Below are 142,511 nucleotides of genomic sequence, written 5' to 3'. Positions count from 1 at the left end.
TTAATTTATAATACTTCTTTGACATCTTATTTTATTTTAAAGTTAGTGTACTCTAATAAGAGGCTTTTATCATTTGATTTGCAAGTTTTTAATATCTAGACTAGAAATTTTTGTCTGTTACAATCTTAATCTTTTAAAATAAAAAGTTTTGCTTATTGAAATTTTTTTTTTTGAAGGTTTGGCAGCCTTTCTTAAAGGGCTTTGAGAAGAATCCAAAAAAAAAGTAAAATAACGATTGAAGAAAAGAAATAAAAAAAGAAAAGAGAAAAAAGACGATTAAAGAAAATGGAAAAAAATTTAACGGCAATCGATTTGTTTGTTAAGTTTAGAATTCTAATTAATCCAAAACAGTAAGTTTAGAATTGTAAATAGTCCAAGACCGTGATTTTTTTTGTAATTGTTAAGGAAAGTTAAAAATAGATCTAATCGTCTCCTATAAAGATTAGGAAATATTAGATTAGGACAGGATCCAAATCCATATTGTAAAGGATGGTGTTACTTACACTCTAACCAATACTTTAAACACTCAAATTTTAATATAAAAATTTATTACTAAAATATCTTTAAAGTTAAATTAGTTTACAATTAAGGATACATTTCAATATAATTAAATAAAATGATATGTCTTTTGACACCCTTCTAACACACCTGCTAAATTTTTTTTAAAACTCTAATATTTTCTTTCAGTAATATTAAACCTAAATTGACACAAAAGGTATATGTGATAGATTTTCCAATAAAATTCGTAATGAAATTAATATGTGTATTTCCTTGAAAGAAGACGAAATTAAGTGGATATCATTCTAAATTTGTCTTTCGAGAGCTTTTTTCAAAAGGAATAAGTGTTTTGATTTTCTCAATTCTGTTGGATCATAAACTTGATCCAAGATGAATAAATCAAGCCCACCTCATGGAAGGTTCCATGAGTAGGTATGGTTGGTGAGGTTTGAATTATTTGTGTTAGGTGTGTTAGGTGTGGTTGGTGAAGTCGGTGAGTGGTAGGTTTTAATGGATGGTAAGGATTTGTTTATTAGTTTAATAAATGAATGGTTGTGATTAGTTTGTTTCATGTATAAATACCCCCTCTCCCCTTTGGTTTAAATATCAAGTGAAGTAGCAAAATCTCTAAGGTGTAGAGAGTGAAAAATAAGAGTTGTAATTGATGAGAAGTGTTGTTGAAGAAATAAAATAATGTGTTTTTGTGTGTTTTATTTATTAATTATCCAACAAAGTGGTATCAGAGCTAGTGCTTGATGATATATATAGTCATATAGCATATCAAATCGAAGATCTCGACGAGAGGAACGTGACGCCACAAAAATCATCCCGATCCGAGACCGAGCGCGCCCACACTTGCCGCCGGAAGTTTTCTGTCCTGAAGCTGAGTCGACTCACCGAGTTGAACCAAGCTGAGCTGAACTGAACCAAGCCGACCAAGTTGAACCGAATCAAGTCGAACCGAGTCAACTCGAGCTGAACCAATCCGGACCGAACCAAGACTACCAAGCCGGTGTTGACCGTTGACCGACGTTGACCGTTGACCAGCGTTGACAGTTGACCGTTGACCAAAAGTTGACTCGAGTCCTTCCCAAGGTTTTTCGACGTGCCGGATCCATCTGTGCTTTCAGAATCTCCAAATTCTCACTCAATTTGTGAGTTATGGCAAACGGTGGTATGATGTCATTTCAAGTTCCACAATTAAAGGGAAGTAAGTTTGAAAATTGGAGTATTAAAATGAAGGCTCTATTGGGCGCACATGACGTATGGGATGTTGTGGAGAAAGGCTTTATTGTGCCAGAAAATGAAGCCACTTTAACTACGGCGCAGAAGGAGAATTTAAAAGACTTGAAGAAGAAAGAGAATAAAGCAAAATATCTCATCTTTCAATCATTAGATGAAGATGCTTTTGAAAAAATTGCTGGTACAACCTCCTCAAAAGAAGCATGAGAGAAACTAGAGACCTCTTACAAAGGAGCGGAGCAAGTTAAGAAGGTTCGTCTCCAAACATTACGAGGAGAATTTGAGTCCTTACACATGAAGGCGTCGGAGTCAATTTCTGACTACTTTACTCGGGTTGTAACCGTTTCCAATGAATTAAAAAGAAATGGCGATGAGTTAAAAGAGGTAAGGATCATTGAAAAGATACTTCGATCGGTAGACTCGAAGTTTGACCATATTGTTGTGACAATTGAAGAAACAAGAGATCTGGAGGATATGACGATCGAACAACTTCAAGGAAGGTTGCAAGCCTATGAAGAAAAACAAAAAAAGAAGCAAGGAATCGAAGAACAACTTCTCAAGATGGAAGTCAATCCAAAGAAAAGAGAAGAAAGCTCCGACAACGAGATAAGGCACTATGTCCGAGGACGAGGTAGAGGTCGTGGTCATGGACGAGGTTGGAATTTCAACAACAACAACTCCAATTATGCTAAAGGAGAAAGCTCAACCAGAGGACGAGGCAGAGGCAATCCAAGATTGAGGTATGACAAATCCCAAGTACAGTGCTATAATTGTCAAAAGTTTGGGCATTATGCTTCAGAATGCAGAGCTCCAAGCACCAGAATTGAAGAGAGAGTGAACTATGCTGAAGAGAAAAATGATGAAAATGACACTTTTACTAGCACGCAATGACACAAGTGGAGGTCAAGAAAATACATGGTATCTTGACACATGTGCTAGCAATCATATGAGTGGAAATAGAAGCATGTTCGTGCAACTAAGTGAATCTGTGAATGGCAGTGTCGCTTTTGGAGATGATTCAAAAGTACCAGTGAAGGGTAGAGGTAACATTCTTTTTCGTGCAAAAGATGGTAGCCACCAAATAATTTCGAATGTTTACTGTGTGCCCAATATGAAAAGCAACATTCTTAGTTTAGATTAACTTTTAGAAAAAGGCTATGATATTCACTTAAAAGATTATAGTCTTTTCCTAAGAGATGACAAAGGAAATCTAATTACAAAGGTGAAAATGTCGAAGAATAGAATGTTTCCATTAAATATTCAAAATGATGTTGCAAAATGTCTCAAAGCCTGTCACAAAGATCAATCCTGGACTTGGCATCTTCGATATGGGCATCTCAACTTTGGAGGACTGGAGCTACTATCTAAGAAGAACATGGTGAAAGGCTTACCATACATCAATCACCCTGATCAACTTTGTGAAGGATGTTTACTTGGCAAGCAGTTCAGAAAGAGCTTTCTAAATGAGTCAAACTCAAGAGCTCAGAAGCCACTCGAGCTCATTCATACTGATGTGTGCGGTCCATTCAAGCCAAACTCCCTTGGTAAAAGTAACTACTTCCTTATCTTCATAGATGATTTTTCAAGAAAAACTTGGGTGTATTTTTTGAAGCAAAAATCAGAAGTCTTTGAAGCTTTCAAGAAGTTTAAAGCTGCAGTTGAAAAAGAAAGTGGATACCAGATTAAAGCCATGAGATCTGATCGAGGTGGAGAGTTCACTTCCAAAGAATTTTTTGAGTTTTGTGAAGCAAATGGAATTCGACACCCTTTGACAGTTCCAAGATCCCCCCAACAAAATGGTGTTGCAGAAAGGAAGAACAGAACCATCCTTAACATGGCAAGAAGCATGCTTAAGAGTAAGAGGCTACCTAAAGAATTTTGGGCTGAAGCAGTTGCATGTGCAGTCTATTTATCCAATCGATCTCCAATAAGAAGCGTGTGGGGCAAGACGCCACAAGAAGCTTGGAGTGGAAGAAAACCCGGCATCACCCATCTAAGAGTTTTCGGAAGCATTGCCCATGTACATGTACCAGACGAAAGTAGAGCCAAGCTGGATGACAAAAGTGAGAAGTTCATCTTCATCGGCTATGACAACAACTCCAAAGGATACAACCTTTACAATCCAAACAACGGGAAGATCGTGATCAGTCGAGATGTAATTTTTGATGAAGAATGAGAATGGGATTTTGGCTCTGGTGTGGATGACTTCAACTTCTTTACCATTGAAGAAGATGATCATATACAGATAAAACAAGTAGATGAACAACAAGAGCCTGCCACTCCACCTATCTCACCAGCATCAACCACATGCAGAGATTCACCGCCGTCTTTCTTAAATGAAAGAACCGAAGAACGTACAAGGAGTCTTAAAGATCTCTATGAGGTAACTGAGAGACATGACAATCTCACTCTCTTTTGCCTCTTTGCTGATTGTGAGCCAGTCAACTTCCAAGAAGCTGCACTAGATGAGAAGTGGAGAATTGCAATGGATGAAGAAATCAAAGCCATTGTGAAGAATGATACTTGGGAGCTTACTACTCTTCCAAAAGGTCACAAGGCGATTGGTGTCAAATGGGTGTATAAAACAAAAAGAAACGCGAAGGGAGAAATTGAAAGGCACAAGGCGAGGCTAGTTGCAAAAGGCTATAGTCAAAAGGCTGGCATAGACTATGACGAGGTATTTGCTCCTGTAGCTCGACTTGAAACTATTAGACTTATTATTTCTTTGGCTGCTCAGAACAAGTGGAAGATTTTTCAAATGGATGTGAAGTCTGCTTTCTTGAATGGATTCCTTGAAGAAGAAGTTTACATCGAACAACCATTAGGCTATGTGGTGAAAGGACATGAAGACAAAGTTTTGAGATTGAAGAAAGCTCTTTACGGGTTAAAGCAAGCACCAAGGGCATGGAATAGCAGAATTGACAAGTATTTTCAAGAGAAAGGCTTCACCAAATGCCCATATGAACATGCTCTCTACGTCAAAGAAAAAGATGGAGATATTTTGATTATGTGCCTGTATGTGGATGATCTCACCTTCACTGGAAGTAATCCAAGCTTGTTTGAAGAGTTCAAGAGAGTGATGATCAAAGAGTTCGAGATGACTGACATCGGACTGATGGCATATTACCTCGGCATTGAAGTCAAGCAAAAAGAAGAAGGCATATTTATCTCCCAAGAAAGCTATGCAAAAGAGATTCTCAAAATGTTCAAGATGAATGATTGCAAGCCTATAAGCACGCTAGTGGAATGCGGAGTCAAGTTATCCAAATATGATAAAGGCGAAGATATAGATCCAACATTCTTTAAAAGTTTGGTTGGAAGCTTACGTTATTTGACATGCACAAGACCAGATATCCTTTATGTTGTTGGACTTGTGAGCCGATATATGGAGAATCCAAAGATCACCCATTTTAAAGCTGCAAAAAGAATCCTTCGCTATATCAAAGGTACAATTAATTTCGGCTTGTTATACTCATTTTCTAATGACTACAAGCTTATTGGATATAGCGATAGCGATTGGGGTGGAGATGTAGATGATCGAAAGAGCACAACATGATTTGTGTTCTTCAAGGGAGATACTGCTTTCACATGGATGTCAAAGAAGCAACCAATTGTCACGCTATCCACCTATGAAGTTGAATATGTAGCTGCCACATCAAGTGTTTGTCATGCAATTTGGCTCAGAAATTTGCTGAAAGAGTTGAGTTTGGTACAAGAAGAGCCAACCGAGATTTGTGTTGATAATAAATCAGCAATTGCCCTATCCAAGAATCCAGTCTTTCATGATCGAAGTAAACACATAAACACTCGCTATTATTTCATAAGAGAGTGTATTGCAAGAAAAGAAGTGCAAATCAAGTATGTAAAATCACAAGATCAAGCAGCTGATATCTTCACTAAGCCACTCAAGCAAGAAGACTTTGTAAGATTCAGAAGTTTGCTTGGTGTCACAGGATCAAGTTTAAGGGGAGGTGTTGGATCATAAACTTGATCTAAGATGAATAAATCAAGCCCAACTCATGGAAGGTTCCATGAGTAGGTATGGTTGGTGAGGTTTGAATTATTTGTGTTAGGTGTGTTAGGTGTGTTAGGTGTGGTTGGTGAAATAGGTGAGTGGTAGGTTTTAATGGATGGTGAGGATTTGTTTATTAGTTTAATAAATGAATGGTTGTGATTAGTTTGTTTCATGTATAAATACCCCATCTCCCCTTCGGTTTAAATATCAAGTGAAGTAGCAAAATCTCTAAGGTGTAGAGAGTGAAAAATAAGAGTTGTAATTGGTGAGGAGTGTTGTTGAAGAAATAAAATAGTGTGTTTTTGTGTGTTTTATTTATTAATTCTCCAACATTTCTTCAATCTTATAATTTTTAAGAATTGGCACATGAGACCAGATGGATAAATTTATAAAATGAAACTAGAATTGAGGATTTCTTTAAATTAAATTATAGTACATTGAAAATGACAATTTTATGAAAATAAGATTTTCTATTAATAAAGTAGGTAATAACCCCAAAAGCAAAAAGTTAGATTTTATGAAAGCTCTCCAAACACATTTAAAATTATGAAATTGCTCTATTGATTTTAACGAAAATCATGTTTCCCCTTATTTTAAATATCTAATTTTAAATATTGACTAGTGTGTGTGCATGGCCATGGTTCTCCTTCCTAACTTGCAAATCAAAACCAGTAAACCACTTTAGTTTCGTTGTTGTTTAGCCTTTTCCCAAATGATAAAGGTCTTGTTTGGTATTTAAATTGGACAATATTAAAACATAAATTAAATTAAGGTCTTGTTGTTAAATTAAATTGTAATGTAAAAGATACAATATTAAAATATTTACTAAATACTTGTTATTATAATTTAAAAGTTAAACTGAATTCATTTAACAATTGTATTATAAGAAAACCTATATTATCTTTATTAATTTTATCAAAATTATTACTACACACTATCAACTTTTATTTCATAATTACCAATTGCTAACTTTAATTTCTAATTTTGCTCATTGAATCTTTTATGTAATTTCAAAATTCCTAATTCTCATTTCCGGCATATGAGTATTTTTGAAATTTTGCTATTACTAAAGGATTTTAAGAATAAATTAACTGAGATAAATCATAGCACGTGATAAGTCAAGATCCATACTACTTTAGAATGTAAGTCGAATTGTCTAACTTTTCTTGGATATGCTTTTTCACAAGTGTTGTTATTGGTTTTCACTTTATACGTATTGTACCTAGTTTTTCCTTCTGGAATTAAATTTTCATTACAATTGTTAGAAACTCTCCATAACATTAGTGAAAGTAATGCAATAAAAAATGCAAATAGAAAATAAAAGAAAATATTTTTTCAAACAACAACTGTTGTTCAAAAAAAAAAAGGGTACTAAACATCTGAAATCAAAAACTTCATACATGAATCTAATTCAAGCAAAGACAAGAATATTATGTCAATCATATATATATTTACATATGAATCTCAATGGGATAATTTGGTGCAATATTATGATTAATCTGAATATTGTACTTAAATACCTAAATGTTGCTACGCTATTTTGGCCTCCAATATAGGAGATTATTGATGTATTTACTAAATGAGAATTGGAATGGAATAGAAATGGAATGAGCTATAATCGAAATAAGCTAGAATTATAACATGGAATGAGAATTAGAATAAGTTGTTTATTTAAACTATAAGAATTGGAATCAAAATGAGTTGGATTCCCATTAATGTGTTTACTTTGTCTTAGAATTATAATTAGAATAAGTTAGATTGTTGCAAATTACTAAAAGTTCCTTAAGTAACTATTGTCATAATTATTATTTTGTGTTTTAATTATTGTGATTATTATTATTATTAGAATATTATTATTATTAATAAATATTGTTAATAATCATAATAATTAAAATTAATATAATAATATAAATATTACAAATGATAATAATAGTAATAATAGTAATAATAATAATAATAATCGTCGTCGTCGTCGTCGTCGTTGGCAACATCAGCAAATCGGAAAGTGACGACTGCTCGAGACTACTGCTGCCTATGACGATCGATAACCGACAACAATGGGGAAGCTCGTCAACAGGATCGCGTTCCCTTTTTTTACCTTGAACTGAGGACAAAATTGAGATCATTGATTTTGTTGAGGGGCAAAATCGTCATCCTTGAGAATGAGAGACTAATTTCCACCATCCATTGGAAATCAGTCTCCCACTTTCTTTTCCCAAATAGGGGTGGAACCACAATTTCGATTCCCATTACCCGATCTAGTGGTGCATGGTAAAATATAATGAAAATAAAAATGAAAATACAGCCCAATAATGATTTGGTACTTCGATCATGTTTCACTAAGTTAAAAAAATATTGTAATATGGAAGACAAATCATAATTAATAAGAAATAAAAATCCTAATTAATAAGAAATGAAAATCCTAAATCAGACTCCAAATGTGATTTTAATTAATTTACTAATTATTTGATTGAATTGAACTAGCACTACACATTCAGACATGTAGTAAATGACAAGAAATAAAATATGCAACTACTTGAATTGAAGTTATGTTTTTTTCTTTTATAATTTTATAATCATTTAGTAGTTAACAGTTCACTGAATTCGAATGTTCTTACTAGAAAATGACTATAATTTATGAAATGAAACTAAAATTAAGGATTCCTTTAAAATTATACCATTGAAGATGACAAATTTTGTGAAAATAAGATTTTCTATTAATATAGTAGGTAATAAACCCCAAAGCATAAAGTCAGGGGAAAAAAGAAAAAAGAAAAAAGCAAGTTATTGGCATGATAAAGAAAGTTTTTAAACTGTGGAAAGCTGATAGAAGTCTTCCATGGCGAGTTTTCAAGTTATTGATATCATGAGTGTGAGACCAAAGAACAAAAGGAGAAAGAAAAAGAGAGATTTATTGAGGGTGTGTTTGGGATTTTATTTTAGTGTATTAAGTAATAATTTATATTTTTAATTTAATGAGTGAGTGTCTATAATATTAAAGTGTCCAAAGTATTTTTTAAAGTGTAAATAAATTCATTCCATTATAAATTAACAATATTTACTACCAAAACAAATTAATGAAAACGTATAATGAAGATGAATTTAATTAAAACTAATTAATTTCAACTTTCTTAAAATAAGAAATGACATGAACTCCTTAATTCTTGAGAGTATCAAAAATCATTTGATTTGTTGAATTGTAAAGAACATGAAAACACAGCTTCAATAATCGGGAAGCAGCCCATGTGATTTTTTGAAATTGGAGTCCACTATATGGCACCAACTGGGGCACAGTCGACAGGCTTCGACTGGCTTCTAAAATATTTTTAAAGAAATCATTGAGTATTTTAAATTTAGGATTTTATCAAAATTCTCCAAATACATTCTAAAATTATGAAAATGTCTATTGATTTAAAAAAAAATTCATGTTTCCTCTCATTTTAAATATCTAATTTTAAATATTGACTAGTGTGTGTGCACGGCCATGGTTCTTCTTCCTAACTTGCAAATCAAAACCAGTAAGCCACTTTAATTTTCATTTTGTTTAGCCTTTCCATAATGATAAGATTGTGTTTGGTATTTAGATTGGATAGATGTAATTTAAAAGACATAATATTAAAGTATTTAATAAATACATATTACTATAGGTTGGAAATTAAATTGATTTGATATCCACACTTGTATTATAAAAAAAAATTATCTTTATTAATTTTATCAAAACTATTATTTAAAAGATGATTTACTACAAATGATCAACTTTTATTTTATAATTACCTATTGCCAACTCTAATTTCTAATTCTGCTCCTTGAATCTTTTATTTGGTTTCGAATTCCCTAATTTTATCATATCCTACAAATAAGTAATTTTGATATTTTGCTATTATTAAAGGATTTTAAAAATAAATTAACTGAGATGAATCACATCATGTGATAAGTCAAGACTCGTACTATTTTAAAATGTAAGTCCAGTTGTCTAATTTTTCTTAGATATGCTTTTCACTAGTGTTATTATTGATTTTTCACTTCATATGTGTTATACCCAATTTTTCTTGAAAACGTTTGTGAGAGGGGAAGAAATCTGTATTGCCCTTGTATCTTACACGGTTATTCATATATACATATATGCCCAAAATCAAAGATAGCTACGAAATCTCTAAATAATCTCCTAAATATGCTCCTTCTATTCCTAATGGAATACAAAAGTTGCTCCTTTTATTCCTAATGGAATACAAATGCTATACAAAGAGAATATTACAACAGTTACTGCACATGCACACGTTAGTTGCTCCATGCATACGTTAGTTACTGCACATGCACATGTTAGTTGCTCCATGCACACGTTAGTTGCTGCACACGTTCCCAATACTCCCCCTCAAGTTGGAGCATAAAGATCACGAATGCCCAACTTGCGAAGGATATTCTCAAACTGGTGTCGACCAAGCGCCTTTGTGAAAATGTCTGCAAGTTGCTCTGAAGTACGAACATGAAAAGCAGCAATATTACCAGCATGGATTTGGTCCCGCGCATAGTGGCAATCAATTTCAATGTGCTTAGTGTGCTCATGAAAAACAGGATTGGCAGCAATATGAAGCGCTGCCTGACTATCACAGTAAAGACGCATCGGTAAAGAATGCGAAACACCAAGGGACTTTAATAAAGCCTTCAACCAAGTTAATTCACAACAAGTGAAAGCCATAGATCGATACTCTGCTTCAGCCGAAGAACGAGAAACAGTATGTTGTTTCTTTGTCTTCCAGGAAATGGGAGAACCACCCAAAAAAATGAAATAACCAGTAAGAGAATGACGGGTAAGAGGACAAGCGCCCCAATCCGAGTCACAATAGGCAATAAGTTGAAGGGCACTATTCCGTAGTAAGAAAATACCTTGACCTGGATGACCTTTTAGATAACGCAAAACATGAATAGCGGCCTCCAAATAAATCTCACGAGGACATTGCATAAATTGAGCCAGAACATGAACTGAATAACAAAGCTCGGGACGAGTAATAGTCAAGTAAATTAAGCGACCAATGAGCCTGCGATACCGTACAGGATCAGAATACATAGGACCATCATCAAGAGCAAGACGATGATTTTGGTCAATAGGAGATCAAGCTGGTTTTGCACCAAGAAGACCGGTTTTAGCCAAAATATCCAACGTGTATTTGCGTTGAGATAAAAACATGCCAGTAGGTCCTCGAGAGATCTCGATGCCTAGAAAATACTTAAGAACACCCAAATCCTTCATGTGAAAACAACGGCTTAAATAGGCTTTAAACGTAGAGATAGCAGTAGTATTATTCCCCGCAATAATCAAGTCATCAACATAAACAAGCACATGAATAGAAATATCATGACTCGCAAATGTAAAAAGAGAGTAATCGGCATATGATTGGTCAAATCCAAAAGATTTCAAGGCACCAGCAAGCTTAGCAAACCAATTACGAGGGGCTTGACGAAGACCATATAAAGATTTACGAAGACAACATACTTTGCCAGAAAAAGTAGTTGAAAAACTGGGAGGAAGTTGCATGTACACTTCCTCAGCAAGGTCACCATGAAGAAAAGCGTTATGTACATCCATCTGATGTAACTCCCAATCTCGAGCAACAGCAACAGCTAAGAGAGTTCGAACAGAAACCATTTTAGCAATTGGTGCAAAAGTCTCATTATAATCCACCCCTTCAATCTGGTTATTACCAAGGATAACTAGTCGAGCTTTGCACCTCTCAATACTGCCATCAGAATGGTACTTGATGCGGTAGACCCATTTGCAACTAATAGCCTTTTTGCCCGGAGAAAGATTGGTTAGTGTCCAAGTCTCATTTTGTTCAAGAGCGTCAATCTCCTTGGCCATGGCTTCACGCCAACGGGGGTCTTTTACAGCCTCAGAATACCTAGTGGGCTCAATAAGAGTAGTAATAGCCGCTAGGAAACGAGAATGATTTGCAAAAAAATTAGCACAAGTCATAAAATTAGCTATGGGATAAGGCGTACCTAAGGACAGTAATGGTACAGGGGATACGGAGGCGGGGTCTATAACTCGAGCTGTATGACACACAAAATCACGCAGACGAGTGTTGGGAATTTTTGACCGTGTACTGCAACGAACAGAGATACCAATATTCTCATCAGCTGATGATGGCAAAGAGAGTGAAACATCAAAAGAAGAGCTCCCCCTTTCATGGAGGGCAGCTAAATCAGAGGTAGGGATGGCAATGGGGAGGGGAGGGGAGGGGACCAATCTCCCCATACCCATCCCCGATGTTTTGCATATGTCCCCGTCCCCTCCCCGTCCCCGTCAAAATTGCTTGAGAGAATCCCCATCCCCTCCCCGAATAATAACAGGGGATCCCCGAGGGTCCCCGGTCCCCGAATAATTAATAGTCTAATACATTTTTTATTTTCGATTTTAAATTAATCATATTAAAATAAACTCATACCGCTATTGTAAGCTCGTAACCAACTTTGACAGCACATTAAGGCCTCCAATGTGCTTGGATGAAGTTTGTTATGGTATGAGCTCACAACTCTACCACTAGTGTTAAAAGCTGATTCAGAAGCAACTGTTGTAATTGGAATTGCCAAAATATCTCTAGCAATTCGAGCTAATGTAGGATACCTATTAGCATTTGTCTTCCACCAACTCAAAATATTAAAATCTTCCATCCGAGATATAACTTTCTCATCCAAATATGAATCTAATTCATCTGCAACAACTGCACAATCTCCATTGTTTACATAATCATTAAAACCTGTCATCCATTTGGTTGCTTTCTTATAAGAATCCCCTGTAGATCTAGTAGAAGAACTACTACCAGTATAATCAAAGCAATAAACAGTTGGTGAAAACTTCAATTAATACTCTTCAACTAATTCCCGGCAAAGGGTGACCACTTTCCCAACATACAACTATTTTGATATTTATTATTTTTAACAATATTTATAATTTTGTTATTTATTTATTAGTAATTTTAAAAATAAAAATAAAATTAAAAATTAAAATGGGGAAATGGGTAGGGGATGGGGATTCCACCTCATCCCCGTCCCCTCCCCGAATAAAAAGTTGGGTAAAAAATTTTCCCCGTCCCCTCCCCGAAAAAAAAATTGGGTATAAAATTATCCCCGTACCCTCCCCGAATGGGGAAAATCCCCGAGGGTACCCATCCCCGTGGGGATTTTTGCCATCCCTAATCAGAGGACAAATCAGACACTGCACGAGGGGAGGATGGGCTCCCCCTATCATTAGACTTCGGTTCCTCCTGAGCGTCATTAGAAACGTCTCTGTTACCACCAAGTGAAGGAAGAGGAGACTCAACATGTTGCACTCGTAAAGAATCATGTGTGACGTAAGGATCATGAGCAGGAGAGCAATCCAATGAGATATCATGATACGGAAATGTATCCTCAAAAAACACCACATCACGGGACACAAAAAAATCATTGGTTTCCAAATCAAAGACTCTCCAACCTTTCTTTCCATGGGGATAGCCGACAAATACACACTGCCTACTTCTAGGATTAAATTTATTCTTGTCACGAGGAACATAACGAGCATAGCACAAACACCCAAAGCTATGAAAATGAGCATACGGAGGAGGCTTACCATGCAATAATTCATAAGGAGTTTTTCCATCAAGTAAAGGAGTGGGAATGCGATTAATTATATAAGCAGCACTTAAAATACATTCTCCTCAAAAATTAAGAGGCAAGTTGGCTTGAAACCTTAAGGCACGCCCAACATTGAGAAGATGACGGTGTTTCCATTCTACACGCCCATTTTGTTGAGGCGTATCCACACAAGAAGCTTGAAATTCAATGTCATTTTCAGCAAAAAAAGAATTCAAAACTTTAAATTCTGTACCGTTATCACTTCGTACCACTTTAACTTGCCTATTGAATTGAGTCTTGGCCATAGCACAAAAATTTTTAAAAAGCTGAGCCACCTCACATTTATGTGCCATCAAATAAACCCAAACTCCTCGTGAATAATCATCAACAATGGAAAGAAAATAATGAGCACCACAGGAAGACGGAATACGATAAGCACCACACACATCACAATGCACTAGAGCAAACATATCATTGGCTTTATTCATACTAATAGGAAAAACATTTCGAGTTTGTTTTGCTTTAAAACAAATATCACATGGTTCATCACGAAATTTCTGACATTCCATTTTGCTAACATCAGGAAGTTAAGAAATAATCTTATTAGAAGCATGACCTAAACGTTGATGCCATAGATAATAATTTCCTTTTATAGAGACACGACACGCCTTTGCTGATGCCAGATTCCAAAAAATATAGACCTCGTCTTTTTGCTCACCCACACCAATCAAAGTCCTCATAGTGCGGTCCTGTATCACACATAGTTTGTCAGTTAAAGTGGCAAGGCACTGCAAATCGTTAATCAAGCAGCCAAAGAAATTAAATTATAATTAAGATCAGGTACATATAGAACATGATTCAATCTCAAATTGTTTCCAAACTCAACAGTGCCCTCGCACTGAGCATGAGAGCATGTGCCGTTTGGAAGACCTATGGGCGAAAGCCCAATATTTTGCAGATCAGTCATTAATTCTCTGCTTCCTGTCATATGTCTCGAAGCCCCTGTATCAAGAATCCACTTACCAGAAAGCTTCTCTTTTGAAACATCCTTATTTTGTGAATTAAGCATATTCACCATAGTTGCCCATTGATCATCTGTGAGAGTAGCTGCAAGGGCAACTCGATCTTGTGTTGACAGAGTCGAACTAGCCTGGTTTCATCCTCCACCAGTAGGCATAAGAGCAGTGTTAGCCACAGCAGCATGCGATTTACTACGCCCAGCACAATTATTTGTCTGCCCTCGTCCGCCTGTGTTACCCTTTCCACGATTAGCAGTCCACCACTCCGGATATCCAATAATCTTAAAGGAAGATGATATCTCATGACCGGTTTTGCCACAGTGTTTACACACTGATTTTTCTCCATTTTCTTTATTCGAAAAAGACGCAGCAGCTCCTTGTTGTGCCTTGGGTGCTTAGACAGCAAAGCTCACGGCTTCGACACGCACATCACGTGTCCTTGTAATGGTTTGATGTCTTTCTTCTTGTACCACCAAGGCATAAGCACGACTTTGTGAGGGAAGAGGTTCTTGAGCAATAATATTAGAACGAACCGTCCCATAAATCGTATCATCAAGTCCCATCAAGAATTGGTGAACATGTTCTTCTTCCCTTTATTTTACCCACAGCGTTGACAGATTACAGGTGCAGTTCCCGCAAGAGCAGACAGGAGGTTGCACATAGTTGCTAAGTTCATCCCACAGAATCTTGAGACGTCCAAAGTAGGCTGCTACTGTCTGCCCATCTTATCTACATTTGGCCAAATCGAATCGCAACTGCAGCACCCGTGGTCCATTCTCAATTGAGAATCTCAATTTTAATTCATCCCAGAGTTCCTTAACAGTATCATAGTAGGTGATTGTTGAACGAATATGCAGTTCAAAAGATGTAAATATCCATCCTACAAGCATTGAATTCGCACTCCACCAATCTTCAATTTCAGGAGCTTCTTCGGCAGGTTTCTCAATCTTACCATTCAAAAATGATTGTTTTCTTCTTGCCCGAAATGCATTACGCATCGAGCTTGACCACTCTTCATAATTCTCACCATTTAATTTCACTGAGGATATAATCATGCCCGTATGATCAGAGGGATGAAGATAATAAGGTGAAGATGAATCTATCATATTCGGTTTTCCTTTTCCCTTTCAGCCATGGTGCTTAGCTTCGGCGCCGGCTATGGAAAATTTTGATTTATTAGAAGGTTTGGCTCAAGGCTCTGATACCATGAAAACGTTTGTGAGAGGGGAAGAAATCTGTATTGCCCTTGTATCTTACACGGTTATTCATATATACATCTATGCCCAAAATCAAAGATAGCTACGAAATCTCTAAATAGTCTCCTAAATATGCTCCTTCTATTCCTAACGGAATACAAAAGTTGCTCCTTCTATTCCTAATGGAATACAAATGCTATATAAAGAGAATATTACAACAGTTACTGCACATGCACACGTTAGTTGCTCCATGCACACGTTAGTTACTGCACATGCACATGTTAGTTGCTCCATGCACACATTAGTTGCTCCATGCACACATTAGTTGCTGCACACGTTCCTAATATTTCTTTCTATAATAAAATTTTCATTACAATTGTCAGCAACTCTGCATAGCATTAGTGAAAAAAAAATGCAATAAAGTGCAAATAGAAAATAAAAGAAAATTGTTTTTGAACAACAACTATTGTTCGAAAAAATCAATTGGGTACTAAACTTGAAGTACAAACTTTCATACATGAATTTAAGTCAAGCAAAAACAAGAATATTATGTCCATCATATATGTGTTGACATATGAATTTCAATAGGATAATTTGGTGTAATATTATGATTAATCGTGAATATTATATTAATTTTTAAAATGTTATTCTGTTATTTTATGACTTCACAATTATTAGTAGTTAGCAGCTCGCTGAAATTGGGATGTTTTTACTAGAAAATGACAAGACAACCAAACTCTTCTATTTTCCACATTTCTCTTCACACCACTACTAAAAAAATCTTAAAATTTCTTTGATTTAACTCTTTCGTAATTGATTTTGTCCAGGATCTTGGACTGTAACAATATCCAAAATCATAGATTGAATAATTTATATATTTTGGGCTTGTATAACAAATATATAACAATATAAAAGCTTAATGAAATTGTGAAAGCTCTATGAATCTTTGTGAGTTGCAGGAGATGTTGTAGCACTCGAGTTACATATGTTGAAAACAAGTGAAAAAGATTATTCATCACTATTCACTACTACCCTAGATTATAGTGGATATTGATAGATCGTAGATCCTTCGTCCTGATCCTTTTGCGTGTTTGGTTTCATTGCTTTTGGGGCCAAAGAATTGAATCATTCCTTTCTATATATTGGAATAATTCTTTTGGACTTTCAATTACTCCTACCACGTACATATGCTTAATTGACGTGGACCAGGTGTGCTTGAGAAGGACGAAAGTTCATAATTCACTTAGCAAAATATTTTCCCGCCCTGATATTTAGTTAGTAATATAACTCAACTTAAGATTACGTAGGCAATGAATGAAAGACATCAAGCTCCGATATTTTATTACAAATGATTGTCCTGTGTTTATTGGTCACTCATGTCATGCTTCAAAGTAAGTTTGTTAATGGATTCGAAATAAACAGATGAAATGATTCATCACATGTGAAACAGCAAGATTCTAAGAAAAAACCAATGCATATATTTGCTTTTATCTGATTAGTTTAAAATACATTTGACGGTAATTAATTCAAAAATAGAGAGTCTCACATTCTAGAGAACAGAAACTTAAAAGTGTTCATTTTATTTGGATGCAAAGGACAAATATAAAGTGATTTTAGGAAGCTATAAATTACAAAATATTAATTAGGGGAGCTAATTTTTCAAAAGTGAGAGCTACAAACTGAGTTGACTCCAAGATTTTTGTAGCCGCTGAGGAGATCCTCTTCAATAATGACGATCGTTGTCGTTTTGATGATTTGCATGCTTCAATAATTTGTAGGCTTAATTAATCAATTTCGATTCAACAGGGTGCTTAATTTGTAGGCTTAATTAATCAATTCTTGGTTGCACCCTTAACCTTAGGACTTAATGGGGTGAATGAGTAATGGCAATACACGATTTTTACTATTGTCTTGAACGGTATGCCCATCTCCGTTTTGGTATGTGCATTGAGCCATTCTCGCTAGATTCATTGCAAACTGGACAAAATTGTTGGGCAGTAATAAGTGATCAGGATTTTCATCTCCTTCTCTTTTATTGTTCATCTTCATCCATGCTGCTGTGATCAAATCTCTTATGTGTAGACGAGCATCGCTTTCTGAAGCTCCAGTTTCATGCATGTAACATTGAATTGCCTTAGGAACATCTCCTCTTTTCACCTCATCCTAAAATATGTCAAGAGAAGAAATTAAAAAGTAATCAAACTATTTAATGAAAAGCGAAGATAATTAGAGATACATAAGATGCATGTTAATTAATTAATTAATTATATTGTTGCATGTATGCTCTTGCCTCGATAGGTACCGTACGTACGTACCGATGATGTTGCCAGGTCATTGGCAAGTCGAAAAATCATTGATGGCCAACGAATTATATGGGGGTACTCTTGTAAGAATTGCAAGGCCTCCTCTTTTGCTGGATTTGCAATCAAGGTATAAGCATGGAGTAGAATTACAGGTCCTGAGACTGAAACCCAAGCATTCTCTATGTATTCATCAAGGGTTGGTATGTATCCGCTGCTGTACCATTTTGCCTCCAACAAAAAAGATTTGCACATATCTGCCCACTGCAGTGTATATACACACATATTAAAAACTATCAGGTAAGAAATTCTACACTTTATTAAAATTTGTGATAGACTTTTATAATACTGTAAAGGACTAAATTATTTACATTCTAAAAAATATTTTGAACACTAAAGTTTTAATAAAAAAATTTATTACTAAAATATGCTTAAAGTAAACTACTATTAAGGATACTTTCAATATAATTAAATAAAAAAATATGGCTTTTGACACCCTTCTAACACACCCCACTAAAAATTGTTAAAAACTAATATTTTCTTTCACTGATGTTAAACATAAATTGACATAAAAGCTGTTAGAAGTCTTCCGTGGATAATTTTCAAGTTATTGATGTCATGGGTGTGAAAGACTAAAAAACAGAAAAAGAGAGAGAGGGAAAGAGAGATTTATTAAGGGTATATTTGGGATTTTCTTTTTTGCGTTCTAAGTAATAGTTTATATTGTTAATTTGATAAGTGACTGTCTACAGTATTCATAGAGTGTCCATACTATTTTTTTAGAGTGTAAATAGACCTATTCTACTGTAAATTAACAATATATTTTATTAAAACAGATTAATGAAAACGTATGACGAAAATTAATTTAATGAAAAATTAATTAATTACAGCTTTTTTAAGGTAAGGAACGACGTGAACTCCTTGATCCTTGAGAGTATCAAAAGCCATTTCGTTTGTTGAACTATGAAGAACATGAAAACACAGCTTCATATAGTATGGAAGTTGATCCATCGCATTGACATCCCATCTGAAATCAATCAATTAATTAATTACAAATCCAAATATATATATAATTAATTGAAAAATATTTTTTTAAATAAAAATAACTAATTCAAGTGTAGTGCACTAACCTTTCAACGGCATTTGTGAATTGTTCAAGTTCATCCAAGGTACCATACACATCATAAACATCGTCAATGGTCGTTATTAATGCGTTAACTTTTGTGGACATCCTTCTACAGTATCCAAATTGAGGCTCCCATATCTCCCCCAAAGCCCAGAAGAAATTTTCCAGTATCCTGTCCCTTGCAAAATGCAACTCGCCAAGTCCCGTCTTCCTCCACCACCAAGACACATACTTGAGCTCGTCTTGGTGTGCTGCTTGCACAGAATTAAAGTCCAGTTTAGCAAGCTCGACCAAAACTGGGTTCATGTCCGTTCCTCTTTCATATACATCAATGAACCACCTTGCCTCCAATCTTACCATCCTCCAGTGTAAGGGAAGTTCCAATGCATGGTTCACTAATGCTGAAAAATATCCATCATCATCATTATGCTTCTTCACGTATTCTTCGAGATGTGTGGTTGTGAAATTGATAGCTTCATGGAAGATGGTGCTCTCTTCTTCTCCCAAAAGATATGCAGCTTCATACAATGCTAAAATTCCTTTGATATCGTCTCCGAGGCATGACTTAAACTTCCCCTTCTCATCCATGAAACTAGAAAGGGTTCCTGCGACAGCACATTTGAATCATATATATTAAATCAACAAGCTCAAAGAAATACATTAATGGAATATTTCTTTTCAAATTATTGTGATGAAGAGTAATGTTATTTGATTACAGGTATACAGAACAAAATGAAGATAATCTCTAGTAAGCATCTGTGCCTATCATATGATGAGTATTTGGACTACACGTGACAGAATTCTGTAATACCCGATATATTGTATATAGTATTTAAGCAATAACTTAATTATTAAATAGTGACTCGTGATACTGTTGCTCTAGGTGAGCACCATCACTAACCACTACATCATTACTAAGAAGAAAAACTTCCATTGGATTTGGCCGTACCATGTGCATGTATATCATAACCATGTTGTCTTAGGAGTCTAAATTCAAGAGATGCGGCATATAATAAACTTTCTTGATTTTCCTTGGCATGGTAAGTACTGCTTCTGCGACTGTTTCTCTTGTTGTATATACTATTGAGAAATCTTTTAATTTCGCCCTCAAAGTGATAAGATACTCCAAGTCTTTGCAAATTATCAACAATCTCCAGGCAATGTAGCGCATCCACATAATCGTCAACCTCTTTATAATTGTCAAGCATTAACCTCACTTCTCCCTTCAGCTTTTCGATCCGTTGGGCACATGATTCTCCCTACAAAGGTTATCCAAAAGGGGGAAAAAAAGAAAAAAGGAACAAACATAATTAATTTGTTGTAGCTTTACTTCTGCATCTTATCATCGATTCCAAATAATCAAATCAACACCATAGTAGTAATTAAGTATACCACATAGCCATTTGACAGAGATTGAAGGTAATCATAGCTCCACATGGAAGGCTGATAATTGGCTGATCGCCTATTATCATTAATTGCCTTGTCACGAACTTTTGTAGCAGACATGCATTGGATTGGAGATGCACAGAAGCCATTGCTGTTGCTTTTGCTGATGCTGGGTGATCCAAGTGATGAGATGAAACTTCTAGGTTCCTGCAATCTAGTCAAGGCAGGCACTGAAGTCATCAGTTGATGAGCCATTAGTTTAATTTAATGTATTAGGATTTGTTTATTTTGTACACGTTGTAGTGCTCACTCACCAGGTGCCACAATTTATATCACCATAGACTAGTGCGTGTTACGCGCGCCAGTCCTGTATTGCGTGTTACATGTGCCAGTCCTGTATTGCGTGTTACATGTGCCAGTCCTGTATTGCATGTTACTCCTGCAACTCTTGAATTGTACGCAGCTGGACCCAGATTATTCCATGTTACACATGCCCTGTCCTCGTACCTATCATTGTCAGTAAGTTAGCCACGTCATGCAGCAAACTATATTTAATCTCATTAGTCATTATAATTAATTATTATACAGGCAGATGAATCAACATCTTATGTTATTAAATAATCAACAACGTATGGTATCAACATCTTATGCTACTTCTAATCTACTTGTAATTAAATCAACTATGGTATTAAACTATTAATTAATTTACGTGTGTGCGGATAAAATTAATAATTTGGTCTTAGTTTTAATCATTCTTATTTACCGCCTAAAGTACTTGTAGCTTCAATGGATAGATACTTGTGAGGCCATATTTAATTTTGATATTATAATTAGACAGTTGTAGTTTAAAAACGATTATGATTTAAAAGATAAGTTCATGTTAGCTCACGGTAGCTTATATAGAATAAAACCTAAATGACACTTAGTTTTCAAATGTTTCTTACTTTTGCCATTTAGGTCCCTAATTTTTATTAGTTATGTACTCTTTGATGAAGCTTATTTTAATAAAATTTGATGAAGCTTATTTTAATAATAACTAAAATATTAAAGTTAATAAAATTTAATAATAATAATATAATAAATGTTAATAATGATAATATTAATAAAAATAATAATAAGAATAATTAATAATAACTAAAATAATAAAGTTAATAAAATTTAATAATAATAAATGTATTTATTATTATTAATAACTAGCGGATCGAATATTTATGTATTTAAATTATTCCTTAATTAAGTATAATTGAGTAGAACTAACTTGTATTATTTTTTTTTTCCTTACGAAATGCTAGTTAATTATTGCCAGATTGTATATTATAAATACATGATGAAATATCAATTTAAAAAAAAAATACCACAAAAATCATGGGCAAAATAAATACCCCATGATAGAAACTTCTTCTTGATGTTGGAGCAGGAATTAAAAAAAAAAAAAAAAAAAAAGTGTTGAAACTTTTCGAGTTACTCGTCTGAAAGACGTCACTATCTTGTATTCTAGGACTCTGACATTTCAACAACCGACTAAGAAGTTGTGGTCCTGACTCCTGAAACAACCCTTTAACAAGGAAATGGTTGATTGATGCATTTAATGTCTCAAAAAAATTGATCACGTGAAAGTAATTTAACAATAATTGAAAAAGCACGTGTTATATATATAGAGGAACTCCTGTCAAATTGTCAAGGCTTTGTTGTTGAAGATGTTATGGCTATATATCATGTCTGTGATAGTGATTGTGGAAATTTTTTGATTAGACGGATTATACACTCTTGATTCTTCAATCTAGCTAGCTAGACGTCAGCCTCGTCTCAATCATGGCGGTCCTAATTAACCATTTTTTGCTAATGTAATATAAAAATGAGTAATAATGAATTGAAAAGTAAAAAAAAAAAAAAAAAATGAACAAGCACGTAAAAATTTTGAAATCATCGTGGACTTAAATAGATGAAGTGAATGTCAGTACTAATTAATTGATTTTACTAATAAATAGATTTTAAAGTGGTACAAAAAGTTAGAACTTTGAAGTTTAAATTTCTTCACGGCAAAATGAGGGGGAAAAAGAAAAAGAAAAAGAAAAAGAAAAAAATAGATTAGGCTTTACGCAAATTATGTTTGTGTTCGGGGCAAAGATCTTGATTGATAGATTAAAAAAAGAAAAATTAGGCTACATCGTGAGCATGTTTCTGATGAAAGGGAGAATTTGAAGTACATATTTTTCTTTTGCTTATTAATAATAATAATGCTACTCTAATTTAATTGAGGTCTATAGTTTATATACTAATTGATGTAATATATATCGAGTGAATAAAAAAATTATGGGCCTCTCCTAAAAAAGATGTCATTGTTTAGAATTTGGGCAAATGAGTGATACCTCCAACAGCTTATCAAAATTAAGTAAATCCCCTCAAGTTTTAAAACTAGTTAAAATCCCCCAAATGCTAAAATATTGTCTGTTAATTGACTTTTTTAAAGGGCAATTCTGTCGTTAAACAAAATGGAATATTATCAGTATACTATGTACCCACACCAAAAAAATAGTTTGTAATTTGCAAATTAATAAATAAAAGTAAAAGCCAAAACAATTAAAACAGTGAAACAAAATACCTAAAGATGGTAAATCGATCTAGCCATTTTCATCTTCTCAAACACAAACAATAGGCAATAATATACTATCGAACTTTTTAGATCCTAAATCCTCAAATCAATTTCACCTACGTTTCCATTGCCACTGCTGACAACAAGTAAATAGATTTGGCTCCCGACGCCATAAAAAGGCTCAACCTTCAATTATGATTTTTTGTAATAAATTTGTTCTTTTTTTTGGACTTTAATGCTTTGAGGTGATGAAGGAAACAAATGATGGCTGTGGTTGTTGGGGTTAAAAAAAAAGACTCTGCATAGTAACTTTTACCCATCATTATTATTATTATTACCTTTTTTTTTTCCCCTTGTTAGTTGTGAGAAAAACACTTTGCAGGAAAGGATATGCCCACAGGCTATAAGAGGAAAAAGGGTATCAAAAGTTGTAAATTTTTTAACATGATTTGATTATGTTTTGTTCTTATATGATGTCACACTCACCCCATTTGCTTGCTTGAGTAAAACTGAAAACTTGAACTGACATTTGTTGGCATACACTTGACTAGAGAGCATGCATTTGCAGGCTTTGGCTAATTATTTGCTATTAAATGGATGTTGATGGATCAAAAATATGGAAAGAGAGGAGAGATTTTTCTTCTCTTTCAATTGATATATTTACCTTATACTATTTATTCAAGACAGGGGTAAGAAACCAATAATGGTTCTGACTGTACTTTATTTGTTATTCGAAAGGACAAATCTCGATCATTAGTGTATATAAGGCATGTTTGTTACATTATATTATGGGGTATTAAAATATTATTCACATTAAAATAATATTAACCTTATATTTGGAACAAATTTGTAAGGGATTAATGTGGGTGGCTAATGCAACAACTGCCGGATTAGCTTTGCTTTATTATAATAATAATAAATAAATAAATAAATATAATTTTTAATTTAATATAATATTATTTAAATTTTTTATTTTTTGTTTTTACATTATAATTATTAATTTTAAATTAATAAATAATTTATTATTCAATAATATTATATTTTTATTTTTACATTATAATTTATTATAACTAATAATAAATATTTAAATATGAATAAATTTGAATAATATTAATTTAAAATTAATAATAATATAAATAATATAAAACATTAATACAATTTAAATATATTAATACAATATAAATATATTAATATAATATAATATTTAAATTAAATTAATCACAAAAAAAATCAATACAGTATAGTGCAGCACCAAACATTGTACAACATTGTTATAATACAGTGCTAATGCAATACAACATAATACAATACAGTGTGTCAAACACACCCATAATACAGTAGAACCTCAAAATAAGAATACTCTACATAGGAATAATCTCTTTATAGTAATAAAAATTTGTGGTCCCAACTGATGACCAGTTATAATTAGAAATAAACTCCACATTGTAATAAGTTGTATTTTTTATAGATCCCGTCTTAAATAAACTTACATCCACATAATAATAATATTTCAAAAATATATGCCATATTATATTAAATAATTAAGATGGAACAAAATATCTTTTTAAAGTTACTTGTGACAATGATTTTATGTACCCTATTACTTGTTTACATTGTACTCATGTTTAATGTCCAAACGTTACATATTTATCTTTCATTGTTGCATATTTCATGTAATTTTTTTACATTTAAAGTTCATATTTCATGTTTACATCAGATTTACAGATTTGAAGTTTGGCATTTCATGTTATAAAAAGTACCGAAAATGATTATTTTCCTGCTGTTTCATGTATGTATTTCACGTTTCATGTATAATATCATTTGTTACACATATCATATATCCTATTACATATTTATATCATACACATGTTAAATGTCTAATGTTGCATATTTAACTTTTATTATTACTTATTTCATTTTTTTTTATATTTAAATTTCGTGTTTCATGTTAGAAATGGTGCAAAAAATTAGTATTTTCCTACCCCTTTCATATTTAATATTCATTTTCATGCACAACATCGTCTATCATATGTATTAAGTACTCTATTGTTTGTTTACATTGTTCTCATGTTTAATGTCTAACATTGCATATTTAACTATTATTTTTGCATCTATCATGCTATTTTTTCACATGTAAATTTTAAGTTTCATGGTTATATCACACGTTGCATCATTGAAGTTTGGTGTTTTATTTCTATGATTCATACTTACATCAAATGTTTGCATCTTTGTATTATTTATTTCATGTATAAATGACATGTTTCAACTTAAATTTGTTAATATAAATACACACACAAATTCTAATGATCTTATTTAACTATATATATATATATATATATATATATGTTCTGTCCAGACATAAGATTTTCAAACTTGGAATTTTCTCCCATGTCCTGCCCATTCAATGCTGGGCGACCAGGTTCAACAGACGTGAGATGCCGCTTACCTCCATCAATTTCAACGAGCTTTTCTGGGCAATAAATCCCTCCGCTTGCCTCAGCTCTGTTTTGTCCACTCAAAGAAATCATTCTTTTGAATTCATCCATCTCTTGAATGGCTTTTTCATACAGTCCCAATAATTGTTCATTTTCTTCATGCATTTCTGCAAGTTGAAGCTCTAGATTCTCAGCTTCTCTTTTCATCTCCATGTCCTTTCCATCATACAATTCTATAAGACTACTCTTTTCTCGATTAAGATCTTCAACTGCAGCTCATCATTCAATTTATTGACTTCATTCTTTTCCTTATTGAAGGCCTCAAGCTCTAACCTTAGCTCATCAAGCATTTTGGACAACCCAATTGCTGTCTGATGAGCCTGCTGCCTCCAACTGACCACAGCAATAGCATCAACCATGGTTTTCAGCTAGAGTTGGTTGTCAAAGTTAATCACGGGCAACATTTGTTGACAACTGAAGTTGTTGTGTTTCTTCTTTTGCATAGGTGGGACATGTCTCCTCCTCAATTTTCTTAACCAGATCGCTCACATGCCTCCCAAATTGGTAAATTAACATTAAGACACCGAAGTCCAGCAGATAACATCTGACCACAATCAAATGATATACTGGTAATAACAATAATAATAATGACAATTAGCAACAGCAATAATAGGAATCATAATAATTGTATTATAAGACAGTGCGGCTGCACTCACCAAACCAGGAATCAAAACATTATAACAAAATGCTAGCAGTTGAATTAGTTTAGAGATCTACAATCACTTTTCCAGCTTCTCTTTCTCCTCAAGTGAGAATTCCAAGCATCAAACCAATAAAAAAGGGCAGAACAATTGCTCTAATTCATCATTTCGTTGATTACTACTTTTACAAAAGAATAACTGAAAAAGTTAACCACGCATGAAAATTTAAATGTCATGCACAGTATTGACATACGTCGTTTATAAGTCATAGATAAATCTCTTATTTAGATGTCATATTAATGCAAGAAAACAAGGATGACCAAAAAAAAAGGGAAATAATGCCATTTAACATTGCATCAAACACAAATTAGTTTATAATTATGAATTTATGAGGACGAACATGACGTAGAAACCTTCTGAGTATCCATCATTCAGATTAACTCATAACTCAATAAATGCCACAGCAAATGAAGTGCAAAAGGTGCAATATCATGTCATTTTCAATCAGTACCATATGAAGTGAACGACAGAAATTAACCATACTGGAAAAAAAATAAAAATACATATAAAAAAATCATTTAAAAAGAAATATGAACTTACCTTGCTAGAGATCAGTAAATCACCATCAGTGCAAGCTTCAGTCATGGCAACTGAATTTTCCCTCTAATACATATCAATCAAAATTCGACATTATGATTCCCACTAATTAATTTAAATTCACAAAACAAAAAACAAAGCTAGCAAAGGACCTGAACTACTGAAGAGCCTGATTCATGCATAAGTGTCCAATCTAGTGCTTCTAGCAACTGCATTTTTGAACCTAACAGCCTGTTAGGTTCAGAAGTATCGAAAATCAATTTTGACATACTTTATTCTGTAACCCAGGATTTGTTGATTCATTGATTCATCATCTCTCGTTCACCGCCTTCATAAAATGACTTCAATCTGTGGGTTAAAAATATACCATTAACAATGCATCAGAAAATTACAATGCCCAAAGGAAAGGCCCAAAAATCATTACAACTATATAAGCAAATGAAGAATAATTAGTATGACAGTGAAACCACTATAATAAAACTGTGTGGAAGGCACGTGCCTTCTAATTTCCTCTTTCAGTTGCAGGTTCTCCATGGCAAATCTTGTTACTTCTTGGTTCCAATCAACCTGAGTCCTGAGAACCTCAATTTCCTTCAAACACTCCTCCTTCTCTTTCAATAAATGTGTCTCAGGGGAAATCTTTCCAAGCATCAGCCTCCAGCCTCTTGATTCCTCCTTCCTGGAACCATAATCTCATCCTCTGGCCCTGTATCTCGTCCTCTCTTTGTTTGGCCTGATTCAAATGAAGTATTTAATGTTTAGAGAAGTTATGTATCACAGTATCTATATAAGTTATAATAGATGCATCCTTGCATGTATACAATTTTCCAAATACCATGCAAAACAACTTGTATGCCAAAATCAGATTAGAGGTTTAACATTCAATTAAAAAGAACCTAGAAACTAATCTTTTGCAATTCTTTCTGTTCACTTCTATTTTAAGAGGAATAGTGTAGCATTGATTAATAAATGTCCCAAAATTTTTGGCCACAAAATCAATTAAATGAAATGTAAAAGTTTCTTATGGGAATACCAATTGCAAAGCTGCCTGATTTTCAGCAACCAAAGCATGTAAAGAGATGTCTTTCTCCTTTTCCCTCCTGAAATCTCCAACAAGAGCTAGTTTGTAATCTTTATTCTAATAAGAACAGTGAAACAAATAAATTGGTAAACAATACATGTAAACCAGCTGTTTCTTATAAATCAAAGAACTAAAATTATGTTCACCTAAGACATCCTTTCATCCGATATAAGTGGACTAAATGAGCCATGAAGCTTAATGGATCGAGGAGATCCTGGAAAGCTTACTGTAAGAGTGTCGTTAACCAGACTTTCAGCCCCTCCATTGGCTAAACCCCAGAAACGAGATACTTCTGTCTGAAGGGAACATTTGAAGCATGTAATAGGCAAATAAAATCACCATAAATGCTATAAGAACTTAACTTACAAAACCAAGTATGCTTACAGAAGCAAAACATAAATAAATAAATAAATCTAACAAATTGCCAATTAATTCTTTAGGGGATGACACACAAATTATCCACTTTATTTTTCCACAGTAAACAGTAATCTATTATGTAGAAACTCATTTTCAAAATAATAAAGTTAGATCCAAAGAACTTCAGCTTCAGCATTTCATTGAATGTTAAATCATCAAGAAAAAAAAAAGTTCTTGAGAAAGAGAAATTAATAGTCACCAGAAAGTCCCAAAGTTTCTCATTTATTTGTACGCCTTCTAGAAAAGATCTCAAGTGAAAAAGTGTATTCATAGAGTCAATGAAACTACAGAATAGTAAGATGAAAAGTAACATAAAGAAACAAATTCAGCACAATACCTTAAGCTGTTGAATCTCCATCCCCATGGCAACAACATCTCCAGAAGCATCTTCATTTACAATTGCCCACAAAAAAATTAGAAGCAACTTTCTATAAGAAATGGTGATTGAAAGAATGTTTGCTAATGACTTAGAAACAGAAAAAATGCATAAAATGTAAAACTGATGAGCTACGCAAGGAAGCAGAGATGTGGCCCTGCACCTGAAGTCTTGAATGTGATACCCTATCTGATGTCACAAAAGAAACATTTAAAAATCACACACATTGCTTTTTTTATAAATTTAGCACATTGTGCAGACTTCAAAGTACTAAGTGTCTCCAACGAACAACTGCAAAGGACCAAAACATTTTCCATATATTAAATGCATTTAAACTGGAAAACAAAAATGAGGCTGAAAGAGGTTGTTGAAACAAATAGAAAAGAAATAACAAACAATGAAAACGTTGCCATGAACTTGGAGTTCAAAAGAAACTTCAATGTATACTTTCAAAAGTACGAGGTGGTGAAAAATATCCATACGGGTTAGAAAGTACAAGAAATTTTAATTCAATTAACTATTGAAGTTCATCTATAAGCAAATTAGTGAAAGAAGGATCCTAAAAGACAGGATAGTTGAGAATTATAAAGGATCCTAAAAGACAAGCTAAGAATTCTACATACATAAGTTAGACAAGCTATTAATAAAGAGTGATGCTTTCACAGACCAACTAGATGGACTAATATTTGCAACTATGATTGTTTTTGAATTCCCCCCCACTGAATCCTGAAAGTAAAACAATAACACATTGGTTAGATAACCCTTTCTTTGCTAGATCTGGGGATGATACAAGATATTGCCAAAAAAATCCGAAGTAAACAAATTTTAAAATTTTATACTTTCTTAAACTTGAGTTTAAAAGAAGTGGTTTACACACACACACACACCCCAGAATTATCATTCAGAAAGTACGCAATTCAGAAGAGCAGGAAATGATTGCAAGAAATAATTACATACCACAGCAAATACTATCTATTCAAAAGAAAAGAAAGAAGAAAATAAAGAGACAGAGAGAGACAATTTGCCTCCCAAGGTTTATTTTTGAGAGAGACAGAGAGAATTTGCTTCTTAAGGTTTATTTTCAATCAGCAGCAGTTGTATATCAGAATCAAAATGTAAGCTCTGAATCACGGTACAGAACATGAAGCGACTTTCCATTTGAGATACTAACAAGGTTCATAATCACAAGTGTGCAAGAATCAATAAAGAAGAAAAAAATCATTCAACAGTCAAGCATTTCGCTAACAAGAAAATTGTTGGTGAAAGGTAGTGAAAATGCACCCCAATGTTGAAACAGACTTATTGATATTGGTAGCTTCCTTGAGACGTTCGCTTTCTGCACCAGAACTCTTCTCCCTGCGATCAAAGTAGAAACACACATAAACACAGTATTTGTCAAAAATAACTGAAATCAATGCAAATAATAGTCTTAAATCAATGCAAACTCATTTCTATATGCATCTACCTTTCAGAGCCAGCTAAATCGACAAGATTAAGCCAGGCAAACTGATGGTGAGTTACACCTTGAGATTCCCATGGGTAATAAAAACTCATTTAAAGATATTTTTTTAACTTCATACTAAATATTTAGGAAATAGACAAAGTTCAACCCAAAAAAAAAAAATCCGAAAATAGAAAAAGAAGAACCTGTATGTCACCTTACTTTCAGTAATGCATGTAAAGACACTGTGAGAACGACTAATTGCATGGTTCAAATTAGTAAAAGCAACCTTTCTATTTGTTGCATCTTGAAATATCGAAGTATTAATAAGCTTTCTGTTACAAAAATTATTAAGGGAAAACAAACAAATGTCAAAAAATTTCTAAGACCAATGAACATTTTAGAAGTTAACATACAAAGAAAACTAAATTTGACTATTTAAATTATTAATACAAACTAACCAATGACATGTTGACACAAGTAATAATTGCACCAGCTATACATACTAAGTGAATGAAAGATTGAACAGAGAAAGAGCAAAGAAAATACAATTTACAGGTGCAATAATAATGACACCAGTCATACATACTAAGTGAATAACAGATCCAACAGAGACAGTGCACAGAAATACAATTTAAGGGTGCAATCAAAATGATTGACTTTGAAAACAATTATTGGCCTTTTTTAAAAAAAAATAGTAACAAAAATTAAAAAAAGAAATCAAAATGTCATCTGATTTGCAGTAACAAATTCCAAAAATTCTGAGAATGGTTTCTTTTTGTGGTCTTCTTTGCAAATTCAAATGTTTAATTTCAAAAGAGAAAAAAAAAATGTCTGAATGCTGCAAAACACAGAATGGACAGTAGTTTCAGCACTGATTTCAAATAACAAAAGCACTTCAACACGTGAAATAAATAACTCATATGCTCCAATGCAATTATCATAACTACAACAGTGACAAAGGTTTCACTCAAAACACAGCCATTGACATTCACCAAATACCTGCAGCACTACAGAAATACTAGCAGTTACATAATTCAACTACAAGAGAGAAATAAACAATAGAGAAGAGCCAGTGAAGATGACAATATACTTGAATAAGTTGTTGAATCACATCCCAAGCAGTTGCAACTTCTACCTCCTTCAAATTATCAACATAAACCCCTTTCTTATCATCATCTCTTATCTGCCAGGTACAGACGAATCAGTCCAAGTTAACTAATTAAAGAAAGCATTTCACAATATCTGAGACAAGTATTTAGAAAATTTCCCCTTAACTCCAAAGTGTTTTACCATTTTTCTGACATAAATTAAGAGTTCAGGAAATTCTCCAAACCGTAACTGAAATATGAGTGGCTGACAAGAACCAAAAATTTGGCTATGCATAGACATGCCTTTATCTGGTACATAGGAATTTAAAACAATACGGAACAAAGGAACTTCGACATGAGTCCTATTTTAATACCTTCTGAATCCTTGAGAATAAGTATTCAAAGACGCTGGGTGTCATCCCAGAATTCACACTATGCCATTGAGTGCTTTCCCCAATATCTCACAGCACCGTGTGGGTTTTGCCACTACCCGACTGTACAAAGAAATGGCAACTTAAAATCATAAATACGTTTCACTAACTCTTCGTACACCAACTGATACAACCAAATTAAAAGCTCACTTGGCCGTAAGCAAACAAGCAACTGTTGTATCCTCCCATACAATAATTATCCACCATGGGCACACCAGCAGCGTTGAACAACCTCTCCTGTCAAATTAGTCCAATGAGATCCACTAACACTCACCAACAATAACAAAACATGAGCAGCATTAAGCTAAACAACCGAAAGCTAGAAGCAGTACCCGGCTAACGTTCGTTGACACGTCTGCTCCTCAAGAGTTTTCAGGGATTTGTCCGTCGTATACCCCAAAAAAAGGGTATTTATCTAAAAACACCCCCATACTCTAAAATTCCTCATATATGTCTTTTTTTATGTGCAGTTACGAAATTACCCTAATTAAAAACCTAAATCATCCAAATTATCATGCACAGTCAGTCACAAAACACGCACACATCCCTGGAGTTGAAGCTAGAGGTGAATACAAAGCTCTTATTCTTCCAATTGATTACCGTTCGTTCTTCTTCCAATTGATTACTATCTCTTCTTCTTCAGAGATACAAAGCTCTCTCTCTCTGCCCGAAGAACATTCTTAAGTAGCGTAGGTGTAACAAGAAGCCCCAAATCCTTGATTTGACCAGGAACAACTACACTGCTTTGGCCCCAGAAGTGAAGGGAATGAGCTCGGCTGCTTCTCCTCCACACTAATTTTTCTCCGTACCCATTCTGCATGCGCTTCGCGCGCCATTGGCGCTTTGCTCTCCTCTTATTCTTCACCGTCCCCTAAACCCAACGCCTTACTCTCTTCTCCTGACTCTCTGTTGCTGCATTGATTATGCTAATGGTGCAAAATTAGACTGTGCCACTCCTTGGAAAAATGTTTCCACTATAAGTTTCACATTGTATGCTTAGTTTTTTACATCATATGCACTGCAAGTAGATAAAAAAAGTTACCGCATTTCGTAGATATATTTGCCGTTACTTGTTAAGAATATTGTCTGTATTCCATAGGTGTATTTGCCAATATTCATGAATGATCATTGGATTCTCGGTGTGGTCGATATATTTGAGGGCAAGATTTCTATTTATGACTCCATGATAGATTTAACAAAAGATTCAGTTTTGGTGAGATAATTGCTGCCTGTTGCAGACATGATACCTCTAGTACTTCATAAGATAGCATATCACGAAACACATCCAGACTGTAGTGAGGTTATATTGAAAAATCCTTGGCCCATCGTGCGAGCGCGTGATAGCCTGCAACAAAAATCAGGGTATGTACTATATATATAATGTGTTTTGAACATAATAATGAGAATGATGATTTTTAACAATTGATTTCTATGAATTTTTTTAGTGGTGATTGTGGAGCATTTTTGTTGCGGTACTTGGAGGTCCTAACGCATGGACTTAATGTCAATTCATATTGCCAACAAGATCATGTTACACAATTTCGAAAAGCCTTGGCTGTAAAATTATTTGGGCATAGGTCATGGAAAAAAAACTTTATAGTGTCATTTTTTGGACTATGAGATGTAATAGTTATGATGAGGATGTTGTTGATATTTAATGTCATTAAAGATAAGTTGATAGCATTAATATATTTTATTTCTTTGTTAATTATATTAATGATAGATAAGATAGTTTGTACAATCTATGTGATATTACAGGATTGCCATATATGCACAGGGAATACGCTGTAAGAAAATACACGACTGCAGTCGGGTTTTTGCACAGATACACAACTGCAGTCAGATATTTAGAAATAAACATGACAAGCTCGCTGTGATAAAATACTCGACTGCAGTCGGATATTTGCACAGATACACGACTGCAGTCGAGTATCTGGAAATAAACATGACAAGCTCTCTGTGATAAAATACTCGACTGCAGTCGGATATTTGCACAGATACACGACTGCAGTCGGGTATCTGGAAATAAACATGACAAGCTCTCTGTGACAAAATACTCGACTGCAGTCGGGTATTTGCACAGATACACGACTGCAGTCGGGTATTTAGAAATAAACATTACAAGCTCTCTGTGACAGTCAGGTATTTGCACAGATACACGACTGTAGTCGAGTATTTAGAAATAAACATGACAAGTTCTATAACAGCCAAAATACACGATTGTACTCGGGTATGTATACATAATAAAAAAATTTTTCAATCATTCATTATATTGATGACACAATCAATATAAATTTTAACATATCAAACTTCAAATAAATGAAACTAACTATAGTCCGGTTGCCTATCAAATAACATAAATCTAATACTTATTGAAATCGTAAATAAGTCGTAATACAATAGAAGTTGTTTAACATTCATAATAAATTTTTGGCATATTCAACCCAAACACGCTGTCCATATTTTATAAGCCTCTGGTCGCCTCCCTTCAATACTTATTCTTCGAAAGCCACACAAACATGGTTATTCATCTACGAAACAAAAAGGTAGAAATTTATCACTAAATATGAAAGATATTAAAAAAATTAAACAACAAAAAATAACAAGTATATAATGTTCATAGTAGTACATGTGCTTGTTTATGTTTCATTCGGTCTAACTACGGGCTCATTGTTAGACAGTGGGATTGGTGCACTGCAAGTTAGTCGATTATGTCCTTGAGAACCACACCTACCACACTTACGGCGCAACTTCTTTTCGCCTCGTGATAGTATCCTAATTTGTTGTGGCCAACCTTTTTTTCGCTTTTCCACAGAGGGCAAAAGCATATAAGGTTCATAGTAGTACATGTGCTTGTTTATGTTGTGGCCGACCGTTTTGCTCAATCCATTCACCATAAAACATAATAGGCACACGTACTGAAGTCATTTCCTGTAATAATACAACAGTTGATTATACAACAAATACAAAAATAAAATCAAACAAGATTTATAACGAAGTGTGGATCTGTCTGCCTATTTACACGACTGACGTTGTGTAATTGATAGTTTACACGATAATAGTTGTGTAACTTGCTAAAATACACAACTTGCTAAAATACATAACTATAGTTCTGTAAACAGTCAGATGATATATTTAATAAAATATAATTGTAATCTTTGTACTAACAGAATGCTAGGTGTCATAACAACTACTATATCTTTCAAACTTACACGATTGTTGTTGTGTAAATTCATACATACATGACAGAAGTCGTGTAAGTTGCAAAATACATGACTCAGTAAATAATCAAAGGACATATTTCTTCTTAAAAAAATGTTGGGATCTCATAACAATTGGAACATTTTACATATATACACAATTATAGTATGTAAGTTTATACGTACACGCTAGTAGTCGTGTAACTTATTAACAAACACGACTATAGTCCAGTAATAGTAAAAGGATATATATAGTGAAAAAATATATTTTTTGAACCAATATAATGATAAGATGTCATAATAATTGAATTTTTTTGCACATTTTCACGACTATAGTCGTGTAAATACATACATACACGACTGTTGTCGTGTATGTCGGGTGCAAAAAAAAAATTTGACAACAACTTCAAGTTTTAACAAATGTAGTTATAAAATCCATCAAATAACAGTCATATGATGCAAATGTAATGAAAATATGAGTTGCTTTAGTGTTTATCACAAACCAAACAAAACGCTAAAAATAATATTATGTCAACAAATTGAATAGATAGCCCAAAATTAAAAAAAAAACGAGTTTCAAATACCTTATTCATGGGATGAATAATACACCCAGCTGCAAACAAAAATCTCAGTGCATTAGCTGTTTATGAGTGATTTTGTGTGTAGTGTAGTGTTTTTCACGAGTGGGCGTTTGTGTTGTGAGAAGTAAAGAGTGTTGTGAGTTGTGTGTGTTTTATATTTTTCTTTAGGAATATTTTAGACAATGTACCACATAAAAAGACATATTTAAATAATTTTCAAACATAAAATATATTTAACTAAATACCCTACTTTTAAGGCATATTTAATTAAAAACCCCTCAAGTTTTTAAACCAGGTCGCTCACTCACCCAAGCAGGAGTTCTAGGGATGGCAAAAATCCCCACGGGGATGGGTACCCTCGGGGATTTTCCCCATTCGGGGAGGGTACGGGGATAATTTTATACCCAATTTTTTTTTCGGGGAGGGGACGGGGAAAATTTTTTACCCAACTTTTTATTCGGGGAGGGGACGGGGATGAGGTGGAATCCCCATCCCCTACCCATTTCCCCATTTTAATTTTTAATTTTATTTTTATTTTTAAAATTACTAATAAATAAATAACAAAATTATAAATATTGTTAAAAATAATAAATATCAAAATAGTTGTATGTTGGGAAAGTGGTCACCCTTTGCCGGGAATTAGTTGAAGAGTATTAATTGAAGTTTTCACCAACTGTTTATTGCTTTGATTATACTGGTAGTAGTTCTTCTACTAGATCTACAGGGGATTCTTATAAGAAAGCAACCAAATGGATGACAGGTTTTAATGATTATGTAAACAATGGAGATTGTGCAGTTGTTGCAGATGAATTAGATTCATATTTGGATGAGAATGTTATATCTCGGATGGAAGATTTTAATATTTTGAGTTGGTGGAAGACAAATGCTAATAGGTATCCTACATTAGCTCGAATTGCTAGAGATATTTTGGCAATTCCAATTACAACAGTTGCTTCTGAATCAGCTTTTAACACTAGTGGTAGAGTTGTGAGCTCATACCATAACAAACTTCATCCAAGCACATTGGAGGACTTAATGTGCTGTCAAAGTTGGTTACGAGCTTACAATAGCGGTATGAGTTTATTTTAATATGATTAATTTAAAATCGAAAATAAAAAATGTATTAGACTATTAATTATTCGGGGACCGGGGACCCTCGGGGATCCCCTGTTATTATTCGGGGAGGGGATGGGGATTCTCTCAAGCAATTTTGACGGGGACGGGGAGGGGACGGGGACATATGCAAAACATCGGGGATGGGTATGGGGAGATTGGTCCCCTCCCCTCCCCTCCCCATTGCCATCCTAAGGAGTTCAAAGATTATAACAAAATTCTGGCCGTTGAATTTTGTTATACTGTTTATAAATATTTTTTTTATTATATTTCTTTTGATTGATTTCAGCCAATGTTAACGTGATAAACACAAACGGGGGCCGTTAACTTACATTTAAGGGCTTAAGCGTTGGGACCCGCAATTATTAAAGCGTGGGGTCAGAAAACGCCTCCCTCCACGTGTATCAAATCCAGTTTCCTCAGTTGCCAAATCGCAGCTTAGTACAGTTTCAAACTCTAGAGAAGTAATAACGATAGGTCGTATTGATCCAGCCACTGGACACTGAGACTGAAAGAGAATGGAGCAGGGATCATCGTACGAATCGGACGGACTCAACGGCGTCGGCGTCGGCGTCGGCGTCCCCGTGGACGACGATGACGCTACCAAAAAATATAAAGGGATCCCCTGTGATGACGAGACACTCTACGGTGTTATCCACCGTATGTTTACCATGATTCTCTTCCCCGATTCCAACAGCCGCGTTGCGTCGTTTTCTCTGCTGCGCCGGATCAAGATCTCTCTATCGGAGAATGGATCGCACCTTCGCCAAGCTTCTAGAAACACCGGCCGGAAAGTTCTTCTCTGGACCCGTAGAGGGAGTCCTATCCGTGCTCTCTTCGTCATCTCCGTGAGTACTCTAATAAAATTCAAATTTGTTACTTTTTGGATAAGTAATTTACATTAAGCTCACGTCATGTACACTAAATCCTCCCTAATTTTATTACTACCACTAGTAGTAGAAAGTTATAAGTACTTTGAAATTTAAAATTATCCTGGTAAAGCAGGTACTACATTAATAATTAATACAAAATTTAATAATAAAAAAAAGGCATAATTTCAAAAAATTAGTATATATAATATTGTAGCTTTCTAATATGCAAGTTTTGCATTAAAGTTCTGTCTATTAAATTCTAGAAATACAATACAATAATTTGGTAATAATTCTAAAGAGTAATTGATTATCCCAAACAACTGTAAAAAAATATTTTACTCCATCCTTAACTTTTAATGTAACAAGACATATATATTTTGTAACATTTTGATAGTTATTACTATGTGGATACAAGTTTTTTAAGAGGGGAATTTGAAAAGTTATAAATTATTACAAGTGAAGTTTATTGTTATTTATAGGTGACCCAAACTGGGATCAGAGTTTTTTATGACTACATGAGATTATTCTTATATGGAGTCTCACTATAAAGAGGTTTTTTTACTGTATTTTAACTGTCGTTGTAATTTGTTCTGAAATAAACAGATGCTTGTGCCTTAAATATATAAAAAAAAAATTCCAAAATCCATGCCACTGAAAATAAGGCTTTAATCTAAAGAATTGAGTGCTTGAATTACTCTCTTCATCACTGGTATTAGAGCTGAGTCCTTTCTATTCCCTGTTAGGCAACAGTCAGAGAATCAAAGTTGGATGGGTGATGTGAAGAGATTCTTGGAGTGTTTATTTACATTTTGTGTTAAATCAATTGTATGAAGAGATAACTGTGCTGTATAAGCAGGGGTGGTCAGGATAGAAATTTACCAAATTTTATTTGTTGGGTGGATGTGTTTGATAGATGACTGTTAGGCAGGTAGTGTGTATAATGAAAGAATTTTATGTTTGTCAAAATTCAGAAGGTTCTTGCAATTAGTGAAAGTTTATACGTAGTGATCTAGCAGGCAACGTTATTGACTTTACGATGACTGACATTGTCGCATAGCAATGTTTTGTTACTACACATCTTCAATATACACAAGGAATTACATAATTGTGTCACGTGTACAGTTGCACACCATAGAAAAAGTCGTTCATTGAATCATTTATTTGTAATATATACTTTTCTGTAATTCCTAAAAGACTAGAAAAATGCTCATTCAAATTTAGCGTGTTTTCTCTCGTAGTGTATTGAAATTTATACTTTCCTATCTATTACTTGTCCCTTATTTTTGAGATTTGTTTTTCAATTTCGTTTGATGCTTTCTAAATTCGTGCAGGTTGGGACAATTACTCTTCTTACCTTGACAGGGTTGCTTGTATTTATGCTTTTCTTTCTGGCTGCAACTATCAACGCAATTATCATTTCCCTTCTCGTGTCTTTGGCTGCAGCAGGAGGCTTTTTGGCACTTTTCTTTGCTTGTTTAACTGCTATTTATATTGGGGCTTTATCCGTTGCTGCTTTTGTTATTTCTGCTGCAACAGTTTCTGCAATTGTGGCTGTTTTGATCGCATCAGGTACAGTTATTTGCTCCTACCCTTTTCTTCTTTATTTTGGACAAGTTTTTCTTATCAAGTCATATCTTAAAAGTTATTCAAATATTACCATTATTGATGTTGAATTCCTGGGAATTTTATAAAATTGAACTGGCTGAATTTCTAACTAAAGATGATGGTGGCCCTTTATCTGCTTAGGGTCTCTAACATTTCCTTTTGATGAAAGGGAGGGGGGGGAAAGATGAATTCTCATCCATAATTTGTTAATTATAACTTGTAACTCTACATGTTAATTATCCATTTATCATCATCTGTTTGTTTCCCAATGGTTCTTTGGTTCCTAACACTTTTTGTTTATGCATAAACAAACATAACTCTCAACTGCTAATTTGATTTCCCACCAATTGTGCCACATATATACCGAGATAGTATGTCAGTATGATAAAAACTGCTAGGGCTCTCTACCATTCCATCTTTTCTTTCCTCTCGCTCTTAATTGCCTGCGAATCTGTTGTTTGCTGATTGGTTAATGCCTATGTGTGTTCATATAAATCTGCCAACCTGCCTATAATTAATTGGTTAAAGTTTCCATGGATCTATCATTGGCTTGCTTGTTCTTTTTCATCCAATTAGACCCTCCAAAAATTCTTTGTATATTATTTAAAGCTTGACTGTATTCTTGTTAAAATATCTTGGGCACTTCAACTAATGTAACTTTATGGTTTTTTCAACTTTTGTTTTGGATATTTGTGATTATCAGGCTGGATAGGGTTCTTCTGTGTTATTTGGTTGGCTACAAAGAAAAGTGTGGGTCTGGCTAAGCACTTCTTGGGCATGACTGGATCAGCACTTTCAACTTACTCTCGTGCTCGAGTTGCTCATCACCGTAGTGAAATGGAGAAGACTCCAAAATGAAGTATGCCATGAATACAATGCCATGTATGTATATTTGCTGCTTGGTATTTCTACATGTATTCTGCTTTCCAGCTGCTTAGAGCAAATGCTATGATAATATGAGTTGCTAGATATCATTGTGTATACATAGTTTGGAAGCAAACAAGTGACGTAGAGCTATGGTTTGGAAGCATGTTTGACTAGTATTTTATTGATCGCTGGCCGGTATAAAGTATGTTTGAGATTTAGTAGCGATGACTGTTATAATACATGTATTCTGCGTGAGTTGCAAGATATCACTGTGTGTACATAATTTGGAAGCAAACAAGTGATGTAGTGCTATGGCTTGGGAGCTTGTTTGACCAGTGTTTTATTGATCGATGGTCAGTATATAGTATGTTTGAGATTGAGTTTCTATGACTTTAATAATACATAATTATTGTAGATTTCAATCATTAGTTTCAAGTACAAGTGACAAAGTGATTGTTAAAATATTTGATAGTGAAGTAAAAGTAAAGTGAGCATCGAAAATTTTTCGTATATTTATTAGAATGCTGGATGAGTTCACAATGTTGTAAAATGTTTTAAAAGATAATTTAATGCTGTAAACTTATTCCGTGTACGAGGTTAGCTGACTTATTGCCAAAATACTAAAGATATTCTACCTTCAAAGTAACTAGGAGCATAACACTCGCAAAATATACCTTGGTTTATGAGTTCAAATAGCATTGCCACTAATTCACTACAATAAGTACACTAAAATAAGTTGAGAAAGAAAAAATAAATTAAAATACGAAGAGATTATGGTCTATGCAATCTAAATGAGAACACATTGAAGTTACATGGGTCGTAACGCGAGAAAACATATTTATTTTTAAAAAATTCAAAGTTGAAATATGCACATTTGACGGTATAATGTGACAATAATAGCTAGCCATAGAGGAGTAAGGCAAGCTCTTAAAGTTTTGAATGTAAGATCTGGTGCTGACTTATACAAATTCACCGTCGGACTAATCTCCAAACCGCAACTTCCAGTCGCTACAGAACATGGATGAGTATTAGCTACCTCGCTGCCTGATGGAAACTACTGGTCATAGACGTCTCTGCCTCATCATCCTCCACAAATACTAGTAGACTAGCGTATTTGTATTCAAATCTTTTGATATTCTTAGTCTCTGGCGGTCTCATTTGTGGTGCAAGGCCTTGGTGTATTACTGATCAGTGTGCTTTGATCCCTAAAGACCTAAAAAAACAGCCTTGAGGAGAGAGAGATGCTACACTGGTACACCTGTCAGAAAAAATATCCCTATTTCCATCTTATGCTCATTCTAATGCTCACCAAGTGCCTGAGAACTAAAGAATTTCCGATGACAGAAAGAAAATATCTGTGGGATGGCTGCTGGTGTGCTACGAGTTGCAGGTTCATTGCTACTCACGCTAGTGCTTCAAAATGAGAGTCTCGTTGAATCCCTTCCTTCGGATTCAATATTTTTTAAGCAGAAGAGTTAAATCAATTGAAATTGGATCTGAATTTGATGGAGTCTCGAAGGATTTGTGACTCGGGAAGAGTTAGTGAAGCTGTCATTGGACAGACCAGCACAACCTCCTTGGTTGGATAGGCTGGATGCTACGGGGCTGCTAACATCGGAATCATTTTTTTATCAAAGCCTCCACTTCAATATCAATTACTAACTTCATGGTGATTGAAATGAATTATGCTGTGAAAAGCTAGATTATATTCTAGATAACCTAATAGAATGAGCTAACGCAAGTAATATTTTTTCAGCATCTGGAGGATCTGCACCTACATTATTCAGATATGACGACTTTTAGGTGTCTGACATGCAAAAGAAAAACATCACGTAAACTCTGTACTAGAAACCAAGAAGTTTCAATGAGCTTAAACATTGTTGTATTTGTGCCTGATATAGCCTCAGGAGTTGAGCTATCTCCCAGGAACAATATCAATACTAGGATTTCCATTCCCATGATGTTCGCTATGTTGGGTTTGCGGATCAATTACTGGCGGCTCGACTAAGTGGTATTTCTTACCATTCATGGTGATCCATGTGAGTTAGAAAATGAAGAAAGAAAGAAAGAACATGGTGATTCATGTGAGTTAGCTTTTAATTTTTTTTTTTTTGATAAGTGGAAGTATTTTTTGAAATAAAAAAATATAAATATCTTTTAATTTATTTTACGTTCAATTATGTCAACCCCTTTTTAGAAAAATGAGGGTTTAGGGCATATGGTAAAGAGTTAGGGGACGTTTAGCACGTAAGATTAAATTGGACTAAATATTATGATTGGACTAAATTAAATTAAATTAGATTAGCTTAGATTATAAACAGTAGTGACTTATATTTGGTACAATATCGATTTAAATTGTGTTAAATTAAATTTAAATGAAGTTAAATAGTATTTAAGTTAATACTACATGCATATTTGGTACAGTATCGATTTAAATGAACTTATATTTGGTACTAATCACTTGTTTGAGCCTACTTGAATGAGCCGACTTGAAGCTGAATTCAACTTTGTTTTGCGGGATACTAGGAAGTGTGTTTTACTTATTACATGATTAATAATTAATCAGTTAATAGGTCACGACATTAATTTGACACGAAATATGCATGCGCATATATTTACTGTAAGTTTGGCATGCATGATCTTATTGTAAATGTATATGATATTTTGGAAGTGAAATATTTTCTTACATTCGAAAAATATTTGAAGAAAGAGAAAAAAAAATTTAGAAAGAGTACATAACAAATCTAACAAACTTATTTGTAACTTCTAAAATATAAATACAAAGGTATTATTTTGAGGCGTCTAGCTATGGTATCACGGTGGTACGGTACCACGGCCATACCACAACTGAATCCAGTCATTGGATCCAATAATGGTGATAACTGTGGGTTGAATCCAATGGCTGAATCCAACTGTAATATGGTACCACTGCGGTACCATAGTTTTGCCTTATTTTGAAACCCTTGTTATATGACATGATGTATTTGTCAAAAGATAGAAAATGTTTATTCCTTAAAAAATGGCATGTTTCTTTCGGTAGCAAATCAATGAGTAATTAAGAAAAATTAGGGACCTAGTAGTAAAAGTGAGAAACATTTGGAAACCAAGTGTCATTTAGGTCTTTAACTATATAAGTGTAAGATAATATCAACTTAATTTTTAAAATGACAGTAGTTTTTAAGTTATAGCTACTCAATTTTAGAATACCAAATAAGACATTTTATATATATCTGTCTACGGAAGCACATTATTTATTTTTTAAAAAAAAAGTTCTTTGACTAATGCCGGTGCATTTATTCACACTCTACTATGTTGACAAAATAATCAAATGGACAAAAATATACGTAGATGTTTGGTAAACTGTAATATTATAAACAATGTGAATTTCAAAAGCATAATATATGATTTTGGTAAATTTTTATTTTAAAGTACTGTTTCCCTCTATAATACTAAAATAAACATAAATAAGTTGTCCAGGAACATACTTGTTATTTTTTAAAAATATAAATTTATCTCTATCACTTACGATTAGGCTTGATTTAAAAAAAAAAAAAAAAAAAAAAAAACTTGGCCATATATATATAGGCTTGGCCCAGGCTTGGAAAATTTTCATCCCAACTCCGGATTTGATGGGCCAAATTCGTCTGCAACTAGAAATGAACAAAAATTAATCCTCATCATATTACAGAACAATCACCTGCTTGGAAACCAATTTTTGTAGTTTGTGTAATGCAAATGCGAGAAGATTCCCACCAGGCCACCACTGCTACGCAAGGCAACTTATCAACGATTAATTGCGGTAGTCAATCATCTATCAATGCAGAATCGCTCCAATAATCAATAATATTGTATTATATGTGCTTTCCATCTTGAAATTCACCATAGGTTTATAAGTAAATGCATGTAATCTTTATTTCGAATTGAAAGCAATCAATGTCTAATGGGTGAGGCTATTTGTCTTGTAATATTTATTTAAGACCGGATTAAGAATGGTATAATCCCGGACCATCCCAATCCATCGCCAAATCTAAACTATAATTTAGCTTCACTTTACCTGTTGCTTGAAAAGACAAATCAAGATCATTAGTGTGTATAATAATATTATTTCAAAATCAAAGGTTCTCAAATTTCAACAACAAATTTGTTTCTAATCTCATGAAAAAATAAAAAAATAAAAAAAAAACACACACACACAATCACCAACGTCTTTTGTTTTCCACATCACTATTAGAAAACATAAAATTTCTCACTTTTAACTCTTTTCTTGATATATGTGTGTGTGTGTGTATACTCACCTCTCTTAACTCATTAGGAGCAACCAAATTAATTTCTATATTTTCCAAAGAAAAATAGAAGGAATATTATTATGGGCTAAAATTACCATTGTAACCCTGTTGATTATTGCATCAACCGTGGGAATGGCATGTACTCAAACAAAAGAATGCATGGACAAATGCAAGGCACAAGGCATTCCATATTGTAGGAGTGAACATCAAAGAGAGTAATTATGATTGTGAAGTCGTTTGTACTAATAGGCAAGATGTTTTATTTGGACATGGACCTCCGGCTATTATTATTCGAAACATAGTTTCCACCTAACGTTGCAGTAATTAATTACCATGTTTTAATATTTGTCTCGTTTGATATTGAGACTCGACAGTTATAATTTAAAAATTACAACACTAAAGTGTTTGGTAAGTATTAATTACTATAACTTAAAAAGTAAGTTAATTTAATTAACAACTTTTATAATGAAAAATTTATAATATCTTTATTTTTTTTCAAAATAATTATTTTAAAGTTATGTTTATTGCATATTATTAACTTTTATTTCATAATTATAACTTTTTTCCCACAACCATTATTGTTTAAAGCTACAAAATCTCAATACCAAATAGGACTATAATATGGTGCAAGAGTCCAATTTGTATAACATATTTCACTTTCTTTATTTTATTTTACTGTTCTTTTCTTTTGGAATAATAATAAAGAGAATTATGCAATTATCTCTTTCCCTTATCATTGAGGTAAAGTATTAGAATCCTAAATGCACATTTATCATTAGTTACAAGTGCAAATGTTTATCAAACTTTACAATTATAACTTTTAAGCTATAACTATTGACTTTATATAAGCTTATTATAAACTCCTTACAAAGTGTGTATATGAATCTATTACTACTACTTAAGTCTGAGCTCCTTTCGTTAAAGTTATCCATAAGCTAAAAAAATTAGCTCATGCCATTCTGTTTTCACATCATTACAAAATTTCATTCTTTTTCCAACAATTCTGGCATTGCAACACGTAGTAGCTTCAAAAGACTACATCTATTAGCTTTAATCACATCTAATTTAGAACATCAAAAAAGGAAACAACTACCACTTATGAAACAAGGAATACTTGCATTGGCTTACACAACAAAATCACAATAATATTGCTGAGACAAGTAGCAATTTAATTACAAAAAAAAAAAAAAAAAAAAAAGAGGAAGAATCAGAGCCCTTTTCTCTGCGAATGTATTCTAAATGTCATCACAGATAAGCAAGAAGACTTACCGGTCATCTGAATATTCCTAGACGAGTAATGACTTTGCTTCGATGAGATATGACCAAACGGTTTTCAGCTCCTCTTCCATCTTTTCCGAGAACAAGCATGATTTACTCTTTGTGTGCTCCAACAGTTGGGCTTTCTTCTCGGCAGCTGCAGCCCTCAATACTCGCAACTCATCCATTCTTCTCAATTCAAGTTGCAATTCTTCTTCTACAATCCTCATCTCCGCCTCCTTCAAATCTGCCTCAAACACGTGTTGCATATATTCAAGAATCATGCTTTCGATTTCTGTTTTTCCCTTCTCTCTAATCTCCAAGAGAGCTTCCTGTTCTTGGAGTACAGCCTGGTGTGCAAGTTCCATCTCTTCGACAGATCTTGAACTTTTCTGTATCTCCATTTGAACAGTTTGCAAGTCACTATCTATCTTCCAGGATTTCTTAGTCAAATCCTCAAATTCCCTTTTTACAACTCCAAGCCTTTCCCGACACAACTTCAATTCAGTTTGCAGCTTGGTTTTCTCTTCCTCGGACTTCAGCAACTCAGTAGCTTTACCACCCAAATTCCAATTTCTCTGTGGATGGTCTACTTTTTCAATGTTATCTATAGCAAAAAGAACCTTTTCATTCTCTTGCCTTCTGTTCTCTTCCTCAAGTTTTGACTTCAAAAGTGAAAGGTTGTTCCTCAATTCAGCTTCAGATCGTTGAACCTTTCCTAGAGCATCTTCAATTTCTCTCTTGCAGCATTCCAGATGCACCAATTGCTCTTTTTTCTGATTCAGGTATGTCGATGAAGTAGTTACCCTAGCTCTTGATCGAGCTGCTCTCTGTTCAAAGTATGCTGCTGATGAAGAAAAGCTTGACAAAGAATACTTGAGTGCCATCAATTTATTATCTACAAGAGCTTTTCTCTCTTGCATTTCAGAACAAAGGTGTTTGAGGGAACCGCACTGTTGTTGCTTGGCCTGGATACTATCTTCCATAGCTACAATATCTCCAGAGAGTTTATCAACCTCAGCGAATGCTTTCTCAACCGAACCGAATAGAGTAATAGTATTAGCAGAATCTGAAAGCTTCTCTTGGGCTTTTTCCAGCTTCAGTCTGACCAAATTTAGATCTTCAGGGACCTTTATGTTAGCAAGATTCAACTGCTCTGTTTCCATGTCAGCAAAGGCAGCTTCTGCAGAACCAGGAGTTTTTTCTGACGAATGGAGACCTTCAACTTGAGAACTGATGTGAGTTTCTTTATTAGCTTGAGAATTTCCAGGATACAGGCTAAATCCATTATGCACATCCATTCTGGAAATGTTCTCTCCAGACTTAAGATTTTCAAATCTAGAATTTTCTCTTCTATCCTGCCCATTCAATGCTGGGAGACCAGGTTCAACAGACGTGATGTGCTGCTTACCTCCATCAATTTCAACGAGCTTTTCTGGGCAATAAATCTCTCCGCTTGCTTCAGCTCTGTTTTGTCCGCATAAAGAAATCATTCTTTTGAATTCATCCCTCTCTTGCATGGCTTTTTCATACAGTCCCAATAATTTTTCATTTTCTTCATTCATTTCTGCAAGTTGAAGCTCTAGATTCTCAGCTTCTCTTTTCATCTCCATCTCTTTTCTTTCATATAATTCTATAAGATTACTCTTTTCCTCGATTAAGACCTTATGCTTCAACTGCAGCTCATCATTCAATTTATTGAATTCACTCTTTTCCTTATTCAAGACCTCAAGCTCTAACCTTAGCTCATCATGCATTTTGGACAACCCAATTGCTGTCTGATGAGCCTCTGCTTCCCTCTGACTGGCCACAGCAATAGCGTCAACCATGGTTTTCAGCTCAACTTGGTCATCAAAGTTAATCGTAGGCACATTTGTTGACAACTGAAATCCCTGCGTTTCTTCTTTTGCAGAGATGGGACATGTCTGCTCCTCAAGTTTCTTAACCAGATCGCTCACATGCCTGCCAAATTAGTAAATTAAGACACTAAAGTCCAGCAGATAATATCTGACCCTGATAAATGTTCCACTAGAAATGATCATGATGATGATAGACTCGTAATAACAATAATAATAATGACAATTATCAACAGCAATAATAAGAATCATAATAATTGTATTAAAAGACAGTGCTGCTGGACACACCAAACCAGGAATTAAAAGCAGTTGAATTAGTTTAAATTATGCAAGAAAATTAAAGATTTACAATCACCTTTCCAGCTTCTCTTTCTCGTCAAGTGAGAATTCCAACTGTTTTCGGAGAGTTTCCATTTCTGCTTGGTTATGAATAGCCTGTAACGAAACAAGTCCAATGGATTAATGTCATATAAGAGACGTCTACCAAGTTGCAAGTTCAAACATTCAAAATTCATCCAAGTGCATTATTTACCTGCATGCGAAGGAACTCATTTTCCTCATTAACTGACGTGCGCCAAGGTGAACCTGGTTCCTGTCATAAACAGAACAAGAGGATCGCTTTTGTGAAATCAAAACCTATTTAGTGCAAAGGCAAACTATTATGCCTGACTTAGAATTGTTGCAATTTAAGCATCAAACCAATCAAAAAGGGCATAACGATTGCTTTGAGTCATCATTTCATTGATTACTACTTTTATAAAAGCATAACTGAAAAAGCTAACCACGCCATGAAAATTTAAATGACTTGCACAATATTGACATAGGACGTTTATAAGTCATAGACGAATCTCTTATTTAGATGTCAAACTAATGCTAGGAAACAAGGGTGTCAGGAAAAAAAAAAAAGGAAATCATGCATTTAAAATTGCATCAAACATAAATTAGTTTATAATTACGAATTTATGAGGATGAAAGTGATGTGGAAACCTTCTGAGTGTCTGTAACTCAGATTAACTCATAACTCAATAAATGCCACAGCAAATGAAGTGCATTAGGTGCAACATCATATTATTTTCAATCAGTTCCATATAAAGTGAATAATAGAAATTAGCCATACTGGACAAATATAAAAATGTATACATATTAAAAAAAAAAGAAATCATTAAAAAAGATATATGATCTTACCTTGCTAGAGATCAGTAAATCACCATCACTGCAAGCTTCAGTCACTGCAACTGAATTTGCCTTCTAATATGTAACAATCAAAATTCAAAGTTATGATTCCCACTAATTAATTCAAATTGACAAATAAGAAAACAAAGCCAGCAAAGAACCTGAACTGCTGAAGAGTCTGATTCATGCATAAGTTTCCAATCTAGTGCTTCTAGCAACTGCATATTTGAACAGATGCAGGTAAATTAAGTAAAAAATATAATACAACTAGTTAGGTTCAAAGGTTTCGAAAACCAATTTTGACACCTTATTCTGTAACACCATGATTTGTTGACTCATCATCTCTCGTTCGCCGCCTTCATAAAATGACTTCAATCTGTGGGTTAAAAAAAAATACGATTAACAGTGTATCAGAAAATTATAATGTCCAAAGGAAAGGCCAAACAATCATTAATGCTTGAGAAATATACATGCTACATAAGCAAATGAAGAATAATTAATATCATAGTGAAACCACTATAATAAAACTGTGTTGAAAGTACATGCCTCCTTATTTCCTCTTTAAGCTGCAGGTTCTCCATGGCAAATCTTGTTACTTCTTGGTTGCGATCTACCTGCGTCCTGAGAACCTCAATTTCCTTCAAACACTCCTCCTTCTCTTTCAATAAATGGGTCTCAGCAGAAATCTTTCCAGAAGCAACAGCCTCTAGCCTCTTGATTCCTGCTTCCCGGAAACGTAATCTCATCTTTAGGCCTTGTATCTCGTCCTCTCTTTGTTTGGCCTAATTCAAATGAAGCATTTAATGTTTAGAGAAGTTATGTATCACAGTATCCATATAAACTATAATAGATGGGTCCTTACAAGTATACAATTCCCCAAATACCACACAAACAACTTATATGCCAAAATATGATTAGAGGTTTAACATCCAGTTGAAGAGAACATAGAAACTAATCTTTTGAAATTCTTTCTGTTCACTTCTATTTAAGAAGAAATGTGTAGCATTTATTAATAAATGTCCCAAAATTTTCGGCCCTAAAATCCATTAAATAACATGTCAAAATTTCTCATTGACATACCAGTCGCAGAGCTGCCTGATTTTCAGCAGCCAAGGCTTGTAAAGAGATGTCTTTCTCCTTTTCCCTCCTGAAAGCTCCAACAAGCGCAAGTTCATAATCTTTCTTCTGATAAGAGCAGTGAAACAAATAAATTGGTAAACAATAAGTGTAAACCAGATGTCTTCTTATAAATCAAAGAACTAAAATTATGTTCACCTGAGACATCCGTTTATCCGATATAAGTGGACTAAATGACTCATGAAGCCCTTCCCACTTAATGGATCCGGGGGATCCTGGAAAGCTTACTGTAGGACTGTCATTGACCAGACTTTCAGCCCCTCCATGGGCTATACCCCGTAAACGAGATACTTCTTTCTGAAGAAAAAGAAGGGAACGTTTGAAGTGTGTAATAGGCAAATGAAAATCACCATAAATTCTACAGGCACTTAACTTACAAGACCAAGTATACTTACTGAAGCAAAAAATAAATCTAACAAATTGCCAAGTTATTCCTTTAGGGGATGACGCACAAATTATCCATTTTTATTTTTCCAGAGTAAACAGTAATTCATTACACAGAAACTCATTTTTGAGATAATAAATTTAGTCCAAAGAACTTCAATGATCCAAAGAAATTCAACTTTAGCTTTTGATTTAATCTTAAATCATCAAGAAAAAAAATTCTTGAGAAAGAGAAATTAATAGTCACTAGAAAGTCGCAAAGTTTCTCATACATTGGTATGTCTTCTAGAAAAGATCTCAAGGGAAAAAGTCTATTCGTAGAGTCAGTGAAAGTACAGAACATTATGTTGTAAAATAACATAAAGAAACAAATTCAGCACAATACCTTAAGCTGTTGAATCTCCATCCGCATGGCAATAACATCCCCAGAAGCATCTTCATTTACAATTGCCTGTAGAAAAATTAGAACCAACTTTCTATAAGAAATGGTGATTGAAACTTAAAAACATAAGTACTCAAGTGTTTGCTAATGACTTAGAAACAGAAAAAATGGATAAAATGTAAAACTGATAAGCTGTGCAAAGAAGCAGAGATGTGCCCCTGCACCTGAAGTCTTGAATGTGATACCCTATCTGATGTCACCAAAGAAACATTAAAAAAGGGCATGCAAAGATCACATACATTGTTTTTTATGAATTTAGCACGTTGTGCAAACTTCAAAGTGCTAAGTGTCTCCAACGAACAACTGCAAGGCACCAAAACATTTCCCATATATGAAATGAATTTAATGTTTAAAAAAAATGAGGTTGTTGAAACAAATAGAAAAGAAATGACAAACAATGAGCTAACACTGTCATGAACTTGGAGTTTAAAAAAACTTCCAATGTATACTTTCAAAAGTAAAAGGTAGTGAAAATATCCATAGGAGTTGGAAAGTACAAGAAATTTGAAACTCAGTTAACTATTGAAGTTCATCAATAAGCAAATTAGTGAAAAAAGGTTCCTAAAAGACAAGGTAAGAATTCTAAAGAAGTTTATATGTAAGTAAGACATGCTATTAATAAAGAATGATGCTTTGACTGACCAACTAGATGGACTGATATTTGCAATTATGATTGTTTTTGAATTCCCTCCCAGAGAATCCTGAAAGTAAAACAATAACAAGATGGTTAGATATCCCTTTCTTTGCTGAAGATCTTTGCATGATACAAGATATTGCCAAAAAATCCTAAGTAAACAAATTTCAATATTTAATACTTACTTAATCTTGAGTTTAAAAGAACCATGTACAATAACAAGATGGTTAGATATCCCTTTCTTTGCTGAAGATCTTGGCATTATACAAGATATTGCCAAAAAATCCTAAGTAAACAAATTTCAATATTTAATACTTACTTAATCTTGAGTTTAAAAGAACCATGGTTTATGTAATGTGTATGTGTGTGCGCGCGTGTCCATATACATACATACACACACACACACACACACACACACATAGAGACAGAGACAGAGAGAGAGACAGAGAGAGCGGAATGATCATTCAAAAAGTTCGCAGTTCAGCAGAGCAGGAGATTATTGCAAGAAATAACTACATACCACAGCAGATACTATCCAGTCAAAAGAAAAGAAAGAAGATAACAAAGAGAGAGAGAGAGAGAATTTGCTTCTCAAGGTTTATTTTCAAGAGAGAGAGAATTTGCTTCATAAGGTTTATTTTCAATCAGCAGCAGTTGTATACCTGAAGCAAAAATGTAAGCTTTGAATCACGGTATGGAACATGAAGCGACTTTCCATTGGAGATACTAACAAGGTTCATAATCACAAGTCTGCATGAATCAATAAAGAAGACAAAAACCATTCAACGGTCAAGCATTTCGTTAACAAGAAGATTGTTGGTGAAAGGTAAAGACAGCGCACCCCAATGTTGAAAGTGACTTGTTAATATTGGTAGCTTCCTTGAGACGTTCACCTTCTGCACCAGAGCTCTTCTGCCTGTGATCAAAGCATAAACACGTGTAAACACAGTATTTTGTGAAAAGTAACTGAAATCAATGCAAATAATAGTCTGAAATTGATGCAAACTCATTTCTATATGCATGTACCTTTCAGAGCCAGCTAAATCGACAAGATTAAGCCGAGCAAACCGATGGTGAGTTACACCTTGAGATTCCCACTGGTAATAAAAACTCAATTAAACATGTTTTTTTAACTCCAAGTACTAAATATTTAGGAAAAAGACAAAGTTTAACAAAAAAGCCCAAAAATAGAAAAAGAAGAAAAGAACTTGTATGTTTACTCACCTTACTTTCAATAATGCATGTAAATACACTGTGAGAACGACTGCTTGCACGGTTCATATTAGTGGCAGCAACCTTTCTGTTTGCTGCACCCTGAAATATCGAAGTGTTAATAAGCATTCTGTTACAAAAATTACTAAGGGAAAACAAACAAATGTCAAAAAAATTCTAAGACCAATGTACATTTAGAAGTTCAGACACAGAGAAAATTAAATTTGACCATTTAAGTTATTAATACAAACTAGCCAGTGATGTGTTGACATAAGAAGTAATAATTGCACCAGCTATACATACTATGTGAATGAATTAACAGAGAAAGAGCACAGAAAAAAAATTTTCGGTGCAATCAAAATGATTGACTTTGAAAACAATTATTGGCTTCTTTTTGCAAAATAGTAACAAAATTGAATAAGGAAATCAAAAGTTGTCTGATTTGTACTAATAAATTCCTAAAAATCTGAAAATGGTTTCTTTTGTTGTCTTCTTTGCAAATTCAAATGCTTAATTTCAAATGAGAAAAAAGAAAATGTCTGACTGCTGCAAAACACAGAACAGACTGTACTTTCAGCACTGATTTCAAATAACAAAAGCACTTCAACATGTAAAATAACTACACAACTGTGACAAAGGTTTTACTCAAAACACAGCCACTAACATCCACCAAAAACCTGCAGCACTATAGAAATACTAGCAGTTACATAATTCAACTACAGGTGTGAAACATATCAAAGAGAAGAGCCAGAGAGGATGACTATATACTTGAATAAGTTGTTGAATCACATCCCGAGCACTTGTAACTTCTATCTCCTTCAAATTCTCAACATAAACCCCTTTCTTATTGTCTTCTCTTATCTGCCAGGTACAGATGAATCAGTCCAAGACTCCAAGTTAACTAGGACAAGTATTTGGAAATTTCCCCTTAACTCCAAAGTGTTTTACCATTTGTTTGACATAAATTAAGAGTTAAGAAATCCTCCAAACTATAAACAAAATATGAGGGTCTGAAAAGAACTAAAAATTTGGCTATGCATAGACATGCCTTTATCTAGCACAAAAGAATTTAAAACAATATGGAGCAAAAGAACTTCTATCTAAGTCCTATTTCAAAATGAGCTGGTTTACTTACAGAGTATCTTGCCTTGATCACATGTGAACATGTTATTCATGAAGAAATGTTCTTAATAAAATAAGGATGCAAAAGAGTAACCATTAGATTTCTTCAGTTACTGTGTAATCTCTGTCAGGCAATTAGTGAGGAAAATGAAAACGACATGTTTTCATTATTGGTAATGAAATTTTATTTGGTTTGTACCGGGGCAATCATAAATGAAAAGAGAAACTGAAGAGATGAACCTCTAACATGCAGTGTAAGACATGTTTACCTGTAGATTACTGGAAGACGGGTCCAAAAGATCAAGAATTTGCTCATTGTATATTTCCAAAAATGAGCATTTGCAATTAAATCTTATCTTCTCGTCTTTGCGGACAATTTTCTCCTGCCACACAACAAAGTAGTCAAAGCTATTAAATGATCCTCGGAATGAAAAATTCAAAAGTAAATGAAAACATGATAAAATTTTAACTCTTATATACAGAAGATGGTGATCTCCAAAATTAGAAAAAAAATATTAATAATAATAGTAATAAAAAGATTTCTAGTTTCATATATCCAAATCTTCAGGGTTACAAAAAAGTACTTAAAAATTTTAGTTTCCCAGTAACCAGTGATTTGTAAATGTCAAGCACCTCAATTAAAAGACATCTTAGATTTATATACAAGTGTCAAAGCTGCTCTTCTGCAATAAATTCAAAATTGCATTGCTTTTTAGCACCAAATTATACCCAAAAGAGTATTGTTATTTCATTTATCATGCATTCTATCTCACTATATTAACAAGTATCTTCCACCAATACCAATAGAATACCTTCTGAATTGTTGAGAATAAGTATTCAAATACTCTAGGTGTCATTCCAGAATTCACACTATGCCTTTGAGTGCTTTCCTCAATATCTCCCAGCATCGTGTGAGTTTTGCCACTACCCGTCTGCACAAAGAAATGGTAAATTGAATCATAAACACATTTCACTAACTCTTTCGTACACCAATTGATATAACCAAATTAAAAGCTCACTTGGCCATAAGCAAACATGCAACTGTTGTATCCTCCCATACAATTATCCACCATAGGCACACCAGCAGCTTTGAACAACCTCTCCTGTCAAATTAGTCCAATAAGATCCACTACCACACACCAGCAATAACAAAACATAAGCAGCATTAACCTAAACAACCGAAAGCTAAAAGCAATACCTGGCTAACATTCTCATCTGCGACAATGTCAAACGTGAAACGCGACTCAGGATGCCCTGTCCATGTGATCGTCTGGCAGCTCTCCTGCCTAATACACTTGTTGTAGCCTTGTACCGAAATCTCTGACCTACTCAGTGGACGGATTCTTATAATTACCTAAACATATTAATTAGATGAAATTAAATCGAGCGCATTAACTAACAATCACTTGTCGCATTTAAATTAGATTTCTAATAGAAGCATACAGAAATTTCAATTTTCAACTAAAAAAAGTTTTTTTGTTTTTTTAAAATAAAAAATTACCTGCACGTTATGGTCCTTCCAGAAGGAAGGATCGTCGGAGAACTCGAAGCTGTGAGATGAAGCAGTGGCGGCGGCGGCTGCATTGTCGTCCCAGTCGCCGATGCTGCGAACTGCTGACGTGGCAGCGAGAGATTGGCCCGGATGATTGTCTCTCGACACAGACTTGAGAGAAAGATCTGGTGAAGTGAAAAACGATGGCGCGGAATCGGAGGAGGTGGAACGGCTGTGGAAACCAAACCTGCTCTTGATCGCACTGGCCGTCTCTGAAATAAACGGCATGTCGTCTCGTATGAACGGAAAAATTAGGAAAGAAAGCTTTTGGGACAGTAGGGAATTGGAGAAGTGACGGGGGAAAGAATTTGAAATGCTTGGGGGGAAGATCGGACGGTGGAGAGTTGGATAGATGAACGGTTGGGATTCGAGTGGATTTGATGCTAGTGACCGTTTGGATTCGGGGTGTTAAAAAATTTTGAATTGTCGAATTGTGGAGCCACTTTTCTATGCGGAGTTGCTGACTGCCGAGGAGGATGTGGTGAGATGAAATTACTGAAACGTCCCTAAGGTGTTATCATGTTGACCGAATTCAAGTATGCATCAGGTGCTGTAATAAAAAAATTTTATGTGCGGCAAATATGACTTATAAATAATAATTATGATAAAAATAATAAATATATAAGTGCTTTTTTTATCATATAAGGGTGTGTTTGGTACATTGTATTGTATTATGTTGTATTGTATTATTTTAATGCAGGTGTATTGTATTATGTTATATTGTATTAACATTGTATTATAATAATGTTGTACAATATTTGGTACTACACTGTACTGTATAATTTTTATACTATGTTTGGTGTTGCACTGTACTGTATTAATTTTTTGTGATTAATTTACATTATATATTTATAAAATAATATTTATTAGTACTTAAAAAAACTAAATATAGAGGTCTTAAATTTTAGAAATTTAATAATTTTTTTTAGTATAAATGTTAAAAAATATCATAATTCTTCATAAAGATCGAAGGTTATATCCTTTAATTTTCGGAAGCATAACATTTATTTTCTATATTTTCTAAATATATAACTTGTTAAATATCGAAACAAATAATTTAATCAAATAATCTTGAAATAATATAACAAAACAATAGTTAAAACCTACAAGATTTGTTCAAAAGTCATCTTAGGACATCTGTTCATATACATCACAAAATGATAAAGCGACAAAATTATTATAACATATTTAATAGCAAAATGAATTGTGCTAATATTTTATATTATTATTTATGTTATTATTAATTTTAGATTAATATTATTGAAATTCATTCATATTTAAATATTTATTATTTGTTATATTAAATTAATTAAAAATAATTAATTTTTGTATATTAATTATATTACAATAATAAAATAGTGTAATATTATATTATATTATATTATATATACTTTTAAGTATTTTATTATTAATCATATTAAATTATTAATAAATTATGATGTAAAAATAAAAATTAATATTCTATTATATCATAAATTAAAAAACTATATATTTATTCATTTTTATTATTATTAAGTAAAAAGTTAAAAAAAAAAAACAAGGTAATGCGGGAACTCCCCCATTAGCGCCCCCCCCCCCCCAAATAGCCAATCCCAATGAACCTCAATTACTCCCAAACATGTTATTGGTTTAAATTAATGTTGGGCCCACACTTAATGATATGCAATACCACACACCAAACACACGTTAAGTGTACATTAAAATCAACTTAACTTTCAAAATTCAAACCACAACAGTAGTTATTTACTAAATATTTTAATGGTGTAATTTTTAAGTTACAATTTGTTAATTATTATATCAAATAGAGACATATTTTGTACGAACTAATATAGCATAAGTTATTGGTTGTATGAAAATATAAAATAATAAAAAATTATTTAGGATATTTAATACAACTAATTTAATTATATCGTATCAGTTTGTAGGAAATAAATTTATATGAGAGTTTATAACTCTATCATTATTCTTATATACAAGAGTGATGATACAAAATACCTCCTGAAGGAAGCCTTCCGACCCATATTTATTGATCTTCTTAATTTATTGTTTCTCTTATGTTGCAGGAGCACTTTTGTAATAACCATTGATGATAGAGAAATTGAAACTATGCTTTAATAAAAGAATGAAGTAATCCATAACAAATATATGATGTGGTGAGTGTATATATTATTTGGAGCTATTTTATTGTATGTATACATCAACTACGAGAGAGTATTCAGTTAAATGCTGATTTTACATAAGTTTATAATTTTAAATTAATAATTATTCAATGCTGATTAAAAAATTGTCGTTTCATTTAATACCAGTCCTCCTTACCTCAAAAATAATAATAATAATAATAATCAACCCTCCTCGATTAGATTTAACCATGGGGAATTACTAATTTAAATTTTAGACTTTACTTCTGTAAAATCATAAAACGACAATTTAAAAAAAAAATCCAAAATGAAAGATACAAGATTACATTTTTATTTTGAAAATACAGAAAGACCCGCATTGCATAACAGGATCATAAAGCCTTATAGCTTAGGAGGAATTTTCAGCAATAAAGTGTTTGATGATTTGCATTAAGCGGTTGGCATCTTCAGAGTTGGGATCAATGGTGAAAAATCCATGCTGCTTTCCTTCAAATTCAACATATTCAACCTTCTTTCCAAAATTTTTAAGTGTCTTTGCATAATCCTCAGCTCTGTCTTTGAGCAAATCGCTTCCCCCAACAACAACTAGAATTGGATCAAGATCCACTGCCTCAAGACTAGGGCTGACTGGCCCAAATGGGTTTATTAGTGGATGATCTGTTGTCTCTCCAATTGGTATGGAGAGTCTCCAAAACCTAAAACCATTATATACAAAAACAATAAGCTTCTTTATCAAGAACTAACACGCGAATTAGGGTCATCTCGTGATTTGAACTTTCATATGCCTTTAAAAATAGTGTCTATTGGTTAATTGTAGTGTATGTGATTTAATAACTCTTTTATTAAATTAACTATCAATTACTCACGTAAATTGAGCTTGATCGCGGAGGAATCTCAGTATGCTTTTCTTTTCCTCAATAAAAGAATAAATAAAAGAGAAGCCCGTGTAAAGTTTGCACAAACCTATCAATGAGTTCCAAATTGAGGAAAGCTTCTCTAGGACCCTCAGCTTCTGATTTGGTCCTCACTGTTCCACCAAAAAAGGGAGCAAGAAGAATATAACCCTTCACCCGAACAGGAGCTAATTCCAGCGAGCCAGCCTTGAGACGGACCGCCAGGTTATGAGCAATGTTGCCACCTGCAGAATCACCAGATATGAACACTTTTCCAAAATCAGCGACTTCAGTCAACCAAGTGTCGGGCTCATTTGCCACTGCTTGAGCCTGGAGCCATTTCACAGCCATGTAACCATCTTCAATTGCAGCCGGGAGCCTGTTCTCTGGGGCCAACCGGTAGTCCGGGGAGATGATCACAGCTTGGAGTTCTGAGGCCAGATTGAAGCAATAGTTTTGACAGTTTGGCCAAGCGCGTGACCCAATGCAAAAACCTCCCCCATGAATGTAGTAAAAGATTGGTAGCTTGGTGGAAACAGGTAAAGCCGGCTTGTACAGCCTGAGAGAAAGATCATGAACAGGGTCGAACACCACGTCTTTCCATACAACGGAACCATCATCGTGTACAGGGACACTGAAGCTTGGTTTAGGCAAGCGAACAATGGACCCATCGCTGTACACGAAAAGGACTCCACGGCATTCATCAACTAAAGAAGCAGTGGCAGCTGTACCAGTGTTTGACATTTCTTTCTTACAAGAAAGGAAGATGAGAAAAACGCAGATAAAAAGAAGGGAGAATAAGGAGAAAGAGAGAACAAACAACAGAGAAAGAGTTAAAAAGGGTGGTGGCCTAATGGCAAGTTGCTTCTGTATTCTTGTGGGTTTGTCAATATGATGACAAAAACACAAAGTATGAAGATGACGCTCTATAAAGCTCATCAATTTTGTCAGATACTGCTACAAAGAGCATCAATCCATCCATTGCAAGCCAACAGATTGCTGTACCAACATTTTTGTAGGATTAAAAAGTTTTACCTCTCTCTCCAGATAGCACATGAATAAACACATTGCAGGCAAACTAATAATTACATCACTCAACAAAACAAAAACAAAAAAATATTGCATTAAGAAACAATTCCTGAACAGCCTACTCTGAACTCTGAACCTTTAAGAGTCCAAGAGTAGGTAATAGCTAGTATTTGCATATCAGATTAGCAGCAACGGCCAATAAAACATTGCAATTGCATGATAACTGTTGGAATATAAGACTATTGAGTATAGTGTAATATTTCTAATACTGCAGCTCAGAAGTGATCAAGTGAATACCAGCAATTTCTTTTTGTTAGCAATTCTCTCTCTACATATAAAAATTAAGCTAACCAGTGAATTGTTCACACATCCTTGATCTAGCTTTCGGAAAGGCCTATATAGCCTTCAAAGTGTCGTTCCATGCACATTTCTGGAACAGTAAGTGCAGATTTATTTTGTTCTCATTATGCTATTGGTAATGACATGATGATACTTGTCTTCATATACATATTCCAAAAAGAAAAACCAACAATTATTAAGGAAGATGATGCAGCACTAGTTTCCAAAGGGTCAAAACAAACACTAGTCATAAATTTGGATTATGCAGTGGGCAAAGGCAGGAGCTATAAAGTTCTCAACTCACAACCCCCACTGCATATATAGCAGAAGCAATGCAATGATTCATGAATCAACTATTTTTGTCACCCAAGAAAAACATGTTGTGATGGAACAAATAAACAAAGGGTGATTTGGATAACAATTCCTGTTTCGCACCCAGTAATTGTTTTGAAGTTCTTAATTTGTCTATAGCACAATAAAGGAACGATGGAACAAGCTATTTTTGGTATTTGAATATCACAAACTGTAAGCTCCAATATTTCTTACTAAAAGGTACCGAGTAAATGTTGAAAAGATGGAACAAGTTATTTTGGCATTTGAATATCGTAGACTGTAAGCTCCAACATTTCTTAATAAAGGTACTGAGTAAATGTTCTTTTATCCTTACTGATGCTCCACATGATCAGGGCATCCTTTTGAGGATAAAATTTTGCCAGAATTTGTTTCCATTATTCTTGTTCAAAGGTAAGTCCATCTTTGCAGTGATTTACAATTATACTGATTTCTGTTTCTTGATGGCACAGCAAAAGTAACCAATAATATACTACTATCTCAGTGAAAAGAAAAGAAGCAACGAAAACTCAGTACTTTCTTTTCTTCGAGGATTATATTTGGTCAGCACGAGACGGCTGTAAGAGTAATACAATTATCTAAACAAATAGAATTTTACATCAGCATTTACAACTCTTGTTATTTCCACTGCACCACAATTACATAATAAGTTGGATGTGAGAGAAGCGAAAAATTGAGAGCGGGAGGTGGAAAGGGTTGAAAAGCAATGATATGAACAAAAGAATTTAAAGCTTCAGTAATTTTTTTTCTTACAGATCAAAAATATATCTGGCTGTAGATAACAACAGCTCATAGACGTCTAGAATATCCAGAACCTCCACATTTCTTGCAGAGTATCAATCCTACAGAGAGAGGAAATTCTTTTAACACTAAAAAGATAAATGTAGATGGAATTAATATACAAGTATTTAAATTTAAGAGAACTAAGTAATCTGATATATCATCAGGGATGTTGATTTTAAAATGACTAAATTGAGCATCACTTTAAATCAGTGTTTGGGTGAAATTGATATTAGCCTGATAAAATATATAAATCTTTGAACTCAAATCAAACAGCTACGTTCCATTCAAATTGTATGCCCACACATAAAGAATGTCTAATAGAGCTCATACTAGCAGTAACCAGAATGATATTAACAAATATAAATACCAAAATGCTTAAGTGAAAGTACTCCGAGCAAGCCACCAAAAAAAAAAATATTTTCAAGTGCTAAAAAGAGGGAGAGGAAAAAAAATAAAATTGCACAATTCTCTAATTGCAAATGCTATGTTACCCAAAACAAAATGAATTAATTCAATCTCAGTGATATAGGGTAGCACCACCAAGAAAGCAGAGCGTTATTAAAAAGAACAATAGTGTGCATACAAACTCCTACAAGCACACATTTTCATACAAACTGCTGTATCATCACTATATCACTCCACATAATCTCATTTAACTAATTTTATTTCCTTTTTATTTTCACATATCCACAACACTCATGTGAAATCTCTCGAGTTTTGTTGTTTCAGAAATAAAACCTGCTCCCTTGCAGACGCGACAATCAACCAATCCGGATTCTATCTTCATCTTACCATCATTACAGAATACACATTTTGTACCACCTATGTTCAACACAGAGAGTCCAAATTATCCCCAAAATAAAAAAGAGATATTGCACTTTTCCTATTGAATGAATCACAAAAACCATAAAAATATAATGGGGTGATAGAAGTTACCATTTCCCGCACAACGGTCACAGGGAACAGGGTCTCCCTGCAAAGAAAAAGAAACAAAGGGTAAGATGCTTGAAATGATAGAGAAAATAGGTATTTAAAATAAAAGGAAAATGAAAATATTTATTAATACTACGAGAACAACCTTGAAGCCGAGGAAAAGGGAGAGAGCTATGGCGACAAAAACGCTGATAGTAGCAAGAACAGTTTGAGTATCCAAAACAAAAGGCCTATCAAATTCAAACCTACTGAGCAGCAACATTGGAATTGGAAGTGGATGCAGAAACAGCTTTTTAATTTTGGTGGGTGGTGGTTTAATGACTCTTTCTTTGTGCTTTGAAATGCTGCAGCGGGAGAGAGTTGCGGTTTCTGATTTTGCAGCGAATATTTGAGGGACCAAAGTGTTTGATTTTGAAAGTAGAGGGTGGAATTGCAGGGAGCAGAAACACAGTGCAGCCATGGATGGATACTTTGCTACAAACAAATGAAGAAGAAGAGGAAGAAGAAGAAGAAGAAATCAATAATAATATAATATGTGGATATCAGGCGTCCTTCAATTTTATTTTATTTTTTTCATTTTCGTTCCTGTGTTTTCAATTTCACTTTAATACAATTACGGGCATTGACCGGTTTACCCCTCTCATTTTATAGCTCAATGGAACTCTCTTTGTTTCAATGTCAAAATGTCGCAAATATTGCAAAACTCAAGTTCGAGCTGTAGTTTAATAAATTAAGAGATCACGTTCTCTACTTATTATAATCACAATACCTTGCTTCATCAAATGATGTAACTCTTTTTATCTTATATAGATAAAATTATGCTTAGCTGCAGATGTCTGCATTTCAAAATCACAGAGACAGTTAAAAGAGAAAAACATTAAAAGGGAAATTAACAAAAAAAGGATGAATTGGAGTATATGCTCTTTTCGTCCTTTTAACCCTGTTGGCATGATCTTAGAATGCGGACGTAATCAAAACGCCAAAAAAAAAAAAAAAGAAAGAAAGAAAATAATAGAAGGCAACTAATATTATCTAATGACAATTGAAAATGCAGGGCCTGTAAACTTCCGTATACAAAAAAATATGTATATATATCTCTCTGTGTGGAAACAGGCTCACAACAGTGGCTGATCAGCCATCTACATGAAAACAAAAATCAGGAAAGCAAACATGATGAAAAAGGAAAATAAAGAAACAAGGATTAATTAAAAAGGGGAAAAAAAGAAAACAAGGATCACCCACTATACCCTATAAATATATCTGTGACAACACTTGCAGATAGATACACATTTGCTAAAGGGGAAATGTCCTCCCAATCCAAGCTAGCTGAAGAAGAATTACAATACCCCAATAAAGTCAACAACCATATGCTTTCCCTTTTCACCTTTATAGCCTCGATCCCTTTTCATTTTGCCCATTTTTACAGATCAATTGGTGTTGAGGCTTACCAACTGAATCCACAGCCATGAATGAAATTCATGCATCTTCAAATGTTTCCTAATTGTAGATTTTAACTGGCTTCTCATACGTATGCCGATTCTGAAAAACAACCATTACAATTACGTATCAATAGACAGTCAATACATATCTAGTCGATTTTTTCATTCATTTTGCACTCTTGCGGAACGGGGGATAGGTCAAAGAACACCACACACTTTGGCAGTAGCAAACAGTCAACCAAAAGAAGTTCAATAATAAGCTCTGCAGAACTTAATAAGCAAGAATGAGACACTTTGGTCGCCAATCTAATAAAGCCTGAACATCTTGATAATCACCCAAAAATATAGAGTTTCAAGAATCAACATTGACATATTAGCCATACCTGGTTAGCAGCATATGCCCTTTTAGGAGCACTGTCTGAGTGTTCCAATCCAAGATATTGCTCCCAAGCACCATAAACATCTCTTCTCTGTGGATTAATGACAGAAAATCAGTGACTTCTCAACATATGCTTTAACAAAGATTCAAACAGTGATAAATCAAAATCACTATACAGCACCTGAAAACGACTGGAAACAATGTCCGTGTCCTGAAGGTATTCTGGGCGACCAAGAGAAAGGAATGCAAACTTCCACTGCAAATGGAAAATATAATAACAAAATTGGGTCTTCTCAGATGATATTCACCAATAAGAAAAACTATAAGCTACGAATAATATTATTTTTTGGAAAGAAAAATCAGCAATGCATAGGAACTTTCTTTACTGAATAATGTGGTAAAGAATATAATTTATTGAACACCACAGATCATTCACAAGCCGGAAAGGTGGGTTCTAATAGTGCACATGGGACAAATGCAAGAAAACTAGTTCTAGTAAAACAAGTAACCATTCATCCAGTCCTCGCTCTTTATTAATAAAACGTTTCCACTTCCAATCGAACCAAGGGAAATAAACTTTATTTAGGTAGAACATGAGACACAAACCCAAGGGATATATACCTTAGCAAACTCTTCATCTGGAACTTGCAGTTTCCTCTGTATTCGCACTTTTATTTCTTGCAGAGTCTCACCTTCATGTATAACTAAGAAAAACGGTTCACCGAAGTTCTGAATTTGCTGCCGAATAGAGATAGTGTTAAGATGGTGAGATATAAATGAAATATTTGAGATTCACTATTTACATAGCTTAGAGAGGTATTTACCATCTGGTTCTGAGCTGTCTCTTTTGTAAAGTGATAAACATGAATTAGACGATCATGTGGACCAAGATTTTTTTCTTCTTCTGGAATCTGTGACGTTAAAATCATAGAAATTGCAGGTAAACGGGAGCTCATAAAAAAACTGGAAGAACAAAAGAAACATTTATTCTATGTCTCATTCATAACAGAAGTAATTGGTTTCCTTGTATTTCTTAGCCATCATGAAAGAAAGAAAAAAAGGCGCTGACCTCTTCTGCCCTTAATGTCCAGTATTGATCATTTATATTCTCAATCTTTTCATTAAGTGGAAAAATCTGCATAAATAAACCAAGTTAATGATTCCAGTTCAACATAACTTTTCAATCAGGATGAATATTAATCAGTATACAGATAGCTAACAAAAGAATTTCAGACCTTATAGATCTTATGATAGAAAACTTCCAGCAATCGAAGTTCTGCATCAGGATGTGACAATTCCACCTGTTCCAGAACACAGCAGATTGACTAATTACTAATGTGAATCAGAAATGAGTGGAATGTGAATAAGAAATGAGTGCTCAAATCACATCCATTCATAAAAATTTGCATGCCTTTAGCATGAATATAGCCATAAAGTACCTTTGTTTTAAGATCATTAATCACATCCCCTACAGTACTCTGCTTTGGTAGTCTAATAGTATGAACGCTCACCTGATACCAAATTAGCCCAAGTTTTTAGTTTACTATACACAATATCACCACCATTAAGATTATTTGGAAAAATAAGATCAGCATACTCACTTCATCCTTGGTAGCATGATGAAACGCGACTTTGAGTGTTTTCAGACATTGTAATTCTGGAAGTGGAATGTCCAATACTTCATAATATAATACATCAGAAGTCTGTCCGAAAACATGGTGAGAAAGAGAATTAGATTAATTTTGCTTCCCCCACCCCCCAAATTACATAATAAATTAGACAACATGAAATTACCTGGTTGTAGTGGATCAGCATGTCAGATAAATGATCAACCCCACGGTACTTAATGGGTTGGGGTTTAGGTTGCTGAGAGTAACAGTTGTGTGATGTGAGCCTGATCTTAGATGGATCATCCAAACCCAGTTGCTGAGCTACTCTTTCTACAACGTCATCATAAGTATAAAGCTTTGACCTTAAAATAGACATAACAGTATCAGATACAATGTAATTAACCATGTCCTTTGCTAGGTCCATGCACAACCTATAAAGACACCAATAACAAGAATCAACATAGATCGAAGTCAACCAAAATTATGCACTTACATCTCTAGACAGAAATCATCTTCCTTGGGTTTTTCAAGAGACCGAAAATGAACCACCTATGGCAGAGAAATTGCACAAACATTTACCGATTTCAATTATGAGCTAATTCAAACAGGTGCATATTGATGATCAGTGTACCATTAGCAAGAATATCAATATGAAAACCACGCAAATTATATGAAATTTCACACAAAACATTACTGAAAATATTACTGAGCTCTTACAATCAATATTCAAAGACAAGATTCTAACAGGCTGCATGACCTAAATGGCACAGCTTCAGGCAAGAAAGGCGAGCTATTATTTAAAAGGAAAAAACAAAAGCACAGAATTCATCTAATTTGAAACCAATCTCAATGACCCAGAAATCCAAAGGAATCAATATTTATGCTTTTAAAAAAAAATCATAGTATCTTTTTAACCCTACGCTACTTTTTACAATAATGTACTGTGACAAAGAACAAACAAGGCTCTCTCAGCTTCAGAACTTTAAAGTTCCAATCTGTGAAGTTTAGAGTTCTTCGAATATGTGGTAGAAATCACTTGCTTCTAGTTTTGCACACTGCAGGAAGGTCAGTGTGCCTTAACAAAAGACATTCCTAGAGATGGTTAATTTTGTTATATGCAGTAACCATTGTTAAAAATAAACAGATTTTCATAACATTTACATTCATTAATTATTCTTTCTTAAAATAACAATAGCAATAATCCTAATCCTTTTTCAATATACATAAATGAAATAAGAAACCCCTCCACATCCTTGGTGTAAGCATATTTGAATCCCAGAACTCTTCTGGCACCCCACCCCAGGAGGTCCTACCAATTGAACTAACATCACTCATGTTATATTATTTTGTTATATGCATTAACCACTGTAAAAAATAAACACATTTTCATAACGTTTACATTCATTAATTATTCTTCCTTAAAATAACAATAACAATAATCGTAATCCTTTTTCAATACACATAAATGAAATAAGAACCCTCCACAACCATGGAGTAAGCATATTCGAATCCCAAACCTCTTCTAGCACCCCAAGAGGTCTTACCAATTGAACTAACAAGAACCACGTTGTATTATTTTGATTTCTAATGGTGCTCCCTCTTCTGACAAATTGTATTCAAATGGTCATCAAAAAGCATGAACACCACCACCTCTACACCATATTTATCTTTAAGAACACCTTTCATTTTATATCCTGATCAGTTCTCTCTTTAAAAATACTACTAGTGCATAGAATCACCAAAATACAATCCAGCAAGAACAATACATAGCCAATCTCATGAACCCAATCTTTCCTCCAAGCAGCAAGTATCATCTGCTACGAATGCATTTTAGAGGGCTCATATGGCATTTACTATCAAGCTTCACAAGCAGGGAAATCCGTACAGAGACAAGAAAATTTTCAAACAAAGTACAGTGTATGTATAGAGCAGAAGGGAAAAGACAAAAACAATACAACAGTGATGCGTTAGCAGATATAAAAAGAAACAAGGATGCATACTTGGCGATTGTGCACATAGTCCAAGAATGAAGGCACTTCCGGATAGCGAAATTTACCAACACCTTCAATTGGAGTAGATTTTTGAAAGCAAATAATGTCTCCATCTTCAAGCTGCAGCAGAGACGGCAAATGTTTTAAAACTCTATCAAAAGCCATGTAAATCACTATGAATTTTATGCATAACATGTACCTGGCTAGCTCGAAACGTGCATCTCTTTTCTATGGGCTCACACATTACACTGGGCTCAAACTTAATTTCCTGAACATCAATAACAAAAGGTGAGATAGCATCCTCCAAATAACATATAGAAACATAAATTGTAAATATGACATGGTGACTCTATTAAACACATTAAGTGTCCAATCAAACCTCTAGAATGGACTTAAGAACCAAAGAAAACCATTCCTCAGATATTTTAACCCTTGCATGGCTCAAATCCTCAAAGTCCACATTTGTAAGAATATCATAAAATATCAAAACGAAATACCAATCAAACTCCAACTAATCAAAGGATAGATAGTCAAACCAGTAGATTCTAAGAAGAGCAGAGAATCAGCAGTACCAGACATACCCCAGGGGGGTGAGCAACTGTATGTCTAATTTATGTCCACTCTCAAATTGAAAATGAGCAAGTATATAAATCTATTACTTTAGGGTCAGATGGTAATGTGTTTCTAGTGAGCCCAAAAAAAAAGGATTAAACACAGGGTTATACATTGCTTCAAGTCTCAGCATAACTACAGTAGCAAAATCACAAAAAGCTAAAGATTCTCAGTAGATCCACCAATTGTACACATGCTCCAACTTTGAATTCAAATAAATGGACCACTAATTCAAATTATTATGTCTAGATCAACCTTTTTGGAGTGTCAACCACCTACATCTAACCAACATTTTTGCGACTCTGGTAATATGGGAATAATTGATCTTGACTTGAGTCTTGACCACCATCCAACCAATACTTCACCATGAAATGATACTAGAAAAGAAATTTTAGCAACAGGAACAAACCTCATATAGATCGATTTCTTCATCAGGAGCATAACCAGCCATTTCATTTAGTTTTGGCAAATATTCCATCGGCTTACCAGTACTTTTCACAAAAAGCCTTCCAACATAACTGTTGATAGAAAAATAATTCTCACATTAACTTCTTCAGATTGTCCATTGAAGAAAAATGGAAAAGAAATACACACATAGATTTGAGTGAATATACAAAAGAAGAATAAGTACCGCAGCTCTTCTTTCTCAGGGTCATAAAGCTTGAAGAAGAGCAAAATATCTTCCTTTGTCTTCTCAGGTGGAGCAATAGGGCGTAAATCCTGAATAAGAAGAGCTAGAAATGAGAAATGCTGGAAGGAGAGGTACTTCAAGGAAGAATTTGGATGGCTAAGTTTGAAAAATAAGATTACCGGTCCACGTTCTACTTCTAAGAATAACTTCAGTTCTGCATTATGGACCTTATTTGACACCTCCCTCAACTGTCCAACCTAAAATACAGACAAACAAAAGAACTTAAGATCGGGCATTGTACACTTTTAAAATTCCAAAATTCAGTAACTCCTGAAAGAGGCATCGCTGAGTGCACAATGGTTAGTTACAATGCTGCAAAAATGAGACTTCTGGATAATACATAAGCAGTGGACACCGCACACTTTATACTAAGCAGGAGCAAAAAGAAAACGCAATGGACATTGCAGAACCTGAATATAACTGACTGATTCAACGAGTCTTCCAACAAAAACACATGATGACACATATGGGTATTAATATGCAAGAGCCATAGAGTAGGATCGCATACCAGACAGTAATACAAATGAGGCTGAAATAAAGTAGAGCTATAAAAAAAATGTATTTAGCAATGTAACAGCAGAAAGATGCTCACTGTTGCTAATATGTCACCACAAGACCCAAAATATTCTTGAGGGAAAATGAAGTGAAACGGCAAAGTGAAGTTAAACACAAATACAAATGGATAACAAACACACCGTAAACAATCACAACAAAATATGATACTTATCATAACCAGAATATTCCCCATTTCTTGCAAATACCTCACATCCCCAACCACCAAAAAGTTAACAAAATAGAAAAGGACAACTCAAATCTCATTGATCAGATTCACAATAACTACTAGCTTGTTTATCTAACAATTATGAGGAAGATTAAAAATGCATGCAAGACTAAATGGGGAAAGTTTAAATAGAAGACATGGAATACAATAGGGTACAACAATGCCCTTGAAACCATAGCACCAGAGAAAAGCGAGCAGAATTTACTAACAGTTTGTGTTTCTTCTAGATGTGTCAATGGCCTATTAGGACGGTATGTATGGTTTTGACGCTTTGCCCACAGCCAAAAGCGCTGAAATTGCACCGGAACACCAAACTCTTTGGCAACCTCTTCCTGCACACACCATAATGCAAAATCACTAATTCATGAAGGCATTGCAAAATGAAACTTGATTCCGCCAAACGTTGGGCTGATGCTTCAGAACATAGGAAATCATTAGATGAGAAAAAAATCAAATTTACACGAGTAAATCTGCAGACAGCACCTGCCGCAATAGGTCGTGTGAACCAAAACCCGATTAATAGATAAGAGCACATTCCAACCAATTCCCAAAAAATATAAATTTGTATGAAATTCGAACTTGTAACTAATCCTAACATTGAAGCATTGAAAAAACTCATATAAGCAAAAAATCTCAAATATCCTTGAACAGTACAGCACAGAAAGATCGAAATAGAAAAGGATAGTAACGACTTCGATATACACATGGCAAAGCTTCAAACACTGTTTCGAACATCTTAGCAGTTCTAAGGATTATTTGGAAGTTCCAAAGGAGGACCATTAAGTATTTCAGCTCCATTTCAGTCAAATCGATTAATTTTTTGGAGTCAAAAGCATGGGAAAATTATTATTAGTCTTCAAACCAAATACTTATCCAAATAGTCTAGATTGTTCAGGTAATTTCTCTAAAATTTACCAGAAGAGGACTTTCACAAGATCAAGGCAAATTGTACACTGAGATTTGACTGCAAATGAATCAGTACAACATGATTCAAATATAACAAAAACAACGCCATGAGCATGATTAAAAATTGAGTTGCTCAAAGAGAATGTCATTAAAGCCTACGAAACATGTACAAATTTCCCCCCCCCCCCCCCCCAACAACAAAAAAAAATGTATGGCAAAAGGCTTTTCTCAAAAAAATTTCACAGCAAATGAACCAATATAATATCATATAATCTCAAGAGAACATAATATTGAATATAGATATCGCAAATTCCCACAAAACATGTTTGCTGTATAGTTCATGTGAGAAACAGGAACCAAGCACAGTAATTAAAAAATCTGAATGCAACAGTACCAATTGCTGTAGCCAGATTCATTAATTTATATAAAACAAGATAATGATGCAAATTTCAACAATTCCAGTTCTAATGTTCTATTTAAACAACAGCAGACCCGAAAACTTATGAAATGAAATCAAAATCAAACGTCAGCTTCTTCAACTGAGAAGCAATACCAGTGCAGGAGTGGGTACACTATAACTTGCACTAATAATCAGTCGCCATCCAACCAATCCCGTCCCAAGAATGGGAAAATTAAACAAGGAAAGACCTTTCCTCTCTAAAGAACAAACAAATATACAAGTATCTTCAAAAAGACATACATATAGAGAGAGAGAGAATGCATACTCAGATATGAAAACATCATCAAATGCTGATAGACAGACAAGATTTGTTCGGAAACAGGAAAAACCCAGTGATTGTACCTTGAAAAGGTTGAAAGGTATCTGCTTCTGAATACGAAAACTCCTAACTTTGTCATGATCCACAAGATCAAAATAGATATCCTTTCCAATCTGTTCCAAAAGGTCATCATCCCTTGCAACCTAGAAATGTCATATAGTTAATAAAAAATACGATAAACCAGGTAGTAAATGTCAACTATGAGTTGTTTAACAATAAGCGGAGGTTGAAAGGGCAACCTTGATAACGGTATAAAGGTGTGCTTCTGCCTTCTCTTTCTTCTTGTGTTCTTTTTCTTCTTGCTCTTTTTTCAACCTTTCCTGTAATAAATTATTAATTCCTAGGCTCGATTTTCCAGAATAACGCAATTTCAAGTTTTTCCTTTTTCTGACATAAATTTCAAAATTTGGTTATATACAAAAATCTACAAAGCGAAACTAGTTAGTCAAGCTAGCTGAGATGGCTGTTTGAAATTGTTTTTAATATGGACCATCCAGAAGTACACTCTTATTTTAAGAACTAATTAGTTTTTCAATTAACCTAGAGCAATATACAACTTGATTAATAGGCTTGTTTATTCAGGTTGCCAACCTACTCTGATTCAGTACAGTTAGTTACATTAAATAAGTACAGAAGCACCATGTTAACTTTTCTTGTTATTCATGTCATAAAGGTGACCAATATAAAACGAGTTAAGAGTTTGTTATATTGAATCAGATGGATGCAAGCTCCACATAGATTTAAGAGTAACATCTTACACGAAGGTGTTCTGCAATATCCTGCTCATCCACATTACAAATTATCTTGTCCTTGTCACTTTCACGTATATACACCAGCATATATGCATTCGAATATTTGGTAAATTTAAAAGGAGTGTTGTTAAATCCCGGATTTGTCTGTGGTAACTGTCAAATTAAAAGCAGGAAAAGTAAGTAAAATCATATACCAAGACTAGTATATGGCATTTAAAAAAAGAAGAGAATTATTAAAACAATTCATGTGAAATGTCACCTCCTCTTCACCACCGTACTGCTCTTCTAGTGCCCTTTTCAGATCTTCTTTTGTTACCCTTTCATCATCAAATTTATACCTGAAATCCACTAAACTTTTAAGCAAAATAAAGCAATGGTATAATTTAATCAATACTTGGTCATGTATAGTATTAATATCAGGCTATCACCAATCCAGTATTTTACACAAAAGCACGCCACGTTAACGGTAAGTTAATTAATCATATAGGAAAATTTAAATACCCAGTCGTTTGATGTTAAATTGCCATAAAGAGATCTAAATTTATCAGTGGACAACAAAAATCTATTAGCATCCTTGTAATTGGCATCACACAGTGAACTATATAACAAAACTGATAGTTGAACCCCTTTTAGTCACAAAATTGTCTCAGGCAATGAACCTCCTTAAAACCCAATCCTTCAATTCACACACGGCACTCAAGTATGATAATCCAATAAATGACATATGAATCAAGTGAGCGCACACACACACACACACATACAAAACTGAGTATTTGTTTTGCTAAATAATGAACAAATCATCAGGTAATTAAACAATAGAACTCAAAGCAAAGGGTTGAACATTTTTTCAGTAGTTTCTAAGAACTTAGAACTCAAAACTCTATATTCTAAGAACTAAGAACTAAGAACTTAAACTCATGCAAAAGCCATGAGGAACAGCCTTCCTCTAGTTATTTTGGCAACTGTCAGAAGTAAAATCTTGCCCAAGAAAAGCAACTACTGTACCATAAAAGGTAAACTTAGCAACCCCCAGTTAAGCAGCAAGACAGAATATGGATGAAACAACATGCTCAGAATATGGATGACACAACATGCTCAGAATATGGATGACACAACATGCTGCTGTTCAAAATACAAAATAATACACTCGTACCCACAAGATGAATACAAAGAATCAAATATATCTTTTGACAGACACAGCCCTAGAACACGAATTCTAGGTAACTGTAAGCAACTTGTGTTTTACCCAGCCAAAATACAGATGGCAATCAATATTTGCAAGATTTCATGATTAAAAAGATTGAATTATTATAAGTTTAAAATAAATTAGTTTTTCATTCTTAGAGTTAGCTCAGGAGTAACGAGTACTCCAATATGTAAGGGCCCAACTGCAATTCCTTCATGTTAGGGAACTTTGGTAATTTAATAAAGTATAAGATGACCTGCTTTCTCATGTCTTTTTAGTTGATTAGGTTTCAAATTAAGATCTTAACTCTAATATTGAAATGCTGGTTATATCAAGGATAAGAATAAAAAATAGATATGCTTTGTTTTCTATAATCATCATTCATCAGAGTTGCCTAATGGAGAATTAAGCTGAATCTCTTAATGGTTCCCAGCATTTTCTTTCAATCCCTCCAATTACTGTTATATTCCTCCAGTTCTTAATCTTTGCTCTCTCCTTATGATAACTCAAACTCATACACAGTTAGCAGTACTCCTGATTACCTCGAACATTTCAGTTCATATCCACTTAATTATGCCACAGTTCTTTTTTTCAACATCTAACGAAAGTAGTTTGAAGCCATAATCAAATCTTAAATCCTTAAATCCTATTTCTACGTGACTACTTTCTAAAATCACACATTTTCAAACCAGACCTACATCAGTGAGCATGCTAGTATGCCTGGTGCTCAAATCCTGACCTTGCTTTGTAATTCAATGCAGAAAGAAGGTGCACGCACAGATTCAAAAGCAAACCATGTGAACAAGACATCTTGAAAGATGATGCATACCACTGATCAGAAAGAGTCGGTCTGATAAAGGCATAATAATGACCACCATGCACCCCGCCACTGTGAACCAAAACACTGTATACAAATTCGAATGCATAAGTAGACTACAAAAAGACATTAACAACAGAGATAAATAATGTCAAATTCTAAAATGCCAGGTATTAAAGATTGGTCCTCGCCAAAGGTAAGAGGCATCAATATATTTCCACCAACAAGAAGAAATACCAAAGGAAAATAAAGCAGGTGAACTAATTATTGGTTTGATAACCACAGAGTTGCATATCTTTTGACTACCCACAAAGCAACAAATCACACACTCAAATATTGATGAAATTACCCCGCAACTCAACCAGGTAATTACCACAAAAAAATAGAAAATTCATTGGTGTGCTTCAATATTCTTCTACCATTGCATATTATCATTTGTACCTGTGAAGTGTGTAAAGGTTGCGAACACTCCTGTCAGCATCAGGTGACAAATACTTGCCATTCTCTCGATCAAGGTCAAGTTGCAGAGGGAACTCATAACGGTCATTAATCTATAGAATCAGAGTGCAACAAGTTATCAGCTACAAGGAAGAAAGATAACTATGGAATAAATTTATACGTCCAAGATAGAGAATCCACTTCTCTATCAAAACTTAAAACATTATGTTTCCAAGAGAACATAGTTAAAAGGCAGATAATGCATTTTATAGATGATGCAATCGAAGGGAAAAATCTAGATATGACCCAAGCAGCTGGATCATTATCATAACTGATGAGAATTTCTAGAGATAAAGAAGCAACAACAGATTATATGAAACCAAAAAGTAATTATTTAAATTCAGGCAACAATTGACAACAAAAAATAAAATAAACAAACAACAAGAAGATATGTATCACAAACATTTGAACCAATAATTATAAGATTACACATGTGCATGATTCTATGAAGCCATTTTGCTAACATGGACTGGAAATATCAAAAAAAGCTCCACAGATTATAAAATGATATCAAGCACTGACCTTCACCATGGTATCCCGCATAAAATCATATTCAAATCGCTTTAGCTGAAGTTGAAGGACAGGGGGAAAGTCAATGAACAACACACCTTTCTTAGCATCCTGAATAGCCATGTCAAGTTTCAAGATATAGTCAGTCGACCAACATGAGAAATAAGAAAGCTTTTCATATGATTGTTGTTAAGTCCGTGTTCAAAAGCCAAGCAACATATGAAATATTCCATAATAAAACTACCTAACCTATTCAATTATAACCTGCTTCAGAAAAGCCTTATTCCAGCACAAAACAGACAGTCATGTTGCATATTTTATGGAAAGAGTATTTTGGGCCATCGTAGGGTCTCTCTAATCATAATCTCACTCTTGTTGCCAATTTTAATTTGCAAAAAGCAGGTGGTATAGGAGGGGAAAATAACCAGATGATCCAATCAAAGCTCAATTTTGTTTCCAAGCAAAATATTGAACAGAAAATACTTTTGGTAAAAATGATATTTCCTTGTCTCTGTTTCAGCATAAAAATTACTCTGAAATGTAAGAAGTTTTACATCCACTCAAAAAATTATGTAGAAAATGACTTCCTTTTTTGTTCGGAGAATTTCATTTTCCACTTTTGCTCAAGTGAAACAAACGGAGCTCCTGAATCAACTTCTTATCCTTCAAAATAGCTAAATAGAACACTTTCAAGCTTTCATGACGAATAGAAATATGGCACATAGTGATTTAAAAAGACAAAAAGTAAAATGCATATATAGTGATTTAAAAAGACAAAAAGTAAAATGCATAGAGCAATGCCTGTATGGAATTGGAAATGCTAAGATGGTAAAATCTCTTACATTAAAAACAGGAGGTCAAGGGGTTGGATTGCCATTAGACTAAATAATAATTAAAAAAATATCAAAGCTGACACTAAGTAATAGGCTTGACCAATAAGAATTCTTGTGTATTGACATTTCTCTGCAGAGATCAGATAATTTGTGACCAGGTATGGAGAGTTTCTAAGATTATTGCTTGCTTTTGCATTTTCGCCTCTCACACAAATAGCAGGTTTTGCAAAAAGGCTTTGCCATATATTTTCAGATTTGATCATTTATTCCCCAAACTCAACTCAATACAGCCATATACATACTAGATCTGTATACGCCATGAAAATAACTATTTACATTAATAGGTAACCATAAGAAGTAATAAGCTTCTAGTCTCCCCATGTTTTTAGTATATGGAAACAACTTGATTTTTCAGCATAGGCAATAACTATTCTAAGGCAGACCTAAAACACACCAATCAATAGATAATTTGACAAATGGGATATGAAGACAAACAGAAAATGCATCAAGAATAAACTAAAAATGGTAACAAGCATTACACAATGACATAATTGCTTTCATAACGTATTCAAAGCAACACAAAACACAACATTCTAGCTTTGATTGACCACTTTCCATTTGAAACTCCACAAAGGTAAGACAATTACATAGACCAGAAAATAGGTAGAGCAACTAACCTGCAATCCATATTGCTCGGCATGATACTTGTTATCACCCTCAAGACGTTCAACTTCTACATATTTATCGAAAGAAGCATAAACATCACGACAGCCTTTGACGTCAAGCTGAAGGTCTGCAGACACATATAGATAAATAACATTGTGTGATAAAAAAGGAATTATTTAGACCTAAGTAACAAACATCAAAAAGGTACCATAAAATGACTCTTTTCTTGTTGACTTGTAATCTACATTGATGCACTCAATGTAGTTCATGTGGTGCCCTTCAAACAACTGTTGTATGGTGCCCTCTACAACAGTTCCCTATTAAGAAATTAAAAAATGCCAATTAGATTTACTTTAAAAGTTGCAGTCTATTCAACATAGCAAATGCTGTGAAATCCCTTACCTTCATTTTATCTTCAAGTTTTTCAGACAGAACTCGATTAAGCTCTTGCACATCATGTTGCATGAAGGAGTCATATGTGTCCCATCCAAAAGATTTGGTCAGCTCCTTGGTTGCAACACTGCTGTCGCTGTATTGGAGCTTGTAAAACAAACTCTGCAGAGCCAATGGGATGCTACCAGATGGCATATCATTTTCTGTTGTAGGCATATGGTATACAGCCTGAAAGGTGTAATCAAAGACATTGGTTATTCTTCTATGGAACTCCAATCAGTCAACTCAAGGTGAGCCAGAACATAAGGTGAAGCAGGAATGCTAACCTTCCGAAAATAAGGAATGTGAAATAGAGTTTGGAGAAGAGAGTTCATGTAACATGTGGCCCCTTGATTCTTAAGTCCAACATAACCAGTCTCTTTTTTTGAGTCATATGACCAGTAATCCACAACCCTACGCACAATAACCTCTGCTTCAACTATAAGTGTATCATTCACAAGATACCCTCTATTAGGGTCATAGAGTTCACCAAGAGGCATAAAGGATGTAAAACCCCAATCACTTTCTCGAGCATTGAATTGGTGTTGTGTATCTGAGAAATTCAAATTACAAAAATATTGTCAAAAGGGTAACCAGAAGGCCTGGAGTAAACTATACATTTATTGTAAATAAAGCTAGACACAAGTCAACATATTGCTCTCAGAATGTTCACCACTAAAATGGTGTTATACAAAGAGTGGATTGTCTAAGGGTACATGGTTAAGCAAACAAGTAAACTAATGGGAAATGTGGCTGTAACAAACTCTTGTTGACACAATACAACTTACGATAGCCGAAACACATGTTCCATGATGACAATACATTATTAAATCTGCATCAGGGCAGGTAATATTAAAAGAAATAACTTGGCATCAGTCTTCCTCCAAGACCAAGTCAGTGATGACAGAATAACATAACACAAAAGGACAGGGAGATAGGAAGAGTGTGTATAATGAACAATTTCAATACGTATCCTAACCCTGAAATTCATTTGACGGAAGGGTACTCCATATCTTTAATAAATAACAAATAAACTCCCTGCTAATATCTTCATATTAAATAACAGTTTCATAGATTAGTTTGGATAATCTAAATATGCTTGACATGTTACTCGAAATTTAAAAATTAATAATACCACAAGAGAATCACATGTAACATACAAGGAAAAAAATTCAGAAATTAAAAAAAAAAAACTAAAGTTAAATATATCTATGATTTTTAGGACACACATTTCCCAATCAAACTATGGCACTATATCCGCTTGAAAGACAACACTCGTATCCATGCACTTACAACATTCATATAACAGTCGTACTAAGAATGCAATTCCAATCACCTACAAATGTTTACACATTAAAGTTTCTAAACAATTCTCATTATAACTTTCAGATTCTTTGATAGTGACTCTTTTACTCTCTATGATACTTCTAAGGCAGAAACACAGAGTCCAGCGCATTAGTTAAATACATAAAGGCCCAATATAAACATGCACTGCCTCATATATTAAGATTTCTTAAAAGCATTTTGCGATCCATGGTCCATATTAAGGGTACCTTTTCTCACCGAGTACTTGGAATGGATTTGATTAATCACTGCCAAGCTAAACTGTGCATATCTACTCCAACCATATGGTAAACTTGATGAATCAGCAACATCTAGATACATTGACAGATGGTCCACATTGTTTCCTTTTGGAAAAATAAGCACACGCCTGCAAAAGCAGAGAGGAAAAAGACAATAATGACCACCAATCTTTCTCTGTGGAAAGTAAAAATAAAAAGATAAATAAATAAATAAACAGAGACATAGAAAGGACAAAAAGTGACCAACATACCATTTGAAGCCACCAACAATGAAAATCTCAGAATAGTGCTTTTTCGTATTCAACCTAGAAAAGTTCTCAATCCTCCATGTAAATCTTGACGATGGAGGATCATCCAATGGCTGATTATTCTCCACAGCATTGGCAGTTTCAGGTTGAGCAACAACTAATCATATGGCAACATAAATACAAGCATTAAAACTGGAATCTACACTTATTGCAAGCCGTCTAAACCCTCCAACTAGGCTCAAATACACTCAATGTGTTAAATTACCAACTCCTAACTTTCCTAAAAATCAATTGGCAACTAAAAAAATGCAAACCAAAGAAATTCAAAAAAAAATAATAAGAATTCACAGAAAAAGGATCAAATGACTGACTACCTTCCATGGGCTGGTGATTGTCGGCCAAATCAGAGTGTGGGACGAGCATCTCCTCATCCTCTTGTTGCTATAAAGAAATTAAATAAGATATTAGAAAATGAAAGAAAAACGCAAGTGGTCGGATCCACTACAAAAAATAAAAACCCTAAATAATCACTATGCACGTTTCACATCATTTCCAATTTACAAGTTAATCCAAAAACCCTAGGCATCGAAAACAAAAGCCATAATTACCAAAAACAAGACTGAAAATAAAAAAATAAAAAAATTGCCACTAAAAATTATTATTTTCTTTTAGCCGAGAGGGAATGGGAGACGTACATCGATTGGAGCTGGGGTCATGATAGTCATGGTGTGAGGAGAGTGTACGACGCGTCGTTTTGTTGTAAAAGGAAGAATAATAAGAGAATTGAATAGGGGAATCAAAAAGAAGGAATTATAAAGATTACACTGAAGCTATAGAGATCACCAGAAGATGGGGGTGGAGAGGAAGGAAGGTCATTGCAATCTAAGTTTCGGTCTTTTAAATGGAGTAGGGGCATTTCCGGAATCTCATTTTACGTATGACGGAATTTTCCGTAGAATCGGTAAATAACAAACGGCTCCCTCTATTTTACATTTTATTACAAACAGTTGAACGATTTGTCCATTCGATTGACCGGATTGCCCTGGCCCCCGTTCTGTCAAGATCCCCTGCTCTTTCATAAGGCGTTACCCGTCGTGGATACACTTGATGCCGAATGAACACGTTATGTCTTTATTTGAGACAGTATAAAACATCAGGGGCCCCACTGTCACTCCTTAATCAATGATTTGGTGTAAAAAATTTAATGCTTTTCCTAATTGCGGATCATGGAATCTAAAAATTGCTTAATTTAACATTTAATGCTCTTCTTTATTTTCATACAATCGTTTAATTAATTACATTTGACAAAAAAAATAATTGTTAAAAAATAACATTAATACGATGGATTTTTCCTTTTTTGGCGCTTCAAAATTTAAATAAATCATAAAATGCTTTGCAAAAGATTAATGCCTCTTTTTAGATTTCAAAAAAAGCATAATTGAAATAGGAAAATGACAATCAGACTCCAAATTTTGCCCTAATGTATAGGTAAACTAAAAGGGTGCGTTCGGCTGAAATATTAGACCGGATGGCTGTGTGTAGAACAAGTTAGCTCTTATTTATATGGGCCAATAATATATTGTGAATTAATACAATGTAATTAGTAGAATAAGTAATCGTGTTATAAATGAGTTGGCAACATATGCTGGCTGTGGGGTTCGAACCCGAAGGCACCGAGTGTGCCCAAAATTTAGGCTAACAGCCCGTCGGGCAAACAAGTCAAAAATGGAAGTATGGTTTTATGTCAACGTTTTAATTTTAAGCGAACTTCTTGAAAATCTTTTTCTTAGTCAAACTACTAATGCGATTGAATGTTCCAGTCTTTTTTATTAAATATATTCTCCACGACCACTAGCAACGTAAATTGATTTGAAAAGTGTGAAAATGAGAATGAACAATGATTCCTATTAAATGTCAAATTCTACGACTCATTATCCCATCAATATATAGTTCTTGCTATGTAGCATGTTACGTGTATCAATTATTTTAAATTTTAAATAATTTTAATTTATAAAATATTGTCTCTTTTTTTTTTTTTTAAAGTTCACGTAGCTTGTAGCACGGCTGCAAACCACAAATTTGAATCCGAGCATAAGTTGGGATTTTATTCCCCTCCTAATTTAGCCTGTTCAATTCAAAAACCAAGTATATTTCCATGTATGTACATGATCTCATTAATTAAAGCATGATACTATAAAGATCTGTAAAGTATAAAGTAAGTAGATTTTGGATGCGTTTGGAATTAAAGCACTTTTAGTTTTACACAATTAAACAGTTTAATGATTTAAAATAGCTTTTTTAATTGACAGTCAAACACCCAATGATTTTTTGTTCAAAAGCTCTATTGGCATAAGCTTTACTTTTATAAGTTCTACTGTTATAAGCTCTATTTAATAAATTGTACCAAACAGAGCCTAAGGTTGGACAGCTGTAATTTAAAGGTTACAACATTAAACTGTTTAGAAAATATTAGTTGCTATACTTTGAAAGCTATATTAATATGATTTTTCACTTATATGAGGAAAAATCTATTATATATGACATTTGCTCATTCTAGAGTTGAAGTTAATTTTATCAATTTATCTATTTTTTCTTCTATTAAATTAAATTGCATCAATACATTTTGAAAAAGAATCACATCAATTAATCATTTTAAACACAAATATGTATCTATGAATCAAAAGCCTATTATGACTACTATATAGATCAAGTTTACTAATACTTACAATCACAAAATGATTATGATCACGAGTGTTTTTTTTTTAACCCTAAAGGTTGACGAGTGGGTAAACTCCAAATGAATTATTTAACTACTGCCTCTTAATGATTTGAACTCGGATGACCAGTTAAATAAGACTAAACATGATGATTTTGTGTTTTGTCCTCAAATTATTTTACGACTTTCTTGAGACATGTTGTATTTACGACTTTCTTGAGACATGTTGTAGACAACATTTATCTAATGATTTGTTGGTTTGTTGTGACCCCCTATACAAAGGTTTTTTTGTACATTGTCTAAAAACTATCTTTGATAGCTTTGATTACCAATTAAAATAGTAATATATATGCATATATAAGTGTTGTTACTAAAATTGAGCTGGATGCTTCGGCTTTAGTCCAAGAGCTTTGAATTGCTTTAAGTGCTTGAGATGGCTGCTACGCTTTTGTACTTAGTGATGGAGAGTCTTTGTGTTTTTGCTGCTGGTTGTTTTTATTTTGAATTGACGATGAGCCATTGTAGATGCCCTGCACTCATGCTTTGCTTGAGTTATTGGCCGGCTTGAATTGGCATTGCTGATGAAGTTTCAATGTAGCTTTTTCCCTTCAATTTTTGCCTCACCTCTTCTTCTCTTATTCAGCCCCCTTTGATAGTACATGGCTTTGGTCAAGTTGCATGTCTGTGTTACCTTTGCTCTCTTTTTTTCTTTTCCTTTTTTTTTTAAACAAGTTTTGCAATTGTTTTATCACTTTGGCTAACTCCCCGTTCTTCTGCTCTTACACTTCATTTTACTACCTTTATATTTGACCCTCTAAAAAAAGTAAAACCTAATTTTCCTAAAAATAACAAAAACCTTATTTTAGTTTTTTATTTTTTTTCCAACCACACAATCACCAAAAACACAAATCATGAAATATTGAGGAAGTTGATATAACATTTTTTTTTTCAATTGTTGGTAATTAGAACTATAGAGTCTAGAGTGCAATCAACAATTTTATTTTGTAAATTTTTATTTTAGTGGGATAGATTAGATCACATTAAATTGAATTCCATTTTTTGTTAGTTTGGATTATTTTGGATTGCAATAGGTGATTGGATCGGGTACAGGGGCGAAGCTCTGAGGAAGCTAACCCGAGCTGCAGTTTCTTGAAAAAAAATATTAATTAATTATAATTTTTTAAAAAAAAAGCTTATAGTAAAATATAAAAATATAAATAATAATTATAGTCAATATCTATTTTCTCTAAATCGAAAAATTAACTCAAATTCCTGACTAATTGATCCAATTATCTAAATTCTAAATTCCATAAAACTTAGATGTTCAAGTCATCAAGCTGCCACCTCATGAGTGACAACCAGCCTCTGCCGTACCCACATGCTCATACTATTTTTGAATTAGTTATCGGCTTATACTTTTGTCAAATTTTTTGATAAAATAATTAATAATTCTCTAATGTATTATTATCGCAGACAATATAATTCAGATACGATAATATATGAGTTTTTTTTTTAAGAATCGCAGGACGAAATTTCGTCGATAGTGTTTTTTTATTTACATTGTATTTTTTATAATTTTATTATTAATTTTTTACTTGCCTAGTATCTTTTAATAATTTCATTTGTATAGAATAAATTTTTTGAGAAGTAATTGAATTTAAAAAAAATCTAGCCCACCCCAAAAAATAGTGATAGCTTCGCCACTGATTGGGTAGGATCCAAAATATAAAATCCAATATATGGTGGATTGGACTTGAATTTGCACATTGAACACCTCTACTACAGAAGTTTATTTATATGACCGAAGTTTATTATTTTGTTACCATCACTACAATCATAAATATGTTTTTAATTATAGTTGTAATTAAAATGTTTATTGCAACTACTATTATAATTAAGGGACACATCTTTTGGATGCTAAATAAGTAATTTTACATATTATAAAATTTATCATCTAATAGATGAGTGACTCGCAACAACTAGGACTCAAATGCTGGATTCACTCATACTTTTTTAAAATCTTTTTACAATTATAATTGCATTGATTATTATTCCATCTGATTATAAAAAAGAAAAAAAATGAAGGACACTTTTACGAAAGTCATGCGGAATTGCACTAATATAGATGATCACGACATTTATCCAAAAAATGGTGAGATGGCATGTCGTCTTTATCCTAGTTGGAGAATGATGTGATGTTCCTTCGTATGCACTGGTGCAACTAGTATGACATGTCGTTTTCTTAGTTATCGGAAAAATGACCTGCCTTCTACATTTAGTTCCTTGAAACGACACGTCATCTTTCATATACACTACCTTTATATTTGACCCTCTTAAAAAAAACTTATTTTCCTAAAAACAATAAAACCTAATTTTGTATAAGTGTAAATATACATGTAGTGATAAGTAATTGAAAGTATTCAAATTTTAGATTTTTATTTTTTTCACACTGTGCGACCACAAAAATACACGAATTATGAAATATTGAGAAAGTTGATATACGTATATTTTTTTTTCAATTGTTAGTAATTAGAACTTTGGAGTGCAATTGATGATTTTTATTTTAATTAGATTGATTGGATTGGATTAAATTGAATTTTTCTTTTGTTGGTTTAGATTATATTAGATTACAATAAGTGATTGGATCGTATTGTATCCAAAATATAAAATCTATTATATGGTGGGATAAAAAAAATTAAAAAATTAAAAACTCAAATATGAAATAAAAAATGGTTACACAAACACAACACAAATAATAATCGTTTTAATTCTCTGATTTAAAATACTGTAAAACTTTAATAAATCCTAATTTTATTGCACTTGATGTTAGAAATTTGAAACTCTAATTCAACATTCATGCAACACCAATAATAATCAACTCAATTGCCCCAACAAAGTATTTTCATTATTTTTCTAAAACAAGTAGGCTGGACAGAGAATTAGAAAACTGTTTTGACTTTTGATTATAATTCCCTAGCAAGTGTTGCGAGTATTTCACTAAACAAATTGGAGGAACTGAAAATTAAAACTCAAATACAACAATCATAAAATTTAGTTAATTGATCGTATTTGGGAAAAAAAAAATCATATATCTAATGTTTTCCTTTAATTTGGTTTTAATAAAAGAAAAAAAAATCAGATTTTACTCTAATTAAAAAAGAATAGAGGAAAAAAAATTACACAGTCTGAAATGCTGGCTGTGGGGTTCGAACCCACGCGCACTTATGTGCAGAAGATCTTAAGTCTTCCCCCTTAACCTCTCGGGCAAACCAGCCGGACAAGGTTAAGGTTCGAATATTTTATATTTATAAATTAAAAGTTTAATTAAACACCTAAAGTTATTGAAAATTTTGAGCTAAGTCAAACTTAAATTCTAATACAATGATCCAGTGTTTATGGTTATATATTCTCTACAAATAACATAAATTGATTTTAATAGAGTGAAAGTGAAAGTGACCACGTAGTTGGCATTGAATAATGTTTCCTATGTGTGGTAAAGGTCAAAATCAACAAATCATTCTTCTAAATTAATATTGTAATCAAGTGAAAATATCAAGGGTGTGTTGCTTTTCTTATGACGTTAAGTGTATCAATTACTTTAAATGGTTATCTAATTTTAATTTATACTTTCTTTCTCATTTCATATTTGTTTGCTGCAAAACTCAAGTAGATTTCCTTTTGTCATAATACAATGTGATATTATTATTTCAATTAAATTTCGCCGTTACAATCACTTTGATGGACTCCCTGAATAGTATTATCGTTGAATGATGAAGACTTTCTGTAAAAGTATTGGTTGTAATATTAATAAATTGTAACATAATTCAAAAAAGAAGATTGTATTTTTTTTTAAATAACTGCATTTATGAAATGAAATCAACTATATGTAGTGTTCAAAATAATAGAAGGAAACTTTTCAACCAAACTGTCAACTCACAATGCTGCGAGACATTCAACATTAAATGGTATGTAAAGCTATTTGCAAATTCATCTCGATCTTCATCTCATTTTTAAGGTTTAGTGTTTGTATAAGATATTTACTTAATTCTTAGGATTAGATCAAGTGATTTTTAAGTATTTATTCTAAACCGACGACTAACTAAATAAAACTGTTTGAAAACTACTATTGCCACGTTAAGACAACAATTGTAAGTGTTAATGTTAAATGTCATTAATTTGTTGAAATATCTTTTATGTGTAGTTATTTATTTTAAAGAGAAATGACATATCAATATTTAAAAAAAAAAAAGTTAAAGCGAAATAGTAAATAGCGAATTAATGTAAATAGAGCATGGCGTTTAATGTTGTTCAAAAAAGAACCTGGGGCTTCACCAAAAAAAGAATGGGGGCTGAGCAGTGTCGATCGTCTAGCAAACTACAAAACCTAGGCCCACCCGGCCCACGACCCACCAAGATCGGATAAATCATAGCCGTTAATTACATAAGCTACACAAAATATCGGTGTATCACTTCAAAAATAATAATAAAGAAAATAGAAAAATAAACAGGCAGCTTCTTCTCATCAGGCACAAGAAAAAAAGCCCTAGCTAGCTTCGTGTCTGTGCCTTAGTAACCATACAGTTTCAGAAGTTTTTAAACATGGCGACGAGGCAAAAGCTGAAAGGGAAGCTATATCACGAAGAAAACGGAGAAGAAGAAGAGAAATTGAAGTCGGCGGCAGCAATGAGTAGCGACGATGAAGAGGGAAACGAGGATCTTAGCCTTAAGATCGTTGAGAAGCATATGTTGATGCGCGCCGCCAAGCTGGATCAAGACGACAGTGACTCCGACGTCGTTTTGAACGACAATACCAATACTAATACTAGCAATAATAGTAATAATAAAAACGGACGTGTTGAGGCCGTCGTCCCTGGTCCGAGTGGGACCACTGATGACGTCATAATCGAGGATGTGAAGAGCGGTGATAAGAAGAGAATTAGGGTCCGCAAGAAGAAAAAGAAGGAAGCTGATAAGATCGAAATTGAGGACCAATCTGTGAGCTCTTTTTTTTTAATTTAATTTTATTTCGATAATTGAAACGGAAAAATTGTAATTAATGACAATTTATTAGGTAATTGTTAGAAAGGAAGAACAGAAGGTGGAGGCGGCTGATAATGGTGATGAGGGGGTTACGACTGTTGAAATATCAGACAATATTGTGCTTCGGAAGCTTCTTGTGAGTCAAAACATATTTGCTTAGAACTGCCATTTTGAAAACTATACGATTTCCATGTGGAGCCTTAGTATGGTATCTATCTTTATATTTATTCTACCAGCGGGGGCCAAGGTATTTTGATCCTCCAGATCGTGGGTGGCAAACGTGCTATAATTGTGGCGAAGAGGGGCATATGGCGGTGAACTGTAGATCTGCTGTCAAGCGGAAGAAACCTTGTTTTGTTTGTGGGAGTTTGGAACATGGTGTCAGGCAATGTTCCAAGGTTAGTAACAAGTAGGATACATTTTTTATGCATACATCAATGTCGCGTTTAAGTTGATTATGAGTCTTGTACTGAAATAGATATTTCATCTTTCATGAATTGTTCTTTTTTATTGTTTTTGTGCATATTCGTAAACTGAGAGTTATAAGAAACTAACGTCTTAAACAAGAATGCATGTAGGTTATTCGTAGAGTATATATTCACTTCACACTCATGTTGATGGTGGTATGTATTAATGTCAAGCTGATGCTTGAGTGCAAGGCATCCTGCGGCAGAATGCAAACTGAAGAATGGATTAGTTTAAAATTATTAAAATTTAATTGTATTGCAAGAGCAAAGACTTTGATGTATGGTCAAAAGAAGTTAAAAGGACTTTCATGGTGAATTGGCAAGAGTGGAGTCTGTCTCACTTTATAAGTGGCTACTTTTGGTTCCGTATCTTTGAGTGTATAGAAAAGGTCTAAAACTGTGTGATTTAATAATGTATAGATGTTTCTACTATTTTCGTTTTTACACTGCTTGTATAAGTTTGCCATTCAAGATTGATTTGTGTGGCTCAGCTTGTCATTCACCTTGTTACTTAAATATGTTTCCTTGTAGGCACAAGATTGCTTCATTTGCAAAAAAGGTGGTCACCGTGCGAAAGATTGTCCAGATAAGCACAAGAGTGGCTTCCAGAATGCTCAAGTGTGTTTAAAATGTGGAGATTCTGGGCATGATATGTTTTCTTGCAGGAACAGTTATTCTCTCGATGACCTCAAGGTCTGTTTATACTTCTTAGTTCAATATTTAGCTTTCTGCATAATGCAGTCACTTTTAGTAAGTTTTAAATCACTTGAGTTTGTATGTATATGGTATGAAACTGTTGTCCTATAACTTATTTCCCCCCTTTTTTTCCCTTTTTTTTAATTTTTTTGTAGGAAGTACAATGTTACATCTGCAGGAGTTTTGGCCATTTGTGTTGCGTTAATATCAGTGATGCGGTTCCAGGAGAGGTTTCTTGTTTCAGATGTGGTCAATTAGGTCACACTGGTTTGGTAAGTTCATTAAATTTGTCCATTGAGATTTTAGTGATTATATATTGGGAAATGCGTGGGTGCTTCAACTTACATGCCTATTGCTAGGATGATTGTTGTATATTGCTACTGATTTTTGATATTCTATAATTTTCTCTGATTTGATTTTACATCTATTTGATGTGATTAGATTATTTATGCCGTTCATTTTTCTTTCTGAGGAGAAAGTAAGGAAGTTTTATTAAATGCATAAAAATAAGAGAGGCAAAATAAGAGAGGCAGAGGGCCACTTTAAATCTAAGATTTATGTAACCTCTTCTTACCATTTATGATAGTGTATTACAACTATTTTAGTAGCGGCAATTTTATTGAATATGCTAATGGGTAGGTCTCCTCTCCAAAAACATCCACCATGACAAGATACGGACAGACATGCTCATGGCGTATATATTTTTAGATTGTCTACATGATATGTGAAAATTGAAGCTAAAATGGTTTTTCCTTGTGATCAAGGTTCTGTTACTTCCATTTACACCTGAAGTTCTATATTTGAAATGCTGAAAGTAGAATAAATAACTTTTTGACGTGTACTCGTGGGAGTTTACTTTCAATCATTTTCTATGATTAGTTCTCTTTATTTTCTGGCACGGAATTGTTATGAAGTTGATTTTTCACATTTATTTAGTCATTGTGGTCAAAACAGGTTTTGAATTTTGTAACGTCATTTGCTCATTCTTGATGCTGTATTTTTAGCACTGGAACTCATGTATGCAGGCATGCGCTAGGTCTCGTGGTGAAACTGTAGAAGCGTCACCTAGTTCATGCTACAACTGTGGTGCAGAAGGGCATTTTGCACGTGAATGTGTGAGTTCTTCCAAGGTATGTTACATGATCTCAGAGTTATCATGTTCTGTGTGACTCTTTTCAAATATATATTTTTTTAATTTTTTATTATAAATCTAGTTTCTTTCATTAGTCGTAGTTCTTTATTTCTGTTATCGGTTTTAGACATGACCTTTTGGGCTTTGTGCAGGTTCGCAAGAGGAATATTGACACATCAACTCCAACATTCAGACCTCGTAGAGAAAATAAAGACCACTCGGGAATTAAGTCTGCGCCTCATGATCTTGGTAAAGTGCATAAAAGGAAGAAAACCCAGCATGAAGAAAGAGGCATTATGACATCTCGAAAATCAAAACAGAGAGGTGGTTGGATAACAGACGATCCTGGAGATATCTCCTATGGGAAGCCGAAGAGGAACCATTGGAGGTCTCCGGGAACACCATCTAGTAAGGCTCATAAAATTTCAGCTATAACCTCTGGAGGCCATTTTTCAAGTCCTCAGTCCTCCATAAAGAGGAATTCTCATCATAGATTTTCAGCATCAAGGTTCGACAGCTCTGGTAGTGATGGGATAAGGAGAGGTTATGATTGGTGGTAGGAGCCTGTATTTTTTCTCAACTAAGTATTTAAAGGCCATTTGATGGGGACAAACAGTGAAAGGTGGCGCTGCTTCTGCTCCCCCAGTGTAGTTGTGTAACCTCATGTAACCTTGTAAGGATCACTCAACGATTTGAGTTATTTACTAAATCATTTATTTTTATTTTTTTTTACCTTTTTGTAATGGACTGTGGGTTGGTATGCCTAAATCATTTTTCTCCTAGTGAAAATAAGCCTTAGTTTTGCCTTTTCGGTTTAGCTTCTTATTGTGTGCTTTTGGCGGTAACTGGCTTCAGTTGATTACTCTTAAGAATATGCCCCTTTTGCTTCGGCTAAAAGCTAGTTGAGTTCATTTTTCTTAAGACAGTTTTTGACTTTTATTTAAAATCTAAATGATTCAATAAGGTTGTTAACTTTCAAACTAAGGGTCCCTCTATGATGCTGTAATTTTTTTTTACAGCATGAATAATGTTTAAATTGTGTACCATTGGATTAAATCTAATGGTATACAATATTTTTGCTAAAGCAAAAAATAAAAATAATGGTAAGTACTTTGTTAACCGTTTAAGAGGTGGAGAAATTTTTGTAAAGTCGATGTGACCACCCTTAGAGTTTGAAGCAATTTCACTTAAATAACATATTTTATTTTAAATTACTTTTCAACTCTCCTTTAAATTTGTATTGTGATATTTTTTTATAAATAAATCTTCAAAAATCTATTACCATTAAGTATAAAATATAATATGAAGTAGGTTATTTAACACAAATCAAATAAATAAATTGTAATTACAAAATTTATAAATGATATAATACTAATAAACAACACAACTAAGTACATATACTCAAGTAAATGTCATAGTTACATCAATAAACTCATTGGTGAGATTGCTTGTAATTTAAAAACTATTTAATCACTCATGTTTTAATAAAATTTAAAATCGCATATTAAAATGCTCATTATTTTATATAATACTAAGACCATTGTATAATTGATCATAAAGTATATATTATTTTTGTTTATCTTATAATTAATATTCTTACATGATAGGAATTTCAATTTTGACAAGGCTATATATTTTCATTTTATTTTCAAATATCACTTTGTTAATTGCATAAAAGTTAAATCTAATATATATTCCTAATGAGCTTTAGTTTATGAATCATGAAAGATTATTTTATTGACATCCTTTGATTGTAATTATAAAATTTTATGTTACTAAGAGTCATTATTTTTATTACGGTAATTAATAGTGACAATGAATAAAATATTGCCTCCAATAATATTTACGTGGAAAAAAATAGGAAAGAAAATCTTTTTATATTTTTATTTACGTGGTAGAAAATTATCCAAGCCTTATAAAATTTAACTTTAACAAGCTTGTTTTCATTTTATTTTCAAATGTCACTTAGTTAATTTCATAAAAGTTTAATCTAACATATATTTCTAATTAACTTTAGTTTATGAATCATGAAAAATTATTTTATTATTATTCTTTGATTGTAATTATCAAATTTTTATGTTACTAAGAGTCATTGCTTTTATTATGATAAGTAATAGTGACAATAAATAAAATATTACATCTAATAATATTTAATGACAAAATGAGAAAAAAATTCATTGCATGTTTTTATATTTCTATTTTAAAGACATGGATTGGGATACTTGAACTTAAAATTTTGACACAATATTTGAGCCATTAATGTCTTATAGTCTAATGGTTAATATTAAAAGTCAAAACAACATTTCATATTGTCATATCCTCCGCAACTGAATTGCATGAATTTAATAGTTTAATTTTTTGTTAAAAATTTAAATTAAAATATTTCTCACTTTATATTTATATAGCCATATATATTTTTTTTCATTGGTGAATAAAATATTTCTCATTTGTTGTGACTCATAATATTACTAATAAAATATATAAAAAATATTTTATTACAATAACTTCTATTATCATTATTGTTTAGGTATTAATGGTTTGTAATTAAATTCAGACAATGCAAATTATTATAAGACTTTATGTAATATCTTTATATAAAGTATTATTGAAATAACATTACTTATTAATTACATTTTTTTAATGCTATTAAATATATTTCTAATACTAAATGTAAAAGTGAAAAAAATGTAAAATTGTAAAGTAAGAGGATTAATACATAATAATTTTAATTCCAAAATTATTTGTATTTCTTTCATTTTTTGATGATTTAAAATATTTATCGATTGATTAGATAAAAAATAATTTAAAATATGAAGAAATATCACAACTTGCAGATTACTTGTTACATAATTACTTATCCATTAAAATTAAATTAAGGGTGAAGATTCTAATATTAAATCCAATGATCCCATTATTGATTGTGGGATTTTTATCCATTATAATATAAATTTTCTTTTATCAATTAATTAAAAATAAAAAATATATATTTACTTGCAACATGAAGATTACATGTTATGATTTAAATAACTAATTTTTTATTCACTATGTCAAATGAATGGTAAACATGAAAACCCTAACATCTACGAGTCCACAACAATTCTATTATCAATGCTGTAAAAACGCATACAATATCATAGAGAAATCCTAAATAAAAAGCTTAGAGAATAGGTATATTAAATGAGTGTTAAAAATAATATATACTTCATAGTCAATTATACAACGGTCCTTAATAATAAATAAAATAATGAATATTTTGATAAAAGATATTAAATTTTATTAAAATATGTGATTAAGTATTTTTTAGATTACAAGCAATCTCACCAATGAGTTTATTGATGTACTTATGACATTTACTTAAGTATATGTATTTAGTTATGTTATTTACTAGTGTTATATTATATATAATTAATTTTACAATTGCAACTTATTTATTTGATTTGTGTTAAATAACATACTTCATATTATAGTTTATACTTAATGGTAATAGATTTTGAAAGATTTATTAAAAAAAATTATCACAAATTTAAAGGAGAGTTGAAAAGTAATTTTAAATAAAATATGTTATTTAAGTGAAATTGCTTCAAACTCTAAGGGTGGTCACAATTATTTTTCAAAATTTCTCCACCCCTTGATCGGTTAACAATCTGTTTACTATTATTTTTATTTTTTTTCTTTAGTACAAATATTGTATACCATTAGATTTAATCCAATGGTACACAATTAAAACATTATTGATGCTGTAAAAAAAATTACAGCATCATAAAGAAATCCTCAAACTAAATGAATTTACTTGTATGCATTTCCATAATATAATTTATCATTAATTTTTTTTTAGAGTATAAGTAGAGCTATAAATTGATGTGGTATAATTTAATTAGTTGTGTCAAGTATCTCTTGATTTACATGATTTATTTTTATTATTTTATAATTACATCTAATTAATATATTTATGTTACATCAATTTATATAAAATAATTTTTATAAAGGACCACTCTTTAAAAAAATTTCAATTTAAGTTCATATTTCATTTTTAATTGTCAAGTGACCTTGACACTTCACAATTAAAAATGTCAATATTTTTTTTAACAAATACGTATTTTCATAAAATGATTTTCATTTAAAATTTTGATAAACAGAAAATATTTAAGGAATACATTAAATAGTTGCCAAATAATTAACAAAATCTACCCATTAAATTATATTAGTAAATATCTTAATGAATAACCTAAACAAGTATTTTGAGGTGGATCGAATCAGTTGAGTGAATATTATGGTAACATTGACAGAACGAGTAAGGTTGACTGTCAGGTGTCGTGGAGGGTCGAGTAACTATAATTAAGGGAATAATTAATTATATTTTAGCCCTTTTAAGAATGTACAAGTAAAAATGGGTTGTCATTTGTCAACTCAATTAAAATATAATATGTGTAATTTTCATCTTATTCAAAACTGTCAAGTAAATAGTAATGTTTTAGAAGAAGCAATGGCAATTGCGTCCCAATTAATCAAAGTTGTCGTCCAAAATGAAAATTCAAGAAGAAAATATGCTCCCATGCACAAATGCACAAACTTAATTCCTTAACTCTAAAGATGCAACAAACGTTAAAAAATAATTTGCTAATCAGCGTCTAGATATTATTACGGGTTCGGTATTACCGATTGGTTGCCTTATTTTTGTTGTAAGGTATAATCAATAAAAAAAATTAATAACAAGATATGGGGTTAGGTGGACTTAATGATAAGAGATAGGGTGGACATGGTTTAGTTTAATTTTAAATCGCATTAAACTAATTGTTTTTTAGACATTATAATTCCAACCAAACTTAATCAAATTATTTTTATTTTTTTGTGTTTTTTTTTTACTTTTTTTTTAATATAGGCTGATCGTTTTTTAATTTAAAAATTCCAACTAAATCAAATCCCCAGTTTAATTTAGGTTTGATTATTCTTTCAAAGAAATAAGTTTTTTTATCTGTAACTAATGAGAGATAGGACCAAATAAATACTTTTTTTTTTATCTGACTGTACCTTACAGTGTATTTATAGAGGAGCTAGAATCACATCAATTGTACTGGGGCTCTATCTCTCTGTCTTTCTCACTTTTTGACACAAAGCCATGGCCTCCCAATATTCCCACAGGAGGAGTCCAATGTGTTTTCACTAGTCTTTAGTAGACCGGCACGGAGACCCCCTGACCAAAACAAAATCATTTCAATTTTCAAACTTTCTGCCTCCAGTCAAAACTCAAAACCCACGAAAGCTAAAATAAACACCACCATCACACAACAAAAAAGCCTCATTTCCCTCCACTCTTGAATCCCTTGATGATCCCTTCTTCCCTTCACCATTAAATTCAAAGCCCTAATTTTTAATTATTATTTTTTTGTAAAAATAAAAGTGCCCTTTTAATCTCCTGATGATCATGTCTTTGTGATTCTCCCCAGTTCTTACTCTGGTTTTAGGGCTTATTGTAATTGTTACTACCCAGAGCCCTTTTATTTAGTGAATGAAAGAGGCGCAATGTCGGATGACATGTTGATACATTTTTCCTCTAACTCTTCGAACCAATCAGACCAGTCTTTGCCCACTAAGATAGCTAAGCTTGAAGCTCGTATGGTCGGTAAGCCTCCTGCTGCCCAGCAGCAGCAACACCAACACCAGCAGCATGCCACTTGGGCTGCTCTTTCTTCAACTTCAAGATCAGTTGCTGCCGCTGAGGACTTGGCCCAGGAGTCGTCTTCTAGCGATTCTGATGATGATGTAAGCCTCAATTATAAATTTTTCTCTTTGTTTATTAATGTTGCTTGTATTTTATTAAATGTAACTGGTAAAACTTTTCGGGGGTGGTACAAGAGGTCTGGGGTTCCGACCCTGCTTTCAAGGTCGTGTACTTGGGAGGGAAGGGAGTTGGCTTGCCATCAAGCCATTGAAAAAGGAAAAAAAATTGAATTTATTGTTCAGTTATTGAAGTTCATTTCGTATCTTATGCTTTTCAGATATTGGTTGGAATTGAAGATCGGATGATGATGCCATTTAAATTTGATTAGTCATTGAGAATTTATTACCATGTTGTTTGTTGCTTGGGAACTTGCATTTAAAAGGATTTAATTCATAATAAGTAGCAGGAGCTTTTTACGATAAGATGCGTTAAACTAATAATTGCTAAAAAGGATAGGAAAGTTCGATGAATGTACGGCAATGTAATCTGTCTACTTATGTGTGCATTCGTGTCTGATTGCTGCGCTGTAAGATGCTCATTTAAATAAATGCTCGTATGTAGTTAGCAATAATTGGTGTATTTATTGCCCGTTTGATCTGGTTGTCCCGAAAATTAAACTGCATTATTATTCCAATTTATGCCTTATATACCGTTTTCTTCATTTGATGTTTACCAGATTGGAGGGGAGTTTCTGATACAAGCTAACACTCAGAAGCGACAGAAAGTCAAAGAAGATGATAACTCAACTGTTTTTGATCGTGTGGAGGTATGCTGATGGTTGAAAAAATTGAAGCTTGGAATTACAGTTTTTCCTGTGGACTGACATGGCGTATTGCATTTCTTTTTTTGGAATGTATTGAATTTTATTTTTTGTTTCATCATTATGTTCTCTTATCTCGAATATCAATGTTCTGTTCCTCAAAAGAAATTTGAGTAATTTTGTGATGTAGGGCTATTCTCACTCTCTCTCTCTTGGGAAAATACAACTGATTCTTTTCCTTAAACCGTATCAGGTGGTGGCTGATGGAAGGCAAAATACTACAGAAACCTTGGAAGCCAAGGCCAGTGATGTAAATAGGAAAAAACATGGTCGTGGTAGGGGGAATTCAGGTTCAGGCAGAGGTCGTGGTTCCAGAGCAAATGAACAGGCAAGATCACAGATATCTAGTTCAACAGTTTCACCTTCAAATGGCCAGCTCGAGAGTTCACATCATAAGGTGTGCTTTTATTGGCATCTGCTGATCTCATTTCTATCCTTGTCCAATCATTTGTAGTTTGTAATTATCATCATCAATGTCGCTATGGGTCTTAGTTGTTATTCTGATATAAAACCTTTATGCACATTTTCACGACTGGAATGGGCTTTTTAGTCTTTTTCTATTTGAAGGGGGGTGGCTGTGTAGCATGCCTCCGTCTTTCTTACGAAATGGATTGTCTGCGAGAAATTACATGTATTAACTGATCTCATTTATATTATTTCTGAAGGACAACAAGCCGAAAGAACAGTTCCTTATTGATAATTGCTCTTCATTAGAGGTATGCTTTGTGCTAATCCTTTCAAACATAATTTTCTATTTTTGTTGTGAGGAAAGAAATATACTACTGTTTGAGGCAGAATATAAATGAAGATAGCAGAATATAAACGATTTGTTGTTTTTTTTTTTTATGTATCTTATGTCATATGTAGAGTATCTTGTCTTAGATTATGGAAAATTTTTATATTTTCATTCCTTATTTTGTTAACTTAAACTAGGAGGAGGTCACATCTTTACATAGAAAAGTTGCAGCATTGGAGGAAGACCTACGTAAATCTCGTCAAAATGCTGTCGATTATCAGAATCTTTGCCACCAGTTGGAAAAGGTGTAAAAATGCTATCTTCAACTTTACAGGTTTTTTTGCTGCTTTCTTATTTTCATTCTAAACAATATTGTCTTTTGCGTAGGAATTGAAGGACGTTAAAGAGTATGAGCAACAAATGAAGCCAAGGGTGTGTTTTCTCTTAGGACCTTAATTTATTGCATGTTTTAATTCCTATATTTGAATTGTTTGATTTTATTATTCATTTTAAATATGCTTTTGAGTTCTATCATTAAAAGTGCAAGTTTTCACGGAACACAATGTGCCATGTGGTAACTCCTCTCTTAGTCTCTCTTCTGCTCGGTTGTTTACTCTTTCTAGGGACAGGTTTCTTGTTCAAATCCTTGTCATGTCTCATTGAGTTACCTAAATATCTATTAAAAAAGTGGCCCTTATGAGTTGTCATTGGTCAACTTGACAGCATTCATGTTGGTTACTGGTTCAGTATGTTCAGTCGCATTGCTATAAGTTTAATGCTGTTGTTACACTTGGTTTTTAAATCTTAAGATTCACCATCTAATGTGTGGTAGATTGTTGAAAAGGAAAAACAGAATTGGGTGCTATAAACATTTTGTAGCTTTGCAACTTGTTATGAAGTCTCAAGCAACATATGTGGTGTGTGGGGGGGGGGGGGGGCTGGGGAAATAGAGATGCTTCATGAAAATTGCAAAACAGCTGAGCCTTGTAAAATAGGCTCTGAGCGACTTGCAGTCAATTAGGAAGCTAGATAGTCTATGCACATTGGTTAATGTGATAGTATCACTCCATCTTAAACATGACTGATTGCATTGCTGCTGCTGCCTTGTGTAAATGCTCTGATATTGGCTTTGTTATTTCAAAAATGCTTGTGTGCTTTGAGATTCATATGCATATTTATAGCCCGTTTGGGAGTGTGGTGGCAGCCCAGCTACTAAGGTGTTTGGTAACACTTGTAGCCGGGCTTTGGCAGCTTAGCAAATTTTTTTCCCAACTTCTACTTCACAGCTGTAGCTTTTACTCCACAGTAGCTGCAGCTTAAAAGCTACAGCACCTCACTCCCAAACACACCCTTAATTTATTTCTAAAAAAAATTATTGGTTGGCAAGAGAGCAAATTTATTTTGTGAATATGTTTGTCACTAAGCTTGCTACTAGCTCTGTGTCGTTGTAGTTATCGATTCCATTTTCCCATGCAGAGAACAAAAATAATATCTGATCTGTTGATATCCGTTTCAAAAGCCGAGAGACAGGAAGCTAGGCTGAAAATACGCCAGGAATCTGTGAGGCTTGGAAATGTGGGTGTAATCAGGTATTTCATTATTTCTTAAGCTACTAATGCACTTCAAGTTATTTATCATACTTTATTTGTTACACAAGAAGGGTTAGAGAATAAAGGAATGGAGAACCTTTTAGAAGGAAGGGGGGGAAAAAAAGAAACTGTGAATATCATAATGTTATACTGCACACTTGAAACAAAATACTGGAAGACTGATGATTATAATTCCCGAGTGTCTGAGAGTGAATGGAAAAACTATCTTTACAGATGTTTAAAAAACGTTTTGAAGGACATCAGGGGATAATTTAGTGATTGGTCTTGCCAAAACCTGGAAACTGTTGATTATGGATTTTGTTACTGAAGTTTATTTTATAAGCTGCTACTTAAGTCCTACCATAACATAGTCTACTCTATGGTTCCTCACATAGTAAGTGCTGTCATGCGAACAAATTTACCTTTTGTGAACTGCAGAGCTGGAACGGTCATCTCTGAGACATGGGAGGATGGACAAGCACTGAAGGATCTAAATGCTCATCTTGTATGTTCATTTCTTTTCCTTTCATTGTGGAACCAGCGAATGCTATTTTCTTTATGGTTTTTTCATATTCAACAGCTTTTACTCTTTCCTTCTCAAGCTGTCTGCACAATTTTCGTAATTTAACTTGAATTGGTAATTATTGCTGTGTTTCGTACCTCTGGGAAAATGAAACGAGCATTAATCTATAAGTTTTTTCGGTGGTATCATGAGGCAAATGGATGTGCATTCTAATAATGTATGTATGGCTTATCCCAAAAAAAAAAAAGAGAAAGAAAAATTGTTGCGTGTGTGTTGAAATGGGTATTGTGTCCTCAAGTGTCTGACCTGCCAAAAGATGGTGCATTCTCCTCTACGTCTTTCTCTCTTTCGGCCATGATAATTTTCATTTTGTACATTAGATTCTTGTTTGATTTAATATATTCCTCTTGTTTCATTCAGAAAAAATAGGCTATTTTCAATTCCTTCTTTTTTTAATTTTTTTGACCAACACCAGTCAAACAGTTTTGCAACTTTAATGGTTTTTGGCAACTCCCCATTCCCCAATGACGTCGAATATGGATATTAGTGGGGAAAGAGTTGCTGGTGCTAAATGCTTTATGAAGATGCACCAATCAACTTTTCACTTTCCTATGAAAGTTCAATTGGATTTTAGAAACTTGTTCATATCTTGGTGGAATTTAAAATTACTATGGTTGATTTACTCTCTTTTTTTCTTTTTTCTGCTTTTCAGAGACAGTTGTTAGAAACAAAGGAGGCTGTTGAGCGGCAGCGAAAGTCACTGAAGAAACGGCAACCTGGTAAAGTATCATTTCATAAAAATATATAACTCTCCTTCTGTGCTGCTTTCTGGATTATATTCAATAGTTCCTATGGCATTTCTTTTAGGGATAAAGTCATGTAGCTGTCTGTTGGGAATTATAGCAGCCAGGATTCTCAAAGATATTAACTTTGTCTCCCTGTTTTAAATCTCTGTCCAACAACAGATCCTATCTTTAGGTATAACTTATCAGTTCCTGAATGTTTGGCTCCAACAGATGCAAATAATTTCCACCTTCTTTTGTCCTTTTTTTTTTCAAGCTTCATTTTATAAACAGTTACTTTCTTCTGCAATTTCTTTTTTGTTTCCATCCCCCCACTCCATCCTCATTTCCCTCCTGGTTTTTTATTAGCATGGGTAGACATGGCATGACATGCAGTTTACTACTTAAGTCATCTGGCCAGGTTTATTCCTTAGCATAGACTCACGTCATGATTAGGCCAAGCATTATTTACTTTTGTTGTGTTGCCACTGTGTGTCTTGATGGTCTAGTGAATGCTGACTGAAGTTTGATTGATGGAGTTATCCTGCACCTGTCAATTGGTTTTGCCATCTGATGTGTGGGCAAATTCTTACCATATGGTATTGAAAATCTCCTTTTTCTTCAGACTTTCTGCTCTAGAACAAAAGTTCAAAAGAAATGGAGATCATGAGGATGAAACGGGGGAAATGTAGAAATTGAAGAAATGGGGGAAACTTAGAGAGAATTCGTATGGTGAAGGGAATAATCAATTCTATGTTTTATAAGAGGAAAAACTCAGTTTTGTTCTTGTTGGGTTATGCTGGATTGATTTGGATTGGAATAAATTTAGTAATATCTTCTATTTGCATAGTACTAGATTGGATTTAGTTGTATTATAATTTATTAAATGATTAAGAAATAAATAAAAATAATTAATTGATTACATTTATTTGACCATTACTTTATTTAGAAAAGTTTAAATGAAAACTAATTAATATTTACATAATAATTCAAAATTTAATTATTTAATATTCAAACCTTTTTTTTTCCCAATTAATGTTCATATACATTTATGCTATTACCAACATTAAATTTCATATCATTAGATAAGTTATCCTAACTTATGCTATAGAAACTTTTGGTAATTGATTGGCATCCACTGCAGTGTTTAATAATTTTCATTTGCATTGATATGAATAATTGTTAATGCAAACTTTATAGTAAATAATAATTAAAAATTTATATTTCTTATTAGTATAACATGTGCATTTTTATAAATAAAAATTATTACAATAATTAAATATGAATTATTATTTAAATATTTAATTAGTATTCGTCGTAATAATTTTGATAATAAAATTATATTTGTAGCCGAATCTTATACTACAAAAAATGGAAGACAAAATTTAGTATAATCAAGTCCGATTCTATCTATCTAATGCAGCAGATCAAATGTGTCCTTGGTATAAATGTTTTTCCTAGTAATTTTTGTATGGAGACATTCTGAGTACTAACAACGGCTTTGGTTGCTTGAAGACAAAGGCGATGGAGTTGATGTGGAGTCAGGAGTACAAGAAGAAGATTTAGTCATTCAAGATGAGATATATAAATCCCGTCTAGCCAGCATCAAACGGGTAAGTTAGCCTCTCATTTGTTGTTGTTGTTTTCGTTAATTCTTATACCATCTGCTATTGCTAAAATTCTGGTGATATGTGTCCTATATTGCTGAGCTGTTGGATTTTCCACAGGAGGAGGAAGCCATTTTGCGTGAAAGAGAACGTTATGAGCTAGAGAAGGGAAGGCTTATTCGTGAAATGAAGCGCATACGGGATGAGGATGGCTCCCGTTTTAACAACTTTCAGATTTTGAACCACCGATATGCCCTTTTAAATCTTCTTGGAAAAGGAGGATTCAGTGAGGTTTACAAGGTCAGAACTTTGGTGAATGTTATAACCGTAAATGATTGTAATACGCCACATGTTCAACCAAAGCTTCCCTTCATTATGATAAAACTTTAGATTTTTTCTTTGCCAATGTTGGCAATTGTAAATATATACCTTTTTGCAGTGATTTGAAGTAAGAAATTTCCAGCAGGCTTATGACTTGGTAGAGCATAGATACGTTGCATGTAAGCTTCACGGTCTGAATGCTCAGTGGAGTGAGGACAAGAAGCAAAGTTATATACGGCATGCCATCCGGGAGTACAATATTCACAAGACCTTGGTGCATCATCACATCGTTCGGCTTTGGGACACTTTTGAGATTGACCAGAACACATTCTGCACCGTATTAGAGTATTGCAGTGGTATATATATTCTACCTCAATTTTATAATAATCTGGAAAGTTTTATATAGTTACCCGGTAGTGAATCGATGGAATCTGACTCCTAAGCATACTTCTGTTTGTGTTTCTTATTTTCAGGAAAGGATCTTGACGCTGTTCTAAAAGCAACACCTGTGTTGCCCGAGAGGGAAGCTAGGATAATCATTGTTCAGATATTTCAGGGCCTTATATACTTGAACAAAAGAGCACAGAAGATTATCCATTATGATCTGAAACCTGGAAATGTCCTATTTGATGAATTTGGTGTTGCAAAAGTGACTGATTTTGGGCTTAGCAAGATAGTAGAGGACGATGTTGGATCCCAGGGTATGGAACTTACATCCCAGGGAGCTGGAACGTATTGGTGAGTGATGCAGTTCAGTATATATGCTTTGCTTGGATGTTTGAAGACTTACTATTGTTTCTGTTTGAACATGCTTGGCATGCTAACAGGCAAATCCTCATATGACAATTTTTTTTTTTTTTTTTTAATTTTAGAATAGTTGTAAAGCACTTATCTGTTTGCTACGTCTTAAAAGTGCTTCACTTATTCTTCTCCTTCCTTGCTGTTGTCGGTGAATTATGCGGTCTGTGTCTGGTGTAACATTCTTTTATATCTTGAATGCTTATTTTAATATCAATTTGAAGGCAGATTGAATTACTTCAAATGGCTTACCTCCTGATATTGTCATTTTAGGTACCTGCCCCCAGAGTGCTTTGAGCTCAGCAAGACTCCACTTATTTCATCAAAGGTGAGTGACTTCAATACCCTTCTTCCTCCTTCCTCCCTCTGTTTGTACGTGTGTGAGAGTGATGAGTGAAGAATTAATGCATAGGAAGAGGTGAAAATGCATGCTGGCTATGCAAAGTTAACTTTTCTGATAATTTGATTCCATAGTATCTATTGTTGGAGTTTGTTAACTGTTGGTCTCACTCAAAGCATTTGCTGCCATTAATTCCCTTTCTTCACTCGGATTTTTGCCTTTTATGACATTCTATATTCTGGGAAATCAGGTGGATGTTTGGTCTGCTGGTATTCTATTTTACCAAATGCTCTTTGGTCGACGTCCTTTTGGGCATGATCAAACCCAAGAACGAATACTACGTGAGGACACAATTATCAAAGCACGTAAGGTTGAATTCCCTTCAAGACCTGCCGTCTCAAATGAGGCAAAGGTGAGCTGCTCCTCCTCTGTTTCGACTGTTGCTCAATTTATCTAATTAATTAGTGGTTTGTGGGTTTGAAGATATTCCTTGTAAACATCCAAAAAAATATGGAATTATTTTTCCTTTTTCCGGGTTATGTAGATGTGGACACGATTATATAGAGTTATCTTTTTGAGCTCCCTCTTATGAGAATTTGTTATCTTCCTAAGCTCACGTTAAAAAGCTAAGGTTACCACTGCCTTTTGGCTACACTTAACAAAATACATTGAGCTTCTAGCCTCTTTACTCTGTCAAATCTAGCAAAATATTTTAGCTTTTCTAATGATGATTTTTCTCCATTTTATCTCTTTAATTGGTTGCAGGATTTAATTCGAAGATGTCTAACGTATAACCAGGCTGAGAGGCCCGATGTGTTAACTCTTGCTCAAGACCCCTATCTTACATACTCCAAAAAGTAATAGTTAATATTTATCATACAGAGACACAGCTTAAGGGATCTCCGAGCAGGAAGGTGGATATTTTCTTTTTGGCAAACATAGAATTGAGACGATCTTATTGCAATCTCAAAATGGAATTTTTTATAGGTTGTAAATGTTTCCTTTTTTTTTTTCCCCTTCTCTCTCTCTCTCTCTCTCCCCTCTTTTGCTATTTTCCTGCTCTTTCTGACACAATAATTCAGTGTTTTTTGTTATCATTTCAATGTTTAAGCTTTGTTTATCTAATTTCATCATATGTTGTTCCCTTTCTTTTTCATTTTTTTAAAATTTAATTAAGCATAGCATAACTGAAAACCTAATCTCCTCCCACCCCACGTGTATTTTTCTTTCACGGATAGCTTTTCTAAGATATGAGATCTCTATCCCAATATATAGTAGAATATATGTACCTGAACCCGGAAATATGAAAGAAAAAAATAAAATGAGTATCCAAAGGAGACTAGAACCAATGCTCTCACCATCCATCCAAAGCTTGTTGTAAGATTTTGTTTATTGATCTTATTAATAAAATTGCAAATGAAAGTAAATATCATCCTACAAGATATAGTAATGGTAAATTAATCAATTTAAATGAAGATTTTAAGTACATAGTTTAATTGTTGGGCTGACAAGCAATGTTTTCCGTACCCATATATGAAAGACCGCTATAGGCACAGCTTAACCAGCAGAAACAGAACAAACCAACTTCATCCGAATACAATACAGCCTTTGAACCACAGAAATATTATCCCATTTTATTACGCTAACACAGGATCCTTTCTTCTCTCATGGCACTGAGCCTCTCTTCAGCTTCCTCAGTCGCTTGCTCAAACTTGCAATTCAATAGCTTAAACACTGAAGCCCGGAAACTGAATTTGCAAATAAAGTGTGAATCAAAAGAGTCATCCGGGGAATCGGATATAAGAAGATCAAAACTTGCAATAGGGTCACCTGTTATTGTCATTGAGGCTCCTAAAATGATCAAAACAGCAGCCTCAGTTCCATGCCTTAGGGCTAATTCTGGCTTGGTCAAGCCTGGTGATGTTGGAAGGTAAGATGCCCTTTGTGGCAAAATATGTACCATCACCGCACTTGGTAACATTAAAAATGTAACATGTGAACCTATATATGTTACTAAAGTATAATTCTTGTTCTTTATTTAATTTGTGGTTATTGAACAGTGAAGGTTTGTGCAGAATTATTTCAAGGAAGCCAAAGGATGTATGGGCAGTTCGTTTAAGCATTGGCACCTATCTCCTTGAGGGCAAGTATTTCAAGCCATTGGAACTGGATGAGTAGTAATTTTAGAATTTTGGCTTGGACTTGGACTGTAAAAGTACCAATATAACTTGAACAAATCTATTAAGCTGTTGTCTTTGAGAATCAATGAATGCTGATACTAGTGATGTCCCATTTCTTCTTGTTATTTTTTATATCTTAATCGACGAAGCAATGCAAACCACTTCTTGGTCGACGGTTAGACGTTTCCTTATCATCTCATTTTCGAGGTGTTGGGTTTAACTCTCGTAGTGCATTGTGGAGTGCCTTTTCTTCTTCTTTCGAGATTGATTTTAGGTTGGCTTTTACTTATGATATGTCAAGACAGGTAATGTAACTATTTTCTAGTATGATTTTTTTTTTAAATAATAGACAATTTAAAACGTATTACATTCAAAAAGTTCTAACCAACCTTGTATCTTGACTGTGATGAATTAAAAAGAAATTATATCAATAAAGAAACTCTAATTTCAGTAGAGTTTTGGTATTGGAGAATAATGCCCAACAATTGTCATGTAACATAAGAAATGTATTTTGTAATTGATAAATAAAAAAATTGAAAATAATTTTATTTCGAAAAAAGAAAAAAGAAAGCCACCAAAACTCAAAGGGTGTGTTTGATACATAGTATTCCGTACTTAGGTAGTATTATATAATTGTTAACAATAATTTATTGCTTATAGCTAACTTTTGCCTCAATTGAGGCTAGGGGTGGGCAAAATACCCGACCCGATCCAACTTTGCATCAATCGGGTTGTGAATGGAACTTGATCAGATGAAATTTTGTAAACCAATCGAGTTGTGACTCCGATCGAGTTGCTTAAAAAAAAAACTAAACCTAAATACACGCACACCACACACACAAATCACAGATTCACAATATTTACACAAACACAAGTCACAAGACTCACAACCCTCCTCAATCCTCTTTACACAAAACACATACACAGTGACACTGACACCCAATGGCCAATGTCAACGGAGGCCGCAAGTCACAACCTCATCCTCAAGAAGCAAGAAAACACTCTCCAGTCTCGCGATCTGCTACTACGCGTCTTGCCGATCCTTGTGATCTGCTGTTGCGCATCCGGCTAGTCCCCACGATTTGCTGCTACGCGTCCGCCCATCTGCTGCCGCCAAGTGCCACTGATATGCTACCGAAAACCCACCGTGATCTGCTGTCGTGGCCACTGATCTGCTACCAAGTGCCATTGATCTGCTGAACTAAAGCCCAAGCCTCCAACTCGAACCGAGTTTCTCCCTTTTGTGTTTTGAATTTTAAAGCTTTCATGGTATATATGGTTATTATACAACAAATTGACCCGATTAGACTCGAACTAACCCGAACTCAATCAAATCCGTATTTAATCCGAACCTGATCTTACTTGAATTCAATCCGATTTTTTGACCCAATCCTAATATATATCGGATCGGGGTCGGGTTGTAAGTTAGGGTTACATTCAGATTAATTTTTGCCCAACCTGAACAACGCGAAACTCGATTGGGTTGACACGAACCTGAATTTGCCCACCCCCAATTGAGGCATTAAATATATTTTAATATTTATTTATAATAAATGAAATATGAAAACAAATTATATTATAATAGTACTATATTATATTATATTATTATTCCATGTAACTGTTAAAAACAAATAATCTCTTTAATTAAAATCATTTTTAATTCAACTTTATAAATGAAGTGCCGTTCTCCAGGAAACCAGGAAGGCTTCATGGCATCCAAAAACTATTAGATCTAGTGGCACACCGTTCTTGTTTAAAACAAAAAATGACGAGTTATCTAGAGTATGTGCCAACACATACTATTTACCCTTGTTGGTTGTATAAATGAAAATGACGACATGTTGCCTTAGTTTTTTCCTCTATATGTCATGTCGTTTGGTTGCAAAACATAAAACGACAATTTCATCTAGTACTTATGTTCCAATTCAAATGTCTTTAATATTTTTTATAATTATTGTTCTTATCATTATTATTATTGGCATTTTTAAGAATATATTATTATTATTATTATTATGAATTTTATCATTATTATGGTTACTATTATAATAATAAATAATAATATTAATATTAAGGACAATAATTAACTAAGAGTGCGTTTGTAGTTTGTAACATAGTATTATATATATTCTATTACGTTATTATTCATATTAATTTATTGTTCACCTATGCTTGGAAGTTTTGGAAGTTGGATAGTGGTGCATTATTATTTTTATCATTATCATCATCATCATCATCATCATCATCATAATGCGCCGCAATGCACCACTCAGGTGTATGTAATGCAGCCAACTTTTGCCTCAATTAACGCATTAAGTATATTTTAATATTTATTATCATAATCAAATATGAAAATAAATTATATTATAATATTGTTTTATTTAACAATACCATATAATATCATATTATTATTCCATCTAATTATTGAAAATAATCTGTTACTTTTATAAAAATCATTTTGAATTCAACTTTGTAAATGATGCATCTTTTGTCAAAAAAATTGAGAGATGTCATGGCATTTGTGCACTACTCGACCTAGCAACATGTCGTTATTGTCAAAAGTTAAATAATAAATGATAAGTCATTTAGAGTATGTGTTAGCGCATATTATTTATGTATGTCGATTGTGTAAATGACAATAATGATAGGACGTCCTATTTCTTTTCCTATGGATGCCATGTCGTTGGGTAATAAAATGATAAACAACTATATCATCCAATATTTATGAGTCGATTGAAATATTTTTAATATTTTATTAGGGCAATTATCTATCGACCTCCTGTTTATTTGAGCTTTTTCGAGAATAAATACTTTTTTTTTTCAACAAGCCACTTGAAGTTAGCATTTTATTGTACTCATCCACTTATGTCTTATCTTAGTTAATAGATTTAACATATATTAGTAAAAATGATCTTTTTGCCCCTCAAACGTAAAATTACAATTTTGCCCAAAATAAATGCCATAAAATAAGATTCAAAATTAGATGATAGAAGTTACATATAAAAGAATTAATTATCAAATAAAAATCGATCCTAGTAATCTGAATTCCATCTATTCATCTAAAAATCTCCACATCTTTAATCATCAAAGGAAAAAGAAAAATGTCCTGCTGTGGTGAAAATTGTGTTGTGGTCTGCAAGTGCAGCATCAGCAGCAAACATGTGTGGCAATAACTGCAATGAGTGGGGCATGTACCTTGTCGAGATGCACTATGAGTTGTCCAAGATGGGATTTGGAGCTGAGGGCGGCTATTAGTGCAGAACGAACATGCCCAAGATTATAATATGAATAAAATGAACTATATATAGTTTGTGGTTGGTATGTTGGGTGTCTTTTTGTAAGCTTTTGTTTGTAAATGAAAAAAGAACATCGCTATAATCTTTATTTGGGTTTGTTGTAGATTCATGACTAGTTGATTTTGGTATGTTTTGTGTTTTTATCTCAAATTTTTTGGTTTGATTTCGGTATTAGGGAGAAAACAACACCAATAGCACCAAATACGATGTCGTTCTTGTTCGTTCATTCAAATGACAAATTTAACCCTCTGATGTCAGCAATATTCTAACGATATTATGACGGAAGTGGAGCAATGGTACAATTAGTAAACTTTAGGTGGCATACTAAAAGAAAAAAAAGTGTTTTTGTATTTTTTAAAAAGTCTGAATAAACGGATGGTTGGTTGACAATTGCCCATTTTATTATTATTGTTATTGTCATTATTATTATTAGTATTTTAAAAATACTAATAATAATAATAATAGTAATAATAACAACAACATTTTGGGTAGGAATGTGTGCTGCACAACGTAGCAGAGTGTAGCATGCATTCTTTGATGGGCATGTAAATTTGAAAACTATTTTAAAACAACTTGTTGGACAATACCGGAATGGACTATGAGACAAAATGGAAAAAGAAAATCATGTCTATTGTAATGATTTTAATTATAATATCCCTTGTGTTGATCATTATGGCATGGAGCGGCAATTCTAAGACATACACACAATGGAAAAGTTCAGATATTTTCAAACTGAGTTAAAAGGAAAAATCTTTTGTGAGATATTTTCATGTCAAACAAGTATTTTAACTTCAAAATTTGTAGTAGTTAAAGATGTTAAAGTTGGAAAGAATTACTGCCATGACCTTTTAAAGTTTCTTTTAACGAGATTAATTGTGAGATTGGTTGCAAGTGTCAACTATTTAAGGGAATATTATGTCAACGGGTTTGGCTACCTTGGATCAGCTCCAAGGTAGAGCAGCCACCACAACCGTTGTGATAGAGTGCATCCAATGACTGTGGTGGCTGCTCTACCTTGGAGTTGATCCAAGGTAGCTGCTGCCTATGTCAACACATCGTTACGATACTTATTCATAAAGAAATATTTTTTTGCTTCTAATTAAAATATTTTAAAGCGACGAAGCTAGGATGTACAAAGATGTCATACCGGGGTTAAAGTAAGTAATGACTTGGAGGACAAAACACGAAGGATTCAGATTTGATAAGATGTGTAATTTTTTTTTTTAATGATGTAGCTGAACTAGCAATTAATAATGAGAATAATTGCAATATAGTGTTTGAGGTTTCAGATGTTTTCAAAGCAAAATTGATGTTAAATAGAGCTGTTAGTGAAATTAGTCAATTTGGCAGCAATATAGTTCATGGCACAACAAAATGTGGGGAGCTTCATGATATACATAGTGGTAAAATTCTTTCTTCAATATAGTTAAAAGTAAAGGTCGTCTGCCTTAAAAGCAAAAGCAATCTAAATGTGAGCAAATTATTCAGAAGAAAAAGCAAAAGAAAACGACCATGATATGAAATAAATAAATTTCATCCATAATGCTTGTTACATATTTGATTATATTGTTCTTGTAATTCCCACATATTATTTTATTCAAGGGATCTCAACTAATAAGTGGTGAACCACAAAGATATGGATTGGAGAAAATGGTTACTTCTAAAAATCCAATGCTGGTAATGTGTTAATTATTCTTTCTACTTATTTTATAATTATCATAAGTATGTTATTGAATTGTCATTAGGTCTATGCCATTTTACTTTTATCTTTGGGGTAATACATAGATAAAACCATAATATGTTTCTTCTCATAGTTGTAAACCTTTAGCTTTTTCTTTTTAACTAATTCTTTTTAATATATTATGTCAATCCAGAGTTTGTAAAGAGGTTGAAGTATGAGCTAGCAACAAGCCAAACATAAAAAGGTGGAGTTAAAGTATTTTTTGAAAACCATATGTCATAAAAAATGTAATGTTAGATTATTGTCAAATTACTTTCAGAGTTTAGTTTTTGCTATGAAATCTATGATGACTTGTGGACTTTTAATTGCATGGGTCTTTATAGGTTGGGTTATTGTGATGTCAATGTCTTTGTGCTTGTTATAATGTTATGTTTTTGCAGCTAACGAATTTTCCTTTAATGAGAGACAAAGAGTGCTGTTTTAGTAAGGGCTGAAGCATATTTTCAGCCTTTCATAATAATGCAAATGATAACTGCAGATAATTTCTTTTTCAATGACAAAGCTTAAGTGTAGATTGATTTTTAGTACATGTTGAGTTTACAGAAGAAGTTGTTCTATTGGGTTTCACTACAATATATTTATTTCATCCTCGTCCTCTGTTCCAATTTCACCGACAACTTTGAGTCCAATGGCAATTTGTCAAGTGGTATATATTCTTCATCATCACTTTAAAGTGATAAATAATAGCGCTAAATCAATAAGTGGATAAATTATAAATCTTGTAAAACTCAAATAAATCCTGAACCACATAAAAAATCATGCCAATTTTTGGCTCAATAATTTATTCTGTATTTGGCTTATATCATTCTCATCATCAACCTGATTTGAATAAAGCCAAAAATTCCAACTAATTAAATTCATCATCAATTAATACAATCTCGAAACATTTTAATATAAGGTATATAAAAATATAAAAGTAATAAAAGTAATAATTTACCTCAAAAGTAAAGATTTTTGGGGAGTCCTCCAATTCTTTTGACTCTAAAACTGTCGTCTCATTTAAAAGTTTTGATCTTGCAAAAAACATAGATTGAAAAGACGTCTGATTGTAAGGAGTATTAGGGGGATAAGATTTAAAATAAATTATTTTAGAGAGTCTATTTTAATTTAGAAGAAATTTATAAGTGAAATGCCACATCAGCTGCCATGTTTTTTTGATGTGTTTTAGCCTTTTGGAATTAAGTTTTGGAATGTGTAACATTATTGAAATTTCAATTTAATGTTCTGCATTAGACAATAATAACCCCCTTAGTGTATATGCAGCGTAAATTTAACTTCTAATTTATTATTTTATTCGCTATTTTTTTTTTAATTTTTTATAAAATATTAATAATATACATAATATTCATAAAAATAATACTATAATCATTATTTTATATATTACAATATAGTATAACAAACAAATATTTTATAACTTTAATATAATACAATGTTAATAAAATATATTTTCATTAAATAATGCAATATATTATAATATAATAAAATGTGGCAACCGCACCTAATCTTCACTAGCAAATAAAAATATTTTGCAGTTTTGGACAATTTGGCCCTTTTGAGAAAAATGTTTAAATTTTAAAACTAACAACCGGTTAGCAACCGGCTGTCGCCTGTTTTCGTCTGTAATTATCTGCCACGTGGCATAGAAAAAAGCGGGATCTGAGTTTCTACGTCGTCGCAGTAAGCCGGTAAAGTCGGTAACGTGGAAAATGCGGTAAATGGAAATTTCGTAGTTTGATAATTGTTTGAGAAAATTTTTATTTTTCCTTAAAATTAATTAAAAATTTAAACACGAGTAACATTTCGACTCAGCTCAAAGCTTCAGCAACAAGAATCATCAGTCCATTCCTCTCACTTGCGCATGAAACTCGTCAATTCAGAGCTTCAATTGGTAACTTTCACTTAAACTTTCTGTCTCTATGTTCACGTTTTGGTATTTTATTTTATTTTACTTTTTAAAATTATATAATTACATATGTTGAACTGAAACCCTAGAATGAGCTTGGATTTAGTGAAAACCTCAAAGTCTCTGTTCTTTTTTTCTTCGGCGTACTCATCTTAATTTTGAGCTTCAACTTCATTTCCACTTTTGTTTATCGCTAGGTATTGGACTTTGAACTTGAAGTCCGTACTTAATTTGCTCGGTGTAAGTGTAGTTAGTATATTTTTATTAATTTTTGTTCTGAGCTGTGGTTGCTTGGGACTTTTTTTTCCTAATAACACTGTTATATAAATTTGAATGTACTCTTGTTAAAATTTGAAAGCACTTTAAGTACTGAAATTTAAGATGAGTCCAACTTAAAATTATGGTTTCAGTGGCATTCTAGTATTGGAAATTTATTAATGCTCTCAAATTGTTTTAATAGTCTGTAGTATAGTTTGATTTCTGGGTTTTATTGTTATTGTTATCTGATTATGTTTTCTTCGTGATTCTTTTGGATGAAGGTGGATGATTTGGTAATTCATCATGCACATAAAGCAGGTATATCTTATTTGCTGATGAAGTATTTGATAAAATTTTGTGAAATTTTTCATTTTTTAAAGTTAACTTTTTAACACTATTTTGGTATTTGGGTTTCAATTTAGGTTATAATTGAAGGTTTTAAGAGTTATAGGGAACAGATTGCTACGGAACCTTTTAGCCCCCAAGTTAATTGCGTTGGTAATAATGTTTTCCTTCACGTCCTGTGCTTCATATATTCTCTTTCTTGCTCAGCAAGGAAATTTTGTATATTGTTTCGTTTACTTATGACTGTAAAATATTATTGATTTAGTTTCATATTGAGTAGTGATCAATATCTTACTTGTAAAGCAATATCAATGGTATTTGTTCAAACCTTGAATGAGAGAGAAGTGCAAGACTATATTATGCACCGATGGATGTTAGAGAATATCATTGGGTGAATATAAGATAGAACTTGAAAAATTTGATGTCTCTCATAGATTTTTTTGGTAATTATTGTCTCTTGAGGTTGAATGAAGATATCATGTCTTGTGATTTCTGGCAGTTCAATATAATTTGGAAAAGGAAAGTCCCCCTAAATTGGGGCTGCAGTCCAGAATTATTTGATTGAAATGTTGTTCATACTCTCTTTTTCTTGATAAGAAACAAGAAAAAATTATTGATACAACAGGAAATTACAAAGACAATTGGACAAACTAATACTCCATATTAAACATCAATCCTATGTTCGTGGATTGGAAAACGGACTTATATTGGATTTTTGTTTGAGATCTGTGTGACAATCATTTATTGGTTTCGGTGCAAAGAATGGGTCATTTTATCTTAAATATCAATGAAAAATATTTACCTTTATGAAAGGATAAAAAGAAATTATAACTGTTAGTACCTATTTATGAATATTTAGTCAAATAATTAGTGTGTAAATTTCATCACCACAATTTATGTTTGGAGGTTTTCTTGCCCCACTTTCTTTTGGTTGGAAACAAAAATAAATTTTATTAAGGAAAAAGGGTGGACATCAAATATAGTTTCTTTAAAGGATTTTTATACTGTAAGTTATAATTTGAAGGACTTCCATATACACTAGCACCAGTTAATGTTATGGTTTATATGTATTATGTTAAATAAATTAGATTTCAGTTTTATACATGTCAGTTTTTGACTTCTAACAAAATGAGGTACTTTAACTTTTTCACTGATAAAAATTTTATTTGTATTTTCAATTATGTTTTCTGCAGTTGGTGCCAATGGATCTGGGAAGACAAACTTTTTCCATGGTAAGTAAATGGGTGATCATTGTTATGTAGTGTATACCTGTTGATTACTAGTTTTATTACAAAATTATTAACATGTAACATGCCTTTTGGATTTTGAATTGTAGCCATTCGTTTTGTTTTGAGTGACATCTTTCAAAACCTGCGCAGTGAAGACAGACATGCGCTACTCCATGTATGTTTTATTACCGTACTTCATATCAAGTTATCATTTTAGTCCTTTTTATATTAGTTTTTTAACAATTTAATACTGAACAGGAAGGTGCAGGGCACCAAGTTTTATCTGCTTTTGTGGAGATTGTTTTTGATAATTCTGATAATCGCATCCCGGTAATGTTCTACAAACTATTTTATACTTTAATGTCAGTCAAATTTATTTTTATGTGATACTGCACTTTGTTTTTGTTAATTTGTGAATTAGTTCTTCTTTTAGGCTTTCGACCTTTTCGGCATTTGTTAATATTTATTTTGCTTCTGTACTCCATGACAGGTGGACAAGGAAGAGGTGCGCTTGCGTCGAACAATTGGTTTGAAAAAAGATGAATATTTCTTAGATGGAAAGCACATCACGTGAGTATCTATCTTTTTCTTGTGTTGGAGAAAAACCCATTTGTATTTATGTGTGTGTATGGTCAACTGGGTGGCAAACTCTAAGTCTAACATGGTTTGCAGGAAAACAGAAGTTATGAACTTATTGGAAAGTGCTGGTTTTTCTCGCTCTAATCCATACTATGTCGTGCAGCAAGGAAAGGTAGGATGCTTCTTCTGATTTAAATTTTGTTATTACCAGTTGAATCTGCTTTTAGTTGTATTGGGGTCTCTTTCTAATTTTTCTGTGCTGGTCAGTAGATAGCATCTTTGACATTGATGAAAGATTCAGAGCGCCTGGATTTGCTTAAGGAAATTGGTGGAACTCGAGTTTATGAGGAGAGGCGTCGTGAAAGTTTGAAAATTATGCAAGATACAGGCAAGTGGTTTAGCTGTTTTGTTTCTCATGTTCATGCTTTTGACGTAACATGTACTTTTCTGCATACCAGGCAACAAAAGACAGCAGATAATTCAAGTTGTTAAGTACTTGGATGAGAGACTGAAAGAACTGGATGAAGAGAAAGAGGAGCTGAGAAAATACCAGCAACTTGACAAGCAGAGAAAATCTCTAGAGTACACCATTTATGATAAGGAACTACATGATGCTAGGCAGAAATTGTTGGAGGTTAGTCTATGTTCTGATGCTTGGAGTTATAAATTTATCCGTCCTGTGTCTAAGATTAATCTTGAAGAATGCTTCATTGTAGTTTTTATAGAATATTAACCCTAGATTTCGTGAGCTGAAGATCCATGCGTATTATAACAAATATAATTGATTGAAGAGTTCATGCCTATTCAAAGAATGCGATCAAACTGATTACCAGCTTTTCTTTTTACTTGTTACTAAATATTTTTAGTCACTTTAATAACATGAACATGTGTCCAGTGGAGCATGAAGTGATATCAACAGGACAATGATTATGGAATATTTTCATGCTGTGGACATGTTAAGTAGCCACTTGGGATCCTGTCTTCCTAGACTATTCTGGATGTGCAATGCAATTTCTGTAGTAATATTTGATTTCAGCTGGAAAATGCAGTCAGGAATAACAAAACTTTGTCAAGGCTTATGTGTTGTTGTGGTTCTAATTCCTGCATTTCCCACAGAAATTATGGCTGATGAGTTAGCAGCGAGAATTAGGAATAAATTCCAAAAGTCAGTGATTATTTGTGAAGTGAAGAGTTGTACTTGCCATGCAATGATGCTTAATTGTCATAGACGGGATAAGTAGTGATGGCTGTTCAAGGTTTAGTCTATGTAGGTGTGGTGATTGAAATATATTAGTGGGGCTGCATGGCATGTTGGCATGGTTCATATAGTTAACTGCCGTGCCTTGTCTTAATCTGCACTTTTGGCATTGAATTTGTTTGAAAATTATTATTTTGGAAATTATTAGTTTGGTCCTTTTATACAGTGGTTTGCCACTGTTCTCAACTCACCCCCCTCCCAATAGTTTGGGGGGGGGGGGGACTTGTTGGGGGAAGAAATTAAAATAGGTTAAAACGATTCATTACCTAAAAACCTCTGAGGAATAAACTTTGGCACCAAATTATTTGTCAATTTTATTTTAGGCTGGGGTTATGTACTTTATGACGATATTGTGTGTTGGATATAGTTTGCTCACTTTTATTTTCTTGATTCCTTTTAGTGCTGGCAGTAGTTTTTATGCTAATATTTCTCTCCTTTTTTTCAGGTTGATGACACTAGAACCAGGTTTTCTGATGAGTCAGCTAAGATGTATAACAGTTTGTTGGATGCTCAGGAAAAGTCCAAGGATTCAGACAAGAGGTTCAAAGATCTAATGAAAGAAGTTCAGACTTTAAACAAGGAGAAAGAAGCTATAGAAAAGCGACTAACTGAAGCAATAAAGAATCAGACAGCATTTGAGCTTGATGTGAAAGACATACAAGAGAGGATTTCTGGAAATTCACAAGCCAGAGTAATGCTCCACTAGTATTCCTTATATTGTTAATATGTACATATGCATTATCCATAAGCTTTTTTGTGTTTATGAGGCTAAATGTGTTGGTTGGATATTTCATGCTTATAGGACGATGCAAAAAAGCAGCTCCGTTCACTATTAGAGGAAATAGATGACTCATCCAAGGAGCTTGACAAAGCTAATACTTTATATGAGAACAAATGCATAGAGGAGAAGAAGATAACGAAAGAGTATGTTTATGAAATAATAATGCTTGTGTATGTTTATGAAATTATAACACTTGTGTATTTAACATATTGTGGAACCATTCTTTCTTCTCCTTTACATGTGGTGCTTTTACCCGTTTTTCTTTCTTTATCACCTCAACATCTGTACTCTGATGTGTTGTTAATCTTAGGATGCCTATTGCAAGTGCATGGGCATAGTCTTGAGAATTACCAACCATGCTGAAGGTTACATGTGGTGCAATTATTAATTAGTAGATTTGATGGTTGCATAATTTGTACTATTTGGAAGTGGCATCAGCTCGTGTTATGAAAATCAGTGTTGATATATTCTGCTTTTTCGTTTTCAAAATTCTCATTTATCTTCATTAAGTTCCCTTGTACTTCCTTTTCACTTTTCTGAACTCTGGTGTTGCAGCATTTTTGTCAATATAGATCTTATCTGAATAAACAACGTTATGACACCTAATTTTCAATATAGCTTTTTTTCTTAATATATCATTTTCATCATTTAAAATAACTTCATCATTCCGTCCTCTTAAGTATCTTGATAGGTTTTGATGATTGTTTCTTACTGAATTGTCTTGATGATTTATAGTATCATGGAACGTGAAAAGCAGCTTAGCATTCTTTATCAGAAACAAGGTCGTGCCACCCAATTTTCCAGTAAAGATGCTCGTGATAAATGGCTTCAAAAGGAAATTGATGATCTGGAACGAGTTCATTCTTCAAACTTGAAGCAGGCAAACCTTTTTCTATTCTTAGTCACATAAATGTACTAAAAAGTTCATGTCAGGGGCTCCTTCCAAATAATATGGAAGGACACAAGGTTGTTTATTTTATTTTGATTGGTCAGTAATTACTTGGGAAAGGATCATCTTGATTTTAATCATGCGAAGGCATCAGATAATTTTAAATGAGAATATAGTCTTTTTTGGTCCTTTATTTTTATTTTTTAGGTTTATGTAATATTCAGGGTATGGTAAGGGAGTGTAAGGAGTAGGAAGAGAGAGAAGGCAAAAGACACTAAATCCTCAAAAGTAGGGGTAGTTGTCATTGCGGTTGATTCTGTTGGTAATTCTGTTCATTTTGCAGATGACGGATCAGCTGCACTCTTGAGCATTGTATATTCCTTATTTCAATTGTGAACTTTGCTTCTATGTTGATCTTAGCTGGTGTTGATTTGCCTACGGGGTTAATATTTCCTGTATTACTCAAAAATCTAGATGAATGACATCAATTTGGCTGCGCACATGCTTCTGGTTTGCATTCTGTTGTTGCATGTTCTTGTGCATACATCTTATGTCCCTTCCTCACATCTGTCATTAAGGTATGGGTTTGCTTTTATGAGCTGACATGGTGTTTAGCCAAAAGGTTAGGTGTTCAAATATTGTTGGCCACCTACCTGGGATGTTATATTTTTTGTTTTTCTTGACTACTAGAGTCGTTGGGTCTGATAACAGTGCCCGGTTTGAATTCCAGTATAAGAACCTTCTGTTTTGTCTATCACATTATTTCAGTTTTTGCAGATTATTCATTCATCTTCTTTTATTTGTTTTAGGTCCAAAAGCTTCAAGAAGAAATTCAGCGGCTAAAAGGTGACTTAAAAGAGCGGGATGAGTACATTGAGAGTCGCAAAAGGGAAATTGCATATCTTGAGTCTTCAATCTCCCAGTCTCGTGAAGGGTTTAATAATCATAAGACACAGAGGGACAGGATGCAGGACGAACGGAAGTATGCTTTTCATTCCTTTAGTTTTCCTCAAGTTCTTCGAAATATTTTCAGTATGATTAAATTCCTTTTTTGTATAGGTCCTTGTGGGTGAAAGAAAGTGAACTTTGTGCTGAGATTGATAAGCTTAAAGCAGAAGTTGAGAAGGCAGAGAAGAGCCTTGATCATGCAACTCCTGGGGTGAGTAATTGCCTTTTTTATAATGTTTATGGCTGTTAATCATGTTTAGCTGCTTTGCTCAATTTTCATTCGTGGTTTTGTGGCACTGGTTGAGGCAGAACGAAAATATTTATACGGCAGAGGGCTTAAGTTGAGGGTAAGAAGGATAAAGGGGAACAGAGAAATAACAAAGGGAAAGGAATAGAGAGAATGGGAGGGGACAAGGACACTCTTCCAAATATTCTACTATTTTGTCATTTGTCCTCCGTTTTACTTATTACATTGATATGCGTTAGTAGATTATGGAACTGAGAAATAGAAAAAGATTGCTTGAGGTACCAGAACTTCCTACTGTAGGGAATATCAAAACCTATATATCTACTTAAATTATTAAAATGAAACCAAATAAAATATTACATGAATTTTCTGAAAATAACTCAAGTATAACTAGATTAACTTGAATGAACCTTGTGACGTGTCAACTAATACTGAATCTCACAAATTATGGTACTCCCAAAATTGTGTATGCTATAAGTTTTCTTGATTGCATAAATGCTTCAAGTTGGAGATAATTTTATTTTTTCCCCCCTCGATAAGAGTATCTTCACAGGTCTTCAATCCTTTTACCAATTACCAATTACCAATTCATTTGCTTTGATAGTGACTGATATAACTTAGATGTGGTAGCTTTTGTGGCATTTCACCAAGTACTTGTGGTGCAAATAGTAACATAAATAAATAAATAACATATCTATTCATACATAGGTTTCCTCACTGGAGAATGACTGTATACATATCTGGTGGTTCTCTCATTTAGATGCTTCAATAGTAGTTAAGTACGGATGGATATTTCATCCAGACCCCTAGCTAGGAGTTTAAGAGGACCTCAATTCTTGGCCCTTGGAATCCAAGGGTTAAGAATGCATCACTTGAGTATATATTAAGAATATCTTAATGTTTCTCATGCGTCTTTTCTCAGTCGAAGGTCTTGCCATAGTAGGTGCAGAAGTTGATGACTTCTTGGTTATCTGTACAACTTTTCACAGTTTCAATGAATATTAAAATAAAATATACAGCTATATATATAATACCAATCTTGATTATCAGTCATGTCTTCACCTTACTTTTTTCCTTTTTCTCTCCCTGAAGCACAGGCCTTATTTATCATGGCTGAAGCAGAAATTTTCAGGATTGGATTACCATTTTTTCTTTGTTTCTCAGCTAGAGCTCTCAAAATAATGCCATACACACCAACAAAAAACCTATCGTAACATATGCTTGAGATTTATGCTAAATCAATTGTAAAAGTCCTGCAATTTCTGTTTCTGTTTAAAGAGTAAAAATGGAGAAAGTGAAATAGAATGTATCACAACGATAAGCATACATACTGTGAAGCCAATTAGGGAACTTTATCGCATAAAACTTCGGTCTTCGGCACAAAACTGTCAACAGATATCCTTTTTGTGCAGGAATGAGGGACAGACATATGAAAGTCCTTTTTTTGCATGTTACATTACAAGTATTAGCAGTCCATGTATAAGAGAAAATGAGAAAACTTTGATTTTCTGGGTACTTTTGGCTTTTCAAATCATCCTAACCTCATAAAATGAAGGAATGTATGACTACGAACTGAATCATCTTAATTAAGCTTCTCTCTGCACTTTTTTCTGTGTAATCTTGTCAGGATGTGAGAAGAGGGCTGAATTCTATCCGGCGGATCTGCAGAGAATATAAAATTGATGGAGTGTATGGTCCAATTATTGAGTTGCTTGATTGTGACGAAAAATTCTTTACAGCAGTTGAGGTTACTGCTGGAAACAGGTATGTACTCTGTTTAATCTATTTGCATTCAGACTTGTTTTTTAATATATACCAGGTTAACAAAATATGCAGTGTGTTTATTGGTTTTTTGTGTTCATTCCCTGCCTGAAATGTTTTTGACTTATTTTGAAATTTGAGCAGCTTGTTTCACGTGGTGGTGGACAATGATGAAACATCAACCAAGATAATTAGACACCTTAATTCTTTAAAAGGTGGACGTGTGACTTTTATACCATTAAATCGGGTGAAGGCTCCTCGCGTAACATATCCAAAGAGCAATGATGTGATACCTCTTTTAGATAGATTGGAGTTTTCTCCCAATTTCAAACCAGCATTTGCCCAGGTCTGCTTCTACCTTATCTTTTGTAGCCTTGGTTGGATGTAGATTGTTCTTGAATTTCATTGCAGAAGTTCTCGAGTATTTTTAAGATGTTAAGAGATTAAGGCCAGTTGTTTGCCAAAAAGTTACTGGAAGAAAGATGTTTTGTAAATTTTTCAATTTCCCCAGAAAGAATAAATGGTGCAACAAAGTTTTATCTGAAGCTAGATAGGTTTATACGTTTCCAGTTTAGCGAGTGATTATTTTGTTTATCATATTAGCAAAAGATTTTCCCCACCTATTAGCCACAAGGGGTTTAGCTCAAATGCTCGTGAGTGATGTGGATTTGCAGTAGGTCTTTGCCTAAAACCTCCCTTTTCAAAAAGAAGTAAGAAGTAAATCGAGAAGAGGGAAACCTCTTTTCACTTTTCAGAGATGTTTTTAGTGTCAGTTTGGTTGAGTAGCACTAACCTGCCTGTGAACATGTTGAATATTGCTTTCACATCTATTAAATATATAAGTGATACCTTTTAACCAAGCTTTCACTGTTATACATGTTCCTTTTTCCTAGGTATTTGCAAGAACTGTGATTTGTCGAGATTTGGATGTGTGCACAAGAGTTGCTCGAACTGATGGTCTGGACTGCATTACTTTGGAAGGTTGGGATATATAGTTTGCTGTATTATGTTGTTTATGGTGACTGATGTCTGTGCCTTTGATGTTTTAATATGTCGTGCTGATTCTAAAACAGGTGACCAAGTAAGCAAGAAAGGTGGTATGACAGGGGGATTTTATGATTACAGACGTTCAAAATTGAAGTTTATGAATATAATTATGCAGAACACAAAAACTATCAATGCCAGGGAAGAAGAAGTGGAGAAAGTTAGATATAAGCTCCAAGATATCCTTTGTTTTCGGCATTCTTTCAGTGTTATTCATTTACTCTCTCTCCCTTTCTTTCTCTCTCTCTCTCTCTCGTACACATGCATGCGTGCCCTCATGTATGAACACGCACGTGTGCACACACACAAAAATAGATAAATACTCGAACGCATACACAGATATAGCTGTTTGTTTCCTGGTCTGAGTTTGATGGATTTTTTATGTTTTCTGGGTAATGACAAGTGTTTGTTAAATGGAATTTGGAGAAATGGAAGCAGATGTAAGAGATTACAGAAATTTGCATCTGATTTCTTTATGCTTATCTGAAGTGTATAACTCTGCATGCATATGTCTGGTTGCACTTGCTTATTCACATATAGAACTGCTAATTATTGCTTTACATTTAATTTATATTGTTGGAATCTAATTTGGATGGAGTTGATGATTATTAGCCATCTAATAACATGAAAAAAGGTGCAAACGGTAAATTTCATTGAGAGAGTTTGAAGTTTGCTCTCTTCTTGTGCAAAAAGCTTCCATCTTTAGAAAAATGCAAACTCTTTTTATCCCTGATTTCTACTAATTTAAATAGGTCCAATTGACCTCTTATTTCTGAATGGCTTGGTATGATTTGTGTCTTCCCTCTTAGCTACCGACTCAAATCAGCTGTTGCTCTATGTGGTTAACCAAGGAAGTATTGGTCCCAAGGATATGAAGTCTGTTCCATGAATCCTTTTGCACCAATGTTTATTACCATGAGATGCAATAAGACTTGCTGGCTTTCTAGCTTTTATTACAATCTTCTCATCCAATCTTGGCATTGGCTGTGAATGCGTCTGAGACCATTAAGCATAGTGTAGACAGCGGCTGTGAATGCGTCTGAGACCATTAAGCATAGTGTACACAGATTCCTCATTTCTTACTTGTCAGAATGAGAATTTCCTTAATTTTAGTTAGGTAAGAAAATGCTCTGCTTCTCTGTATAAAAAAAGATCAAATGCTAGGGAAATATGTTGAACTCTGTGTTCTGCATGCTTGACTTTCATTAATATGTGAAAGCTCATTTTTTGATTCGATATTCACTGCTGCTGCTGAATATAGACCCATTTACTTTTTACAGATTGGAGAAATGAAAAACAGTGATTTAATACTTGTATCTGACTGATATCTGTCTTTTTGATACTGAATGATCTGCATTTGTAATTTACACTTTCTTTAACTAAGTTGATCTCACAACTAGACCAAAAGATTACAGAACATGTTACTGAGCAGCAGAAAACTGATGCCAAGCGAGCTCATGATAAATCAGAACTGGAACAGCTTAAGCAGGATATCGCTAATGCTAATAAGCAGAAGCAAATTATTTCTAAAGCTCTTGAAAATAAGGTATTTCAAGACCTTTAGAATATTTTATGTTACTTGCAATTGGGCATTCATTGTTAGCAGTTTGTAATTATTCTTTTCTTTGTACCCTCTGTGCTGCCTTCTTTCACTTGTTTGTAGGAAAAGTCACTTGCAGATGTGAGGACACAACTTGATCAACTTGAAGCTAGTATGGCTATGAAACAGGCTGAAATGAACACAGACCTCATTGATCACTTATCACTAGATGAAAAAAATCTTCTATCGCGTTTAAACCCTGAAATAACTGAGCTCAAGGAGAAGCTTATCACCTGCAGGACAGATCGCATTGAGGTTAGCATAGTGAACACTATTGGAGCTATAGAATGTTGCTACTTGAATAAAGCTGTGTGTTCTCATTTATGTGCCTTTTCTTTTAGTATGAAACCAGAAAAGCGGAGCTTGAGACTAATCTAACAACTAACCTTATGAGGCGAAAGCAAGAGTTGGAAGCTCTTATATCTTCTGCAGAGAATGATGTGATGCTAAGTGAAGCTGAATCAAAGAAGCAGGAATTGGCAGATGCTAAATCATTTGTTGAAGATGCAAGACAAGAGCTTAAAAGTGAGATTTTATATCTATATTATTATTTTCTCTTCCATGAAATGTCTTAAGTATGAAGCATAGATTGTGTTTTTCATGTTTTCACCGAGGTTATTGCTATGCAGGGGTTTCTGACAGTATAGTTCAACTTACAAAGGAACTCAATAAGATAAAAGATGAAAAGACCAAGTTGAAGGTAAATCATGCGAGTGTGTTGGTTATTCTTGTTTTGCCTTGCTGAAATGATAATCCTTGTGAATGCAGACTTTGGAAGACAACTATGAGAGGAAACTGCAGGATGACGCTAGAGAACTTGAACAACTATTAAGTAGAAGAAATATTCTTCTTGCTAAACAGGAGGAGTACTCAAAGAAAATTAGGGAATTGGGTCCATTGTCATCAGATGCTTTTGACACGTATAGCTCCTCTGTGACTTAAATTTAATTCATTGCTAAACTATGCTGGATAAATGATATCAAATATTGTGCACATGTAAGAATTGTTGCACAATTAGGTCTCAAGTTGTCTAAACTTGGAAGATCTATGCTTATTAGGTTTATTATCTTCTGATCTGTTGCACGTAATTTATATTCCTATTTATACTATGACATCCTTGAAGCGTGGTTTCTTATTGTTAATCTGGTGATGTACCATCTATATACTCACTAAGTTACAGTTGCTCTTTTGCTTCCTGATGTAGAATTTTTCTGTCTTAATGTTAATTTATTCCTTTTATATTGGGAATGACAGATACAAGCGGAAAGGTGTCAAAGAACTGCTTAAAATGCTTCACAGGTGCAATGAGCAACTGCAGCAGTTTAGCCATGTAAATAAGAAAGCACTTGACCAATATATAAATTTTACAGAGCAGCGAGAAGAACTTCAGAGAAGGCAAGCTGAACTGGATGCAGGTGATGAGGTATTACTACATTGGAGTCTGCCTTAATGATCCTCCATTCCCAAACAAACCCCCACCCCTCCTCAAATGACTGACGACTTTGTTGAGTCTGCAATTTTAATTGATTTCTGATGTTGGACTTTATATTCTTGGTATGTCTTTAAAGATTTTATTAATGTGGTTTTGCAGAAAATTAAAGAACTTATATCAGTTTTAGATCAGCGGAAAGATGAATCGATAGAACGTACTTTCAAAGGTGTTGCTCGTCATTTTCGAGAAGTATTTTCTGAGCTTGTTCAAGGCGGCCATGGCCATCTAGTTATGATGAAGAAAAAGGTTGTTAGAATCATATATTTATTATTCTCTTTAAGCCATTCAATTTCTTGCATGGCTGTGTTTTTTTTAAAATTATTTTCTCTTGCTTTTTGTTTTTGGGTGAAACATCTGTAAAGATGATATGTTAATCTTGCTTCCTGATTGTGCTGTGAACCATCTTGTCTTCACATCTCAAATCTGTGATAATCTTGTTTGGAAATTTGTGTTTTGGGATATTTTGTGTGTGTATATGATGGTTTCAGGTGATTTTCCTAGAATGTGGTTGATGAAAGATAGAAAGGAAGTCAGGAAGATAGAATAGAGGAGAAAAAGCCAATTGTCATTTGACTGAAAACTAAACATTTACCTATTTATCATGGCCAAATAGGAACCTAATCACTACAATATACTAATCTATATGCAAATAAGAAAACTGAATCTAAAAAATCAACTCAAGCTAGTAATTAGTAAAATATAATTTTTTAGCAAATTATTTCCATAAAAATAGCCCTACCTTTTCTTTCAGGAAGAGCAATTCTATTGCACATATATGGGAAGCCCTGAAGTACACCTTGTTTAAATATAATTATCATCTGATTTTTTTTTTCGAAACAAGTTAACCGTAAAAAATGTTCATTAGTCTGTTGAATGAACCAGTTGAAATCTGCTCGACTTTACCTTGTTTGCTGGTTGAGTGGCACTTGAGTAAACTCATATGACAAATGAGCAGCGAACCTGATAGAACAATTAAATCCCAGTTATCTGTTCTCATCCCCATTTCTATGCTATATTATTGATTTGAGAAACTGTCATTTGTTTGTGTTCACTTGTTAATTTCTCCTGTGGACACCATAGTTTCAAAAGACTATCTAAATGCGTCCATGGTTCAAATGAGAGTGCAAAGAGGATGTCTAGTTTTCTCATGCGTTCCTAAAGGTGTCATTTCTAATACATTTGGTGGCAGGCTTGGACATATTGCCTGGCTTAGACGTTTTATTAGCATTTTGTGGGAGCTAACTAGTTCAGTTGATTAACTCTCTTGGATTGAAACTAGAGGTCTGGGGTTCGAATCTTGCTGGCAGGGACTTTCAATTACTAGCATGCTATGTTTAAAATTAAAAAAAATAATAATAATTGCATTTTAACTTGGAAGTATTGAGTGGTGTTGCTGTTTAGTTAGTATTTGAGCTGTTCATCTTTTTGGAAAAATCATCTATCACAATATGATTTCTGAAATAACATCTCTTATTTTTTGTAAATCTAAATTCTTAATGATGATTGACAGGATGGTGATCATGGTGATGATGATGACGATGATGGACCTCGTGAATCTGATGTGGAAGGAAGGGTTGAGAAATATATTGGTGTGAAAGTGAAGGCATGTACTTCTGTTAAGATGAATTCATTTGCTTTTATCAAAATAGAATTGTTAAATATTTGAGAGTGCAATATATGTTAAGTTTTTGAAACTGATATCCTCTACACAATATTATAGGTGTTTTAGTCTTCATTACTTATTTATGTTTATACAAGGGTTTGTGCTCCCTCAGAAACTTGATCCTGTTAATTTAACAACCAAAGGCTCTTTGATCTTTTTTATTTTTATTTTTATTTTTATTTATTTAAGTTCGTAAATTCATTGTAATTTTATTTCTAAGTTGGCCTTTGATGTGGTAGGTTTCCTTTACTGGGCAAGGGGAGACACAGTCAATGAAGCAGTTATCTGGAGGTCAGAAAACTGTCGTGGCCCTGACGCTTATTTTTGCAATACAGCGATGTGATCCTGCACCATTTTATCTGTTTGATGAAATTGATGCAGCACTGGATCCTCAGTATCGAACTGCTGTTGGAAGTATCCTTAGTATGCAATTCGTTTTTTGCCCTCTACATGCCTAGATTTAATTACACTGAAAATATTTAGGTCACTGAAATATCTCAGCTCAGTTTTCCTAACTGGGAGTACTGATACTTCGATAGTTTATGAAGATTTCTATGAATTTTAGTGCGTATAACTATTCTTAGGAGTTGAATACTATTAAGAGATATGACTAATCTTTGTTCTTATTGATCATGACAAGATGATAACTGTCTATGGTCCCATTGAGCTGGTACAGTGGGTTATTTCATCAAGATATTGCTATTAGTCTGGATTCATAATCATATCTTCTGCGACACAGGTTTGACTGGAGCATTAGGCTGCCCTAATTTGACAATTCTATGCAATTGTTTGTACTCCCATGTACTTTGATCTGTTAGCATGTGCTATTAGTTAAAGCAAAATTTCCATTGTATTTCTTATTGTCTGTATTTGCTCTTGAATTTCTTGTAGCATTCCTTAATTACTTGTTTCATAGATATGATTCGTCGTTTGGCGGACATTGCAAATACTCAATTTATAACCACAACATTTCGTCCAGAGCTTGTGAAAGTTGCTGACAAAATCTATGGGGTGACACACAAAAACAGAGTGAGCCGTGTTAACGTTGTATCCAAGGAAGATGCTTTGGATTTTATCGAGCATGATCAGTCCCACAATGCGGAATGAGGTCAGAAACTTCTATACAATTTCCCTTTATTGGTGTGTTTCTTATGTACGAGATGAATAATTTGATACCGAAAAAGTATCAGGAGATTGATCTTGAGGTCTTTCTAGTAAGGTCAATGGATTTTTCTCTTCAAACTATTATTTATTTCAAATTTGTTGGTTTTGGTTTTTGGAAATATAGATATACATATTTGGATTTTTCTGTCAACTAAATTACATTTTTAGTATCTAAATGCAGTAAAAAGCTCTTATTAGATTTTCCTAAACATATCATCTAAGCACTATCATGGTCTAAATATTTCAGTAGTGTTATTTTATCAATGCTTCAGCAAAAGCTGTATGCATCTTCATTTATTAGTTACATCCGTGCCACTAAATGACCTTGAGTATGTAATGTAATATGTTGTTTTCTCTTTTCCAGGATTCTCACTCAAACCCAGAAGATGAATTTGGACGTCAACATGTTCAATATTTTGTATACAAGCAAGGGCTTGATGGTTTGATTTATTTGCTTTACATAAAAAGCTTGGATCTTGTATTTGGTAGGTTAGCTAGAGGAACCTCTGGGTGTTGTATAGGTGTTGAAATGGGCTGAAGGTAGAATCATGTTCTGGTTGTAATAGTTGATTGTTATGAATATGATTCGTTCTTCGTGTTCCATATAGAACAATTGATGTAGAGCTCCTTGAATTTTGAAATTGTGGCGAACTGATATATCTGATCAATGTGTTGAAAGGTTAAAGAGCAATGGTGGTTTTGGTCCTTTTGGGTACCCGTATTCATTAAATACCTGTCATGGTAATTAGTATTTACCCAACTTTACAGGTAATGTTAGCCACTTGCTTCTCCAGATTTGCTATAATACCTAGCCTAATATTCGCCCTAGTTAAGAGATTCTTCATAAGGAAAGGAGTCTAGGAGCTAATTTCAGTTTCAAGAAATATAAATTCAATTTTCTTCTAGCTTTTGCTCATTTTCTGATTAACCAAACGACGAACACTTCATTAGCTTAATTCTTCAAGACTGTAACAGAAGTCAGATTAATAAAGAAAATCTTCAACCCAAAGCAAGATTGAAGCTTTCGGTCTATGTTTGGTTGGAAGAAATGGTAGGAGAGAAGAGGAAAGGAAGGGAAAGGAAAGGAAAGGAAAAAGGAGAGAAAATGAATGAAAAAGAAGTGAATCTTATTTTCATTATTTGACTGGGTATGAACTTTATTTTTATCCTCTGATTTCTTTCCCTTCATTTTTTTTTTCCCACTCTTTATGTTTATTCAAGTAAAATTTGCAATGGGGTCTTTCTAAGTTGGTATCCTTATGCCTCAGTGGTGCATGCTTTGCTAGATGAGGAGCTAGCTAGCCAATGACATAACATATCATAGATAACAAATTGCAATATTTACCACAATGAAAGGATAATAACCCTATAACATGTAACATATTAAAATCAATAGTAATGCCAGAAAAGAAAACATTACCAAAAAAAAAAAAGGGTTTGGCTAATGTGCTGTTGTTTTGGCCAGCAACAGGGACAAAAAGCGAAAACTGGTGGCTTGATTAATGTAAGGCAGGTTGCGAGAAAAATGTGGACACGTCAGCGTTCTTTATCCCTTCGGAATCGGCAACTCCAAATGTCCAATGAACAGTGTTTCATTATGGAAAAATTCTATGATGCCTCGATTAAAATTATGGTATCAATCCTGTGATAAATATAAATTTTACGAATTGTACATAAGATTAATAAATGGAAGGTAAAATAAGTAAATTAACATAAGAGTGGTAAGTTGGTGTTTCAAAATTGCAAACAGATCAAACAATTGTACAAATAACATAAAACTTGTAAATCAACATTAAACTTTAATTAAAAAATAGCTTACTCACTTAATTTACTTAAGTAAAGAAAAAAAAATTCACTCATCCATTGAAAAGAAAAAATTTGTATTGAAAACCGTAAGAATAAGTGTTGTTAAATTGGTTCAATCATAAATTCTATATTCATGGCAGGGCATTTATAATTTTTTTCATTATGATAGTTTTTTTTACCATACAAGTTAATTAAACAAAATTATTTTTCTCGATATGGATCAAGCCAAAATAATTTGAAAATATATTCTTATATTACTATACATATATAAAATATCAATAAAATTGGATCTAATTTTTAGTTTTATACATATTTCATTTATTTTCAAACTTTGCATCTTACTAATACCAAATGATCATTTGAGGTTGCTATCAACAAGTTTTAGAAGGATGCAAAATTATTTATCTTATAAATAATTTTGAAAAATATGAAAAAAAAATTTAAAATTTGATCCTGAGAATAAGGCAGCATTTAATTTATTTTTTGTCTGAAATCTGAATGGATCTGAATTTGGCTGAAGTTTGCATAAGTTTGAGTATATATATATTTGATTGATATTTTTTTTAAATATCTGAATATAAGTGTTAAGTTGTTTGCTTTTAAAGATTAAAACATTTAAAATATGATATTTTGACATATATAACCTCATAAATATTAATAATACTTATATTTTATAGGTTAAACACATGATAAGTTATAAATCAATTATTTGATTAGTACAAAAAAGTTTAATAACGTTTACTTTAACAAAGCATGAAAAATAAATTATATATCTAACACATGTATTTTTTTACATTAATATATGATACTTATAATGTTATTTTTACTATATCATATTGATATTTTTTCTTGTTCATTACAAAGCCAATCAAGATTTGTTTAATTATTTGAATTAAAATTCAAGTATTAAATAAAATTCAAAAACTGTTATAAAAACAGTAAGTATGAATATAAAGAGATGGACATATTATAAAACATAATTTATATCTTATTTTACACTAGATTTACAAATTTTATGTTACATCTATGAGTTTATGTCTTGTTTACAAATAATATATCATTTTACCATTCCTATATTAATTTACTTATTTTACTTTCTATTTACACGTCGTATGTTTCATTACATTATTTATGTTTTATTTTATACTTAATGTTGATTTATAAGTTTGATGTTATATTCATAAGTTTTTGTTTTATTTACTAATAATACATCAATTTACCACTCTTATGTTGATTTACTTGTTTTATATTGTATTTACAAGTTTTATATTAAATATACATGTCTTATATTTCATTTACACAATTTTTATTTAATTACAGTATTAATGTTGTGATTTGAATCACGAGATTATAGAATCACTCTTTCTTTCTATTCTATAGCAGAAGCGTCTCTTCTAGGATGTATGGAGATGACATTGTTGTTTTGAATATATCAATTGAAGATGGCGCCATGATCACAAGCATTCCGACAGCACAATGCTGCTACAATGGCTTCGAAAACGTGCTGAACCCTACACACATTCATGTCGATTTAGGACTTAGACCATTCAGATTTCAGACATCGGAAACAAGCTGACGACTTTTGGCCCCAATACCTTGGCCTTTGTTGATGCTGAAATCTGGTCGTCCTTTGCCCGACCTGATCGTTCCACCAACGTTTGTGTTGTCCACGAAGGGAAGCTTGTACTTTCCTTGCTCTAGCAACTGCCCGTGTTCCTAGGACCCAAGTCGCCCTTTCTCTCCTTTCCGAGCTTGCGCTCACAGAAACAAGTAAGAGACGCCGGTGATTTTGCCGGCGTAAACCCTCTGATGCTTAAGTCAAGGTGTTTACGGGTAAATTGTATGATTTAAGCGAGTAAACTAAATACAGTATTCTTGGCACAATCTGTATCGAAAATCTGTGTAAAATGAGTTATGATTTCAATTTGCCAGAGTTTTCCATTCTCTCTAAATTTTTTCATCATTTTCTTCATCGGTCTCTTGGCTTCTTATAGTCATCATCCCACGTTTTCTGAGTATTCTTCATGCCCCCCATTTTCGGGTGATGACAGACCCTCATAGGTCTCCAACCACCGAATCGTGGGTCAATGTGGGACGTCACGTTCTCTCTAGCGGTTCGGGACATAGCGAATTTGTCCCGATTTCGTGAGATCGTGTCCTCTTTCTTTGGGTGATGAGCAGCTGGTCGGTACGTATCTATGGTCGGTGCTCGTTTATAGTTGGCACATGCCCGTACACGATTTTTTACCAGGACTCTGCTCGTGCCATTCAACTGGGGAGATTCGCCTCAGGGTGAGAGACGAGGACATAGCTTAGCTGGTACTTTTCATTACTCAACACTAGTCCCCCAGTTTCTGGTCTTGCGAGTGAAACGAATTGAGATTAGAAACTAAGAATTGGATTTGGCTATCCTCGGGTAACATTCCTCTGGTCCTTGTTTTATTGTGATGGACCCGAGGTGATGTCTCTTGTTTAGAGAGTTTTTGGCCCGAATATGGGCCTTCGTGAGCGTATCCAATACGCGGCTGGGCCGACACCTCACCATGCCGTCTTAATGGCCAGTGACATGTCACTTTTTGCCATTATGTATTTGAAATTTGAAACGACGGTTTATCTGTCCTTGATACGCGGTGATTGAGCTGACATCTGTGTGACGTAATCGCCCCTATTCCCCCTTTCGTCTTAAATCCCTAAATTGGAATTGCCATTGTGTTTCGTTATCTATCATTCCGCCGTAAGCCAACTCCTTCTCTGGACCTTAAACGCGCTTTCCGCATCGGAGACTTCCTTTTGCCGGGCTCTTTCTGCATCACGGCAACGCCACTAGTGTCGATCTATTCCATGTATCGCCTTTAACTTCTTCTCTGGTTGTTGTTGCTTGGACTTTATATTGTCCTTTTTGTACCAATATACTTGGATTTATTGTACTTTTCCTTTTAAGATTTCACTATGTCAAGACGAAGGGGAAAATTAATTGTAGATAAGAGTGATGAGGAGGTAGATGATTCGTACCCCAACCTGCTAAGACCCATTGATCCCCTATACTCTTTTAGCAACGTAGGCCCTTCTATTAATAGGGATACCCTCGAGTACCCTCGTCCTGAGACCATTTTGGCTTCCCCTGATTATCAGCCTATTGGAAACCGCGGTGGACAAGCGTCAGGTTCTGGTGAAAATCACGGTTCTGAGGGGGCTGGGGTCCCTGAGGAAGATGGTGATGGCAAGGAGAGCAGTTCCGAGCAGAGCAGACCCTATAAGAAGAGAAACCTCGGTCATAGGATGGAGGCAGATGCTTACCCTATTGACTATATTACTTGTGCCACTACCCACACTGACCTGCTCAAGCTAAGAAACCTTTATAATATCCCTGAGGACGTCCTCCTTGCTATCCTTGGGAAAGGTAATGTTCCCAATCGGCCTTCTAAGGGGCATGTGACACTACATCTAGAGAGCTTCAAGTTAGGGGCTCGGTTGCCCCTTCAACCTTATTTTGTCAGGATATTGGGTGGCATGCATCTAGCTCCAGGTCAGCTTCACCCGAACGGGTGGAGGGTTCTTTCGGCCTTATTTGTGCTATGGGAAAGATGTGGGCTCGGGGAGCCTTCCCTCGTGGAAGTAAAACATTTGTACCAGCTGAGGAGCAGTTTAAAGAAAGCAGGCTGATACTACTTTATGTCAAGCTCTACGAAGAGAAAACGTATCATCGGCTTTCCATTCTCGTGTAAAAACTGGAAGAATAAATTTTTCTTTGCTGGGGAAAATTGGTGTCTAGCGAGCCATTCGCTTGGTAGTGATATTCACATTCCAACGCGTTTTGTCACCTTAGGTCGTTTATTTTTCTGTACACTTTACGTCTCTGGTCGTCATTTATTTGGTTCTTTAACCTTGTTTATTCTTTCAGACTCGTGGGGTCTGATCAAGCGACTCGACGACGATCCGCTGTTCAAGGTGGAAATTGGTCTAGTGAACTCATCTACCTGTCACGATCTCCTGTCGTCAACAAATCTTGTTGGGTCTCGCCTAGTGGACGTAGCTGCTGGGATGAATAACAAGATCCTTAGCGCTATGTCAAAGAAACGTACTCGGAGGTTAGGTGACTTCAGCAATCCCCCAATTCCTTGAAGAAAACCAATGTTAGTTCTTCTAAAGCTCCTGCTCCTGCTCTGCCCCCTCCTCTACCTCGGAATAATAACGGGGAGAAGGTTTTGCGACAAGAGTCTTGAGGTCAGCTTTCAATCTGGAGATCGATCCTCTCCTCTTCCGCCTCGGGATTAGGGTGACTATTTGACCCTATACCAGAGGGACTATGGAAAATCAGTGGGACCCAAAATGGTTAAGGACATTGAGAGCATGAGTCTTAATAAATTGGATGGTTCTGTTCAGAGGGTTTCTTTTAAGCTGGCCACTTTGGTTTCTTGCTACAAGAACAGATCTACGCGCCATGAGAGGAAGCTTCAAGCGGAGAATCAAGACCTGAAGAAAAAGGCTGAGTCCGCTGATCGCTCCAGAGAGAAGCTGCTCAATCTGCATAAGCAGATTATTGTCCTGGAGAAGAAAGTGGCTATTGCTGAGTCAAGCTCTTCTAAGCTCGAGAGCGAGTTGGGTGACTTGAAGTCTGATCTCCAGGCTGCACAAAGTGAGAGAGACACTTTGAAGACGGCTTGCGAGGAGCAAATCAAGTCCTTGAACGAGCAGATAGCCGAGCTGAAGGGCAAATCTGCTGAGGTGGACGACCGGCTGGATGCAGAGTATAACTCTGGGCTCGCCTTTTGCTACAAGTGCATCATGTTTGTGCTCAAGGAAGAATATCCAGAGCTTAACATGAGCAACCTAGAGGCGGGAGTGCAGAAGAATATGGCCGAGTTAGATTAAGGGGATAAAGACTAGAGGGACCAGGATCAGGTCAAGGCTCCTTCAGGTGGGGAGCAGAAGAAGGAAGCAGGGGATCATGCTTTGGGAGCAGGTCAGGGGTCAAGCTCTGCTCCTCCAAAAGTTGCTGGTCCTTCTCCTTTCGAGATTGCTGATCCTTCGTCTACCGAGGCTGTTGAGCCTCACAATCCCTAAACTCGCTTTTTATGTAAATTCTGAATTTTTGTTTGTTTGAAAATGTTTGAGCGTTTATAAACCTTTGATGCTTTCCAGCTACTTTCTTGCCATGGTCATGCTTATGGGTTGTTTTTGCAAATTACCTTGAAAAATATGCCTGCTTGTCTTTGAGTGACCGATGAGAAATAGACGATTCCTTACCTTAACGATTTCATAGAATTTTGCCTACTGGTCCTTTAGACGATTGACCAAGAATGGACACTCTTTTACCTTAGCAAATTTTGCAAGATATGGCTGCTGGTCTTTCAAACAATCGAGCAGGAGTTGGCACATGTTTGCCTTAGTAAAATTTTGTAGACTTTGCCTGCTGGTTCTATAGGCGACCGAGCAGGAATAAGCACATGTTTGCTTTAGTAAAATTTTTTAGAATTTGCCTGCTGGTCCTTTAGACGACGAAGCAGGAATCAACACATGTTTGCCTTAGTAAAATTCGTAGTCTACCTGCTGGTCTTTCCGGCGACCGAGTAGGAATAGATACTTGCTTGCCTTAACAAATTTAGTAGACTTTACCTGCTGGTCCTTTAGACGACCGAGTAGGAATATGCACTTGCTTGCCTTAACAAATTTAGTAGACTTTGCCTGCTGGTCCTTTAAACGACCGAGCAGGAATAGACACTTGCTTGCCTTAACAAATTTAGTAGAATTTGCCTATTGGTCTTTAGGCGACCGAGCAAGAATAGACATTTACTGCTTTAACAAATTTCGTAGAATTTGGCTGCTGGTCTTTAGGCGACCGAGCAGGAATAGACACTTGCTTACCTTAACAAATTTCGTCTAACAAAGTAATTTTGTGCTGAATTCATCTTTATTGAACTTTGTATGGATTACAAGAGGCGAAATACATGCGCGTGCCACAATTCATCATTCATTTAACAGAAATAACTTGGTGGAATAAAACTTGGTAAAACGCTTCGCTTACTGAAAATATTTCTTCAAGTGCTCAGCGTTCCACGACCTCTTTACATCTCGTCCATTTGGGTAGGCCAGCTTGTAAGCTCCTGGGCCAGTTGTTCGTACTACCCTGTACGAGCCCTCCCATTTCGGGCCAAGAACGCCATGGTTAGGATCTCTTGTGTTCTGATTCACTTTTCTAAGTACCCAATCTCTTGCTCGGAACTGCCTCATGCGTACATTCTTGTTGTAGTAGCGCATGATTCTTTGTTGTCATTGGGTCACTTTTTGCGAGGCCCCTTCTCTTTTTTCCTCCAATAGGTCTAGGCTTATACAAATATGCTCATCATTCTATTCCTTGTTGAAATACTCTGTCCGATGTGTTTCCACCCCAATTTCTGCTGGGACTATTGCCTCATGACCGAAAGCTTAGGCAAAAAGGGTTTCTCCCGTGGCAGTTTTTTGGGTTGTCCGGTAAGCCCACAATACTCCTGGTAGCTCGTCGACCTAAGCTCCCTTCTTCTCTCCTAGCCTGGTTTTCAGGAGTTTCTTTATAACTTTGTTGGCTGCTTCTACCTGCCTGTTTGCCTGGGGGTGTGCTGGGGTACAAAACTTTAAATCTACACCAAAGTTTTGGCAAAATTCTCTGAAATTGTGGTTGTCAAAATTGCCTCCTATTGTCCGTTATAATGGCATAGGGGATTCCGTATCTGCAGATGATATTCTTCCAGGTAAAATCAGTTGCTTTCTCTCTGTGATTTGACTAAGGGCTTTCACTTCTACCCATTTAGTGAAGTAATCTACAGCCACAATTGCATGTGTTGCAAGTCCTCGGCCTTTGGGTAATGGGCCAATCAGGTCAATCCCCCACTGGGCAAAAGGCCATGGGGATGACATAGCGGTTAGCCTTTCTGGGGGCTGAGCAGGAACATCCGAGAAGATTTGGCAGACTCTACAATTTTTTGTCATCCCCTTCACATCCTGGTGCGTAGTCGGCCAAAAATACCCTTGCCGAAGTGCCTTGAAGGCCAAAGTCCTTGCCCCCAAGTGCTTGTCGCATATTCCTTCATGAATTTCCCTCAGCATATAATTTTCTTCCTCGTCATCCAAACATCTCAAAAGGGGTAAAGTGAATCCTCGGCGGTAAAGTACTCCATCGAGTAACGTATACCTTGCTGCCCGACATTTCAACTTCCTTACTTGCTTCCTATCCTCTGGTAAAATACCATCGCAGATGTATAAGAGAATTGAGTCCATCCAGGATCTTTCGGTGTTCACCCGCATTACTTCTACCTTCTCCCCTATACTTGGCGAGGTCCTTACTTCCAAAGGGACAGACTTGGGTAACTTCGGATCCGTAATTGCGGCCATTCTGGCCAACATATCTGCTCGGTAATTTTCTATTCGGGATATTTACTTTATTTCTACTTCTTGGAAGAGCCCAATCATCTGCTTTGCCTTCTTCAAATAAAGCTCAATCTTCTCTTCCCTTGCTTGGAATTGTTTATTGAGCTGATTACAGACTAACTGGGAGTCTGCTCGGATTTCTACCATTTCTGTTCGCAAGGCGTGTGCCAACCGGAGCCCGGTGATGAAGGCTTCATATTCTGCTTGATTATTGGTGAGCTGGAATTCGAACTTCATTGCATAGGACACCTCGGCCCCTTCTGGGCTCCGTATTACTACTCTTGCTCCGGACCTTTGTTCATTACGTGACCCATCAACCATTACCAGCCACACCCCTTCTGATTTCTCCGGTTCAATCGGTGGTTCCCCCTGAACTCCTTCCCCTAGCTCCGTACGGTCAACCATAAAATCGGCCAAAGCTTGAGCTTTGATTGCTCCGCGAGGTCTGTAAGTTAGGTCAAACTCACTCAGCTCTACAGACCATTTCACTAACCGACCAGATGCATGTGGTTTTAGAAGTGTTTTCCGAAGAGGTTGGTCAGTCATCACTACTATCGGGTGGGCTTGGAAATATGGCCTGAGCTTGCGTGCTGCCGTTACTAAAGCCAGCGCCCATTTCTCCATCAGGAGATTCTAGTTTCTGCGTCCACCAGGGCCTTGCTGGTGTAGTACACGGGGTGTTGCTTTCCCTCATCTTCTCTGACTAATACCGAGCTGGTAGCCCATTTGGAGACAGCCAAATATAAATACAACTCGTCACCTTTTCTCGGAGTTGATAGTAATGGGGCAATTGCAAGATATTCCTTCAGCTGCCCAAATGCCTCTTCAAATTCTGCTGTTCACGCCATTTTCCTCCATTTCTTTATGGTTTGGAAAAAAAGGGTGACATTTATCCGTGGCCTGTGAGATGAACCGGTTCAATGCCGCCAACTTCTCTGTAAGGCTCTGCACCTCCTTAACTGTTTGGGGGGACTTAATTTCTATTACTACCCGTATTTTTTCTGGGTTGGCTTCTATCCCTCGGTGGCTCACCAGCAAACCCAAGAATTTACCCGAGGTAACTCCAAATGCACACTTCTCCAGATTCAACTTCATTCGGTACTTCCTCAGCTGTTCAAAGGTCTCTTCCAAGTGCTTTACATGGTCTATTGGCTCTCTAAACTTCGTGATCATATCATCCACGTATACGTCTATAGTGTGACCAATCAATGGCTCGAAAATTTTATTCACCAACCTTTGATAGGTAGCCCATGCATTTTTCAGGCCAAAGGGCATCACCCTGTAGCAAAACAAACCCATGTTAGTTATAAACGTAGTACTCTCCTCATCCTGCTTGTCCATGGGTATCTGGTTGTATCCCGAAAAAGCATCCATAAAGCTGAGCAAACTATGACCCACCGTTAAATCAACCAATTGATCTATCTTAGGTAGGGAGAAGCCATCCTTGGGGCATGCCTTGTTAAGATCTGTAAAATCCACACACATCCTCCATTTTCCATTGGCCTTCTTTACCAACACCACATTAGAAATCCACTCTGGGTATTTAGCCTCTCTTATGAATCCTGCTCGCAACAACTTCTTTACTTCAACATTTATGGCCTCGTACCTCTCTTGGTTAAAACATCTTCTTTTCTGCCTCACCGGCCTTACTCATTTCTTTATTGCCAACTTATGACAAGCTACCCCGTGATCAATTCCTAGCATGTCCTCATGCGACCAGGCGAATATATCTGCATAGGACTGTAGGCACTTTACCAGCTCGTCTTTTATTGCCTCGCCCAATCCCAAGCCGATCCTTACTACTCTGCTCGGATCATCCTTGCTCACCAGAACCTTTTTTAACTTCTCAGCTGGTTCATGGCGACCCTTTTTGGAGTCTCCTTGGTTATCAAGCACTGTAACTTGTAAGGTTTCCTTGGCGGCTGTAGTATAGCAACTCCCCGCCATCCTTTGGTCACCCTTTACTACGCCCACAACTCCGTTTACTCTGTACTGCAAAGCTAAGTAATGTGTGGATATCACACATTGGCTCACTCTTATAAACGGCCCCCCAAGTATTATCTGGTAGGGGCTCCTTTCTTCCACCACGACAAAATCCAGCATCACTGTCTTTTCAAACGGCTTCGATTCTACAATAACTGGCAGCTCGACAACCCCCATGGGGGTTAATCGTCCTCCTCCGAATCCCTTCAAGGATGTGTTCATCCGCTCCAATTTCAAGTCCGCAATTCCCATATCATCTCGGGTCGACTTAAATAGTATGTCGACCGAGCTGCCCGTATCCACCAGTATTCGCCGGAATTCTTTACCCGCCACCATCGCCTTAATTATCAGTGCATCCTCATGAGGGTATAAAACACCCTCTTCATCGTCATCCGTCCACATAATGGGAACTTGCCTTACTTTGGCCTTCTTGGCTGTTGGCAAATTGAAAAACACCTCTTTGCTGGTCAGAGCATATCTCTCATAATTCTTCCTTGCCCTATTCGAATCTCCAGCCATTGTTGGCCCCCCTGCTATCACTCGAATGACCGACTGTTCACGCTCCAAATTCCTTTCAGTTCCTCCTCCTGGCATATACTGTGATCCCATAATAGGAAATGCCCCATCTATATACTCATCCAGATATCGCCTTACCAGATCCTCCACCTGGTTCTTTAAATCCCTACACTGGCAAATGATGTGACCATGTGTGTCGTAGAACTTGCAAAACCTGCCTTGATCCCGCTTGTGAGCTGGTTTGGTCACAGGGGCAGGGGGATATATGAGGCTTTGTCCTTCAATCTTCTCATATAATTCCTCCCTAGAAATTTTCAGTGGGGTGTACTGTTTATAGGTTGAGCTCTGATCGATCAATTGGACTGCTCGGCTGTAGTGAAACTCGTCCCGAGCTGGGACTGGGAGTGGCTGGCTTAGTCTGCTAGTTCTGGGGTTAACCGCATTCACTACTCTTGAAGTATTGTGATATGGATGGGCAGCTATCTGCCGAAATTCTTGTTGCCGTTCCGGGAATGGGGGACGCTGAGGCTGAGCTCGGCTGTGTTGGAACTGTTGTGGTCTTTGAGTTATTGTGTAAGGGCAAGACCGAGCAGCATTATTGATGATTCCCCAGCTCGCTTTCTCGACCCGCTTCCACTCAGTGTTCTCTTCTCCTTTCGCCTCAACTCCTCCAGCCATTCGCTTTTTATCCTCGCCGTTTTCTCCTCTTCAATTTCTATATCTCTCCTCGCCTGCTTATAACCTGCCGAATAATTCTGAATGATGGGATTTCTTAAGTTGTACCACAATCGGCCTATCCTCACACCTTCTTTTAATCCTCTCAATGCCTGCGGGTGATTGAAAGCTCCCAGATCAAGCACGACTCGATGATATCTCTTCACAAAATCGTGAAGGGATTCATGTTTCTCCTGCTTTATCCCCATCAATTCCATCATATCGTCCTTTGGGGCTACCGCTCCGCAGAACTACTCGGCCAACTCTTGGCACATCTGCTCATATCCCTTTATACTTCCACGTGGCAGCTTACAGTACTACTCTCGTGCTTGTCCTTCTAGTGTCAATGGGAACACCCTGTACCTCTGAGCTGGTGTTAACCCCTGTACACCCGTCATGTCATTGTAACGCTCAATATGCACCAGCGGATCGCTTCTCCCGGAGTATTTGAGGTCGGAAAAGTGAAAATCTCTTGGGATTACAGTACCCATGTTCTCGGCTAATAGCGGAGATTCTTCATCCAGCATTATCCTCCAGCTAGGAGGCTTTCTCTTGCCCTGGATCTTATCCATCACCTACGCCAACCTTCGCACCTCACCCTCCAATTCTAAAGCACGGTCTGGATCGCGTGCAGCTACTTGGTCTCGCTCCTGCTCAGCATTATGCAGCTGCTGTCTGAGTTCACTTTCCTCACCATTCACTCCTCGGCTATCAACTCCTAGAACTCGCCCAGGGCGAGATTGGTCTATCCCTTCATCCACGCGCTCTCTTGAGATCTGACCTACACTTCTATGAGAATGCATCCCATAGGGTTGGTCCCCCAATGGAGGGATCTCCTCGATTCTACGCCTCCGTAGGCTGGGTTCTGCCACGACTTCATCTCTCACCGCGGTGGTCTCACAATCACTTCTCCGCTCATCCCTCAACTTATGCAATATAGCTGTGAGAGTCTCCATTTGCTTCTCCATCCGCTCCATTCGCTCTTGTATCATCCTTTCTCTAGCCTCATTTGTGATCTCTTGGAGAGTGATCATTTCACCAGTTTCATTGTCGCCCCCTAAGGCATCCTTCCTTGTCTTATCCATAACCGGTCGTTCGCTGCTCCTCTGATGACTATTGACTTGGTGGTAGTTTTTTATCCAGCTCTACACAGACGGCGCCAAAATGTTGATGCTGAAATCTGGTCGTCATTTGCCCGACCTGATCGTTCCACCAACGTTTGTGTTATCCACGAAGGGAAGGTTGTACTCTCTTTGCTCTAGCAATTGCCCGTGTTCCTAGGACCTAAGTCACCCTTTCTTTCCTTTCCAAGCCTGCACTCACAGAAATAAGTCAGAGACGGCGGTGGTTTTGCCGGCGTAAACCCTCCGATGTTTAAGTTACAACAAGGTGTTTACGAGTAAATTGTATGATTTAAGCAAGTAAACTAAATACAGTATTCTCGGCACAATCTGTATCGAAAATCTGTGTAAAATGAGTTATGATTTCAATTTGGCAGAGTTTTCCCTTCTCTCTCAATTTTTTCATCATTTTCTTCATCGGTCTCTTGGCTTCTTATAGCCATCATCCCACGTTTTCTGAGTATTCTTCATGCCCCTTATTTTTGGGTGATGACAGACCCTTATGGGTCTCCAACCACTGAATCGTGGGTCAATGTGGGACGTCACGTTCTCCCTAGCAATTCGGGGCGTAGCGAATCTGTCGCGATTTTGTGAGATCGTGTCCTCTTTCTTTGGGTAATGATCATCTGGTCGGTACGTATCTCTGATCGGTGCTCGTTTCTAGTTGGCACATGCCCGTACATGATGTTTTACCATTCAGCTGGGGAGATTTGCCTCAGGGTGAGGGATGAGGACATAGCTGAGCTGATACTTTTCATTACTCAACAGCCTTTATTATGATTGACGCGTATATCAATGGCGTCTAAGCTTATATTTTCTTTGTTTATTTTGGATTTGTGAACGTAACAGAAAATTCCTGCATCGGTACTGATTGCTGCCAGACTCGAATGCATGAAAGTTTCTGGACGTTGGATATATCTTACGGTAGCCATTTGAATCACAGTAGTATATACACGGAGAAGTTCATCACGTGTGATTATGCTCTTTTAGATAATGAAGCCTTTAATCTATCTGCTTTTCAACTCTCTCAAGATAAGTTAAGGTCAAAGGTCACCGTTGAATAGGTAGTTAAAGAAGAGAAGTGCCCAATAAATCCAAATTCAACGAACGATTATGCCTTATGAGATAATACGAATTGTACTTACTCTAAAAATGGCCAAGGATATCGTTGCTTATGCCAGCCAGAATAACAGGGAAACCCCTATCCAGGATGTCACGGTATGTTTATATGTTTAGTTCTTGAATTCCTGTTCAATTGAGGGTCAGATCACGAGAGGATTACCTAAAAGTTTTCATTGTTCGTACGTGGGTGACATACATCGATGAGTGCAGAGAAGGGTATCCATGTGACGGAATTTGCAAGAACACGCCAAGGAGTTATACATGCCAATGTCCAATTGGCATGTAGGGCGATGGTAAAGTCGGCTGTGGAAGATTTTGTGTCACCACTGTTGTTACTGTTGATGTATATATATTGTCATTCTTTCAATATTTTCACTCACTTCTTTTGCCTTTGGGGATATTTATAAACTGATAAGTAATAATCTATCAAAGATATTACTATTGTCGTCGTCGTCATCTTCATCATCTCCTTTCACAACACACACGAGAGAGACCTAAACCCTCAACCAATTCAAAATAAACCAGGACGTGACAATGCGTCATCTATTAACAAATTGAATCCTCCACTAATAGTAAAAAGACACAATATAAAGTTTAATAAATTATTAGATGTAGACGTCCACGCTTTATAAAGTATTGATTTACTCTTTACAACATTTTAAAGACATGTAGAATGCCTTTTACAGCATTGTAAAACATGGGCCCGAACCTATAAGCACCATTAATCATAGGTATGCACCTAAGAATATTCAATTACATCTTCTGAATAGTTGTATGCGATAAAAGATCTCAATGATTTGCTATTAATTCTAGTTTTGGGGAGGTGTAGGTTGTCGTGGTGTGCTCAGATTATTGTTTCTACTACTCATTGGAGAAATCAAGGAGAATGAAAACCAAGCGTAAGAAGAAATTCTTTAAAAGAAATGGCGGTTTATTATTGCAGTAAGATTTGACTTCAAATGAAGGTGTTTGGGGAGAAATATAAAAAATTATAGTAGAACGCCATGTGTCGATGAGGCGCCATGATGATCACTGTACGCCTCTGGGGTATCTAATATACCCCAAAATTCGATACTCGGGGTACCTGACTTATATCTCAAAACTCGGTACCTGAGGTATCTGACCTACCCCTATAACTCGGTACCCGGTCTACCCCATAAAACTAGGTATCTAGGGTACCCGACTTACCCCCTATAACTTGGTACACAGGGAACCTGACCTACACCCAAAACTGGTACCTGGGGTATCCTACCTACCCCCCAAAACTCAGTACCCGGTGTACCCTAACTACCCCTATAACTCGGTTACCGGGGTACCCGACCTACCCTCTAAAACTCGTTACCCGAGGTACCCAATAGATCAGATGTGAAACAATCAAAGAAAAATATCTAAAAATTTGGTCACGAGAAACGTCTCCGTCGCCTAAAAAATAATATTCGATTTTGTAAAAATCATATATCAGAATATCATATTCAAAAAGTGGTGACAGTCGGCCAAAAGTGAAGGATGCTGCCCCTAGGACAATGGTCCTCAGCTACCTTACTAGAAAACCTCTGCTGAGGTACCTTAGACCACTCTCCAACCTACGCCACATATCCAAAGGGATAAAATACGTCGTGAAAAGCCTTCTTACGCCCCAAGCATGCTGCCAAATGGCCTAAAATCATAAAAGGTAAAAGGACAGCCAAAAACCATTGGAAATATGCCACGTGGCAGTCGAGGTACTACATATATAAAGACATTCAGGTTTATTTTCATAATTCATGATCACACACACTCCACAAAAGCCTTCTTCAACCTTAAACCACGATTTCAGAGGGCTGGCAAGCTTTCATCACCATAAAAAAGCTTAAGTTACTAACTTGAGCGTCGGAGTGTGAACGCCGGGGCAACCCGACTTCACTTCTATCCTCATTTCCATTATTTTGCAAGTTAAAAGCTCACTTTAAGAGACCTCCCCTCTAGATTCCTACCTCTCACTGTCATCACCATCCCCCCCATTCTCCTTACCTCTCTTTGGATCTTAAAAATATCACACACAATGATCTAGTGAGGTACCCTAGTTTCCCCAAGAAATAAATTTATTCTTATAGATAGGTTTTCCTCTTTTCCTTTGAACTCAAAATCTGTCTAAAACAGAAGCTAATATTGAGAAA

The 142,511-nt window shown here is 34.5% G+C and overlaps 11 protein-coding genes, 1 long non-coding RNA gene and 1 other non-coding gene across 39 annotated transcripts; 6 read left to right on the top strand and 7 right to left on the bottom strand.

Moving 5' to 3' along the window:
- Window positions 1-17,128: 17,128 nt before the first annotated feature.
- LOC102620757 (gamma-terpinene synthase, chloroplastic-like) lies at window positions 17,129-20,711 on the bottom strand. 2 transcript variants are annotated; one of them, XM_052432897.1, is made up of 6 exons: window positions 20,400-20,711; window positions 19,957-20,266; window positions 19,012-19,612; window positions 18,794-18,908; window positions 17,897-18,145; window positions 17,129-17,744 (listed from the first exon to the last, which is right to left on the bottom strand). In XM_052432897.1, exons 1-6 carry the CDS (start codon window positions 20,646-20,648, stop codon window positions 17,439-17,441), a joined length of 1,830 nt encoding a protein of 609 aa, XP_052288857.1. In that variant the 5' UTR covers window positions 20,649-20,711; the 3' UTR covers window positions 17,129-17,438. The 2 variants fall into 2 exon arrangements, with proteins under 2 accessions (XP_052288857.1, XP_006487820.2); XM_006487757.3 differs by having other exon boundaries at window positions 18,770-18,908; window positions 20,400-20,710.
- A 4,492-nt stretch (window positions 20,712-25,203) lies between these two features.
- On the bottom strand, window positions 25,204-27,066 carry LOC107178301 (uncharacterized). Of its 2 annotated transcripts, none has more exons than XR_008050883.1 (3): window positions 26,872-27,066; window positions 26,723-26,785; window positions 25,204-26,047 (listed from the first exon to the last, which is right to left on the bottom strand). It is a non-coding gene; the product is annotated as an uncharacterized LOC107178301 (long non-coding RNA). The 2 variants fall into 2 exon arrangements; XR_008050884.1 differs by having other exon boundaries at window positions 25,204-26,025.
- A 154-nt stretch (window positions 27,067-27,220) lies between these two features.
- On the bottom strand, window positions 27,221-55,239 carry LOC102616827 (kinesin-like protein KIN-12E). Of its 19 annotated transcripts, none has more exons than XM_052431805.1 (22): window positions 54,799-55,239; window positions 54,496-54,651; window positions 54,317-54,400; window positions 54,110-54,229; window positions 53,567-53,680; window positions 52,944-53,036; window positions 52,188-52,277; window positions 51,990-52,060; window positions 51,805-51,879; window positions 51,626-51,713; window positions 50,972-51,030; window positions 50,569-50,632; window positions 50,273-50,338; window positions 49,642-49,800; window positions 49,447-49,551; window positions 48,913-49,148; window positions 48,673-48,742; window positions 48,528-48,584; window positions 48,379-48,438; window positions 47,726-47,785; window positions 47,549-47,628; window positions 45,020-47,299 (listed from the first exon to the last, which is right to left on the bottom strand). In XM_052431805.1, the coding sequence occupies exons 1-22, from the start codon at window positions 55,075-55,077 to the stop codon at window positions 45,367-45,369; spliced, it is 4,119 nt and encodes a 1,372-aa protein (XP_052287765.1). In that variant the 5' UTR covers window positions 55,078-55,239; the 3' UTR covers window positions 45,020-45,366. The 19 variants fall into 19 exon arrangements, 2 of the variants coding, with proteins under 2 accessions (XP_052287765.1, XP_006487887.2); XM_006487824.3 differs by having other exon boundaries at window positions 48,379-48,441; window positions 54,799-55,238; XR_008050877.1 differs by lacking the exons at window positions 45,020-47,299; window positions 47,549-47,628; window positions 47,726-47,785; ... (17 more) ...; window positions 54,496-54,651; window positions 54,799-55,239 and adding exons at window positions 27,442-27,452; window positions 27,753-27,819; window positions 28,028-28,096; ... (4 more) ...; window positions 31,500-31,619; window positions 31,707-31,882.
- On the top strand, window positions 36,894-40,216 carry LOC102620494 (uncharacterized). Its single transcript, XM_006487756.4, has 3 exons — window positions 36,894-37,298; window positions 38,654-38,891; window positions 39,631-40,216. Exons 1-3 carry the CDS (start codon window positions 36,969-36,971, stop codon window positions 39,783-39,785), a joined length of 723 nt encoding a protein of 240 aa, XP_006487819.2. The 5' UTR covers window positions 36,894-36,968; the 3' UTR covers window positions 39,786-40,216.
- Window positions 55,240-57,295: 2,056 nt separating the features above from the next.
- Window positions 57,296-58,834, bottom strand: LOC102620022 (probable carboxylesterase 15). Its single transcript, XM_006487755.4, has 2 exons — window positions 57,951-58,834; window positions 57,296-57,682 (listed from the first exon to the last, which is right to left on the bottom strand). The coding sequence occupies exons 1-2, from the start codon at window positions 58,817-58,819 to the stop codon at window positions 57,376-57,378; spliced, it is 1,176 nt and encodes a 391-aa protein (XP_006487818.2). The 5' UTR covers window positions 58,820-58,834; the 3' UTR covers window positions 57,296-57,375.
- Window positions 58,835-60,079: 1,245 nt separating this feature from the next.
- Window positions 60,080-62,245, bottom strand: LOC102619544 (protein SPA, chloroplastic). Of its 2 annotated transcripts, XM_052433009.1 has the most exons (5): window positions 62,085-62,245; window positions 61,461-61,789; window positions 61,319-61,355; window positions 61,121-61,204; window positions 60,080-60,441 (listed from the first exon to the last, which is right to left on the bottom strand). In XM_052433009.1, exons 1-5 carry the CDS (start codon window positions 62,092-62,094, stop codon window positions 60,389-60,391), a joined length of 513 nt encoding a protein of 170 aa, XP_052288969.1. In that variant the 5' UTR covers window positions 62,095-62,245; the 3' UTR covers window positions 60,080-60,388. The 2 variants fall into 2 exon arrangements, with proteins under 2 accessions (XP_052288969.1, XP_052288968.1); XM_052433008.1 differs by lacking the exon at window positions 60,080-60,441 and having other exon boundaries at window positions 60,787-61,204.
- Window positions 62,246-62,387: 142 nt separating this feature from the next.
- On the bottom strand, window positions 62,388-78,906 carry LOC102619247 (ubiquitin C-terminal hydrolase 13-like). Its single transcript, XM_006487752.4, has 32 exons — window positions 78,724-78,906; window positions 78,403-78,469; window positions 78,032-78,185; window positions 77,751-77,908; window positions 76,485-76,750; window positions 76,168-76,386; window positions 75,974-76,082; window positions 75,777-75,892; window positions 74,279-74,377; window positions 73,700-73,809; window positions 73,271-73,345; window positions 71,515-71,593; window positions 71,262-71,408; window positions 70,743-70,823; window positions 70,527-70,646; window positions 69,028-69,150; window positions 68,157-68,234; window positions 67,978-68,066; window positions 67,756-67,864; window positions 66,934-67,002; window positions 66,744-66,854; window positions 65,237-65,292; window positions 64,928-65,105; window positions 64,735-64,836; window positions 64,573-64,644; window positions 64,369-64,434; window positions 64,203-64,268; window positions 63,958-64,044; window positions 63,755-63,871; window positions 63,315-63,389; window positions 63,138-63,224; window positions 62,388-62,854 (listed from the first exon to the last, which is right to left on the bottom strand). Exons 1-32 carry the CDS (start codon window positions 78,751-78,753, stop codon window positions 62,813-62,815), a joined length of 3,357 nt encoding a protein of 1,118 aa, XP_006487815.2. The 5' UTR covers window positions 78,754-78,906; the 3' UTR covers window positions 62,388-62,812.
- A 5,029-nt stretch (window positions 78,907-83,935) lies between these two features.
- Window positions 83,936-84,018, bottom strand: TRNAL-UAA (transfer RNA leucine (anticodon UAA)). The gene has a single exon. It is a non-coding gene; the product is annotated as a tRNA-Leu (tRNA).
- A 1,196-nt stretch (window positions 84,019-85,214) lies between these two features.
- LOC102618947 (uncharacterized) lies at window positions 85,215-88,896 on the top strand. Of its 2 annotated transcripts, none has more exons than XM_006487751.4 (7): window positions 85,215-85,739; window positions 85,816-85,920; window positions 86,021-86,182; window positions 86,783-86,944; window positions 87,103-87,219; window positions 87,973-88,077; window positions 88,232-88,896. In XM_006487751.4, exons 1-7 carry the CDS (start codon window positions 85,344-85,346, stop codon window positions 88,637-88,639), a joined length of 1,455 nt encoding a protein of 484 aa, XP_006487814.2. In that variant the 5' UTR covers window positions 85,215-85,343; the 3' UTR covers window positions 88,640-88,896. The 2 variants fall into 2 exon arrangements, with proteins under 2 accessions (XP_006487814.2, XP_015388724.2); XM_015533238.3 differs by having other exon boundaries at window positions 87,952-88,077.
- Window positions 88,897-93,144: 4,248 nt separating this feature from the next.
- On the top strand, window positions 93,145-102,447 carry LOC102618461 (serine/threonine-protein kinase TOUSLED). Of its 2 annotated transcripts, none has more exons than XM_006487749.4 (16): window positions 93,145-93,839; window positions 94,475-94,564; window positions 94,812-95,015; window positions 95,284-95,334; window positions 95,552-95,659; window positions 95,742-95,786; window positions 96,831-96,943; window positions 97,382-97,448; window positions 98,179-98,245; window positions 99,764-99,861; window positions 99,976-100,155; window positions 100,319-100,532; window positions 100,650-100,914; window positions 101,248-101,302; window positions 101,565-101,726; window positions 102,080-102,447. In XM_006487749.4, the coding sequence occupies exons 1-16, from the start codon at window positions 93,600-93,602 to the stop codon at window positions 102,173-102,175; spliced, it is 2,055 nt and encodes a 684-aa protein (XP_006487812.2). In that variant the 5' UTR covers window positions 93,145-93,599; the 3' UTR covers window positions 102,176-102,447. The 2 variants fall into 2 exon arrangements, with proteins under 2 accessions (XP_006487812.2, XP_006487813.2); XM_006487750.4 differs by having other exon boundaries at window positions 93,146-93,839; window positions 100,322-100,532.
- Window positions 102,448-102,703: 256 nt separating this feature from the next.
- LOC102617996 (hypothetical protein) lies at window positions 102,704-103,606 on the top strand. 3 transcript variants are annotated; one of them, XM_015533222.3, is made up of 2 exons: window positions 102,704-103,244; window positions 103,380-103,606. In XM_015533222.3, exons 1-2 carry the CDS (start codon window positions 102,982-102,984, stop codon window positions 103,453-103,455), a joined length of 339 nt encoding a protein of 112 aa, XP_015388708.2. In that variant the 5' UTR covers window positions 102,704-102,981; the 3' UTR covers window positions 103,456-103,606. The 3 variants fall into 3 exon arrangements, with proteins under 3 accessions (XP_015388708.2, XP_006487810.2, XP_006487811.2); XM_006487747.4 differs by having other exon boundaries at window positions 102,727-103,244; window positions 103,375-103,606; XM_006487748.4 differs by having other exon boundaries at window positions 102,764-103,244; window positions 103,390-103,606.
- Window positions 103,607-110,284: 6,678 nt separating this feature from the next.
- LOC102617324 (structural maintenance of chromosomes protein 3) lies at window positions 110,285-126,394 on the top strand. Of its 2 annotated transcripts, XM_052431952.1 has the most exons (31): window positions 110,313-110,416; window positions 110,629-110,671; window positions 110,971-111,007; window positions 111,112-111,187; window positions 112,228-112,266; window positions 112,371-112,438; window positions 112,522-112,593; window positions 112,754-112,833; window positions 112,936-113,014; window positions 113,113-113,230; window positions 113,301-113,476; window positions 114,546-114,791; window positions 114,903-115,024; window positions 115,617-115,761; window positions 116,580-116,752; window positions 116,830-116,929; window positions 118,593-118,729; window positions 118,871-119,072; window positions 119,620-119,707; window positions 119,800-119,950; window positions 121,166-121,316; window positions 121,434-121,625; window positions 121,712-121,895; window positions 122,000-122,070; window positions 122,139-122,290; window positions 122,625-122,793; window positions 122,962-123,108; window positions 124,373-124,465; window positions 124,765-124,939; window positions 125,442-125,633; window positions 126,054-126,394. In XM_052431952.1, exons 3-30 carry the CDS (start codon window positions 110,993-110,995, stop codon window positions 125,630-125,632), a joined length of 3,612 nt encoding a protein of 1,203 aa, XP_052287912.1. In that variant the 5' UTR covers window positions 110,313-110,416; window positions 110,629-110,671; window positions 110,971-110,992; the 3' UTR covers window position 125,633; window positions 126,054-126,394. The 2 variants fall into 2 exon arrangements, with proteins under 2 accessions (XP_052287911.1, XP_052287912.1); XM_052431951.1 differs by lacking the exon at window positions 110,629-110,671 and having other exon boundaries at window positions 110,285-110,416.
- Window positions 126,395-130,444: 4,050 nt separating this feature from the next.
- LOC107174666 (uncharacterized) lies at window positions 130,445-131,617 on the top strand. Its single transcript, XM_052432780.1, has 2 exons — window positions 130,445-131,021; window positions 131,397-131,617. The coding sequence occupies exons 1-2, from the start codon at window positions 130,445-130,447 to the stop codon at window positions 131,615-131,617; spliced, it is 798 nt and encodes a 265-aa protein (XP_052288740.1).
- Window positions 131,618-142,511: the final 10,894 nt, after the last annotated feature.

This window comes from Citrus sinensis, chromosome 8 (genome assembly GCF_022201045.2).
Source record: "Citrus sinensis cultivar Valencia sweet orange chromosome 8, DVS_A1.0, whole genome shotgun sequence".
NCBI classification, from domain to species: domain Eukaryota; kingdom Viridiplantae; phylum Streptophyta; class Magnoliopsida; order Sapindales; family Rutaceae; genus Citrus; species Citrus sinensis.
Note: the sequence above shows the minus strand (reverse complement) of the source record. Positions and strands in the feature narration are given on the sequence as shown.

Bases quoted from the DNA above. Each gene is read 5' to 3' on its own strand.
- LOC102620757 (XM_006487757.3), bottom strand. From the start codon at position 20,648: ATGGCTCATCAACTGATGACTTCAGTGCCTGCCTTGACTAGATTGCAG. The intron at 18,146-18,769 runs GTAATTAATTAA...TATACACTGCAG, and splicing joins TTCCTTACCTTAAAAAAGCT to TGGGCAGATATGTGCAAATC. The intron at 17,745-17,896 runs GTACGTACGTAC...GACATATTTTAG, and splicing joins ATGACCTGGCAACATCATCG to GATGAGGTGAAAAGAGGAGA.
- LOC102620494 (XM_006487756.4), top strand. From the start codon at position 36,969: ATGGAGCAGGGATCATCGTACGAATCGGACGGACTCAACGGCGTCGGC. The intron at 37,299-38,653 runs GTGAGTACTCTA...AAATTCGTGCAG, and splicing joins GTGCTCTCTTCGTCATCTCC to GTTGGGACAATTACTCTTCT. The intron at 38,892-39,630 runs GTACAGTTATTT...TGTGATTATCAG, and splicing joins GGCTGTTTTGATCGCATCAG to GCTGGATAGGGTTCTTCTGT.
- LOC102616827 (XM_006487824.3), bottom strand. From the start codon at position 55,077: ATGCCGTTTATTTCAGAGACGGCCAGTGCGATCAAGAGCAGGTTTGGT. The intron at 53,681-54,109 runs GTATTCTATTGG...GTTGTGTGGCAG, and splicing joins TATTCTCAACAATTCAGAAG to GAGAAAATTGTCCGCAAAGA. The intron at 49,801-50,272 runs GTATTGTGCTGA...CTTTTTCTTCAG, and splicing joins TGGAGATTCAACAGCTTAAG to AAAGAAGTATCTCGTTTACG.
- LOC102620022 (XM_006487755.4), bottom strand. From the start codon at position 58,819: ATGAGCTTTATAGAGCGTCATCTTCATACTTTGTGTTTTTGTCATCAT. The intron at 57,683-57,950 runs GTTTGTGCAAAC...TAATGGTTTTAG, and splicing joins AATTTGGAACTCATTGATAG to GTTTTGGAGACTCTCCATAC.
- LOC102619544 (XM_052433008.1), bottom strand. The intron at 61,356-61,460 runs GTTGTTCTCGTA...TTTTCTTTGCAG, and splicing joins CCCTTTTCCTCGGCTTCAAG to GGAGACCCTGTTCCCTGTGA. The intron at 61,205-61,318 runs GTAACTTCTATC...TGTTGAACATAG, and splicing joins TGACCGTTGTGCGGGAAATG to GTGGTACAAAATGTGTATTC.
- LOC102619247 (XM_006487752.4), bottom strand. From the start codon at position 78,753: ATGACTATCATGACCCCAGCTCCAATCGAT. The intron at 77,909-78,031 runs GTATGTTGGTCA...CTGCTTTTGCAG, and splicing joins ATTGTTGGTGGCTTCAAATG to GCGTGTGCTTATTTTTCCAA. The intron at 73,346-73,699 runs GTACAAATGATA...ATTTGTATACAG, and splicing joins AACCTTTACACACTTCACAG to TGTTTTGGTTCACAGTGGCG.
- LOC102618947 (XM_015533238.3), top strand. From the start codon at position 85,344: ATGGCGACGAGGCAAAAGCTGAAAGGGAAGCTATATCACGAAGAAAAC. The intron at 86,183-86,782 runs GTTAGTAACAAG...GTTTCCTTGTAG, and splicing joins GTGTCAGGCAATGTTCCAAG to GCACAAGATTGCTTCATTTG. The intron at 88,078-88,231 runs GTATGTTACATG...GGCTTTGTGCAG, and splicing joins AATGTGTGAGTTCTTCCAAG to GTTCGCAAGAGGAATATTGA.
- LOC102618461 (XM_006487749.4), top strand. From the start codon at position 93,600: ATGTCGGATGACATGTTGATACATTTTTCCTCTAACTCTTCGAACCAA. The intron at 95,335-95,551 runs GTATGCTTTGTG...AACTTAAACTAG, and splicing joins ATAATTGCTCTTCATTAGAG to GAGGAGGTCACATCTTTACA. The intron at 99,862-99,975 runs GTAAGTTAGCCT...GATTTTCCACAG, and splicing joins GTCTAGCCAGCATCAAACGG to GAGGAGGAAGCCATTTTGCG.
- LOC102617996 (XM_006487747.4), top strand. From the start codon at position 102,982: ATGGCACTGAGCCTCTCTTCAGCTTCCTCAGTCGCTTGCTCAAACTTG. The intron at 103,245-103,374 runs GTAAGATGCCCT...GTTATTGAACAG, and splicing joins AAGCCTGGTGATGTTGGAAG to TGAAGGTTTGTGCAGAATTA.
- LOC102617324 (XM_052431951.1), top strand. The intron at 116,753-116,829 runs GTATGCTTTTCA...TTTTTTGTATAG, and splicing joins AGGATGCAGGACGAACGGAA to GTCCTTGTGGGTGAAAGAAA. The intron at 121,317-121,433 runs GTATTTCAAGAC...ACTTGTTTGTAG, and splicing joins CTAAAGCTCTTGAAAATAAG to GAAAAGTCACTTGCAGATGT.
- LOC107174666 (XM_052432780.1), top strand. From the start codon at position 130,445: ATGTCAAGACGAAGGGGAAAATTAATTGTAGATAAGAGTGATGAGGAG. The intron at 131,022-131,396 runs GTCAGCTTCACC...TTATTCTTTCAG, and splicing joins TGGCATGCATCTAGCTCCAG to ACTCGTGGGGTCTGATCAAG.